Genomic DNA, 144,179 nt, shown 5'->3' on the forward strand with positions numbered 1-144,179 from the left:
TTCCAGCTGGCAAAATTCTTTTCCGTCAATCTTTCCATTGGCATGCCTCCCCCAGACAGGTTTACAGCCATGTTGCTCACCTCTGTCTGGTACAATCAATCAAGCTGCCCTCTGGAACTCCATCTGCCTTTCAGACCAGCAACTTACTCTTGTGTAACACGCTGTGGATCTGGGCCATAACCCCTGTTGACGTGTGTGCATTGTTGCGTGAAGCAGCATACGTTACATTGGAGTTAAGTTGCTCAAGAAACTTCTCAGATGCATTAGATCAGGTTAAGAGTCTTTTATTAAGACATTATGGCTTAAGGCTTTAAGATCCCCCCCTCTAGGAGAGAAGTTCTCAGTTCAAAGACATTACACAGAAGACTCAGCTCAACACAGATAGCTGCTAGAACTCTCCCAGTCTATCTTGATGCTGCCATGACAACGGCCTTGGCTATCCTTTCCCAGACTGGGCAAAGACATAACTTCTCTTAGCTACAGATTTCCACACTTTCAGACTTGATGGAAAAACACTCAGTGACAGTGTGGTTCAATGGTCAACACATGCCCCCCAAATGGAATAAATTACCATTACAATTGTTCTGAAAGGAATTGATTGCTTTACCATTGCTCAAAAGTAATCACTATAATTACAGTTAAATAATTTTTTTAAAAACTAGAGTGCCTACAAGGTGCTGGCCTTGGCTGCTGCGCACCTAAATAGCCTAAAACAACATTAAAATAAATATACACACACGGAGGTAGTAGAATAATTCTTCTCTATCCGTAAGATAACAGTGGTGGTCTCTCCACTGGTAAGGGAAGAGGGGAGGGAGGCAGAGACTACCGCTCAGATCTTTGCACATCAAACCAAGTGCAACCCACCCACTCACCCACCCACCCACTTTCAGCCAGCAAGTGTCATCTCTCTCACTAAACCACCTCCCGGACCATGCCCTGGCACCAACTAAGGCACACCCACCCATTTTCTCCTGGGGTGCATACAAGTGAAAACACTGCAAGCAAATGCAGTAAAGTAGTCAGGGGAGGCAGCAGAGGCTGCCTCACGTGCCAAGTGCAAACACAGTATTCACACACGCATACGTTGCCGTCTCTCACCTCCACAGTTCTTTATCTCCTTTCTCCTTCCACTCCATTCTTCATCACCATCCATATTTTAAACAATTGTTTTCTCCACTCCTGTCTCACTCTCCACCTTCTCCCTCATCGCCTCCTAAACACCCACAGCGCACGAGGGAAGAGCGACTCTGTGCAGAAGCCCAGTGTGAGAAACAAGATTTTCATCCATGAATCAGAGGAACAGAAGATTTCCCCTGCTCCCCCTCCCAGTAATGCCCCAAAGCAGGGCCGGTTCTAAAGGGCGGCCAGGTTGGGCACTGGCCCGACGGCCGCTGGAGCTACAGGGGGCCCCTCAGCTGCCCCTCCGCTCCCCTTCCATGATCCACGACCCCCCACATCTTCCCACTTACCTGTCTGCTGTCTTTTACAGTTGCCCTTAACAAAGATGGCAGCCGCAGTTTCCCTAAGGCACTGAAGCCCCTGCCGCCATCTTAGTTGATGGCAGAGATGCGCGCACGTAGCACGCATGCGTGCCATCAACAAAGATGGTGACGGAGGCTTCATCCCCTTAGGGAAACCATGGCCGCCATATTGGTTAATGGCAATAGTAAAAGACAGGAGACAGGTAGGTGGGGGTGGGGTGGGCTGCGCGCGAACTCAAATGTGAACGCGCATGCACACACACGCCAGGGCCCAGGGCAAGCTGATGCCCAAGGGCCCTGGCATTCCTGGAGCCGGCCCTGCCCAAAAGTAATGCTGGAAACATTACAATTGCTTCTCAAAAGAAATAAAATTACTCCTCATTCTATTCCCATCAAAATGTAAAGAAATTACGCACTCATCCCTCAAAAAAGTAATAAATTACAAGTAATTCTTTTTTTGTAACTAATTACTTCCAAGTTCTGTACCTAACAACTCTCAGCACCCTTCACAAACAACATGCCTCAGGATTCTTGGGGGGAAGCTATGACTGTTAAAGTGGTATAATAGTGTTTTCAATGTATGGTGTGTATGTGGCCCAGGTCTGGCTCTTGTCAGAGCCTAAATGAGATATCATTTGAAAACCACATTTATTTATTTATATACCACCTTTCATCAAGAGACTCCAGGGTGGTTTACAGCATAAAAAATAACAAACAATATATGCCAATACTAAACAGAATATCTATACCATATAAAGTTAAAGTAATTATAAAAACAATAAACACATAATAAAACACAAAATCTTAGCTACCACTGTAAAACATGGTGAATATAAAACAGCAACAACCTAAGAAATAAGGGAGGGAAAAATCAGGAGCAGGGTACATAAAATATATTTTTTAAAATGTACACGTACATAATCTATTCTCTACACAAAAGTAGTGCTTCATTCCACCTGCCCTCATAGAAAATGACAGATCCTCCCAGCTTTCCTCTCCCATTCTCTCACCCTGGGATATTTCCACTTCCCTGCCTCTCACACAGGGTCCTTCCTCCTTCTATCTGCCAGTTTCATGTGGGTGAAGTCCTTGCTCCCCCAATGGCATCCCAGAAGGGAAGACACCGTAGGGTGACCCCCACTTTTCTTGGCACATCACAATTAGTGTAAAAAATTAATTATGTATGCATCCTTTAGGTTCTTCCCATTTTGTTGTCCTCTTCTATTTCTATACAGTAACTATTGTAATAGTTCCCTTTGTCCCTACGTACTAGTTGCTGTATTGTTGCATTTAGGGTTCTGACTGCGTTTCTATCTCCTTTTGCTTTTGCTTTCCTTCTCTCTTTAACCATTTTAAGAGTTTCTTCAGTTATCCATTGAGCTCTTTCTCTCTTCTTAACTAGAGGTATTGTCTTTTTGCATTCTTCCCTGATAATGTCTCTGACTTCATTCCATATTTCTTCTGGTTCTCTGTCAACTAAGTTTAAAGCCTCAATCCTGTTCCTTATTTGATCTTTATATGCTTCCGGGATGTTGAATTGTATTTTGGCATTATGAGTGCTTTGTTGTTCTTCGTTACCTTTACTCTGATTTTCGATATGACCAGTTCATGATCAGTACCGTAGTCTGCTCCTGGTTTTGTTTTTGCAGAAAGTGTGGAAGTTCTCCATCTTCTGTTACCAATTATATAATCAATTTGATTCCTATATAGACCATTTGATGATGTCCATGTGTACAGTCGTCTTTTCGGTTGCTCAAAAAATGTGTTTGCAAGAAACAAATTATTGGCTTCACAAGAATTCAATAAGTCTTTCTCCTGCTTCATTTCTGTATCCTAGGCCCCATTTCCCCACAATTCCTAATTCTTCTCTGTTCCCTACTTTTGCATTCCAATCCCCCACGATTATTAGCACATCTTGTTTTGGTGCGTGATCAATTTCTTCCTGTACTTCTGTGTAAAATCTCTCCAAGTCCTCTTCTTCTGTGTTTGCCGTTGTAGCATAGACTTGGATGATGGTTATGTTGATAGATTTCCTATTTAATCTCATTGATAATCACTCACTCAGACCTTGCGTTGTAGCTCCTGATTGCTTTTGCTACATCCCTTCTCACTATTAAAGCAACCCCTTCTTAATTTCTCATTTCCTGCAGAAAATTTTTTGTAGTTGCTTGATTGAAAATGTCCCATTCCTGTCCATTTTAGTTCACTCACATCGAGTATTGTGATGCTGATGCATTCCATTTCTTGCTTGACAATTTCTAACTTTCCCTGGTTCATGCTTCTCACATTTCATGTTCCTATTGTGTGCGTTGTACAACTCCGGACACTTCTTTTGCATCTGTGTGCATCAGCCTCTGGGGTTCCTTTCGGCTTTGACCCAGCTGCGTCATTAGTCACAGCGCTACTTGTACTTGTCCTTTGTTCTTCCCCAGTAGCTCGGTGAGTGCCTTCTGACAGCACTATCTCGTGTTGCATTTTGGATACTCTGTTCATAGGGTTTTCGTGGTAAGAGGTATTCAGAGGTGGTTTACCATTGCCTTCCTCTGAGTTTGGATGCATCTCAGTCTGGTGTTCCAGCTTTGACCATTCCGCCATGGGTGCCTCTGCTAGGAGTCTAACCTCATGGTCTAGACTCCTGACAGCATTGCTCTTACTTTTTCAACACTCTCAAACCCCCTCACCTCGTTAAGGTGTGCATCCTAGAGGGGGATACTTGTCTTTAACTTCTTTTTGTCTATCTTGGTTTTCCATAGATGCCCTCCTCCGTGCCCTGAGCCCAGTAGAAGCTCTGGGCCAGGCGGGGTGCAGTGGCATCTTGTAGAGGACATCTTCCCCTTTCCTTGGCCGTATGATTTGTCCTGGCCCAGAGCAGATTTTGAGGTGGGCACCCCCAATTACTTGTTTTTCCTGTATGTTTTTCTCTGCTTCGGTTTTGCATAGATACACTCGTGCATGCGTGGTGCCTAGCAGAAGCTCTGGCCAAATGGGATGCACTGGCATCTCGTAGAGGATATCCTCCCCTTTCCTGGGGTATATGATTTGTTCTGGCCCAGAGCAGATTTTGGGGTGGGCAACCCCAGTTACTTATTTTTTTTCTGCGTGTTTTTGTCTATTTTGATGTTGCATAGATGCTCCCCTGGGTGCCCTGCACCCGGCAGAAGCTCTGGGCCAGGTGGGACACAGTTGCATCTCGTAGAGGATACCCTCCCCTTTTCCAGGTTATATGATTTGTTCTGGCCCAGAGCAGATTTTGGGGTGGGCACCCCCAGTTACTTATCTTTCCCTTCCTCCTTTTGTCTATCTTGGTTTTGTGTAGATGCCCTCCTGCAAGCCCTGAGCCCAGCAGAAGCTCTGGGCTAGGTGGGGCACAGTGGCATCTCGTAGAGGACATCCTCCCCTTTCCTTGGCTGTATGATTTGTCCTGCCCCAGAGCAGAGTTTTGGGTGGGCACCCCCAGTTACTTATTTTTTCCTGTATGTTTTTCTCTGCTTTGATTTTGCATAGGTGTCCTCCTCCGTGCTCTGCGCCCAGCAGAAGATCTGTGCCAGGCGTGACATACTGGCATCTCGTAGAGGACATCCTCCCCTTTCCTGTGGTATATGATTTGTCCTTGCCCAGGGCAGATTTTGGGGTGGGCACCCCCAGTTATTTTTTTTTCTGCGTATCTTTGTCCATTTTGATTTTGCATTGATGCACCCGTGTGTGCCCGGTGCCCAGGAGAAGCTCTGGGCCAGACAGGATGCACTGGCATCTCGTAGAGGATACCCTCCCCTTTTCCAGGTTATATGATTTGTTCTGGCCCAGAGCAGATTTTGGGGTGGGCACCCCCAGTTACTTATTTTTTCCTGTATGTTTTTCTCTGCTTTGATTTTGCATAGATGCTCTTCTCCGTGCCCTGCACCCAGCAGAAGCTCTGAGCCAGGCGGGACACAGTGGCATCTCGTAGAGGATACCCTCCCCTTTTCCGGGTTATATGATTTGTCGTGGCCCAAAGCAGATTTTGGGGTAGGTACTCCCAGTTACTTATCTTTTTCTGTGTGTTTTTGTCCATTTTGATTTTGCATTGATGCACCCGTGTGTGCCTGGTGCCCAGGAGAATCTCTGGGATGGATGGGATGCACTGGCATCTCGTAGAGGACACCTTCCCCTTTCCTGGGGTATATGATTTGTCCTGCCCCAGAGCAGATTTTGGGGTGGGCACCCCCAGTTACTTATTTTTTATGATTTTATGACATCATTATGTATTTATGATAATATCAGAAGCCTGATGATTTTGATTGCATAAATGTATTGTTATTCTTGACAGAGAGAGTCCCCCGATCACAGTGATATATCATAGAGGGTACCCCAACATATATTTTGGGGTTCAGAGACATGTTAAGTTTGGCTTGAACTTGGTGTAGCTGTCAACTTTTCTTCTTTTTTAATGTTTTGAACTTTCAAGCAAATAAGGAACTGGGAACTAGAAACCAACTTCAGCGTCCTGAAGAGGCGGCAGCGGGAGGGAAGATGTTGGGAAAGTGCTTAAAGAGAAGTTTCTGCTAAACAGCCCGCCCCCCCGGAAAGGAAGAGGCCAGGGTTCCTTGGGACGAAATTCCAAGGTAAGGGCACTTAAATGTGTGTCTCTTTCCTTCAGCGGTTGTTTTTGAAATGCCTATAGGAGGCCCGAGACTCCTAAGGGTTTCGCGGGCTCCTCCCCACTCGGCTCTCTTCTTTACGCAAAGGGTTTGGGTTAAAAATAATCAACAGTAACAGAAGGGTGTGTGCGTGTCACATTTTTGTAGAGAGGGAGGCGAAACCTACACCTGCCGTGGAGTTGCCAAGTTAGGGTTTCTCTTTTGTGGCGGCGCATCTACTGTCTCCGGTCCTTTGCCTGCAAGCAGGTCAGATTTGTGTGTGTGTGTGTGTGTGTGAAGGAGGGAGGGAGGGAGGGAGGGAGGGAGGGAGTGCGCGCATAAAACCCATTTGAAAGACTTACTCATTTGTTTGTTCCTTCAGGGTCGTGTGTTAAGTCTTGTCGAAAGGAAAGGGAGTGTAAGCTCTTTATTACTCTGAGGAGAGAACTGGCAGATGTCCCAAGCGAGAGAACCTCTTCCTTCAGGGCCTGAGGGGCCAGAGCGTGCAGCTCTGGCTGAAAACAGCTTTTTGATCTCGCTCCCTCGAGGTAAGTTGCCCAAAAGTTTCTTTGGAAGCGCAACGACGCTTAACAGCTGAAACGATACAGCTGAGATTAGATCGTGAGTGTTGGAGGGAGAATGGGGGGCGCTGGCTTTCCCAGGCTGTATTTAGCTTTTCTTGCCCCACATCCTGTTAGAGGCGGGGAGGATTATTCTGTAATATAGCCACAGAATGATGAGTTTGTGTCTATGTGTCATTTCCCCACTCGCCGTTTCCTTCTCCAGTTCAAAACTAGATGTGTTCAAAAAGAGATGGCTGGCTTGCTTTCCTGGCCTTTTGTTTGTTGTCACTTTTGTGACGCCTCCCAAATTCCTAGGCAGGCTGAGGAATGCGGGGTAGTGTGTTCAAAAGCTTGTTTTCACCTTGTAGATTAGCTGTAGTTCTTTTGAATCTCGAGGGATGGGGGGTAGTTGCTTTTAGGTCTCTCTACCCTGCTGCCACCCCCCCCCCTGCAAGTGTTCACATAAGCAGCTGCTCCAGATTAGATTAACACTTAACACTTTTAAAATTGTTATGTATGCAACACCATGTGTTTTAGGGCAAGGGCCCAGTGGTAGAATATCTGCTTTGCGTGTAGAAGGGCCCAGGGTCAGTCCCTGTCATCTCCTGGTTGGATAGGAAGAGGCTGTTGTCTGAAACCCAAGAGAGCAACAGCCAGTCAGTGTAGACAGCTTGATGGACCAGTATAAAGCAGCTTCTTTTGTGCAAGTGGCTGTTCATTTTTAGGGTTTTTTAAAACTTTGCCTAGGCAACCGTTGAAATAAACAGGGCAATGTTGGATGATGGTCATGTGACAGTGTTTTCATATACATGAAGGGTTCTGTGTTTTAGCAGCTGATTAAAATTAGAAACATTTAACTCCTTTTTAAGATAACATATTGTATTTTGGTCACTTCATGATTTTTATTCCTTTAGAACTGGCAGTTTGGATTTAATGAATATTGAATGATGCACAATACTCTGAAGATCACAATAAATATTTACACTGGTCCACAACTGTATAATGGCAATGTTGTTGCAGCAATAATTTTGAGATACTAGAAATACCTGTAAATAATAACGCTGCTTCCTGCTTGTGGAAGTGCTTGACTACCCTTGCTGTGTTGTTTTCTTCAGAATCAAACTTTTAAAGGAAGAAAACCAACAATAGCCAAATCCAGGAAAAGTTTACTTAGAAGGAAATTCCACTGTGCGGTGGGATTTTCACCCACATAATGTGCATTCTTTTGCAGCCTCTTGCTAAAGCTGCAGTATAATGCATGATGAGTTGGGTGTAATTCACATTAAACACAGTAAAACATGCATAGCATTGAACTATCTGGTACAGAGTTGCAGCAGAACTTGCTTCAGCTGACCTTTCCACTTACACAGTTATACTTCCTGGAAAAATTGAGCCTTGCTGTGGTCATTCATGCCCTAGTGACCTCGAGGTTGGACTTCTGTAACACATTCTACATATGATTGCCCAGAGCATTCAGAAATTTCGGCTAGGGGAAAATGTTGCTGCCAGTTTATTATCTGGAATTGGCTGGAGTTTGGAGTATATTTCTCTGGTTTTGATAAAACGGCACTAGCTGCTTATTTGCTTGCAAGCTCCACTTAAAGGGCTGTTTTTCACCAAAAAAAAGCCCTAAATGGATTAGGTGTCCTAAGGGCTCTTTCTTTTGCACATGCCTCCATATGTGTTTTGTTTAATATCTGATACATTGCTTCGGATACTGCAGTCAAGAGAAGCTTAGCATATGTCCACCAGGAGCAGGGCATTTTCAGTAATGGCATCAACTTTGTGGGATGCCCCCTGCAGTGAGGTGTGCCAGACCCTGACACTGTGTTCTTTTAGGTGTCGGGCCCAAACCCGGCTTTTTAAAGAAGCTATTGGTTAAGTTGATTTTGCTATATTATACAGCCATTTATTTTTTTATTTGATTTCTATCCCGCCCTTGCTCCCAGCAGGAGACCAGACCCATGAGAGTGGTTGCATAATATAGTCAGCATGGATTTTTCACATTCCACAATGTTAAATTGAAAATATCCCCCATGCCATTCTGATGATTCCCATAAGCTCATTTTAAAACAAAACCCTACAAAACTTATAGTGCTGAACTCAAACACTTGATTAACAACTCTCTAAATTTTCATGGTGACACACAAAACAGTCAGAGAGAATAGAGACTTCAAAGTATAAAAAAGAGAATAAAACCAGACCCCTTTTGGACTTTTTTTCTGTCAGAGTTCTCATAATTTGTTGAAATTAATTAAAAATCAGCCATGTTCACACCTGTAATCCTGTTACTGACCTTGCCCATACTCTGACCATCTTCTGCAGTTTAAAAGTTAAAAACATGCCTGTCTGATTTTTAATTAATTTAAGACATTTAGCATTGGAGTCTATGATAAGTGCAGGCATGCTCAGTAAGAACCAATTCAGTGTTCTAAAAGCCAGACTCACAGCTGCTGGGCTTGCCTAATTAGGGGGCCACACCCACGTCAGACCTTTATTTCACTTTAGACAGTCATGGCTTCCCCCAAAGAATCCTGGGAAGTGTAGTTTGTGAATGGTGGTGAGAGGAGACTCCTATTCTCCTGACAGAGCTCCAGTGGCCAGAGTGGTTTAACAGTCAGCCACTCTGCTTGGTCTGTGAGGGGAACAGGGTGTCTCCCAGCAACTCTCAGCACCCTTCACTAACTACACTTCCCAGGATTCTTTGGAGGAAGCCATGACTATCTAAAGTGGAATAAAGGTCTGGAGTGGATGTGGCCAGGGATAGCTTTGGTTTAATTTTAGGTGGGGGACTACATGTGCCTGTTATAGAATATAAAGATGAGGGAAATGCTGAAAAACGATACTGTTCACAATGTTTTCCTTTTGGAAAGAAAAGGAGCTTCCCCACTGCCCACTCACCCAATCTCCTCCCATCCCTGCCCCTCCCCCAGGTCAGCTTTACCTATCCTAAGCATGATTGCACAGGATTAAATCCCACTAAACTCAAAGAGCATGCAAATGATCAAACCAGTTCTCCCTTCCTCCCTCCCTCCCATCACCTTCCTTTTGCCCCTTCCCTTCACCTGGCCCCCATCCCCTTCCAATCCCCTCCTCCCCCTCCCTTCTCCCCCCTCCCCCATGGTCAGTTTTACCTATCTTAAGCATGATTGCACAGGAGTAAACCCCACTGAACTCAATAAGCATGCAAATGATCAGACCTTCCTTTCTCCTTCCCTTCTCCTCGCCCTTCCTCTTCCCTTTTTCCTTTCCTCCCCTCTTCCTTCTTCCTCCTCTCTTGCCCATTCCAGCCCCCCTTCCTCTTCTCCCCCCCCATGGCCAGTTTTACTTATCCTAACCACGATTGCACGGGAGTAAATCCCACTGAACTCAATAAGCATGCAAATGATCAATCCATTTTCAGCAAACTTGCACAGGATCCCATTTCTTACCTCCCGGATTAAAACACAGACAAATTCACTAATAGGCAAGAACCCTTACAGTTTAAGAATGTACCAATAGCCAACAGATATTTCTATCAAACTTTAAAAGGTAGGGAAGTTGGGCAGCTATAGTGAATGCACCAGGGCAGCAGGAGACCTGATCTCCTCTCTGAGATATTGTACTGTCCTACAAATTTGTCAAAATGAGCAAACAATTTGGATTGGTCTTTCACAGTCCAGTCCACTTCCTGTGTAGCTTGGAAGAAAATGGTAATGTGCCTCTGAGCCTATGGTGAGTGGTGGCAACACCTGCCATTTCCAAAGATGGAAAATTACATTTGATGTTCTTCTTACTTTGCTTCCTTCCTGTGTTACTACTGTTTATGCAGAGAATCTAACCTAGAAAATTATATTTGTCTCATTAATGATTTGTCCTAGAAATCTGTGTCAAATTTATTTCACTAAAGTTTTATATTTTATAGATTTTTATTAATTTCATTCACTATAGCTGCCCAATTTCCCTGCTTTTTGAAGTTTGATAGAAATATCTGTTGGCTTTAGGTACGTTCTTAAACCGCAAGGTTTTTTGCTGATTAGTGAATTTAGGTTTAAGTTGGTATTTGTTATTTTAACTGAGGTGTTGTTATACATTATTTATATGCTGGGAAGGGATTTTATTTATCCTGCTGTTTTCTATTTTTGTATTATTTTCATTGTGTGCATGTTTTTTGTTTTACCAGTTTGTAATCTGTTTCAGTTATCATTGATAGAAAAAAGTGGGATATAAATTATTAAAATAAGTAAATTGTTATGTCAGTGGTCTACTTGCATGAGCAACATATTGTGGGAGGATGGGACTTGCAGGAGAACATAACCCTCTTCTGTAGTTAGGCAACTGTGATTTAGGGTGCAGTCCTATGATTCTTTGGGGGGGGACTGCCCGAAGGGGTTTGCCCCAGAAGCTTTCTCCCAGGCACAGTGGAAAGTTGTCCTGCTAATGGTGCTCCAAAGCAGAAGGGGAAAGAAGGGGGTCTGAGGGGCAGAAAAGCTTCCTGTTCCCCTTTCATATCCCTGAAGTTGAGTGGGGGTAGAAGAGGTATGCTAGCCTTAAATATATTGTGAGACCATTATGTGAAGTTTTCCATTCATAGTTTGAGAGAAACAAATAGCAATCCCTGGGTGGATGTAAACCCGGGGTTGTCGTTTGTTGCTTGCACTAGGGGAATAGCAAAATGGGAGTGATTTCCACATTCATTAACTATGGCTTACTATGACATATTTATGGGGCCAATGTATTGTTTATATATTTTATTTTATGTGTAACTTCAGCACAGTTATAGATACTAGTATAAAGATAGACAATATAGTTATACTGTTCAGTGCTACTGTTTAGCGCTAAAGTCAAAAGTTCAGCCTCAAAACTTGACATGTTCTGAGGCCCAAACTATTCATCTTCTAAAAGCAGGTCTGCACCATTCACATATAAGGTGGAGGATGAGGGTGTTGTTTAAAGTGTCATAATGGGGTGTGTTTGTGGGGAGAGGGGTCTGAAGGTTTTGGTTCCTTGTGAAATCAGAAGTGTGGGGTCTGAAGCTATCTGGATTTATTTATTTATTTACTTACTTATTAAATTTCTTAGTCGCCCATCTGGCTGGTTCTCCAGCCACTCTGGGCGACGTACAAATTAGCATATCAATGCAATAAACATTAGAATCTGAGCCAATAATAATAATAAAATCTATCTACACATCTAATAACATAGCAAACAGTAAACATTAAAATCTACACCAATAATAATAATAAAATCTAATCCTCCCCAAAGGCCTGCCTGAAGAGCCAGGTCTTGACGGCCCAGTGGAAACTCATTATAGAGGGGGCAAGGCGGATATCATTAGGGAGGGAGTTCCACAGGGTGGGGGCAACAATTGAAAAAGCCCTCTCTCCAGTCCTCACCAATCTGGCTATTTTCACTGATGGGATAGAGAGAAGGCTATCTGAGGCTGATCTTGTTAGGTGGCATAACTGATTATGCTGGATGTTACATTGCCACCCTATTTTTTCTTCCTCCTCCTTCTGTAATTTCAGACATATGGAGGCTAGTTAGTGGTGAGAAGTATTCAGCACATGGTCAGAGGTTATTGTGTATCGTTTCTTGGCGGTGATGCCACTGTAGTGGAACATTCTTCCCAGAGAGGTTTGTCCACAGGTGCGTTGCTATCATTTGGGTGCCAGGCAAGGCCAGTTTTATGTTACCATGCTTTTTAGTTGCAGTTTTAATCTTGTGGATTGTTTTATGTTGCTTTTACAATTTTGTGGATTTTAGCTTACTATATTTTTTGTATATAAGTTTTCTTCTTTTTTTTTTGTAAACTGTCCCTGGAATATAATTGGAGGGTGGCATAAAAGGTGTTAGAACAAACAATAACAACTAAAGAAATTTACTGATAAACTATTCCACAAACAGATTCAGAAGAAAGCAAGGCAATACAAAGCAAACTGCGAAGTCCATGCCTTGCTTGCCATCCTTGATGAACTGCAACCAGACTTGTTGGCTACAATTAGGAATGGGGCATTGTGTCAATTTCAGCTCACACAGTTTCTCATTTTTCCCATCTTAAATTTAGTTCTCCACATTTCTTCAGCAATTTATGATTTTTTTGTAAACAAAATTTAAATTTTCCTGCATTTTACTGTGGATTTCTCCTAATAAACACATTTGCGAGTGAAGGGGCTAAATAAGACAAGGACACATCAGCTTGGGTTGAACAAGGGCCACTTTATTAAACTATGCAAAAACACCTTTTAAAGTGACCTGCAGAGGGAAACCTAGGTGCGGAACTATCTATAAGCAAGCATCTTGCCATACAGCTCACGGGCGACCAGCCCCTGCTTGGGACAAGGGCAAGCCCCATCTGCTTACCCCTTCCGCCAGCCACACCCAGTAGGTGAGTAGGGGGGCCTTCTCAGGTCACCACCCCCCGGGGCCGCACAACCCTCGGGTGGATGAGTTAAGTTGGCCCCAAAAGCAGCCCATATCCTGCCCTCAAGCCGCAAAGCTCTGACAGACAGGCCTCTGGAACCGCCAATCACCTCCAAAGGTGCCTAAGGGGGCCACCGAGCTGTCCTTACCTATTTCCCTTTCCGCACCTTCCCACACCAGTGCCCCAATTATAAACTGCCCTCCTAGGGCAATTAAACTTCAACCATAACAAAATAGCCAAATTAGCCAAATTCACCTATTAATCACAACGCCCCCTAACCCGATTCCATCCCACTCTCACAGTGTGGAGTAGGCAAAAAACCTGCTCGCCAAACAAGGGTGGGCAGGGTAAAAATTCCTACTCGGTCCCGAAGCGACCATTGAACACACTATAAGAGAGGGAGGGCGGGGTGGGCGTTGCTCACTGAAAGAGGAGGTAGGAGGGGCGGCCTGGCCTTAAATAGGCCCATGGCCCCGCTCCTCCCTGCTGCACGTCACACACGCATAACGCTGCGACGCGCGATACTGCCGTCAACGAAGATGGCCACGGCAGCATCGCTCCTCACAACTATGCCCCACTTATCCATGCTGCGCAGGTAAGCGGGGCTTCATTTTTGTAGGCAGTTTTGACTAATGTGCAAATTTTTGCAAGCATTTTTTTGTCATATAATGTATTTTGTATGTTACTTTTACTCATACATTTTTATGCACACCTTCCCCTAACATGCATTTTTGTAAACATTGCTTGGTTAGTGAACTGCATTGCAAAATTAGAATAAGTGTAAATTTTGAAGAATAGCGGTATTTCAGTTCTCATGTTGTTTTCGAAAATATGAATTTGACAGATTTTCTCAACCATCAAATCGATTTTTTCACCCATCCCTAGCTACAATGTGTTGGTGCATTCTCTTTTACTCCCTATCTTGCATTCATGTTATCTTTCTAAACGTTTAATAAATCTCGCATGATGAAGGTTTCTCCCATCTTCACTAAAAAATGAAATGATGCAAGCAGATATATCTTCCCATAGATACCTTTTTAAATAAGAAACTGATTAAGTGAAACACTGGTGCATTCATACTGGGCCAAGTTCAAGGTTCTAGTTTTGGTGTACAAAGCCCTATGCAGCTTGGGACCAGGATACCTGAAAGATCCTCTTATATGCTCAGATGATCACTGCACTCTGCAGGTGAGGGCCTCTTGCAGATACCATCTTATCAGGAGGTCTGTTCTGCATAACATAGGAAGCGGACCTTTAGTAGTGTGGCACCTACCCTTTGGGATTCCATCCCTTAAATATTAGACAGGTGCCATCTGTGTTATCTTTTTGGCACCTATTGAAGACCTTTCTCTTTCAACAAGCCTTTTAAGTAAAACCTTATCCTAGTCTGCGTCTGTGCTGGAATTGCTTTTTAAGATGCTTTTTAAACTTGTTTTTTAAAGATGTTTTGTTTTAATGTGTTTTAAAGTTTTTTAAAAGATGTTTTAAAGTGCTTTTAGTGTTTTTGTTTACCGCTCTGGGCTCCTTCTGGGAGGAAGAGTGGGATCTAATTCTTTTAATGACAGTTATAATAATTCACAATTAGGAACTTGATCTCATTATCTTTCTTCTGGGTGGCAGCTGAGCCCTGGCTGCTCAGATCTGCAACACAGGACAAGGGAGTAGGTAGGTCCAGCCTCTTCAGCCAGGTGGAACTAAGCCCTTCTATGGAAAAGTGGTGACAGATGACTCTGGTATTCTCATCTCCTGGGAGGAAGGGCAGGATATAAATCAAATAATAAATACATAAATCTCTCTTTGAAATTCAGCCAGTGGAATGCACCTCCACCACATAGCTGATTGACTTGGTTCTCCTAGCCAAAGTCAGTAGTTGTATTTGCCTTTGTAGGATGATGCTAACAGAAGCTGGTAATATCTGCAAAGCTTGAGAGACAGCAACTCATAATCTGCAAAGTTGTGGTAGGAGGTATCTGGCTCCATTCCAAAGAGAGACTAGCTTACTCTTCAGATTTTTGAGTGCTGATTTGAGTTTGAGCTGCATGTTAATTTGGAGGATTGCAATAAGTGATGCTGTTTTCTTGAACTTTTATTTCTGCTTCTTACCTCCCTCCCCCTTTGATCAGAAAGCCACCTTCAGCTCATGACATTCGTGTTGCAGTAGCCTGACAGTGCCATTCAGATTCATAGCTTAATATTTGTAACCTGGTAAGAACAAAAAGTATACGAGAAGATTAATTTATAGCACAATCATATGCATGTTTACTCAGAAGTAAGTCTTGTGTTCAGTGGGGCTTCTACTTAGTGTGTTTAGGATTGCATCCTTTAAGGTTTTTCCTGTTCTGTAATGCAGAGAATCATAGATAACTGAGCATAAGTTTTCTATAGAAGTTTTACTCCATAATAACTAGAGTAAATTAGGTTGTAACTTGAGGTTAGTAAGTGTGAAATTTAATGGAATGAGAGGAAATGTAAATATAACATCCTGCTTTAGATCAGCACACAACCTCTTCTATAATGTAGATGTGCTTTGGACAGACATACTTTTTCAGAGTTGAAGCCATGACATGTTTGTCTTTGTGCTGCAATAGAAATGGCAGTAAATTGGTAGTATTAAAATCTGGAGTTTCACAATTACTCTCATTTTCTCAGAACTTGTAACATAGTTTACTGGTAACTGGTTTTAATGTTATGAGTAACATTACTGTTACATCTTACTGTTGAACAAATTACTAAGGTTTTTCATATTTATTAAATGCTGCAGTTTGAATATATTAGTATCAACTAAGAAAATGCAAAATTTCTGGAAGAGCTTAAATGTAAATGTTGCAAGGACACACTTCTGCATTCAGTTTCTTGTGCATAATTTCAGTTAAGATGATTAATGCCCATGTGGCAGTGACACTTGTATATTCTTTCTGAAGTCTGTTGGGAGAGAGACAGGGGGAGTGTGACTCTGTTGATTCTCCTTGATCTCTCAGCGGCTTTCGATACCATCAACGATGGTATCCTTCTGGGATGACTGGCTGAGTTGGGAGTGGGAGGGACTGCATGGCGGTAGTTCCGCTCCTACTTGGTCGGTCGGCTCCAGAAGGTGGTGCTTGGGGAGCATTGTTCGGCACCCTGGACTCTCCAGTACGGGGTTCTGCAGGGGTTAGTTCTGTCTCCCATGCTGTTCAACATCTACATGAAACCATTGGGTGTGGTCATCTGGAGCTTTGGAGTGCGTTGCCATCAGTATGCTGATGACACGCAGCTCTATTTCTCCTTTTCATCTTCTTCAGGTGAAGCTGTCAATGTGCTGAACCGGTGCCTGGCTGCGACAATGGACTGGTTGAGGGCTAATAAACTGAGGCTCAATCCAGACAATACTGAGATGCTGCTAGTGGGTAGTTCTTCTGACCGGATGGTGGATGTCCAACCTGTCCTGGATGGGGTTGCACTCCCCCTGAAGGAGCAGATTCATAGCTTGGGGGTTCTCCTAGAACCATCTCTGTCACTTGAGGCTCAGGTAGCCTCGGTGGCATGGAGTGCCTTCTACCAACTTGTTAGTGGCCCAGCTATGCCCCTATCTGGACAGGGATAACCTGGCTTCAGTTGTCCATGCTCTGGTAACCTCCAAATTAGATTACTGCAATGCACTCTACGTGGGACTGCCTTTGAAGACAGTTCAGAAGCTGCAGCTTGTGCAAAATGCAGCTGCCAGATTGGTAACAGGGACCAGATGGTTCAAACATATAAAACTGATTCTGGCCCGCTTGCATTGGCTGCCTGTATGTTTCTGAGCTCGATTCAAGGTGCTGGTTTTAACCTATAAAGCCTTACACGGCTTAGGACCAAAATACCTGATGGAACGCCTCTCCCGATATGAACCCACCCGTACACTACGCTCAACATCCAAGGCCCTCCTCCAGGTGCCTCCTCTGAGGGAAGCTGGGAGTCTGGCAACAAGGGAGAGGGCCTTCTGAGTGGTGGCCCTCAAATTATGGAATGATCTTTGTAACGAGGTGCGCCTGGTGCCAACACTGTTGTCTTTTTGGCGCCAGGTCAAGACTTTACTTTTCTCCCAGGCATTATAGCATGTGTTTTTAAATTGTTTTTAAAAAATTTTAAATTGTGTTTTTAAATTGTATATATATAATCATAATAATTGTATATACATAATAGTGATGAAATATGAGTGGCAGAGTCAAAGGTTTTTTTGAAGTTTTGCCTGGTCATTGCAGTTCTGAAAAGGCAAGCAGCTTTTCAGTTTAAAATATGACTTACCTCTTTAGCAGTATGAACAGCTGCTGTGGAATTTAAAGAAACTCTGGCTCTGCTCAGAGCTCTTCTGTGCACACGTACATTAATTGAACTACAATCCAAGTGTTTAAAAGTTTGGCCACTAGAATATCTACAATGCATTTCCTGAATTCAGATTGTTTATGCAAATAGTGCTTTCCCTTTAATTAAGTTTGCCAGTTCTAAGATAGCTGAAGTTTGGGGTGTTTGTGTAATCATTAAAGTATGTGAGCTGGAAACTACTTTGAAAGTTGGCCACATAAAGATATCTGGAATTGCTTCAACAATTTTTTTGGTTATATGATAGTTGTTTTAGGGATGTAACATTTCTGTGTACTAGAAATCTTCAGTGTTTATAAATATATATTTTATGCACAGGTGTATCTAGCCAATTTGACTCTTGCCTTCTCTTATTCTGGCTGAAATATTTTGAGATTTCAGGTTTTCAAACGGATTGTGATGAACTTTGGAGGCCCAAAGGTTTTAATTATGCATAACTACAGCGCATTCCAGTCATAGGTCCAATTTTGTGTAACAGAGGTGACATGATTGTTGCTCTCCTGAGGTTCCACATCCCATGTGACCAGTAAAGTTAGAATAAGGGAGATCTCAGGAGAATCAGTGTGTTTGCTTGCCATACCAACATGCCTTGCCCTTGTGACCACCATCTTATTACCATATCTTTGAGATCAACAGGGGGCCCTTTTGTGATCCCCCAATTTAGGCTGTTAGTGGGGGTCACCAACTTGTGGCCTCTGGGCATCCTGGTGCCTGCAAAGGCCTTCAGTGGTTCCCCCAGCAGAAAGCCCAGAATCTGAGGTTTCATTTGGGGAAAAAAGTAAGTCTCTAGCCCTCCCAAAGTGTTATGGAGCAGAATGTGCAGGTACCCTTCTAAGCTATTTATGTGGAATGAACAACCTGGCTGCCCCATCTTTCAGTATTTTTAGCCATGAATGAAGTCACCGCTGTGATTGTTTAAGCGAGATATCTGAACACCATGCAGTTGGAATCCCTGAAGTCCTAAGGACCTGCTGCGTTGTCCTCTCTTAGTTAACTTCTCCTGCTTCTATCTTTTTTGTCTAGTCCTTTGAATAGTTTGCCCTTCCTCCTTCCCTACCAACTAGGATGCCTCTTTCCTGTTCTGTGTTCACTTGAGATCAGGTAGTGCCTAAACATTTATTTTCTGCTAATACTATTACACAGTAAGTGTAGCTGAAAGTTAGAGTCCCCCTTCCCCATTAGGAAATCAAGGTTTTTGTGCTTTTAACAGCTGTATGGCAGACAGAAATTCAACAGCTCAAGCCTTTTCTAGTAAGGAAATACAATTATGTGAAAAGCTTTACCATGACTACTCTCTAATTTTGTGTTATTCCATGCCGCAAATGTTTCCTTTCGTTGAAAAAGGTTGCTGAGTACCGATGTACAGAGTGAGGGGACTCGTAATAGGGTCTTCTCAGTGTCAGCTCCAAAACAGGGGAATGACCTTCTCATGGAGTTGTCTTGCTCCATCATTGCTTTCATTACGACACAGGTAAAGATGCATCTCTTCTGCCAGGCCTTTAGAGAGGAAATGTGATATGGAATATAGGTATTATGGAGTTATGCAATTGTTGGGAACTTCTGTCAGTCTGCAGAATATTGTTATTTTAGTTTGATATTTTGATGTTTTATAATACGTACTTACGAAGTTTGAAAATATGTAAACTATTCTGTTACCATTTTGTAAAGGCCAGTATAGAAATCCCTAAATAAATATATAAAATAATACTTGAGAATGACGTCCTTGTTATTCCCATGATCAAAATTAAAATGTAGTTTTGCATTTAGCTAACTTTGACTGCTTGCTTTGTGGGCTTATGTAGGGTAATTTGCATTACATCAAAGCCTTGGGTAAGCAGTTTCTTGGTAGTGAACAAGCTAACAGGATACAGTGGTGCAGTAGGCAGCCCCTTTCTCATTAGTGAGGATAGTCATAACAAGGAGTTTTTCTGATTGAGGCATTGAGGGTGGGGGGAATCCCTTTGTCTGAATGCCTTACAAGTGTTTGAAAGGATCAATACACCATCCATGAGAAATTTTGTTGCCTAATATGTACGAGTGGCTCTAAAGGAATCTTCGTCCTTTCATTAGAAGATCCAAAGAAATACCATAATATTACTGATCTCTGAAACGTTTGTATGAGAACCCTGCATTCCTTTTTTATGAGTTTAAATTGTATTTCTTTTAAAAAGCAAAAATATAACAAAAGAACACACTAATAAAATAACAAAGCTTTAAATTAACAAAAGGATAATGGCAATTTTTTCCATCACAGAATCCTAATTATGAAAAGTGCAAATGAAAAATTATAATTCTTTTTTATGTTCAGGTGTAACTTAAAAAAATGAGCATAAAGCTGTCCATCGTTTCTATACTTCAGACCAGATCATTGTTAATTGTTCCTTGGTATCTTACAGTGCAATCCTATGCACTCAGAAATATGCACCACTGAATTCAGTGGGACATACTCCCAGGTAAGTATGTATAGGATTGCAGCCTTAGTCCAAGGGCTGGTCTGCCCCATTGTGTTATCTTTGAGGCAAGCTGATTTCACGTGTGGACTCTCCTATGGGTTACAGCACCATCTAGCACTGCTTGGAACATCTTCCAATTTGTGTGTAGAGTTTTCACATAACAAAAGATGACACCAGGAATATGTAACAATAAGAAAAGCCTCCATATATTTGTAGCAGGCTGCATTACATTTTGGGGTAGGGAGTTGAGGAAAGTTGTTACATACAACTTTTTAAGATCAAGATGAAGTCCTCCTATCAGCTTCAATATTGTGCTTATAAGGAAGGAATCAGGCCTGTCCTCCTTAGAAAGAGTGAACATACAGCAAGTACATCATGATCTACTGGTAGACATTTGGGTCTACTGGCAGTTAATGGCAAGGGTTTCCTGCTGTTTAACAATAGCGACAACTAAAACTCTCTCTTAATTAGATTATCAAAACAGAAACCTTGGGGAAAACTTGGCGTTGATTTCTATGTGAAGAGACACAGCTGGCATTCAAAAGAAATAGCTGTATGTCTGAGCCTCTGTGCAAACACTTGCCTCCACTTGGTGGATCTCAGTAATCTAGTAAAAATAAGGTAGATCCTACAAGTCTAAAATCTGTACATATGTTTCAGTGTAGAAAAGGGAACAGGGAGAGAGAGAGAGAAAGTAGCTTTCTTGTTACCATTTAATGAAAAAAGGTGGTTATCCTTAATCTCTTGGCTACTACTTGACTTTTGCATCTGAGTCACACATGGAACTATAAACAATTAGTAAGATAAATTCCTGTTGATAAAATAGCTTGTAAAGGAAATGGTCGTCTTAAATTAGTGTCTTCCTTAATCTTTTGTTGTTGTTTAGAAAAATGTGATGGAGACAGAACAGCTGTCGGAGAGAGAGAGAGAACAGAACCTTCAAATAATGGAAATACACAAGCAGATACACAAGACCATCCTGTCTGGGGAAATTTCACTGGTGATGACCTCATCAGAAGTAAGTATTTCCAGAACTAATTGCTGCTGTTTAGACTTGCCATTTTAGTGTAATCTTGTACTGAATGTTTATGTAGCTAAATCTGTGTCAAATGCATTTGTGTAGAACTGGAATGTGTGTCAATGCAATTTCTTCCCAGAGATGATTTCTGTCAGTCTACATCATCAGAGAGTAGAAATCTAGATGTAAACAATCTGCTTTAGTGACTTGAGCAAACATGCATTATACCATGTCAGGGAGAGCTTCTGTGTAATTTATATTTTAAGATCCTGTAATGCTCTTTTCCATTAATTCCTGGCAAAGCAAATATCTTTTGAACAATCTTGGGAATTGTCAACTTTATTGTGTTAGGGAGAGAGTGCCTTAAAATACACTATGGAAAACAATGATTCAGGTTTTCAAGTAATAAATCCAAAAAATTCCCACCACCGCAACACTCTGGCAGTAGTAGAATTTATTTATTGTAAAATACAGCTTTGCATCCAAATTATAGGATTGGAGTCAAAGAACTGTGAGCTGAGAGAAAACAGCTGCTAGCACTTAAGAATCTACCTGTAGAATTTTGTGAACTCTTAATACTTATTCTACAAACAGCAACAGAAGGTTTGTACTATAGCCATTCTTACACACAAGTTATTGTCAGCTGAAAAACACCTTCTAGATTTAGTTTCACTTAAAGCAAAGTGTGAAACAGTCCTGCAAGTAGAAGGATACTTCTGGAGCTAACTTATGGTAAAGTCTGTTTTTATGATGTTTTGAAGTGTTTTTAATGTTTTTGTTTGCCGCCCTAGGCTCCTGCTGGGAGTAAAGGCGGGATATAAATCAAATAATAAATAAATAAATAAGTGATGAAGATCTAATTGCTTTACAGAACAAACTTATTTGTGTCTACCCAGAAGTAAGCCCCATTGAGTTCAGTAGTAATAACTACCAGCTAAGACTCTGTATGATTGTAGAATTGTAGAACTAAAAGGGTCCTTTGAGATCATCCAGTCCATTTCCCTGCTCAATGCACCAACAGAATTCCTGACAGATGGCTGTCTGGCCTCTGCTTAAATAACCTCCAGCAAAGGAGTGCTCACTATCTCCTGAGGCAGTCTGTTCCACATTGAACGACTCTTGCCATTATACTGTTTCTCCTAACATTAAGCTAAAACTGCTTCTTTGCCATTTCCATTCATTGGTGCTGATCTTACCCTCTGAAGCAACAAAACTGCTTTGTCTTCTGCATGGCAGCCCACCATAGGCTGCAATCCCACATTTGCATGAAAATAAACTCTGTTGGGGTTTACTAGTGAGTTAACTGTAAATATATAGGATTTTAATGTTAGACTGTAATCCTGCATCTGCAGTCCTATGCTATCTGGAAGTAAGTCCTATCAAATGCAGTTCCTAGACTTCTCCAGAAAGACCTAGACTATGCTTGAAAAGCATGCATGTACATTTCAAACCTAAATCTCTAAATTTTTGTGTGTGAAACTGATTCAGGATTAAGTGGATAGAGAAAAGTTCTTCTCCCTCTCTCATAATACTAGAACTCCTGGACATTCAAAGAAGCTGAATGTTGGAAGATTCAGGACAGACAAAAGGAAGTACTTATTTACTTAGCGCATGGTTAAACTATGGAATTTGCTCCCACAAGATGCAGTAATGGCCACCAGCTTGGATGGCTTTAAAAGATTAGACAAATTCATGGAGGACAGGGCTATCAATGGCTACTAGCCATGATGGCTGTGCTGTGCCACCCTAGTCAGAGGCAGCATGCTTCTGAAAACCAGTTGCCGGAAGCCTCAGGAGGGGAGAGTGTTCTTTCACTCGGGTCCTGCTTCCGGGCTTCCCACGGGCACCTGGTTGGCCACTGTGAGAACAGGATGCTGGACTAGATGGGCCACTGGCCTGATCCAGCAGGCTCTTCTTATGTTCTTATATATCTGCTAGAGCAGCGATTCCCAATGTGGGTGGTAGCGGCCCCCTGGGGGGCATTACAGCCTTTCAGGGGGGCGTTGGCATCACTACAAACTTTAGGGGGGCGTTTGGGTTCATTAGGGGGGCGTTGACATTTGGCGGTCTGAAGTTGAAGCATTTAAGTTTGCCGTCCACAGATAGAGTAGAAAGAAGGGCGGAAGCACAGCGTCATTCTTTGCCCCACACTAACCTACCACAGCTAAAGTACTGAAACATAAGGAGGATGTAGCCAATCCAATCCAGGCTTACTTAACTGCACCTGAAGTCACATGTATGCTACTTCAGAGTAAAGCGGGTTATTTTGCCAGTACCATTGATGGTGGCTATAGATATGTTTGGGGGAATGGAGGCAATGGTTGCCTGTGGGAGTTCTTGAGCTGTAGGGGAAAGGCCCCATGATCTGCTTATATCCCCAGAGACAAAAAAAGGGAGACTGTAGGCTTGGTCTGGTAAGTAACCTTCAGATTTCTTTGGGCAGGGTGGAAAAAATGAGGGGGTGTTGATTTTGCCCTGTTCTTTGAGGTAGGTTTCTCTCCTATGTTTTGATTCGCCCTAATTTAAATATCCTCATACCCTCACTCCTTCTGTGAGGATTTAATGAGAAGCCAGGGTAAGAAAGCATTTCAAAGCTGAGAAAGCTGTGTTCTTTTGGAGGGTCAGGGTGAGGAGGAGAAGTATGTTTATTTATCTGCTTTGCAGCTGTTTTCAAAATGTCTTGCCTTCTGGAGACATGTAAGCTGGAGGCTAGAACTACAGAGCTGTGAACTCATCAACGTATGAGGGGGTCTGAGTCAGATGACAAGACCCTGCAGGAGCGGCATGCACCTTTGCAGTAGGAAGTTTTTGAGGTACACAGTCTCTTGCCGCTGCAGACGCTTGCAAATCTTGCAACTCGCGCACCTCCCTCTGCCTTCTTCCCAGGCTTGGTAGCACTAAGTCTAAGAAGTCGTTACTGTGTCTGACTGACAAGGCGTTATTTGCCCAGGCTGTTGTAATTCTGTCTGTATCATTGTGCCCTGTTTGTGGCAGTGAAGAGACACGGCACTCACTTTGCTTGTGTTAGCAGGTCTTTCCTTGCCCCTGCGTGGATTTTTCTTCCCAGTAAAGGCCTTATATGTGTTCAGGTGTCTTTAGGTCAGCGATTCCCAAAGCTGAATAGCGGCCAGTGTCATAAGTGATAAAAACGATCAGTAATAATAATTGAAAATACCTTTTATGCATTACTCATATTTTAAGGGAAGAATAGGAAGCATTGGCATATACTTAATCTGAGGGGGGCGTTGGGCACAAAAAGATTTTGCAAAGGGGCGTTGGGTCGAAAAAGGTTGGGTAACGCTGTGTTAGAGCTATCTCAATGTTATGACATTGCACATAATGGTTTAAAACAACACATCTATGAGCTAGAGGTCCAAGTTCAAAACTCAGCCAGCATGATCTCAGTGTGTGGCTAGTCTTAAGGCCACAAATTCTCTGCTTCTGCCTCCCCTCCCCTCCCCATCTGTAAGATTGGGATAATACATAACATTAAGCAGCGTGAAGTGGCTGACTTATGGTGTCATGAAAGGGCTTAAACAACAACAACAAAAGACCTAGCCTGTTCTGTTAGTGCAAGGAATTCTGCTTGTGCAATGGGACTTCCCCTTGCATGCACCCCATGCCCTTTCCAAATCTGCTTCAGAGGATTGGGGTAACCCCTAGAACAGATTTAGGGGGTGCAAGGGGAGAAGTCCCATTGTACAAGTAGATATCATTGAGCTGGCAGGACCCATTACTTAATGCTAATCTGGATACAATCCCGAGGCATTAAGATCATTTGAGGAGACCCTTTTCTTATGTCTCTGCACCTGGTAAGGTCAGGTGGGGGTCATGACCAGAGAATGGGCTTTCTTGGTGGTGGCCTTGTCCTCTGCTTACTCTTTTGAGTTTTAGTTGCCAGGTAAAAGATGTTAAGTATCATAGTAGCTATTGTTGTTATAGGTGTTAGATCTTTACAGTGGTCTACTGTTTTTGTTAGTTTAATGCTCTGCTGGTATCTTACTCTCTTATTTCCTGGGTAGGCTTTTTAAAAAAGATGATTTGTAAACTAACTCAAAAACTCTCTAAGGAGTATAACAATATTAAATAAATAGTTAATTGCTAGATGCTGTCGTTACTGCTCTTCCCTGTTATGTGAATTAACGAAATGTCCTAATTTCTGCTGAAGAAAGAAACGCTATAATGACCTAGGAACCAAGGGGAATGGAAAGAATTTTGAAATGTTGAGCTTGGACACTTGGTATAAAAGGCAGTGATAAAAGGCAGATTAACTATTATTGTATGCCTTTATTGTTTTAACAGATTTCAGTGCAAGATCAATGCTTATTTCCTTCAAGAATTAGTCTTGCATGGTTATTTGCTGATATTTTTGTTGGATTAAGTAAGAAGAAATAAAACACTAATTTTCTAACAATTTCTCTCTGTGCTTAGAGTTTCACTGTTTGAAGGCTATGAGTAGAAGTGAGAAGAATAGTTCTAACAGAAGAGGATTTAAGTCGCTGCGGCTGCTTCATTCTGCTTAATATTTCTGTCCTGCAAATAAAGCTTGAATAGCTCAACAGGCTACAGAAATTCTTTGTCTTTCAGTTTAGAGCTCTGCATTCTAATGTTTATGTGAAACTGTTTGTTAACATGGTTTTCTGCCTTTGGCACTGCCATGAACAGGAATGTTCACAACCATGAATGGGAATATTCACAAAAGTGCAGTGTATGTAGGAAGTTGTCATATGTGTAAAATCTTCTTGTGTGCCTCAGCAGCTCTTGATTGGGACGATTGCTTGCATGTTTCATGCAATTCATGCTATTGATGGATCATTCTAATCACTAAAATTATATTGGGATTATCAAATAACTATGAACGGTATTGTGTAGAAAATGGAATCATTCAAAAGTAAACACACAAAGCAATTATATAAAAAGTGTTACGTAAGGGTGACTTGTCAAGGAACTTGCTTTTCTGTGTTAAATTGAACATAAGATTTATTATAATTTTGACAAGAGCCTTGTTTTCTCTTTACTGCTACTGACCCGATATTCTTTTTTCTCCCCCAAATGGATTGTTTATTCACTTACACAGTTTCAAATATTGCTCTGTTTACTGTAACTCTTTAAACTTTCCTGCTATAATTGTTTCCAGATGTTTTGTTTTTACTATTTTCAAACAATACAGCAAGATAATAACCCTTGGCCAGTTCTATTGGTGAGTGTCAGGAGTATACAAATACAGAACTTAATTCTGGCCATTAAAATTGGGGTGCAATTAGAAGAAACCACAGTATTCTGCTGTTTTTGTTGTTGTTAAACTCCTGACAGTTTTCCTGTTAGCAGCTAGTATGTTGCCTGGCCAGCCTCTGCTGTTGTGTCACAAATCCCCCCCCCGCAGTCTTCTGCAAGAGTGGGAGCTGGCAAAAGCATTTAAAAATATTTCTTGCTTTTCTTGGTATGCTTTAGAGTATCATATTTTGCTCACCTCTGCTTCTCCACCTCACAGTCTTCAATTTTCCCAGTTCGTTCCATTACTGCTGGTTCTCTTCTTCCTTTACTGGTGCACCCTTCTGCTCTCACTCTACTCATTCTCCCTCAAGCAGCTTCTACCGTTCTCCCACTAAGGGTAGTCCATGCATTTCCTTCCTACTTTGTGAGCTAGCATTTTGTCTTTCCATCTCACCTAATCCAGTCTTGCTCCTTGGAAAACCTTACTCTTTGCCCATTGCTATATTGTTTTACAATAGATTCTGGTGCCTCTTCCTTTTTCATAGTTCCCTTTGTTCTATTTTATAGGTGAGATAGTCAAAGTGAGACTTCTTCAAAAGAGTATGCACAATGTTTTCATTGCATGTTCGAAAGTGGATATGGCTGGCAGATAGTGTTTTCTGGGTTCCCCCCTCTCTCTTGAACATGGGAAAACAGTGCACATAGATGGGATGTTTGTCTGACTTAGTGAAATTGTTCATTTGGTTGGTAGCGTTCTGAATTTTATTCACATGACTAGCATTAAGATGCAAATTTTATCAATCTTCATCTGAGAAATATTTTGCTGTAGCCAGCAGTTATTACTCTTTTATTTTGACAATCTATATTTCAGATTACTCTTGGTTGTGTATCATAGAATCTCCCCTTTAGGAGGAACCTCAAACGCAGGGCTATTGAGTGCTGGCACTGGGCCTGGGGCAAAATGCATAATTGGGCCCTCTAAATCTTCCTACAAACCAAAGGCTACTCCTTTCTTTTTTTAAGTGACAGGTTTAATTTAGGATGAGAAATTGAAAATAAATAAAAATATTTATCAGAACAGGATAGCTAATATGTTTGGTAACTGTTAAAAATAACCCTTAAATGCATAATTTTTGCATTGCATTTTTTAAAAACATATTCAACATTATTTTGAGACATGTACTTTATATCAGTTCAGGCTAATTTTATGCTGTTTCCAATGGAGTGAATAGTTTTTGAATTTTTTACTTAATATAGTACCTATAAAGGAGATCTGGTAAATTCATGGTGGTCCTAAATTTCCTGCAAGTACTGAACACTAGTACTATACGCTAATATTCATGTTTGAAGAACAAGTGTTTCATATTTTGTTTTACATACAAAAATGAAAGAAAAGGTAAAATATGCAAATTTATTCTGGTGTGCTAAGTGTACAGACAAATTACTTCAGAATGAAGTATTCAAGAATTAGATTATTATTATTTATTACATATACCACCCTTCCTCAAGAGACCCCAGGTTGGTTTACTGCACAGAAAATAGCAAACAATATTTATCAGTACTTAATATAGTATGAGACTAAGCTATCCTTACCCTGAGCTGTGCTTAATGCATCTCTGTTCTTCAGCAGAATCCTCATTAGCTTTTTCTATTCTAATAATGCTTGAGCATCCGATGACTGGCTTTCGCTATCTCACACATCACCTCATAATGATTTTGAAATAAAGCTCTGGCTGAATAATCTTGCCTGACCTTTTTTTGCTTTTTCATATTTTTCTCACTTTTCTGTTCTGTGCTTTAGACATGTGTTCATACTCCATAATGTTAATTTCATCTTAAAACAATGCCAAAACACATGTAGACATGTTCCAGTGTGTTCTAGTCACAGACCGGATAATAAGAAGTGACACACACTCCCATGTATTAGCTTTCTCTTCATCTTCATCTGCCACTGTGGTGTACTATTCCTTTAAGGCAATTGTAGGAAATGCTTGTGGAGCAAATGTGAACTGAGGCCTTGTGTGAACAGGGCCTACTACTGGGGCTTAGTAGTTGTGTGAACTGGGACCAACTGCTGTAGCCTAGTAGCTCTGGAACCTGAACTGGGGCCTATTACTGGGGCTTAGTAGTTCAGGTCTCAGCTTGAGACTCTGTCAAGGTATATGTTGCGCTTTGTCATTGTGATGCACTACGGCCACCAAACTGGCCTCCTGTGCAGTCCCAGGACCCAATTCCCCACCCAGGGCAATTGATCCAGGCAAACTATCTCCCCCTGCTAAAACTGAGCAACCCAGCAACAGCCCTGCAAGGTAGGTAGACCACCCCTTAATCTGAGTAGCCACTCTGAGTCAGGGAAAACCCAGAGCCCGGAAACAACTCTGCCAGGGATTCCAAAAGACAAGAGCTAAACAGGCATTCCTCGTCCTGGAGCCCCGGGCAGTGGCCAAAGTACCAGATTCAGAGCCAAATTTGCCCTCCTACAAAGAACACACATGGATAAATAAGAAGTAGCTTTATTGAATAAAAATATAAGTACACAATTAATAACAGCAGAAAGTGGTTCCTTAAAACCCACACCCAAAAGGGGCCAGGTAAAATACAAAGAGACAAAGAGTTCTACCGCAAACGGAAAATAACAAAACAAACTAATCTATTCTACTTGCTGAAGAGGTGGTTGTTGCAAAGTCTCACCTCTCCCCGCAGAGAGGCATAGTACAGGCAGTCAAGGGCAGTGGAACCCATATGGACATCCACCTAGGCAAGATGGATTCCAGGGGAACAAAGGCTAAAGATTTCACCCCAATACTTATGGAAAAAACCCTTAGTATCAGACCATACTAATTAACTAATCAGGGAGCTTTCTTAGGAGGTAACTCTTCTTCATGCCTTCGTGCCTAGCAGGCACATACACCCCTCTATTTTCAGGTCAAGCTGCCCTCGGTACTAGTCTCCCAGAAGATAAGCAGGTGTCTTCAAAGATCTAATTAGCTGCAGCTGGAAAGGAATGACACAGCAAAGGCCTTATTTCTGAACAAGATCAAATCCCACAATTCATTGCCTGAGAGCCATGATACATTCAAGCTTTCTGACATGTTCTTGACAGTCATGTCTTAATCATATAACTAAATATTGTAGCTTATATAAGACTTTATGGAAAGATTTAGCAACAGACATCACAGCTACACTCTAGTCTGAGATACCAAAAATTATTTTCTAAAGAATTTTTTTCACAATCCAGGCCCCAGAGGACCCAGTCCTCCAGAAGTCTGGGCCCCAGGGCATTTGCTCCCTGCTCCCCCAAGCCTTGCTCAAAGGTACTCTAGTCCAAACCTTTGCTAATGCAGGAAATTCACTGCCACAGCATCCTTGATGGGTGGCTATTCAGGCTCTGCTTAAAAACCTTTAATGAACAAGAGGCCACCAGCTTTCAAGGCAGTCTTCCAAGGCAAAAGTGGATTATGTTTCACAGTAGGATGCATTCCAGTCACACAAAAGTAATCTTTCCATCCAGGCACTGTCAAGAAGAGGCACTGTTAAGGGCATGTTCAGAGGCATGTTCCAAAAAAAACATTACATTACATCATGCAAAAGCACTTGAGGAGGCTATGGGCCATGAGCAGAGAGGTGTGTGGTTTGAGGAGGAGGTATGGTCTAAGAAGGGGCCTGGAGGGCTGCATTTGGTCCCCTGACCCCAAGTTTCTCCACCCTTGCTCTGAAGCAACAGAAAACATGTGCCCCATCTATGTGACAGCCCTTTAAGTATTTGAAGATGGCTATTATATCTCCTCTTAATTGTCTCTTCTCTTCTCTCCTCACTTGTGGTTTCTCAAAAATCTTACTTCTTTCCTTAGAAAATTAAGGGAAATTTTAAAAATGGAAAGTAAAATTCTAGCTGTAGGCATGGTTCTGAAGAGTATTAATGCAGATGTACATACCATTGTCACATTATCCATCTGCTTTGATTTTTTTTTTTATCATCCAAAGTGGAATAAGTTGATGTGCACATGATCATTTCAGAATGCAATTTGGGCACCTGTAGGATCTTATATTAAAATGAGACATTTTTCTTGAAAAGAGAAGCTGTCTAATTGTCATTCATAGCTTTTTCTGCTAAATTTCAGTAATGTACTTGTTTTTCTATTACATCATTTCTCCCTTTGTTTTAATGACACATTACTATAAAATCATCGTAAGGAGTTAATTCAGTATAATATTCTATATTCTATAGCAATAAGCAATAAAGTTGAAGGAGCACTAAGCATGGGAAATTCTAGTGTCTCATAGACTTGTTCAGATTTAATCTTCCTGTTGCTCAAACAGGACTTCAGCTTTGTGATATTTAAGAAAACAAGAAGCATCTCCCATATATTCAAACAGTCATGAATAATTGATTAATAATAATCCAGTTCTCAAGATTAAATAGCCCATTATATGCTGAAGTTTTACAGATAGAAAGGTCACTGCCATCCATCATTTCAGCTTCAATTTGTCCTCTTCACTAAACATCCACCTTGTTCTTCCTGGAAAGGGGTCTTTTCATCCACAATGGAGGTGGAGATGATAAACTTCTTGGGTATGTTGTACTGTCTTGGAACTCTACCATTCAGTAAGAGGAAGAATTTAGCTAACTTCACCCAGAAGGGCTTAAAGCAAACACCTTTTAAGGCAATATGCAGTACATTATATATATATATATATATATATATAATCCTACCATAGTGCTGTCCCCATTTTCTAGTATTAGTGAATTGTTCTCTGAAGGCTAATATTTCAGAGCTGATTCACATGATCAGCTTTGTCATATGATAGCTTGCTTGTGTGAAATCTCTGTTGCATTCTCAGGTCTTACTGACACTGAGACCCTACAGAAAATACACTGAAAGCTAATTTGTTCCACTGTTATTCATCCAATCAGGTGAAGTGATAGTTATAGTGATTTTATGCACACTACTTTCACTCATTGCTTGATTATATGATGTTTCCAGGTAACTGTAATGTGGGAACCAGTACTTGAATGAGAGAGAGCTATCAAGAGTATTTCAGTGTATCAAGCTTTTTGTTTGAATAAAGAATTACCCATATATACTGAACTTAAATCTGAGAGGAGGACATGGGGCTGCTATCTTCTAACTAATTGTTCAAACGAATAAAGTACAGGAAGTAATACATTGCTTGAAGCAAATATTATCTAACTCGGTCTCTCCCCCCCCCCCAGCAATAATGAATCCTGACAGAAATAACACAGCATTCTATATTAAGATGTATGTTTCAGTATAGTTCCAGGGGTAATTCAACGAAGCTTACTTGTGCTGGGAGTTGTATGGTATATAAAAAATAAGAACCTGCCCACACTTTTCCTGAAATAATACTGTGGAGTGAGTTGGCGTTGTTGCAGTCTGCAATTTTCTAGAGCAATGATACATTCAATTAGACATATTTAGCATTTCAAACACAAAATTAGATACTTTGTCAAATTGTAAAGGTATAAGATGGGTAAAAATGTTAGCCATCTCCAAAATAATCAGTACTTCAATGCCCAAGATTCATGCTTAGTGTTTAGTACCGTCTGTATGATAACACACTTTCTAAGTATAGAATAAATAGAATACAAATTTATATCTGTGTAGTCTGCAGGTTGTTCTGGCACATAGCAGTCTACAAAAACACCACCCTGCTTACATTCGGCTGTGTGTCCAGGATCATCTAGAAAGGGCAGTCAAGGCAAACATCTTGCCTTAGGATAAGTGGCTGCATAGTTCATTTAAGTCAGTTTTCAGATATAAATCTGGACTTGATAGAGGTATATGGTTAGAGACATAGGCATTAGATTTGCATTTCACTTGCTTTGAAACCATGGTGAACCTGGCTGAAGATTCATCAGAATCTGACAGTTTTGCAGAGCTTGGAAAAGTTACTTTTTTGAACTACAACGCCCATCAGCCCAATCCAGTGGCCATGCTGGCTGGGGCTGATGGGAGTTGTAGTTCAAAAAAGTAACTTTTCCAAGCTCTGCAGTTTTGTTATGCATCTGAAGGTTTTGGGAACAATGTAGATCATACCAAATAGGTGTGGAGGCCTGTAGCATGATGTCACTGTGCCAAGTTGGTTCAGGAGGCCTCCGTGCATGTGTATGCGGCCTATTATGTATATAACTGCTAATGTTCAATGAGTGGAATTCAGCTCTGACACAAACTCCAGAGAAGCATCTGGTAGTTCATTGGAAATATCGACAATGATGTCAGTTCTTCAGTATTAATACAGGAGTGGAACCCAGCAATTTTGTCCACCTCTAATTCAGAAGATCTGATAAACTCTGGTGTTAGGCCATAAGGCCTTTTCTCTGGCAATTTCTGGGCGTTTCTTTCAGAGCTCGAATAAGGTTTTAAGGGCTTTTATAGTTAGTATCGCATGTTGTATTAGGAGCTGCCTTTTACAGATATAAGGAGGAAAAGATCTGGTTTCTTACTCTTTTGTCATTATCTGGGTAATTATATTTTGCTTAGGGCATGAGAGTTGAAACTGCTGTTATAATTTGTACTAGGAAATGCAAGCATATATTGCACTTTCTGTGTGACTTTAAGTCTCTTCCTGTTTGAGCTAGTATGTGTGAAGAGTATTTCACTTAGAAATATTCACAGGTAGACCTGAAGCTGTGTTCCTGTGCTATAAATATACTACAATTGAGTTATAAAGCCCTGAAAACAATGACACTAATGCTTCCCAGAACTGGTCCAGAACCATTTGTTATACACACGGAGTGGGGCAGTATCATGACATCAAGGTTGTTATGGGGAGTGGGAGCTTGTATAATTTGAGTGGAGAAGGGAGAGTTGGATGGGGATGTAGAAGATGTGTAATGGCTTGATAGGTGTCCAGTGCAACATCTGCTACAACTTCTTGGGAACAGTTTCAGTTGATGCGGCCTGATGACGTGGACAAGGTGCTTGTGACAATGCGGCCAGCAATGTGTCCTCTAAACCCTTGCCCTGCTTGGCTTATTAAAGCTTGCCGAGGGGGGTTGACCGAGTGGACCCAGGGTGTGGTCAATGCATCGTTGTGGAAGGGAGTGGTTCCAGCCACCCTGAAAGAAGTGATGATTCGACCACTCCTGAAAAAGCCCACCCTGGACCCATTGGTTTGCAGCAACTACCAACCGGTCACAAATACCCCCTTTTTAGGGAAGGTGATTGAGAGGGTTGTGGTGCAGCAATTGCAAGTACTCTTGGATGAAACAGATTATCTTGACCCATTCCAGTCTGGGTTCAGGCCTGGTTGTGGGACTGAATTGGCCTTGGTCGCCCTGATGGATGACCTTTATCGGGAGAAGGATGGGGAGTGTGACCCTGTTATTCTTACTTGATCTCTCAGCTGCTTTTGATACCATTGACCATGGTATCTTTCTGGGCTTGTTATAAACAAAACGCCCTAGCCCCCTTTTAGGGGTCCTAGTGGCAGGGGTCCGCTCCCAGATACTCACCCAATAGAGCTCAAGAACAACGAAACAAAGATGGAGAAGGAGTACCTTTATTGCTAGCACGTGCACATGGACAAGTAGCAAGCTAGTTCTGACTCAGCTAGGCACAGTCAAGTCTTTTATCAACTTTGTTTTACTAATTATTCATACATCATAATCATCATAACTACATCACCTTTGTTTTTCATACATCACTTTAATCCATGCCCACTTCCTTCTGGTAACCATATTTGGAACTTGTTTTTCACACTTGTTTGCTCATTTTGACCTTGTATCTGCAACAAAGTTTGATACTTTTCTATAGTTCTAAACAGGCCTAGCACCTTTTACTTTAAGCCACAAATAAGCAAAATACATTTTTAATTCAAACAAATAAAGTCTAGTGTCACAGGCTGACTTAGTGAGCTGGGTATTGGAGGAACTGTTTTACAGTGGTTCCGATCCTATCTCCAAGGTCACTCTCAGAGAAGAGCATTGGGTGACTGTCTTTCGGCCCGCTGGCCTGTGGGGTGCCGCAGGGTACCATCTTGTCCCCCATGCTGTTTAACATCTATATGTAGGGAGTGGCCATCAGGAGATTTGAGATGAGGTGTCAGTAGTACTCTGATGATACCCAGCACTATTTCTCTGTAACATCTGAATTGGGAGAGGCCTTGCAAGCCCTGGACCGGTGCCTGGACTTGGAGGTAGGCTGGATGAGGGCCAATAAACTGAGTCTGAATCCTAGTGAGATGTAGATGCGGTGGGTTGGTGGTTCCCAAATTCAGATAATTGGTCAATTGTCTGCTTTGGATGGGGTTGTACTGCCTTTGAAAAAGCAGGTCCTTAGTCTGGGGTTACTCCTGGATCCCTCTTTGTCACTAGAGGTCCAGGTGACCTCAGTGGCTAGGAGTGCCTTTTACCAGCTTCGGCTGGTAAGAAAGCTGTGGCTGTTTCTGGACCGGGATAGCCTGACCACTGTTGTCCACGCACTAGTAACGTCCAGGCTGGATTACTTTAATGTGCTCTGTGTGGCGCTACACTTGAGGTTGGTCCAGAAGCTGCCACTGCTGCAAAGTGCAGTGGTGAGACTGCTCACTGGGGCAGGGTATCAGCAGCATGTCACCCCACTGCTGAAAGAATTGCACTGCTTATTTATTAGCTACCGATCTAAGTTCAGCTTTCCAATTTTGGTGTACAAAGCCCTATACAGCTTGGAAGCAGGATACCTGAAACACTGTCTTATCTCTTGTATACCCAGTCGATCACTGCGTTCTACAGGTGAGGGCCTCTTGCAGATACCATCTTATCAGGAGGTCCATTCCACACAACATAGGAAACGGACCTTTAGTGTAGTGGCACCTATCCTATGGAATTCCCTCCTCTTAAATATTAGACAGGTGACATCTCTGTTATCTTTCCGGCACCTACTGAAGACTTTCCTCTTTCAACAAGCCTTTTAAGTTGAAACCTTATCCCAGTCTGCATCTATGTTGGAATTGCTTTTTAATGTTTTTGAAAATGGAAATGGACTGCCTTTAAGTTGATTCCGACTTATGGTGACCCTATGAATAGGGTTTTCATGCTAAGCAGTATTCAGAGGGGGTTTACCATTGCCTTCCTCTGAGGCTGAGAGGCAGTGACTAGCCCAAGGTCACCCAGTGAGCTTCATAGCTGTGTGGGGATTCGAACCCTGGTCTCCCAGATTGTAGTTCAACACTCTAACCACTATGCCACACTGGCTCAGTATGTTTTTAAACCTTTCTTAAATTGCTTTTAAAGATGTTTTGTTTTAATATATTTTAAAGTCTGTTTTTATGAGGTTTTAAAGTGTTTTAGTGCTTTTGTTTGCCGTGCTGGGCTCCTATTGGGAGGAAGGGCAGGAAATAAATAAATAAAAATATAGAACATGAGTGTGCACATAATGGGAATGGGGTAGGGCTCTGTTGTGCTCTGTGAAAACCCTCACAGGTCCATGCAGGTTAAGAACTGTCTAATTATTTGATATTTTTGATATAGAAATTCTGACCCTATTGATGGTTTCACCAGTGCATTCTTCTGCTTGAATTTGGAGGGGGACAGCAAATTAATTGAATAAAAATAGCAAGACATTCACACATTGTTATAGCAACTCTGTGTTAAAACATTTTTCCACGTACAAAGTATTTTTGAGAAATAACCTTATAATATCATAAAAAAGCATTGCCTATGTTGGAAATATGTAAATGCGGTGTATACTAAATGAGCTCTAACAGGACAAAGTTGATTAATTCTATACATTTCTGAAAAAGATATTCAACTTTTAATTGAAATAAACTTGTGTTTCTAAAAAATTGCATGTATATGTATTATGGCATTACAAGAATAATGCAATTCTTTAAAATGTTGAAAATAAAGCAAAATGTTCTGGTGATATTTGGTGCCCCTTCAGTTAATTCCACAAGACAAGGACTTCTGAGTACCTCTGGCCTCTGCTATATTGAAAGTGTTCAAGCATAATCATAAAGATTTATATCTTCCTCTGTGAACTGAGAGAAGGATCAGAATTTTAACTTGCTTGGGAAGAAATAGTATGGATAATTTCATCCCATTATGGTTATCTTTACCATCTCCTCAGTGAATGTTCTGTTGCAAATTTAGAAGAGCAAGATGACTGGGTTTTTTTCCTTTCTCAATGTTGAAACTTTGTGTTCACTGTCTTTTAGTGACATGGAACCCTATAGTCTAGTAGAAGAATGCTGTGTGGGTTTTTTTGAGGGGGTGTTGAAAGACAGTATTGTGTCTGAATTGGTTAGCACTGGAGTCATTCTACACTTGATTTCCCTTTAGGTAAGCAAGTGCATAACTTTTTTATAGGAAAGTTTATCTTTGCAATCCATGGACAATAACTCTTGTTTTACTGTAGCAAAATGCTTCTATGGCAAATTATTTTAGTAATGTAGTTAAAATATCAGAGCAATCTGAAGCTGCTGGAGCCGAGTTAGCCTTTTGGCGTTAAGTAATTTCTTCATTTGGAGAAACTCAACAATCCTTTTGTCTGGAGAGATATAACAAATATTCCAGGAAATGTCTTCTGCTCTTGACAATTATATCCAGGGCTTGTGAGTTATTAGAGGCATTTGTGGGATCAGTTAAGAAGTTGTTTTCATTGAAGTTTCTGAAACAGGAATATACTGGATACCTGTTGATAATGCATTCAATATAATACTTTGTACTTTACACAGTATAAATTTCTGTATTTAATACTGTACACTGTAATTGGTTGTATTCAGTACATTTCTGTGTATGCATTTTTATGATTGTTTCTGTAATTAACATATTGTTATTCAGGCAGCCATAACTGTGTATTTTTCTCTTATTTTGTGTTACATATACCGTTTGATATTTCAATTCAGTTGTGTGCTTGTTTATTGTTCAGGTTAAAATAACTTTCTCATGTTATGAATATTGTGTGCCAAATGTTTTCCTATTAAATAAGACAGTTCTCAGCTATCATGTTGCCAAAAATATAGGGCTGCATTTGGTGTTGCAGCTCCGTCAGTGCAACAGACTTCCATGTGTGCAATGGAACTTGCTCTCCTGTCTCCTCTAGCCCTCAAAAATCCCCTCCAGAGGGTTGAGGGATCCTCTGGAGCAGATTTGGGGGGCATATGGGAGAAAACAGAAGTCCCGTTGCACAAATCAAACTCTGTTCATGGAGCATTGGATACAAACCATAGTAAAATTTGAAATGTATAGTAAGTAAATCTAAAATTATTACTTTTTTGTCCTTCAGCCTGCTGGTCACAGAGCAAGCAGGTTTATTTCCTCTGTGGCCAGTATAGAAATCAGTTGGGCTGGTAGGGGAGTGATGAAGCCATCCATTTCTCCTGTCAGCCTGAACATTTATCTGTGTGGAATTCTGTGCACTTGCCTATACAGAATTCCTTATCTCCTATGGTTAGTTAACTTTTTTCAATACTTTTGCTTTTGTGGCCATTTGCCCACAACCATTAAATTAAATGCTGCCATTTGCCAACAACAATTAAAACCCAAATTTCGTAACTGTTGAAGACCAGGACTGTCACCTGATTTTTAAAAGGTCTTGGGCAGCAACCCAGTACATAGTTTGGGGGGGACTATGCTCCACATCAGTGAACATGCATAAGATTGGTTTGCCAGTTGTATCAGTTTTAGTTGGTTGGTTGATTTTATAAATTTACATGTGAGTAAAAATAATTCTGAAGCAGAATGCTACTTGGTTGATGCATAGATGAGTCATAGCAGGGGTAATCCTAGAGGCATTCCCTCTTTGTGTGTGCATGTGCCTCTTTTCAGTTGGTGCTTTGCAACTGCAGTTTTTATAAGTATATGTATTGAAAGTAACGTTTCTTAAAACGTCTACTGCTTGATTAATCAGGACATCTTATTAATTTATGAACAATATCTTCTGATTGATTTAACTGATTGATTTATTAAATGGAGTCTTATTAAATACAAAGAGAATTTTTGTATTGGTTCCAATCTGTTTCAGTTTGAACTTGAAGTGAAATTCCTTAATGTATATTCTTTATTTTCTGTGCTTTAACACAAAAGGCCAAGGTTACATTCAGTAATTTTAGCTAATTGTGTAGTTGCCTTGTCATATATTGTTATGATTTTAATAATGGCAGTGTTCAGTAATGACAGCAGATTTCAAGAACTTCACAATGATAGTCTGTAACTTTTCCCTGGGTTATACATGCTCTCCTCCCTCTACCGCTTAACTTTTCTGAAAATAGTGCTAAATCTCCCACCCCATGCCATTCAAATGGGCAGATTATCTTTCCAAGCTTACTTTAACACACTCACCCTGGTATTTAAAAAAGCCTCTCCTAATTTAGTGTCCTCATTTTGCCACATATTCTACCCCTGGCATTTCTACTTGAAATAGATATTACTTAGCAAATGCTAGAAAAGACCTGTTGTTGATAGACTACAGAGCTCCTGCTGGTCAGAGAAAGGCTACACTTTTGAACGCTAGATAGACCAGTGGTCTAACTCAGTATGAAGCAGCAACATTTCAATGTGTACAGTGCTGCTCCGTCTTGTCTGTTCTGCCTACTCGCTCCCCAGGCAAGTTGATGAAAGTGATTCCAACTGTGGCCAAGTAAGGGTGCCCTCACATCTGTAGGGATCCATTTGGACCATCAACATACTATTCTGCTTTTGTGTCTCACCCACTCAGGAGGTAGCAAAACAGACAGTATGTGATGTGGCCATGCATCATGTTCCCGGTAGCCTCACAGCAAAAATGAATGGTAAGCAGTAAATTATAATCCTTTCTGGACAAGCACCGAGCTCCTGGAATCTTTCATAGCATTTCTGGCATATCCAGTGCTTGCAATACTTATGTGTAATAGTCTAGTAGTTATAGTATTTTGGTATTATAAACCTAAAGCACTGTCATAAAACAAATTAACTGAGAAAACAAAAAATAAAGGAACATGTTCGGATATGTAAAGAGGAAACTAAATGGGCAAAACCCCTTGGAGGAATAACCACCTGCCTTGCCCTGAGACCTCATAAATTTTTATGTGACAGAAAACAAAACACCCTTGATAATGTGATTAATGAAGGTGTAAGATGCTGATCAAGAATACTAATGTGTAAAATGTTAGGGAGACTATAAATTAGTGTTACAAAATGTTGATCACTGTTGTAATTCGTTATAAAATTAGTGGTTCCAGTTAAATACAATGAACATGTACAAAATTGGAAGTACACATGCAGTGAATTCTTTATCATATATCCCTAACACATTTTTAGTATTCATTACTGGCTTTTCATAGGTTGCCATGAAGAGAATACTTGACTCCAACATGAGCTCCTTATGGCCACAGTAACTTGACATTAAATAACTACTGAGATGAAATTTCAGAGGTTATTTTTCCTATCAGTAATACAATTTCTGAATGCTAAACTTCTATTTGAGGCACAAAAACTTGATGCATCCCTGGCAAAATGTCTCTGTGTTAGTTGAGAATATCTATTACACTTGATTGAGATCAAACGGCATGTAGAGACCACCTGGGCCTTATATCTGTCAGAGCCATTTGCATCATTCTTGGAATTGGCCAGTAGGTGGAAACTAGATAAGTATATCACAGAGCTGGTGGAGCCTTAATATGCCATCCAGTCCACTCCCCTGCTTGATGCAGAAAATCCACAGCCAGCATACTGGTCATTCCTGTAACTGAAACAAAAAGAAAAGAAAAGAGGGAATGGAAAATGAGAATGAATAGAGGATGAGAAAGATGGGAAGGGAAGGGAAGGAGGGAAAATAACAGAAAGAAGGAAAGAAAAAGACAGGAAGGTTAGAAAAATGAGAGAGAAATGCAGAGGGAGCAAGAAAAAAAGAAGGTGCATTGAAAAGAACGGGAAGGTGAGGGAATGGTCTTCATCCCCTAAATTATTTGAGGATGATATTATGTACCTTCCCTAATATGTAACTGGGTACTTAAACTCCCTCCCCCCACAAAAAGCAGAGCTGAAAGTCTGAGCCCCTCCCTCATTATAGTTGTGACTAAAATTTGCCCTCTGTGATAAAAGCCATATCTGCACCTTACATTTAAAGCACTATTGGACCACTTTTACAGTCATGGCTTCCCCAAAAGAATCTTGGGAACCACATTCTTCCAAGTACAGAGGAAGTGGATTGGACAGTAAAAGACCAACCCAAATTGTGTTTGCATTTTGACAAATTTGTAGGGCAGTCCAATATCTCAGAGAGGAGGTCGGGTTTCCTGCTCCCCTGGTGCATTCACTATAGCTGCCCAATTTCCCTGCTTTTTAAAGTTTGATAGAAATATCTGTGGGCTATAGATACATTCTTAAATCGCAAGGGTTTTTTTGCCTATTAGTGAATTTCCCTGCTTTTACTCTGGGAGGTAAGAAATGGGATCCTGTGCAAGTTTGCTGAGAATAGATTGATCGCTGCATGCTTACTGAGTTCAGTGGGATTTACTCCCCTGCAATTACACTTAGGATAGGTGAAACTGACCACAGGGGATGAGGGGAGGGGAGTAGGGGGGGAGCAAGCAGGAGGGGGAGGACAGGTTTGGTCATTTGCACGTTTCTTGAGTTCAGTGGGATTTACTCCCGTGCAATAATGCTTAGGATATGTAAAACTGACCATGGGGAGGGAAGCCTGTAGTGGTCAGGGGAGGAGGAGGAAGGAGAGGAGAGGAATAAGGGAGGAGGAAGGGAGAGGAGAGGGGAAGGAGGGGAAAGGCAGGTCTGATCATTTGCATGCTTATTGAGGTCAATAGGATTTACTCCAGTGCAATCATGGCTAGGATAGGTAAAACTGACCATGGGGAAGGAGGAGGGGAGAGTAGAGGGAAGGAAGAAGGGAGAGAAAGAAGCAGTGGGAGAGGGAAGGAGTGGATTGGAAGGGGAGGGGGAGGGTAAAAGAAGGGGGAGGGAAGGAGCAAAAGGGAGGTGATGGGAGGGAAGAGGAGGGGAGAGCATTTGCATACTTATTGAGTTCAATGGGATTTACTCCCATTCAATCATGCTTGAAAATGTAAATGGGCTGCCTTCAAGTCGATCCCCATCTATGGCGGCCCTTTGAATAGGGTTTTCATGGTAAGCAGTATTCAGAAGTGGTTTACCATTGCCTTCCTCTGAGGTTGAAAGGCAGTGACTGGTCCAAGGTCACCCGGTGAGCTTCATGGCTGTGTGGGGATTTGAATTCTGGTCTCCCAGGTTGTAGTCCTAGGAAGGTAAAACTGACCATGGGAGAGGAGGGGGAAGGAGGGGATTGGAAGGGGATGGGGGAGGAGAAGGGATTGGTGAAGGAAGGGAGAGGGAAGGGGCAAAGGGGAGGTGATGGGAGGGAGGAGAGGGTAGGTTTGAACATTTGCATGCTTTTTTAGTTCAGTGGGATTTACTACTGTGCAGGCATGGTTAGGATAGGTGAAACTGACCTGGGGGAGGGGTGGGGGTAGGAGGAAGGTGGGGAGGGGAGGGCAGAAGATTGAGTAGGTGGTCAATGAACAGTGGGGAAATTCCTTTCCTTTACAAAAGGAAAACATTGTGTATCATTCTTTTTCAGCTTTCCCCCCACCTTTTTATTCTACAGCAGGCACATGTAGCCTCCCAGCCAAATTTAAACCAAAGCTGTCCCTGGTCACATTCACACCAGACCTTTATTTCACTTTAGGCGGTCATAGCTTCTCCCAAAGAATCCTGAGAAGTGTAGTTAGTGAAGGGTGCTGAGAGTTGCTGGGAGATGCCCTGTTCCCCTCACAGATCTTCAATCAGAGTGGCTGACTGTTAAACCAGTCTGGCCCCTGGAGCTATGTCAGTGGAATAGGAGTCTCCTCTCAGCACCCTTCACAAACTACACTTCCCAGGATTCTTTGGGGGAAGCCATGACTGTCTCACATGAAATCAAAGTCTGGTGTGGGTGTGGCTTCCTGATTAGGCAAGCCCAGCAACTGTGAGTCTGGCTTTTGGAACACTGACAGTTGGTTCTTACTGAGCATGCCCAACACTGAGTTCAAGCCAAAATTTCTTAATTAAAAATCAGCCAGGCATTTTTTTTTTAACTTTTAACTGCAGAGGATGAAGGTCAGAGTATGGGGCAAGGTCAGTAATAGGATTAGAGGTACTCTCTGAACATGGCTGATTTTTAATTAATTTCAGCAGATTATGAGAACTCTGACAGATGAAAGTCCAAAAGGGGTCTGTTTCCCCCCCCCTCTCTTTTTACATTTTGAACTCTCTGCTCTCTTTGACTGTTTTCTGTATCGCCATGAAAATTTAGAGGGTTGTTAAGCAAATGTTTCTGAGTTCAGGACTATATGTTTTGTAAGGTTTTGTTCTGAAATGAGCTTATTGGAAGAAGCAGAATGGCATGGGGGGATATTTTCAGTTTAACATTGCGGAATGCGAAAAATCCATGCTGACTATAGTATACATCCACTCTTGTGGCTGTATAATCTGCTTCTAACAATTTCTCTTTTAATTTGATTTTTTAAATTAGAAAACCACACACCAGAATATTCAAACTTTAACATGGCTACAGTATCTATAGTTCCACGAAGTTCTTCTTTTTCTGACAGATGCTTGGATTCTGATTCGTAGTATATGAAGCCATTAAATTTGTCAAATTTGTCTCATTGAATGTGTATTTGGAAGTACTCATAGCTTTTGAAGTAAAGGATTGAAATTCTTTTGGCTTAAGGATCACAGCAGAAATCTGTGTAGGGTGTGTTCTTGGGAAGCCTTGCAAAAATGCTTTAAATAGAGTGAGAAAGATGGCATAATATCAAATATCCCTTTGGTGTCCTATAAATGAGGTTCAGGCCCATCCAAACAAATAATTCTCAGTATGAACCTTCTGAAAAATATCTACTTGGCAATTTTGCTGAAGTAGCAATTTCTTCACAAAGGAAATCTTATTTCTTCATAATGTATTTGTTGTAAAACTTGAGGGGTTCCAAAGAAATAGTTGGTGGATAATAATTGGTACTTTATTTTCATTATAAAGTTAGCATAGTATAAAAAAATGCAGTATGAAAAATTGATTGTAAAAAGATGCATTGTACCTTAATCATTTCTTGTTGTTTAGGTAATGTATGCTTTCTGTGATGCAGAAGGTGCAGTATATGCTAGTTATTTCGTAGAAAATATTCAAAAATAGTTGCTGAGAAAAGCCACTTTACAGGTTGACTCATAGGTATATCTTGCAACCTGAATGTTAATATTCTAGATGGCTGTGCATAGCTTTCCATTGAAGTAGTTTGAAGATTTGAAAGAGGCTAGATTTGAAAGTTTTACATTGTTATTGACATTGTTATCTTTACAATTTAATTTCCTCTTCTCCCAGGTATTTAGCACGCATTTTAAATTATTTTAAATTGTTTTTAAAAGATGTGTTTTTAAATTTGTATATTTGTTTTAAATGTTTTTAGTTATTGTAAACCGCCCAGATAGCTTTGGCTATGGGGCGGTATGTAAATACAATAAATAAATAAATAAATAAATACAGATATGCTGGAAAACAAAAATGGAGGACACTATTTCAGGATTAATATATATAACATAATTTTAGGTTAATTTACAGAACATTGGCAACAATTGTAGGAAATGTATATACACTCACTCATTCAGCTCTCATTCTCTCTCCCCAAGCTAGTGATTGGATAATGTGGGTTTGACTGGCAATTCTTATTCACTGAATAAATTTCATACAATATAGTCCTTATTTTCCAAGGGACTGGGGAAATTTACAGTATTGCACAGGAAAGAAAGAGATGACTTCTACCCTCTGTAGAAGAGATCTGAAAAGTCCAGTTTGACAAAATTTATTTATTTATTTATTTTATTTATATACCGCCCCATAGCCGAAGTTCTCTGGGCGGTTTACAGTAACTAAATATTTCACAGTTCTAAGTATTGAATACACTTAAACATTTTAAAGGATAAATAAAAGGGTGACATAAACAAAAAATCCAGATTTTCTAATAGTCTCCTCATAATACAATTCCCTCATATTAACCTAACAGGCAGCCCCCACAAATTTCCTTTGCAAGTTCATCTAAGGGAGCTCCTGTGTTCTGCTATGAAAAAATAATATATTCAGCACCCCGGTGTTTGCATAAAATAAAATTGTGTGCAACTGTTAAAATGTATTTTTGAAAAGGGTACATGATAATTTGTATTTCATTCTTAACATTGCTTATGGGATATCCTATGGACAAAGTTGTATAGAGCAAATTTCAATATAGTCTTTTCATAGCAGGTTCCTGTGATATATTCTATACCAGTATATACCATCTTTGTTTTAGAACAGTTCTTCCCAACCTTTATAAGTATGGATTCCCCACTGTAAGCTCAAAAAAATTCATGACCTCCCCATGGTAATTGTAATTTAGACTCTGTTAATTGAAAAAAATGGTGCGTGGCAAAATCACATCTCACATTGAAAGCTCCCTGCAGACATGAAGGTGTTGCTTTCTTTTATTTATTTATTATGCAATTTGTTAGTCGCCCATCTGGCTGGTAGACCAGCCACTCTGGGCGACGTACATGTTAAAACAGTATATAAAACAGTTAAAAATTTAAACAACAGTAAAACTAGCCCGTTCCAAAAGCCTGCCTAAAAAACCAGGTCTTCAGGGTCCGGCAGAAGCTCATTATAGACAGGGCATGGCGTAGATCAGTTGGGAGAGAATTCCACAGGGTGGGGGCCACAATTGAGAAGGCCCTCTCTCGAGTCCTCACCAATCTAGCTGTTTTGACCGGTGGGATCCAGAGAAGGTCTTCTGAGGCTGATCTTGTTGAGCGGCATCCCTGTCGATGCTGGAGGCGCTCCTTCAGATAAGCTGGACCACAACTGTATAGGGTTTTAAAGGTTAAAACCAACACCTTGAATTGGGCTCGGTACACAACCGGTAACCAATGCAACTCCTTCAACACAGGAGTGATGTGATCTCTACGGCGGCCGCCTGTAATCAGACGTGTATCAGATGGAGTTGATACAGAGCTGCCCGGCTCACAGCCGAAACTTGAGCCTCCATGGACAGCTGGGAGTCAAGAACGGCCCCCAGGCTACGAACCTGGTCTTTCAGGGGCAGTCGTACCCCGTTGAGCACCAGGTCTATATCTCCCAGCCTTCCCTTGTCTCCCACAAACAGCACCTCGGTTTTGTCAGGATTCAGCTTCAGCTTATTCCTTCCCATCCAGCCACTCACCGACTCCAGACATCTGGACAGGGTTTCCACAGCCAACCTTGGTGAAGATTTAAATGAGAGATAGAGCTGCGTGTCATCCGCATACTGATGACACTGCAGCCCAAATCTCCTGATGATTGCTCCCAGCGGCTTTATATAGATGTTAAAAAGCACTGGAGAAAGGATAGATCCCTGTGGTACCCCACAAATGAGGGGCCAGGGATCTGAAACCTCCTCCTCCAGTGCTACTCTTTGGTACCTCCCAGAGAGGAAGGAACGGAACCACTGCAATACAGTGCCCCCAATGCCTAACCTCTGCAGGCGGTCCAAGAGGATACCGTGGTCAACGGTATCAAAAACTGCTGAGAGATCGAGAAGGACAAGGAAGGTGCATTCGCCTCTATCCCACGCCCTTCTCATATCATCTACCAAGGCAACCAAGGCTGTTTCTGTCCCATGTCCCATTTTCTTAATGCAAAGATCCAATCACATTGGTATCCCCCTTCCTCCCATTCTGAAGGTGTACAGTGCTGTCTCCCAACACCAGTGGGTGACAGTGTTGGACTAAGATCCAGGTTCAAATGCCCACCCAGCCATAAAGCCACTGAGTGACCTTGGGCCAGACACAAGGCTCACCTACACATGGTTTTACTGTGTGTCTGGTGCTACTTGCATTCCCTTTTAATTTGCATGGTTCACATGACGTTACTGGAAAATAGAAGTTATCATACAGTTTCCCCCCGTAAATCCATACAGTAGGGACTCACTCATATGGCAGGTTAGGATCCAGACCCCCGCTGGAAAGTGAAAAGTGCCAAAAAGCAGATCAGCTGTAGCGCGGGGGTCTGGAACCTAACCCACTAATCGCACCAGAGGAGGAGAAGATCAGGTCTTCCCCTCCTCCGGCGCAATCAGCTGGAGTGCGGGAGTCTGACCGGCCCCGAGGAGGAGAAGATCAGCTGTAGCATGCTACAGATGATCTTCCCCTCCTCTGGCACGATCACCTCGAGTGGGGGAGTCTGATCATGCCAGAAGAGGAGAAGATCAGATGTAGCATGCTACAGCTGATCTTCCCCTCCTCTGGTGTGATCAGCTGGAGTGCGGGGAGCTCCAGCCTCCCTCCAGCTGATCATCCCGCTGGCGCCATATTAGCGGAACGCCGAGAAGTGGGGCACCAAGAAGCAGTGCCCTACTGTACTGTACAAACCCTGTCCATGTGACTACTAGTCTGGCGTGTTTGCACCTTATGTTGGGTCAGCGGGACAGACTGGGGATTCTGTTGGTGTACCGCCCACCCCGCTGCCCAACAGAGTCCCTAGCTGAGCTGACGGAGGTGGTCTCGGGTGTATTGTTGAGATCCCCCAGACTGTTGGTTCTGGGGGATGTCAACATCCATGCCGAAGCCACCTTATCTGGGCCGGTTCAGGATTTCATGGTCTCCATGACAACCATGGAACTGTCCCAATATGCCATTGGCCCAACACATGTAGCAGGGCATACTCTAGATTTGGTTTTTGCATCTGGACATAGAGTTGGTGATCTGAATGTGGGGGGGCCTTACATCAGTCCCTCTGTCATGGACAGATCACTGCTTGCTGAAGTTTAGACTTATAGTGGCTTTTCCCCTCTGCAAGGGTGGGGGACCTATTAAGTTGGTCTAATGGACTAATGGATCCGGATGGTTTCCAAAGGGCTCTGGGGAGTTTTCCGGCTGATAGGGCTGGCGCTCCTGTCAAAACCCTGGTTGAACTGTGGAATACAGAAATGACCCGAGTGGTTGACATGATTGCTCCTGAGCACCCTCTCCTGTGTAGAGCTCATACGGCTCCATGGTATACCCCAAAGCTGAGAGCGATGAAACAATATAGGAGATGGCTTGAGTGCAGATGGAGGTGAACTCCTGGTGGATGCAATTATACACTGGTAAGTGTCTATGGTAAGCAGTATTTAGGGGCAGTGAGGGCAGCAAAAAAACAATATTTTGCTGCCACTATCCAATCATCACTGTGCCGCCCAGCGGAGCTCTTCAGAATTGTCTGGGGGCTATTACACTCTGGCCTCAGGGACATGGTAGAACCATCTGAGGCCCGCTGTAATGAATTTGCTAGGCACTTCCAGGATAAAATCTTTAGCATCCACCAGGACTTAGACTCTGGTGTTATAGCAGGTGAATCAAGTGAGGTATCCAGAGCACAGCCTTGTCCCGACTTCTTGGATGAGTTTCAGTTGTTGCAGCTTGAGGATGTTGACAATGTGCTTGGACAGGTTTGTGCAACCACTTCTGTACTGGATCCTTGCCCTTCTTGGCTAATAAAAGCTAGCAGGGATGGAACAGCCAGCTGGGTCAGGGAGGTGATTAATGCCTCTCTGCGAGAGGGGGTGGTCCCTGGCTGCCTGAAAGAGGCAGTAGTGAGACCACTCCTGAAGAGGCCCCCCCTGGACCCAGAAAATCTTAGTAACTATAGGCTGGTAGCAAATGTTCCATTCCTGGGCAAGGTCCTGGAATGAGTGGTTGCGGGCCAGCTCCAGACACTCTTGAATGAGACCGATTATCTGGATCCATTTCAGTCAGGTTTCAGGCCTGGTTTTGGCACGGAAACAGCCTTGGTCGACCTGTATGATGACCTCTGTCAGGAGAGAGACAGGGGGAGTGTGACTCTGTTGATTCTCCTTGATCTCTCAGCGGCTTTCGATACCATCGACCATGTTATCCTTCTGGGGAGACTAGCTGAGTTGGGAGTGGGAGGTACGGCATTGCGGTGGTTCCACTCCTACTTGACAGGTCGCCTCCAGAAGGTGGTGCTTGGGGAACATTACTCAGCACCCTGGACTCTCCAGTATGGGGTTCCACAGGGGTCAGTTCTGTCCCCCATGCTGATCAACATCTACATGAAACCGTTGAGTGCGGTCATCCAGAGCTTTGGAGTGCGTTGCCATCAGTATGCTGATGACACGCAGCTCTATTTCGCCTTTTCATCTTCTTCAGGGGAGGCTGTCAATGTGCTGAACCGGTGCCTGGCTGCAACAATGGACTGGATGAGGGCTAATAAACTGAGTCTCAATCCAGAGAAGACTGAGATGCTGTTAGTGGGTGGTTCTTCTGACCAGATGGTGGATGTCCAACCTGTCCTGGATGGGGTTGCACTCCCCCTGAAGGAGCAGGTTCATAGCTTGGAGGTTCTCCTAGAACCATCTGTCACTTGACGCTCAGGTAGCCTCGGTGGCACGGAGTGCCTTCTACCAACTTCGGTTGGTGGTCCAACTACATCCCTATCTGGACAGGGATAGCCTGGCTTCAGTTGTCCATGCTCTGGTAACCTCCAGATTAGATTACTGCAATGCACTCTACGTGGGACTGCCTTTGAAAATGGTTCGGAAACAGCAGCTTGTGCAAAATGCAGCGGCCAGATTGGTAACAGGGACCAGACGGTCCGAACATATAAAACCGATTCTGGCCCACTTGCATTGGCTGCCTGTATGTTTCTGAGCTCGATTCAAGGTGCTGGTTTTGACCTATAAAGCCTTACACAGCTTGGGACCACAATACTTGATGGAACGCCTCTCCCGATACGAACCCACCCGTACACTATGGTCAAGATCAAAGGCCCTCCTCCGGGTGCCTACTCCGAGGGAAGCTTGGAGGGTGGCAACAAGGGAGAGGGCCTTCTGAGTGGTGGCCCCCAAATTATGGAATGATCATTGTAATGAGGTGCGCCTGGTGCCAACACTGTTATCTTTTTGGCGCCAGGTCAAGACTTTCCTCTTCTCCCAGGCATTTTAGCATGTGTTTTTAAATTGTTTTTATATTGTTTTGAATTTTAAAATTGTGTTTTAAATTGTTTTTAAAATATGTTTTTAAATTGTGTATTTGTTTTAATGTTTTTGATTGCTGTAAACTGCCCAGAGAGCTTCGGCTATGGGGCGGTATACAAGTTCAATAAATGAATGAATGAATGAATGAATGAATCCTCTGATAATCCGAAAAGGGAAGGAAAAAATGTCTTCGCTCCATATCTCTAGGGCTTGCAGACCCTTTGCTCCAATGCTTTTAGGTGGGTGTGTCAATTGTTCTCTTTACACCCACTCCCTCCTCCTCCCTTCTTTCATTTCATTTCCTGTGGGCTGAAGAGAAGCTTTTGCTTCTCCCATTCTGCAAGCTTCTTTTATGTTGCTGCAAATGGTGCTTTTATTTTCTCCCCCCCCCCCAACTTGTGCACAGAAGCATAACACTGCTCAAACAAAGATTTTTATTTCATCTGTTTTGTACCAGTGAAAATACAAATAATCACACTTCCGGATTTTTTTTTTTTAATGAAACTTACTGGTAGAACAAACTGAGCATGCTCGGTTGCCAGGTAAAAAGAGGGAGTGGAAATGTTAAATTAGAGGGCGTGGTCTTTAGGAAACTGCGTGATTGATGCTTCCCCTCTCGTGTGACTAAAAAACACCATGTTTACAGCTGGCATTGATCCCTTACTGTAGACAGTGCAAACAGAAGACAGAGGTAAGAACAGAGTCTTTAGCATGAAGTTATGCTCACATGTGGTAAACCCACAGTCTCTCAGCCTGACCTATCTCACAGAGGTGATGTAAGGATAAAATAAAAAAAGAGGGGGAGAACAATATGCACCATTTTGAGCAACTTGAAATGTGGGATATAAATGCAATAATAAACAAATAAATACATACATTTCAGCTGCTGTGTGTGGACCCCAGCCTCAGCAAACCTGCTGAGCTTTAAATAATAATAATAATAATAATAAGAAGAAGAAGAACCACCACCAGCAGCAGCAGTGTGATAGTGGTGGGGATGCTATATTTTGAAGACAAAAGGGTGCATAGATTGAGGAGGGGGGTTAGCGCTTTTAGACCTTAGGATGATCATCAGAACTGATGTCTTGGTTAGCGTGCACTTGGGGAACAAGAGTGGATCAGAAGACAGATCAGCACACCCACACACCTGTCCTTCCTGCAAGCATCTGCATGTATGCATGCATTCGGGCACATGGGAGGGGGGAAGCTCTCAACTGTCGCAGCGTCTTGCAGAGAGAGATGGAGGGTGGAGGATAGGTGGAAAAAGGGGATGCTGACACACACATTTAGCCTCAGTGATGGGGGGCAAGCAAGTCCTGAGCTTCCTCACTCCACCTTGGCTCTGTCTGGGCCAAAGGAGAGATCTGGATGGCTTCGTAAATAAGAATAATTTTTAAAAGGAGGCAGCAGAACAGGAGTCAAGAAACGCAGGCAGTCTGGCTGCCAAGATGGAAAGGGGAAAGCAGCCTTTCCCTGCAGCCTTGCTTCTTTTGCTTCATGAAAAGTCCTCTCTTCTTGTTCTGAGCAAGAGCAGCAGTAGCAGCGAGGAGACGGGAGTGCGAGGAGTAAGAAGTCAGCTATAGTAATCCCCTCTTCTTCCTGGTAGCTCTGCCCTCAGCCTCCTTCAGTGTCTGTCACGTGTTTTATAGGCAGATGCCTGCCCTCGGCACCCTGAAAGATGCTCTGGCTCTTCAGTCTCCCCTTTGTTTGCAGCAAGAGGGAGGTGTCATCTGCAGCGGCAGTGGGAAGCAGACAGCATCCAGGGAGTGAAGACTTTTTAAAAAAAAGTAATTCATTTCTTTACTGTTTGCGGCCCCCCTGGATTACTTCACGTCTCCCTTGGGGGTCCTGTCCCCCAGGTTGGGAATCACTGTTTTAAAACAAAATACACAATATTGTAAAATGCACTCTGATAATGAGCTCATTTTTAATGTTTAAAATGTACCAAAAAGTACATTGCACCTCAAAGTTCTGTACAAAAATATAAAATAAAAGCTGGACCTACTGTGGTTTTTACAGTCTGCTGGTATACGAGGTACTATTTCCTTATTGTGTACTAAACAGGTAATCAAAGCACAGAATGTTGTAGAATGCTGACAGCTGCTATACTGTAATATGCTTAAAGTGGGAAGTCTGCAGTTGAAATTATCCCTTAGGTTAGCCACTATGTCTCCTTCAGCCCCCAATCTCCAATATGAGGATAATAATCCAGGCCTACTATACAGGGCTGTTGTAAGGATTGTTAAGATAATAAATGTGAAGTACTTGGCACACTCAAAAAGAATTATAAAACATTATTATTATTAGGTTAATATTCTGATGCGTTGAAGTGCTTGGTAAATTTGTTTTTGTATTATAACTAGCTATCTCAGATTCTTAATAGAATATTTTAATTTTACACAGTATAAGAAAAAACTAATTTGTACATTCATATTTTGATTGGTTGAAATAAAATTATTACATACATATTTCAACTTCTTAAATTTCACAGATGTAAAATATTTAAACCAAACCCAAAATAACCCATCCAAATTAAGAACATAATTGACATACTGTTGAATGATTTTTGCATTGACGAAAAATCTCCATGCAAAATTGTGTTAGTTTTGTGCACAGTTGCAAATATCTTTATGTGCCATTAATTCTGGCCAGTATTCATTTCACAGTCCTTATTGTTGTTTATTCATGTTATTTTAACACATTTTAAATTATTCAATATATATATGGACACAATGAAAATAAGAAATGTGTACTAACAGAGTCCACAAAATGTATTAAAGCAAGTTTTTTTTGTCAGCTGAAAATTGAATAGGGATGTGTGTAATCACTTTGTTCCCAGTCTCCAAAATCTTAGTAATAAATATATGTTAAAATACTGGAACTATTTTATGCTATCTGCTAACCTCACAATTAAATTACTGTGTGAAGTTGGTTAAGTAACACAAAAGTTAGGTTATTAAGGTGTGCTTTATGAAGGGCCAATGACAATACTGCAGTGAAACATGCTAATAGATTATATGCTGTAGCAATATATTGCCTTTTTATTGCTTTTCCACAGGCAGCAGATTCATGTATAGTTATTACTTGCTACGTTATCTGCTAGTTTTCTATCAAAAGTGATTCATTCTATTGAATCATTAATCCAATACTTATCATTCTTGGTGAACATTCTCTAGTATTAACGCTATATAAAAGATTGACCTAAATCCACTGGTTTTGCTTCACTCTAAGAACATTTTAACCATGGAAGAACGTATTTCTTAAGATACTTTAAAACTATTCATTGTGGATATTTAACAAGATAGCATTCTATGTTGTGGTATATACATATTTTAAAATATGGCTGGTGACCAATGCCATCCTGGATTTAAGATGCTGAATGTTCATAAATCTAGTTTTGGAAATATTGATGTGTATTGAATTAGTTAGTGAATAACAAGAATAAAATTTTGCTCATTCATAGTGTAAAATGGGGTCTTTTGTAGCAGCACATGGTCTGTTTAGAATGATATAACAGACACTGAATGTTCACATATCAAACAAAATGCCATCTTTCTGTAGAAAAGAGGTGTCAAAAAGTTTCTTTGTACCTTTAACGCATGTGATTATGTAGTACAAAATGCAGAGTTTGTAAAATTTCTTGAATATACAGGCAAAAAATGAATAATTCAAAACAACTCATAAGTTCTACATTCTATTGTATCTTTTATAATGCAGGCAGAAGATAGCATTGTGCTCCCAGTAGAGCTGAATTTGCACAAGTTACACCTCTGAAAATGCCAGATGGTCTATGGTCTACTTTTGAGAGCTGTCACATATGTAAAGATTTGAAAAAAAGAAAGACAGCTGAATGAGAGCAGCGGATCATTAAAGGGAGAGTGAGAGTCCCTGGGTATCACTGTGTTTTAAGAAAGCATTGTGTTGTTTCCCATATTATGTTTTTCTTTTCTTTAAGATATACACAACCTTTAAAAATAAGGTAAAAACATTGTTGGTTTAAAGTGATTGTGGCTTAATCCTAAAACTGTTGAATGCTTTTTATTCTTTATACTGTAATGCTGGTTCCTAATTGGTTTCAACTGTATTTTAACCATAAGATTCAAGTCTCCCTAGTGAAAAATTATAAATAAAGTTAAAATAAATGTAAATTGGAATAACTAATACATTTGGGGGTTTTATTCACTTTTTATTTGACCTACATATCGTGTGTGAATATTCTAAAGCCAGTCAGCTAAAAAGTTGTATGTTAATGTTAGACTGAAGTGAGAGTGCTTTGGGAGCACAATCTATCTCTTGATCCTAGTAAAAATAATAAAATGAAACTAAAACAAATAACTTCGCATGGCTAGCCTTCACCAAGACTTCCAATTGCCCATTAATTGATAAAATAGGCCTGATATTTTAAGACAGAGAATATGATCATGTGTCATGTATTGTAATATGGCACTAAAATGTAAACAATTGCAAAAAGCATTTCAAATTTTGCTAGTTTCTAAAGGTCACGACTGTCAATTCTAATAATTTTATCATTTAGATTTACAGAATTCTTCCCTGTTCTCTCCACTTGCTTATTGATAAAGGATAACATCTCTTCCAACAACAGAACTATTGATGAAGCATATCATTTTATATCCAAGAATTCAAAGTAAAATATATCTACTTGCCAGACTGTTAAGTGGCAAGATGCTTCTACAGCCCTGAGATGGTCACCTCTTTATCAGTACCTACATAGGATGAAAATGGATCAAATTAGTATTGCATAGGAATGGGAAATGTTAAGATCTATGCCATTGGTTTGAGTAAGTTGTCTGTAAAAGGAGTATTCTGTTTAAAGCTACTGTATTTTAAGTTTCTACTACAACCTTTGGAGATTTCCTTTTGTCAGTGAATTGCAAGCATACTTGTGATCACTGGAGGTACTTGAGATCACTGGAGGTACTTGAAATCAGTGGGGCTTGGTGTTGTGTCTTCAGTTCTAAAAGGCTGGGTTGACCAAAAGGTTTGAATTAAATAATATGCTATCAGCATATGACCTTTTTATATAACTAATCTGCCTGCCTGACCACACATACCTAGGGCGTATCCAAACGGAGCGGGATAATCCACGGTTTCCATATTTGGTTTGTCATCTGATAGTCCTCACTTTGCCTTTTAGTTCACTCTTTCCCAATTTAAAAAAAATGCTTTTTTGCACACGCAGCGGTAAAACTCCTACATTCTTTTCGCTTTTTCCAAGCTCCACCTCTAAAACCTCCCCCTATCAACCAATTGGTCAGCAAAAAAATTATGTATGCTCCTCTCCCCCTTTGTAACGAAGCACAATATGGCTGTAAAGGAGTTCTTACCTGGGAAGGAAAGGCTGCTGGTCGGTTTCACGCCTGCCTTGTTTGTATTTGCGATATTATGCTTAAACGAATGTATGCTTTTCTGCCTTTATTGATATTTAAGGAGATACACATACTGGCAATTGCACTTATTTCTCCAAAAAAGCAAGAAACGTGTCACACACACCCTTCTCCCTTTCCTTCCCAGGAGAATGAAATTGACAAAGCTTTCCAGAGCAGGCTTGAAACCGACCAGAAGCCCTTTTCTTGAGTGTATTTGCGATATTACACTTAAATGAATGTATGCTTTTCTGATTTGAAGCAAGAACCCCAGCAAGTAGAATGAAACTGACAAAGCTTTCGGAGGCAGGCTGAAACCAACCATCCCCCCTTTCTCGCTTGCTGTGCATTGCAGATTTCATCCAGAGCGGCTGCCCAGTTTGCAGGCTGGCAAAAAATAAAATGCATCTGCGCAGTAGTTGCAGACCCCCCCAACACCCCCCCATTGTGATGATTGGTTCAATTTTCCCAGGCTTATTCTCGCACATGCGCAAAAGTGCAGATACGTGATTGGCTGGAATGAGGAGAAGGGGCAAGGGGAAATGCCCAAGAACCGCCCATCAGCTGTAAAGTCCACGGTATTGCATCCTAACTCCTGAAGGCACAGCGGATGATTTCCGATTTTAAACAGCAAATCACGTTTTTGCCGGTATTGCAAGGAGCGGATTTAACCCGCGAAAATGTGTAACACCGCGAGACATCCTTTGGACAACCGAAAAATAATGAACACACATAGCGGGTGTGTCACACATTTTGCAGTCATCTGGATGAGCCCCTAGGTAGTCATGAGCTCTAAAAGAAAGAAAGGAACCAGCCTTTTTAGAGCTTCACTCATCAGCTTACAGGCATGTCATGTTTTCCATGAGCAGCCAGGCAAGTGTCTATTTATTTTGACAAATATTATTTTTTTAATGTTTTAACTATGGTGCTTCTGATAGGTATTGTTACAAATGAGGATTTTATGTTTTCAGTAGAAGAAAAAATATTGTTTGTTTGTGAATGTGCACTAGAAGTAAAGGGCGTGGGGATCAGTTGTGTTTTGTCCTTTTGGTAGTCCTCCTTCCTTGGGCACTTAAAGAGCTGCTATAACTGGGAGGTTGTTAGGTAGCATAAAGTCCCCCTAGTCCCCCTGTTTCTTTTCAGAAGTATCATTAATTTTTAATTGATCTTTTTATCTGTGAAGTCCCAGTGTGGTGGAATTGTGCTGCGTGCCTGACCTTCCTCTGGCTGAGTTGGTGCTGCATACCAAGATGATTAGGAGCAAGGCTGATGCAGGGCAAATGGGCTGGCGGGAGCGCTGGATTGGCTCCACTGGTACATTTGCACCTCTTTGCCCCTGCCCCTCCCCTTCTTTGTGCCAATATGCAGCAGTGACTCATGTGGAGGGAGGTCAAGTGAGCAGTGAAACCTTACTACTCAGTCCACTTCTGGGTAGGGGTGGACCTTGAGTCTCTTCCAACTCTGTGCTCTCATCAGTATTTGAAGGCAGTGACCATGCTGTAATTCATTACATATTAGGTGTTGACTTTGGCTAGCTACCGTGGAGGATTTTTTAAATGTCTCTGGTGCTTGCTTCCGGGCACCTAGAACTGTCTGTCCTAAAATGGCCCTTGATATAGTGCATCTTGCTGTTTCCTCTTAGTAGTGTTATCACCAGGTCTCTTCTCTAGTAAGTATCTTTTATTGAGTGTATGTGTACCTGATGGTGGGTAATGGGGACAAACTAGGGTTCTAATGGATTGGCCAACCTACCGGCTAACAGATGTCTTGAGTAAATTCATGGATGTGGACAAGTTTGTGTCGGAGACCCCAGGCTGTTGGTCTTGGAAGACTTCTATGCCAAGTTTGCACCCCCCATCTGTTGAGTGCAGTTCAGGAATTTATTGTTTGTTGTTATGTGCCTCCAAGTCGACGCGACTTATGGCGACCCTATGAATCAGCGACCTCCAAGAGCATCTGTCACGAACCACCCTATTCAGATCTTGTACATTCAGGTCTGTGGCTTCCTTTATGGAATCAATCGATCTCTTGTTTGGCCTTCCTCTTTTTCTACTCCCTTCTGTTTTTCCCAGCATTATTGTCTTTTCTAATGAATCATATCTTCTCATGATGTGTCCAAAGTAGGATAACCTCAGTTTCATCATTTTAGCTTCTAGTGATAGTTCTGGTTTAATATGTTCTAACACCCAATCATTGGTCTTTTTTGCAGTCCATGGTATCCGCAAAGCTCTCCTCCAACACCACATTTCAAATGAGTGGATTTTTCTGTTGTCCGCTTTTTTCACTGTCCAACTTTCACATCCATGCATAGAGATCAGAAATACCATGGTCTGAATTATCCTGACTTTAGTGTTCAGTGATACGTCTTTGCATTTGAGGACCTTTTCTAGTTCTCTCACAGCTGGTCTCCCTAGTCCTAGCCTTCTTCTGATTTCTTGACTATTGTCTCCATTTTGGTTAATGACTGTGCCAAGGTATTGATAATCTTTCACAAGTTCAATGTCCTCATTGTCAGTGTTAAAGTTACATAAATCTTCTGTTGTCATTACTTTAGTCTTTTTGACGTTCAGCTGTAGTCCTGCTTTTGTGCTTTCCTCTTTAACTTTCATCAGCATTTGTTTCAAATCATTACTGGTTTCTGCTAGTAGTATGGTATCGTCTGCATAACTTAAATTATTGATATTTCTCCCTCCAATTTTCACACCTCCTTCATCTTGGTCCAATCCTGCTTTCCGTATGATATGTTCTGCGTACAGATTAAATAAATAGGGTGATAAAATACACCCCTAACTCACACCCTTTCCGATGGGGAACCAGTCAGTTTCTCCATATTCCGTACTTACAGTAGTCTCTTGTGCAGAGTATAGGTTGCGTATCAGGACAATCAGATGCTATGGCACCCCCATTTCTTTTAAAGCATTCCATAGTTTTTCATGTTCTACACAGTCAAAGGCTTTGCTGTAATCTATAAAGCACAGGGTGATTTTCTTCTGAAATTCCTTGGTCCATTCCATTATCCAACGTATGTTTGTGATGTGATCTCTGGTGCCTCTTCCCTTTCTAAATCCAGCTTGGACGTCTGGCATTTCTTGCTCCATATATGGTAAGAGTCTTTGTTGTAGAATCTTTAGCACTACTGAATGGGATATTAAGGCAATAGTTGGATAATTACTGCATTCTCTGGGATCCCCTTTCTTTGGAATTGGGATGTATATGGAACGCTTCCAGTCTGTGGGCCATTGTTTCGTTTTCCATATTTCTTGACAGATTTTTGTCAGAATTTGGACTGATTCAATCTCAGTAGCTTGTAGCAGCTCTTTTGGTATGCCATCTATTCCTGGTGATTTGTTTCTTCCACGTATTTTTAGAGCAGCTTTCATGTCACACGCTGAAATTTCTGGTTCTTCATCATATGGTTCCTCCATGAATGAATCTGTCGTCCGGGCATCTCTTTTATAGAGTTCTTCAGTGTATTGCTTCCATCTTCCTTTTATTTCATCTCAGTCAGTCAGTGTGTTCCCTTGTTGATTATTCAATATCCCTACTGTTGGTTTAAATTTTCCTTTCATTTCTCTAATCTTCTGGAACAGGGCTCTTGTTCTACCCTTTTTGTTGTCCTCTTCTATTTCTATTTCTATTTCTATTTCTATACAGTAACTATTGTAATAGTTCTCTTTGTGCCTACATACTAGTCGCTGTATTGTTTAGGGTTCTGACAGTGTTTCTATCTCCTTTTGCTTTTGCTTTCCTTCTCTCTTTAACCATTTTAAGAGTTTCTTCAGTCATCCATTGAGGTCTTTCTCTCTTTTTAACTAGAGGTATTGTCTTTTTGCATTCTTCCCTGATAACGTCTTTGGCTTCATTCCATAGTACTTCTGGTTCTCTGTCAACCAAGTTTAAAGCCTCAAACCTGTTCCGTATTTCATCTTTATATGCTTCTGGGATGTTATTTAAATTGTATTTTGGCATTATGACTGCTTTGGTGGTCTTCTTTAGCTTTACTCTGATTTTCGATACAACCAGTTCATGATCTGTACCACAGTCTGCTCCTGGTCTTGTTTTCGCAGAAAGTATGGGACTTCTCCATCTTGTGCTACCAATTATATAATCAATTTGATTCCTATATTGACCATTTGGTGATGTCCATGTGTACAGTTGTCTTTTCGGTTGCTCAAAAAATGTGTTTGCAAGAAACAAATTATTGGCTTCATAGAATTCAATAAGTCTTTCTCCTGCTTCATTTCTGTCTCCTAGGCCCCATTTCCCCACAATTCCTAGTTCTTCTCTGTTCCCTACTTTTGCATTCCAATCCCTCATGATTATCAGCATATCTTGTTTTGGTGTGTAAAATCTCTCCAATTCCTCTTCTTCTGCGGACTCCGGACTCTCCTTTTGCATCTGTGCACATCAGCCTCTGGGCTTCCTTTCGGCTTTGACCCAGCTGCGTCATTAGTCACAGCGCTACTCGTACTTGTCCTTTGTTCTTCCCCAGTAGCTCGGTGAGTCCCTTCTGACCTGGGGGTCTCATCTTCCAGCACTATCTCGTGTTACATTTTGGATACTCTGTTCATAGGGTTTTCATGGTAAGAGATATTCAGAGGTGGTTTACCATTGCCTTCCTCTGAGTTTGGATGCATCTTAGTCTGGTGTTTCAGCTTTGACCATTCTGCCTTGGGTGCCCCTGCTAGGAGTCTAGCCTCTTGGTCTAGACTCCTGACGGCATTGCTCTTAGCTTCTTCAACACTCAAACCCCCTCACCACGTTAAGGTGTGCATCCTAGAGGGGGCAGGAATTTATAGTCACTGTGATAACCATGAGGCTGTCTCAATGTATATCAAGTCCAAGACATTCTGTAGGTTATAAGTATTCCTAAAATTAGTTAGTGGCCCCAATTTCAACAATGAAGTTTCTGGGGAACAGTAAATTCCTTCTGAGGATGTTCTGCTGGTTAAGTTACTCAGGATGATTCACATCAGATAATATGTTGTTTGGAAGAGACACACAAGAAGCCAGAGGGTTATTTTCAACTGCCAACTATGAGAAATTCCTCATTTCTTAGTTGGTTTTGATGATGCTGTGAAATGAGATACAGGTTGGAGATCTCATCAGCAACTCTCCAATATGTTCTTAGCTTCAGCTTCACAAGGAAATTTATATTTGTGGTCTTTTTGGTGGTTTTTGGCCGCTGTGTAAGTCTGTTTCATATACATTGTTATATACTATTTCTGTAATATATTTTTTGTTATATCTATCAGTTATGTTGATTATCTTTGTCTGTGGTTTTTGGACCTTTTAAGTGTGTTTTAAATCTGGGTTGTAATTGTTTCATGTTATCTCTGTTGTAAGGACTTTGCAATCTCTCTTTTTAAATAGTTATATATTATATATTTAATATTGTTTTGTTGTAAACCTGCCCAGGGAATTCTGGACCACTTTACATGGTCCAGAAACTTCACCTGACCAAAATGTAACTGCCAATTTTTTAATTTATATAACTATCAACTCATTTAATATTGCTGTGTATAATATAATAATTAAAACATTATAAAAGTATAAAATCTTAAAATACACAACAGATGTCCAACACTGAAAAATTAATTCTCCAGAAACACTTGGCGAAACAGAAATATTTTAAGCAGGCAATAAAATATCAGAATTGTGGGTGCCTGTCTGATTTCAGTAGGTACAGTGTTCCACAGTACTAGTGCCACTCCGCTAAAAGCTATCTCATGTATTGATGAGTATATTTATATATAAAACATATTTTTAAGCATCTTCATGAGGTACCAGTTTGTTTGGGTTTTTTTTTCTTTTGCCAAATTAAACCTCAAAAGGATCTGGGGCCTGAATATCTTGAGGAGTATCTCATACCCTGTGAGCACCACACATATTAAAATCCACTGATAATGCCCTGCTCTAAAAAGGTGTATTTTGCAATAAAAAGCAGGCTTTTAACATGGTAGCTCCAGAGTTGTGAAATTCCCTTCCACTTGAACTTCAGAGACACTGCTCTTTTACTTTGTTTTACAAGGAAGTTCGGCACATATGTTTAAGGTGTGTTGTTTGAGACTAGGTGAGGGTTTGATTTTTCTGGAAGTACTAGGGGCTCCATCCCTGCTCGCTTCACTTGCCAACCCTGCCTGTTATTGCTAGTGCAACCCCTCACGAGTCACCAGCACTTCCACTCCCTCCCCCGACAGGTCGCCAGTGCTCCCTCTTCCTCCTCTGCACATGAGTCACCAGTGCTCCTCCGCATGGGTTGCCAGCAATCCCACCTCTCTCCCTTCCTGCAGATGGGTTGCCAGCACTCCCACCTCCCTCCCTCCCTGCACTCAGGTCACCAGCGCTTCCCCTGACCGACCAACCCACCAAGGGCCAGGCCCAGCTGCCACTGGGCACTTCACACAACTCGCATGCCACTGCTGCCAGACGCCTCAAGCAAGCAACAGTGCCATCACCTCTCACCACCACACTACACGCTTCTGCGCAGGTGTGACGCTTACAAAAATATCATATAGGATACAAATGTTGGTGACTTTTTGCTGTGTTCTTTTGTTTTTTGCCGCCACCTTTGTCAGTCAGCTGATTTTATTTCAATCATTGTGGGTTTTAGCATCATTGTTTTAATGTTCTTTAACTGTTCCAATTCTGAACAGCCTTGGGAACTTGATGGCTAAAATGCAACCTACAGATCTAATAAATAATGTAGGTTAATTTTTAATCCATGTTTAGAGAATCTTGCCTTGGCTCTGGATATTTGACGCTCTCTTTCACTTTATACTTCTGTGATTTATATTGTTTAAGACTGGAATCCTCAATTTTTTTTCAGGTAAACATCGCATATCCTGAATTTTATTATGATAAATAGTGTTTAACAAATACTTAACATTTTATAATGGGACAGCCCAGATAATGGCTTGAAATATGCATAAAATGTGCTGAAATTATTTACATTTGCTTATAATGGCTTAGCTTATAGCTTAGTACCGGATAAGTAGCCTAGAGGAAAAATGTTCTCTTTTGAAAATAGGCTTCCCCTCTCTTCTGAACAAAGTAGAGTTTTACATGAGAATGTTGACGTACAGTATAAGAGAAGATGTTTAGGCAGTCAGCCAATACTTCGTCTGTTTAAGAGCAAGCTCCTTATATGGTGTGGCTGAAACTGTAGACCGGGCAAGTAGATTTTCCAGGGAGTCTGCAGACAGTTAGGTAAACTAGTTGTTGACACTAGTCATACTTGCCAAGAAGGCATGAAGAGAAGACAAGGAGAAAGTAGCAAGATAAAGCCAAGGGAACACTCATTCCCTTTGATAAGGAAGTGTATAAAAAGCCAGATTTTATAGCACTCGTTACTCCTCAGCTCCTGCTGAAAATGGGGGTTGGGGAAGAAAGCAGGAGGACCATCCATCTATTCCATCCATGATATCTGATGGGTGATGTATTATGACATGTATTTCCATATACTTTGTCATTTTGGCTCTATAATATTAGAATTCTTCAACTATTATAACCTAATTTAACTAAGATGTGCCCTCAAAGTCTTATACTTTGATGTTAAATGGATATCCAGCAACTTGTTTCATGTTGATATGTATTCCTATTTTGCTGTTTCTGCAGTGATGGCAACGGCTACCTAGAATGCATTTTATTGGTTGTAGTGTGCAAGATATGAATAAATTGCATATATTATAAAGACTGTTCTGCTGTCTGAAGTCTGACTTCCTGGACAACTGCTGTTGATAACCTGTGAGCTTAGGTGAACTAATGTTCACCATATTCTGTATAGATACGGAGGAAGGGAGAAAGAAGGACCCTCAACCCTGTGCATTCACTGGCAAGGGGGCCAGTCTTGCCAGTATCAATTTGTATAGTACTTTCAAGTGTTCAAATTGCTTCACAGGCATTATAACCCATTGTAATCCATACAACAGCCCAGTGAAGCAAGACAGTACTATCATCTCCCATATTGCAGATGAGGGGACTGAGGCTGGGAGAGAGTGATTTGCCTAAGACCACCTAGTGAGTTCAGGGCAAAGTGAGATTTGAATTGGGAACTTATAGATTTGTAGTTCAATCCCTTAAACTCTGTGCTACCCCCCCCCGACAAAAACCAAGCAAAAACCTTTTGTTTTAAGAGAATAGTTAAGGTTCTTACAGATCCACTTAATATTCCCCAAAGCATGGAAACAGAGGGTTAAGATTCCTTCATTAACTTGCTTGCAGTGTAAGCTTGCAGTAAAGACATTGCATAGTCTCGCATACTGTGCCCACTTATAACCAAACGAGATGAGATGTGGAGATCTCTGGCTGAATATCCCAAAAAGGGGGAGGGGTTCAGCTGCTGGGAGTGGTGGTGAAGGAACTAAATTGTCCTAGGGCTGTGGCACTGGAGGGCTTGGGGTTTCAACCTTTTCTACCCCATGCAATTTTCCTGATCTAAATTGTTCCTGCCTCCAGTGGTATTTACCTCAGAAAACAGATATTTGTATATTTTTCATAGTGTGGCAAATAGCAGCTTTGGGAAAACAGTGGTATAAATTGGGGAGATGATGTGGAGAAAAGAGTTAACCCAGCCCCTTGCTGGCTGCCTTTGTTGTTGTTGTTATAGAAACTAGAAACTCTAGTTTGCCCCTTGACACTGTGCATCCTCATTTTGCCTTTGGCTTTCAACCCCAGTCCTTTTCCTCTTCAATTTGGAAATCACACTGACGCTGAATCATGAAGCCAGAAGGGGTTAAGGAGGATTCCCAGGACTTAAAGGTTTTTTTGTGTGTTTATCAAGTTATTCTCCATTATAAGCAAGATTTTATTTTTGTTTAACTTCTACACAGATACTAGTTAAACTGCTGTTACTTTTTTTCTTTGCAAAGCACAACCTCAGCGTTTGCCACAACCAAATGCTTCACCACCTGAAAAGTACAAGGAAGAAACTGGCAAAATACAAAATGGCCATACAAAGCTGAATAATGGAGGTGGGATGCACAATGGAATCAAAGGTGGTGCACCAGTCATCAGAAAATTCTCAGCGCCTGTTTCCCAAAAAATGCACAGAAAAATTCAGTCCAGCTTGTCTGTCAACAGTGAAAGAAGTAAGAAGAGCTCTGCATATTCTCACAAGCCAGGCTCTTCACCTGAAGGTAAGCTGAAACTTTATAAACAAACTGAACACAGAATAACCAAAAGCCATTCCCACTAATAATTACACAATCAATAATTGAAGAGCATGAGTCGTGCTCCAGAAGCAAATAGAAATCATAGAAATAGAAGAAATAGAAATTATTACAATAAAACACAAGTTACTTCCTCAAAGGAAAATATTAAGTATTTAAAGGAAATTGAAATGAGAGATTTCTTGCTTTCAAACATTTGTTGCACCTCACTATTGATGGTATTTGTAGACGGAGTAATTCTGAATTGCTGACTGTTTAGTAGTATCATCACAGATGCAACAGGGAATATAAATGCTTTGACTTAGGACAGGGATAGGGAACCTGTTGCCCTCCGGGTATTTTAAACTCCAATCATCCTTGACCATTGATTGTGCTGGCTGGGGCTGATGGAAGCTGGAGTCCAACAATATATGGAGGATCATAGGTTCACCACCACCCCTGACTTAGGAGAGTTGCAAATGCCTTAGTGTATGGAGTGAACCCTTTGTCAATGAAATTTTGTCACTAAAAATGGTACAATACTTATCCGAGAGGCCCATATATTCTGACCAAAGGCATTATAAACCTAGGACAGTGCTTTAATTACCACCATACTTCTGTAAAGGCAGTACATAATTTACCTATATGAATACTTCTGTTTCCTTTCTCTTCACTGCACAGTATGTCAGCTAAGTAAATACATTTCCTTCCTGTGTGTTTGTTGCTGATCACACTTAACTTTAATGGCCCCATGGTTTCTGAGTCTATTTAAAATCTGATGCCCTCCCATTAATGCCACTATGCTCAGTAGATTTTCCTTTATCTTTTAAAACAGATGATAAATTGTCTTATTTTTGTTGATATTCACACACCAATCTTGTTGCACTTTGGGGAGTCAGTTAAGAGAGGTTTAAAGGCCCAAACATGCATGCTTAGAGACAGAATGTGAAATGTTTGCATTGCATTGGGAAGTAGGATAAGAGGCTAAAATAGAAGAAGGGATATAGTAAAGCAAGAAATACAGCGTTTTGGCCCAATCAGCAACTACCCTGTGTTTAGCAAGGGTAATTTAGCAAGCTTAATGCCTGTCTTCAGCTCTTGACATCTATCCTCTGCTTGTACTTCCTGTACCTGTCACCTCTTTGATCTCCTTAACTTCCTGCACCATGTCAGTCTCTAACCTTCTTGGATCTTTGCTGATCTCAGCCTGTACCAATTTGTATCTCCCTCATCCTTTTGCCCTCTAACAGAGTTTACTGTTTCCCCATCACTCACTTGAATAATTTAAGTATCTCTTTCCTGCTTTTCTGGCCTTGTTTCCACAGTGTCATCTAGCATTGTCATTGGAGCATTGTGTTCCTGGATGCCAGAGCACCCCAACCACTTCTGTGATTTTGTTTAGAAAGTGTTGTTTTAGATTATACAGTGCAATTTTTTAAAATACAGACTGCTGAGTTCTTCTGCCTGTGTTTAGTGTCACCTGGAGGTGGTTGTCTGTAGGACATATTTTTATATCTTAGTTTTTGGCTGAGGTGCAATTTTAAATTTAGGACTTCCTGGTTTGAACTTTGTTCTCTTAACTACAGCTAGTGCAGTACTGGTTATATCAGCCAAAGTGTTTAGAATTAGCTTAATTTTTCTGGCCAAGTTGTATCTTAAGGATAGACAGATAATGCTCTGATTGATTTAGCAGATTAAAACTGATGACTATAATTTTTCTTGTTAAATTGCAACTGTTTCAGCTGCTTACAGATTTGAGGTACAAATTATCCTGGTTGATCCATGTGTTTAAACCAGGGGTCACCAACATTTTTGGACCAGAGGGCATATTTTGAATTTTGATAGAAGGCTGTGGGTGCCAGTCACAAAATGGCTGCCATGGAGTTGTGACATAACACAATATAGGGACATGGTATAACACAACATGGCTGCTGTGTAGAGCATGGCATAACCAGAGCTTGGAAAAGTTACTTTTTTTAACTACAACTCCCATCAGCCCAATCCAGTGGCCATGCTGGCTGGGTCTGATGGGAGTTGTAGTTCAAAAAAACTAACTTTTCCAAGCTCTGGGTATAACACAAAATTAGTACAGTCACGGTAACATTTCCCCATAACTGTATTTCCATTCTAGAAAAGACTTAACCTGTTGAACTTCTGCTTGCCATGCAGCTCTTACAGACACAAGAATCCTGTTTATCCCCAATGCCAACCCTAAACCAAACCCTAGGCTGCCAGATTAAACACAAATAGACTTTCTTCTGAGTAGACATGTATACCAGTGAATTCCTAATGAGCACCTGGTCTTTAGCTCCTGCACATCAGGAGACAGGCATTAGCCTTTTTGCAAAGTTTTTACATTTGCCTATTGGGGAAGGGGGAAATTCTTTAGCATCCACCTACACTAATTGTGTAGGGAGTACCTGATCTCAGAAGAACCCACCACAGGAAAGATGGGTCATGATTACTAGGGAAAAAGGAAGGGTAAAATATGGAAATTCTAAGGGCTAAAAAATAGGACAGAAGCAGGAAAAGTGCATTAAAAGGAAGGGGGAAACACCAGGTCTTTAGGACCCTAGGGATTCCTATTGCCTGGTTTCCAAACAACTCAGTTAGCAATCACAGCTCTGACTTCATTCCTTGCCCCAAAACATTGACAGCTGATAGTAGTCAGGCTGGCTTATTTCATAGAAGTTGCTTAGGAGGGTATGTGCACATTTTGCTTAATAACTTACTTTTTAGGAAAGCTATAGACTTATTTTTCTTTTTGTAAATGAAAGCTCAGAGTCTGGGAGCACCAGTAAAGGCCTTGGTGATGCCTTGTTTGAACCCAGTTCTATCCCAATCACATATAAAGCAAGAGATACAATTTAAAGGGAAAAAAATGGGTTGCAGAGATTGAGAATGTGATCCTGCGTGCTTGCAAGCTGTCCCTTGTGACGCCCTTCCCTGGCTCTCCCTGTCAGGTTCCTACCTGCTCATGGCTACTGCCTGTCACTATGCACCACCAGGGACTCCACCAGTCCGGACTGTCCTTTTTTATGGTTTCTCTCTCCGCTCTAGCATAGACCTCACCAGATCCCCCTGCTAGGCAGCACCACCAGTCACGTCCTATAACCAGTATTCCAAGAGACTCTGCCTGAGTCTCCCTCAATCAGGTTACCTCTGTGACTGCGTGCTTAAGCTGTCCCCAACCCCCTTGTATCACTGCAGATAACTCATAACTCAGGGTTGCTCTAGATATTGTAATCTCCTCTTCACTGCTGCCACCATTTGTTACTGTTTCCCTTCAGCCTTGGTCATTACCTTACCCTCCCTTCTGGTCTGTGAAACCCCAGCCAAGGATCAGGCTTTTGGTAAACCAAATATAGTTTTTATTAAATAACAGAGATAACAAGATTACTTTTCTAATGGTACTTAAGCATATGGTTTCATCTATTTCTGTGATACTTGACTTATCATGAACTAGAACTCCCACTCTCTCTTTCTCCACACGCTCCTGACATCCACCTCCAAACACCACCAAACACTTCTCAAACAACCCAGCAACGTCCACCCAGATTCACCACAGATTCTCCACCCATATTCAACTGTCATTCTTCCATTTATACTCCCAGCCATTCAAACACTCAGCCAATCATCCAGCATTCTACTGCTCATTTACTCCCCCTCCTCTTTCATTCCACTTACCATGTATCTTCTATACAAACAGCACTTACCATATATACATTAATACAGGAACATCACATTTCCCCCCCCCCTTAAAAATAACGGCAGAGTATTATTCCTGCTCTAGGATTCATACGCCGCATTAACAATAAAACCAAGTCTTTATGGGGAAAATGTCTTTTTTGTTCCTACGTCTGTGTCATGTCACTGCAGTCCCAGCCACCTGCCTTGACAGTCCATCGGCCAATACATTGTCCTTGCCTTTTATGAACTGGAAGTCCACTTGATAGTCTTGTAGGGCCCAGGACCACCTCTGCAGCATAGTGTTATGTTTTTTCATAGTCTGTAACTATAACAAGGCCCGATGGTCAGTCGTCACCGTAAATCTTCATCCGCACACGTATGGGCGCAACTTGTTCAGTCCCCACACGACCGCTAGGCACTCCTTTTGGACCGACGAATAGTTTCTCTCCCTCGATGTTAGCTTGCGACTAAGATACGCCACTGGATGTCTGGTGCCTTCTCTCTCCTGCAGCAAGACGACTCCCAGCGCGAGGTCCGACGCATCTGTAGCCACGATGAATGGTTGCTCATAGTCTGGTGCTATTAATATAGGTCCTTGGCACAAGGCTTGCTTCAGCAGATCAAAAGCCTTCTGGCATTCATCTGTCCATACCACACGCTCAGAACACTTTTTCTTTGTCAACTCATGCAAGGGGGTTGCTATTTCCCCAAAATCTTTCACAAACTTTCTATAAAAACCAGCCACACCTAGAAATGCCCTAACTTGTTTTTTAGTTAAGGGGATAGGCCACGATTGTATTGCCTCCACCTTGCTCCATAAGGGGGTGATTTTCCCACTCCCCACCTTATGTCCTAAATAGATTACTTCCTTTAACCCAAACTGGCATTTCTTAGCTTTTATTGTGAGGCCTGCTTTTCTTAATGCCTCTAATACTGTTGTTAGGTGTTGGACATGCTCAGGCACCGACTTGCTAAAAATGGCCACGTGATCTATATAGGCCACTGCAAAATCTGACATGCCTCGCAACACAGTATTGATTAGCCTCTGAAACGAACTTGGTGAGTTCCTTAGTCCCATGGGTAAGGTCACAAACCCATATAACCCATCTGGTGTACTGAAGGTAGTTTTGGCTCTGGATTGCTCGTCTAGTTCCATTTGCCAAAATCCCTTACAGAGATCTATTGTAGAGATAATGGTTGCTGCCCCCAATAACTCTAACATTGCGTCTACCCTAGGCATAGGATACGCATCTGGGACAGTAATTTTATTGATTAGCCGATAATCAATGCAAAATCTTGTCGTTCCATCTTTTTTCGGAACCAGGACAATACTTGAGGTCCAGGGACTGATGGATTCCCTGATCACTCCCAGTTCCAGCATATCTTCGACCTCCTTTTTGATTTCACTCAAAACTTTCCCATTCACACGGCACAGAACGGATCTGATTGGGGCATGATCTCCAGTATCAATGGAATGTATAACTATACTGGTTTGGCCAGGTTTATTGCTAAAGAGATTCCCATAGTTTTTCAAAACTCTGAGTCTCTTCTTTTACTTCCTCCTTCACCTCCTCTGACCATTCCAATTGATCTACCCCTCCCTTGTCTTTGCTTTCCTGTTCCAAATCCGGAAGTTCAGGCCCACTTCCCTCAGGTAATAAGGTAACTTGTAACACCTTTGCATCCCTGGTATGGTAAGGTTTCAACATATTTACATGAACCACTTTGTTTTTGTTTAATTGGTCTGTGGTAATTACATATGTCACTGTGTCAAGCTTTTCTCTTATGGTATATGGTCCCTCCCAGTTAGCCTGTAATTTATCATGTTTCCTGGGTATGAATGCCATAACCGTATCTCCCACATCATACACACGTTCCCTGGCTGTTCTGTCATACCAGTAACTTTGCTTCTCCTGAGCTTGACTCAAATTCTTTTGTACAGCTTCCATCATCGATGTTAATTTGCTACGGAAGTCTAATACAAAATCAACTACCGATGTTTTGTACTCTCCCAGGGTTCCTTCCCATGAATTTTTTAACAGTTCCAAAGGTCCCCTCACTTTTCTAGTGAACATCAGTTCAAAGGGTGAGAAGCCTGTTGACTCCTGAGGGACTTCTCTGTACGCGAATAAGAAGCACCCCAAACGTTCATCCCAGTCTTGTGGGTGATCTTGAACATAACTTCTTATCATGCCCTTCAGAACCCCATTGAATCTGGTTCTGTATTTGCTAGGAACTATCATTTGCTTCACTGGTTCGCATTCATTCTCTCTCTCAGCAGGCATCCACAGTCTATATAAAATCCCATTCTCACACACAATTTGATTCCTTAGCCTGTCAGTAAAGGGAATCTTTTGTGTCAGGGCTTGGTCCTTTATTTGTTTCAAACTTGTATCCCTATTCAGTTCTTTCCTGAACTGCTCTGCCTCTTCCCCAGAGACCAGTTGATACAGTTTGTCTCCTTCAGCAGGCCTTCCAGGGGTTGCTATGGTGACCGTAGGCTCGAAAACAGGTTGCACCCTGTTTTCTTCAGCCTCTGTTAACATGGCTTCTGTCTCTCTGCCAAGTTGTTGTCTGGTTACCACATATATTTTTCCTTGTGCCCCCATTACATCTCTTCCCAGTATCACTGGTTCTTGTTGTTGGGCATTAATACCTACTTTATATTTTCCCTCTCGGCCTCTCCACTGCATTTTCACTAGGGCCATTGGTAAGCTTTCTGGTTGACCCCTCACTCCTTGGATAGTCACCGTTTCCTGAGGTAATATTTCCTCAGATTTTATTAAATCTGGCCTCAGTAACGTCTGAGCGGCACCAGTATCAAGCAATGCCCAATAATTTGCCCCTTGAACACACACTTCTTCTCTTAGACTCGAATCCAAGTCTTTTACTTCTGTCCAGTTTATCTGGCAGAACTGAACCTTTTTTGTTGTTAGATCTTTTGTTTCTGTTTTTACTGCCCTTGCCTGAGCAGGATTACTAATGGGGTTGGCAACCTCACATTGAAAACGTAGGTGCCCCGGTTTACCACATTTATAGCATAATTTCTCCTCCATTTTAGGGTACACAGATCCACTCTGGGGTGTTCTGTGCCCTTCAGATTTTACTGGAGGACTCACTCGCTGTGGTACCACATCCTTTTTGCCGCCATTATATGGTCTGGGTTTAAACTCTCTTGATGTTTTCCCCACCCAGCCAGTTCTGTTGGAGGCAAAGTGATCCGCCATCTCTGCGGCCTCCTGCACCGATGTAGGGGAACAGTCTTTGACTAGGAGCCTTATTTCTGGTGGTAACTGATGGTATAATTGATCCAGTATCATGAGGCTTTTCACCTCTTCCACTGACTGAGCTTTGGCACTACTCATCCACTTTCCAAATATATCCATCAACTTTGCTCCCAGTTCAACAAAAGACCTCCCTGCTTGGATCTGACAGTTTCGGAATAGCTTTCTAAAATAGTCAGGTCCCAGTCTGAATCTTTTGTATACTGCCTCTTTAAACTCGGCATATGTGACGGGCTTGTCTGAGGGGAAATATTGGTATACCTCAGCCAATTCCCCTTTGATCAGGTTTGATAAATATTGCATATATTTATCCTCTGGTAGCTCCCACAATTGAGCTGCCTTTTCAAAAGTGCTGAGGTAAATCTGTGGATCTTGTCCAGGCTCAAACACTGCAAAGTCTTTTGGTGTAACCTTTATCTTTGTTTCATTTCTGTCTTTTCTTGTTTCATCAGAATGAAACTTCTCTCTTTCAAATTTTAACTTTTCCACCTGTAATTCAGCATCCACTCTCATTCTCTCAAATTCCAACTCCCTCTGCTTGTCTTTTTCCTCAGCCTCCATCCTCAACTTCTCAGTTTCCAACTCCTGCTGTTTTTCCTTCTCTGCACCTTCCATCCTCACTCTCTCAATTTCCAACTCCCGCTGTTTTTCCTTCTCTGCATCTTCCATCCTCACTCTCTCAGTTTCCAACTTTAACTTCTGTCTCAAATACTCTATATAAGCGGGATTGCTTGAGTATCCTTCTGGGGTCTCTTCCCTGACAGGTTGTTTTTGCTGGACTGTTGTAAAAGCTATTAGTGCTACCCTCAATTCATCTACCCCTTTACCCTCGTGAGGTAAATTGAATGTTATGCACTTCTCCACCAGCTCCTCTCTTTTCATCTTTATGTATTCAGCCATGCTGTTGGAGTTCACTCACTCTTTGCCACACACTCTTTGCCAGTCACTCTCACAAGTAATCTTTATTTGTTATTTCTGTTTGCCACACCACTGTTAGGGATTCTCTTTAGTTCGTATCTGGACTCTCTTTTGTTCGTATCCCACCGCTACAGCCAACACCTGTGACGCCCTTCCCTGGCTCTCCCTGTCAGGTTCCTACCTGCTCATGGCTACTGCCTGTCACTATGCACCACCAGGGACTCCACCAGTCCGGACTGTCCTTTTTTATGGTTTCTCTCTCCGCTCTAGCATAGACCTCACCAGATCCCCCTGCTAGGCAGCACCACCAGTCACGTCCTATAACCAGTATCCCCAGAGACTCTGCCTGAGTCTCTCTCAATCAGGTTACCTCTGTGACTGCGTGCTTAAGCTGTCCCCAACCCCCTTGTATCACTGCAGATAACTCATAACTCAGGGTTGCTCTAGATACTTATGAATGTTATAATCTCCTCTTCACCGCTGCCACCATTTGTTACTGTTTCCCTTCAGCCTTGGTCATTACCTTACCCTCCCTTCTGGTCTGTGAAACCCCAGCCAAGGATCAGGCTTTTGGTAAACCAAATATAGTTTTTATTAAATAACAGAGATAACAAGATTACTTTTCTAATGGTACTTAAGCATATGGTTTCATCTATTTCTGTGATACTTGACTTATCATGAACTAGAACTCCCACTCTCTCTTTCTCCACACGCTCCTGACATCCACCACCAAACACTTCTCAAACAACCCAGCAACGTCCACCCAGATTCACCACAGATTCTCCACCCAGATTCAACTGTCATTCTTCCATTTATACTCCCAGCCATTCAGACACTCAGCCAATCATCCAGCATTCTACTGCTCATTTACTCCCCCCTCCTCTTTCATTCCACTTACCATGTATCTTCTATACAAACAGCACTTACCATATATACATTAATACAGGAACATCTCATCCCTATCCACCCACCTTTCTCCCAGCTGGGCTCATATTTGGTATGGTAGCTTGACTGAGAAAATATAGGGTCCGTGGGAAAGGTAACCCATGGATAGGATAGGTTTTAGCAACTCTTAACTCCCACTTTCTGTATGCTGTGCACAGATCTGGATTTAAATGCTTTGATTTGCCTATTTTGTATTACTTGAGCTTCGGTTTTTATGGGTAATGTAATAGTTGCATTCCGTTTCTCAAAAATGTAATTTCAGTTAAAAGTTTATCTCTTTAAGAGTGCTAAATCTTGTAACTTACCTGCTCTTGGTCATTTTCTGAGCTTTTGGTGGGTTTTTTTTATGATGCCAGCAGTATAGACTAAGACACTGTTACTTGAACATGTATTTAATATTTTTTAATCAGGGTTAAGTATGAATAACAGAATGCTTGTATTCTTAAATGTGTTTGTAAAGGTAACTAACAAAACAAATATTTCAATCAGGTTTTTTAATTATTTTAGTTAATCAGCTTATACCACATCCTAAGAGGTTCTTGTGCTATATGAACCATTGGACTGTTTGGGCTGTGGCTTGACATTTTAAATTGGCATTCATAGTTTGCCCTTGGCCTTCACTATGTCTCTGTCTAGTGTCTGTATAAGTCTTGTATTGCCTGCTGGGACGTCTTTTCCACTCTCTGCATGGGCCTTGAGTAAAGCCTTGTTGAGGACCTCAGCTGCCACTTTGATAGTGGTTTTGCCTGTTTGATTCTTGCTGTTAGAGAACAGAGTGGTTACAGGCTTCCTTTGAATTTCCTGATCTGTCGATGACTATAGCTAGCAAAATCTGACCCAGCTCAGCATTTTGTAATTCAACAGATTTGCCATAAAAGCATTTCATAAAAGCTGAGAAATTGGTCTATCAGCCCCAAACTTGAAATTATTGACCATTTAACAAAATTATGAAGTTTGTCATTAAGTCCTCTTTGCAAAAAAGTAGGACACTTGCCTTCCTTGGCATATTAAAGTTTGTTGAGGATGTATGTTCGAGTGGATCCAGGATGTGGTCAACGCGACTTTGCGAGAGGGAGTGCTCTCAGCTGCCCTAAAAGAGGCAGTGATCCAACCACTGCAGAAAAGGCCTACCCTAGACTCATTGGTTTGTGACAACTACCTCCCGGTCATAAATATTCCCTTTTCAGAGAAGGTGATTAAGAGAATTGTGGCACAGCAATTGCAAGTATTCTTGGATGAAACAGATTATCTTGACCCATTCCAATCTGGGTTCAGGTCTGGTTATGAGACTGAATTGCAGTTAAGGGACGAAATAAAACACAGATACATCAGCTTGGGTTGAACAAGGACCACTTTATTAAATTACAGCAAGAAAAAACCCAATTTAAAGTGACCTGCAGAGGGAAGCCTAGGTGCAGGAACTGTCTATGAGCAAGTAGCTTGCCAAACAGCTCTCGGGCGACTAGCCCCTGTTGGGGTAAGGGCAAGCCCATCTGCTTACCCCTTACCTTGACCACACCTTGTAGGTGAGTAGGGGGGCCTTCCCACGTCATCCCCACCCGGGGCCGAATAACCCCTGGGTAGATGAGATGAGCTGGCCCCAAAGGCAGCCCATATCCTGTCCTCGAGCCGCATAGCCATGACAGACAGGCCTCCAGAACCGTCAATCACCTCCAAAGGTGCCTAAGGGGGCCACCTAGCTGTCCTTAACTATTCCCTTCCCGCACCTTTCTGCTACCAGTGCTATAACGAACTGCCGTCAGAGGGCATTAACCTTTCTTAATGTCAAGTAGCCAATTAGCCAAAACCACCTATTAATAACAACGCCCCATAACCTGATTCCCTCCTCCCATAGTGTGGAGCAGGCAAAAAACCTGCCCGCCAACAAGGGTGGGCAGGATAAAAATTCCTATTCGGCCCTGAAGCGACCCCTAGGCACACCATAAAAGAGGGAGGGCAGGGTGGGCGTCGCAGCTGCAAGAGGAAGGTAGGAGGGGCGGCTGGGCTTAAATAAGCACAGCAGCTCCGCCCCTAAGGTCTGCTGCATCGTGCTCACATCAGACGCGATGTGCGACTTTGCCTTCATTCAAGATGGAGGCAGCAGCTTCGCCCCAACCTGCAATTGTGCCCAGCCTGCCAGCTACGCGGCAAGCAGGGTGTTATTTGCAGTTAAGGGATGAAATAAAACACAGAGACATCAGCTTGGGTTGAACAAGGGCCACTTTATTAAATTACAGCAAGAAAAAACCCAATTTAAAGTGACCTGCAGAGGGAAGCCTAGGTTCAGGAACTGTCTATGAGCAAGTAGCTTGCCAAACAGCTCTCGGGCGACCAGCCCCTGTTGGGGTAAGGGCAAGCCCATCTGCTTATCCCTTACCCTGACCACACCTTGTAGGTGAGTAGGGGGGCCTTCCCACATCATCCCCACCTGGGGCCGAATAACCCCTGGGTAGATGAGATGAGTTGGCCCCAAAGGCAGCCCATATCCTGTCCTCGAGCCGCATAGCCGTGACAGACAGGCCTCCGGAACCGCCAATCACCTCCAAAGGTGCCTAAGGGGGCCACCTAGCTATCCTTAACTATTCCCTTCCCGCACCTTTCCGCCACAAAAGGGGAACAAATCTCTATTTAGTCCCCCTTTGCCCCACTGCTGAGAAGCACCTCTCGCAGACACCTCTGCAGGTCCCCAAGAAATAAGTTGTTACCTGTGTCAGACAGGTGAACGCCGTTGGCCCTGTAAAGCTCACCCTTGCCAGTGCTGAATGTGGGGATGTGGAATGGTTAAATCTCCGTGCCCAAGAAAAGCCAACCGAATCCTTCGGTTGACCTTCTTCCATGCCCTATCTATAGCCCATGAGTCCCATACCCCATGCCACTCCCTACGTGGAAGCATGTCTGAACATATCAGACGTACAGAAGGCCAAAGCTGCCTTATCCGCTGCATGTCTATACATGCTTGAACGATGAGGGCCTTGCTCTGCATCAAGCCCAGGTCATTACCACCGAAGTGAATGACCACCATGTGCGGAGTTGTCCACACAGCACCTTGAACCACTTGCGGAGTTGTCCGCACAGCACCTTGCTGGAATCAGATGTGGAAGCGTATCTGATCACATCAGACGTGGAAGCATGTCTGGTCACATCAGACGTATTGAAGGCCACTGTTGCCTTACCAGCTGCATGTCCATACATGCCTGAATGATGAGGGCCTTGCCCTGCATCACACCAAGGTCATTACCACCGAGGTGAATGACCACCACGTGCGGAGTTGTCCGCACAGCACCTAGCTGGAACAAAAGTGGGTAGGAGCCCATCTCAACGCATTCCTCTCCGGCCAAGCTACTGTACTGCAGCCCATCTACTGAGGCCATGTTCGATTTCGTGGCCCTCCGGGCTGCCCCAAAAGCTATGCTGTGGCCACATATTAGGATGCACGTCTGCTCCGTCCCCGTCCAGCAACCTGTCGAAATAATTATAACAGGTTAGGCTGCAGAATTCCCAGGCCCTCCAAAAAAAGGGGGAAATATAGCCCTTATAAGCCAGAGGACCAGCATCCAACTGCCTGTACCTTCGCTTGGGAAAAACCCGAAGACCTGCTGCTGTAGAAGCAGCTCCAATGTCAAAAGAGCGGATTCCAAACTCTGAGGGGTCATGCCCCAGCCCCCTGTAAGGCCCACTTTGCGAGAGCTCAAACTGGTATTTTATGAGGGGATCCTCACTTGCAAGGGCCAATAAATGCATATAATCCTTATAAGCACCCGAGGACCAGAGTCCAACAGCCTGCGTCTTTGCCTGGGAAAACCCAAGCCCTGCTGCTGTAAAAGCAGCTCCAGTTCCAAGGAGTGGGTTCCCAACTCTGAGGGGTCATGCCCCAGCCCCTGTAAGGCCCGTTTTGTGAGAGCCCAAACTGGTATTTTGTGAGGGGATCCTCGCTTGCATGGGTGAATAGATAAATATAACCCTTATAAGCACCAGAGGACCAGCGTCCCACAGCCTGCACTTAGGCCTGGGAAAAACCCGAAGACCTGCTGCCATAGAAGCAGCTCCAATGTCAAAAGAGTAGATTTCAAACTCTGAGGGGTCATACCCCAGCCCCTGTAAGGCCCACTGTGCGAGAGCTCAAACTGGTATTTTGTGAGGGGATCCTCACTTGCAAGGGTCAATAAATGCATATAATCCTTATAAGCGCCCGAGGACCAGAGTCCAACAGCCTGCGCCTTTGCCTGGGAAAATCCAAGCCCTGCTGCTGTAAAAGCAGCTCCAATTCCAAGGAGTGGATTCCAAACTCTGAGGGGTCATGCCCCAGCCCCTGTAAGGCCCACTTTGTGAGAGCTCAAACTAGTATTTCGTGAGGGAATCCTCATTTGCATGGGAGAATAAATATCCTTCTCCAGATCCCATGGTCAAATGTACGGTCCGCCCCAAACATCTCTAGTCCGTCTTACATAGGGAAAAACCACCAGCCTAGCTAGGAAGGAAAGTCCTGCTAGCTTACCTTTAAGTGCTCAGACTGACAGGACCCTTCTGCCATCCATTAAGAATTTCAGCAGGTGACTCCCTACCCGCTCTCTGGTAGCTGGCGAGTGTGCCAGAGGCTGTGGAATCCACAGCCCTAATCCTAGTGTTCTTAAATATAAGGGGGTTATGAAATCTGGCCCATGGCCAATGAACCCTTCTGCCCATGTTGAAATCAAACACACCGGGAAAGAATTAATGAAAGGTGACATCCATAGTTAACCCTTCCCTAATCCAGGCCTGCAGCTGCAGGAAAGAGGGCCACACAGCCAGGTTGGTGCATGAGGCAGCCCTGACCCTGAACCTGTAGTAAGGCTGTGCAAGCCCTGCCAGGGCATCATGACTCCCGTAAAAGACCCCTAACACCTGGAGGGCCGAAAGGAAACCTTGCATGGCCTCTGAAAACACTAGGATCCTAGTCTGCAACAGTGAAAACATGTCTATGTGCAGCTTGTAGCCCTGGGCCCCAGGGTCAGTCTTGATACCCAGAAGGGTGAACCCCACTGTCAAGGGAATCACCAATTACGTAGCCATACTATAAACTGTGACCTCAGGTGCTAACATGCACCCCAAATCTGCCATACCCATGAACAGCCAATCATATAGATAGTGCTTTACTGCTTCTAAGCCCACTTGTCTCCTAATTGCCCCCTGCCAGGAGGATCTGAAGCACTCCATGTAAGAAATATAGCAGTCCATAGGCAATGCTCTACTGCATAAATGCATAAGGCACCTCTGCCACATACGTGCACCATGTTAAATGAAGTGTAGCGCATGGTACCTAAACTATCAGGTATGAACCCCCTACAGCCGAAACCATTCAATAAGACTGGTGGTGAATCAGGTGTAATTTGCATCTTTACACTCTGCCCTGGCAAATTACTGCCATAACAAAAACAGATTGAAGATTGTAGGCCATGAAGGCCAGCCTGGAGTTGGAGGCCAGCTGGGAGTTGGAGTATGGGATTGGGAAACCAAAAGGAAAACACCATAACACAGACAAACCTTCCTTTAAACCGGGTAGCCTGCAAACAAAGTTTGTAGTACCTTGAGTCTAACCGGGGAGGAACACATGTCCCTGAGCAGCTTATACTAGGGGCTTCTTCTTACCCCTGTGAAGGGCTCTTGCCTCCTATCTCACTGTTGCATATATCCTTCTGCAAAAGGGAAGGAAATCATTTATGAGTAAGTACACTTTACCAACTACTAGTTCATTGCAGCAAACCCAGTTCCCCTAAAGCGCAGAGATTCCAGATAATTGTTATCAGAAATCCCAACAAAGAAAGGTTTTGTTATTGATATAAAATCGTCAGGAAAGGGTGAAGAGTCTGCCTAGATCTTAAAATGCAGCCTCTGTGTCAAAAACAGAGTCTAAGCTTCCGTCAAGGCAGCTCCTATTTCAGCGAAGTCCAAGATCCTGGCAATGAGGATAAGGTCCTGATAAGTGATCCGTCTTTCCTCTTCATTGCCATCCACCCATCCAGCCGCACTATCATCTGCTAGACCTTCAATTCCTTGCAGAAGTTTGCATGCCTTTCTTTAGTTATAACAAATGCCATATGCTTTGTGTTTGATATGAGACTGAATTCAAATAAATGCAACTCCTGTCTCAGAGTTACCCAGGAATGTGTAACTGACATTTGGAAAAGGATCACTGTCATCTAGGTTATGGTGATGTAGACTTTTTCTATCAAACCCTATCAACTCTGCACACCATTAGTATCCAAATAGGAAGGCCGAAAGTCCCAAAAGGCTCACTCGGCCCTACAAAGGCCCCATGTGATATAATAATGATAGAATTAACTACCTCAACCAAATATTCCTGGGCTTAGCAGGAAGTCAAAAGCCTAACCAAAGGGCTCTGCACCCCCCCAAAGCAGCCACCAAGTAATAAAGGTAAGAGAATAAAGTACCTTGAACCTAATAAAGGCCCGAGTCAAGCAAAGGCCACAAGCCGAACCAAAGAACCCTGCTCAATGGCCAAGAGAGACTGCCAAGGCCTCACCCACATCCTTCATTGTCTTGCGCCCCCTACCTAGGCTGAGCTCACACCCAGCCTTGGCAACCAAAGGGGTGTAATTAGGGCCTGGTGAGACTCGAAAGGCTTGTACAGCCTCCTCTCCCGTAATTAGTTCTGAGCCTGCAGCCACGGCTGGTGGGGAGATCCGAACCCCAGTCTCCCAGGTCACATTCCAAACACCTCAACCACTACCAATACCTATCCCATGTGTATGGGGTGGTGGTGGTTAAAATTGCCCAAAGGCCTGCATTTTATGAGGGGACCTTTCACACACCCCTTTTTCTGTCTTGGGTGGCATTTAGTATTATTATTATATCTACCAAGGCAAATAATACCATTACAATATGAATGTAATAAACCCTTATATACTCCCTTATAGCTGTACCGCCTCCCCCAGCCTGAGGATTGTATATGTGTGTCTTGTATTAAACAAGCTGCTCAAGCAGCTATGAGGCCGTGCAGCCGGAGAACCACGCGCCTCCTGCCTCATTTAAATTAGCTGCCTAAGCAGCATTTAAATTAGCTGCCTAAGCAGCCGTGGGGCAGCGCAGCCTAAAAGCCACGCGCCTTCTGGAGCAGGCCAATTCAGGCCTTGCTCGGCCCACAATCACTGCCAAAATGGCTGGAAAAGCAAGCGCCAAAATGGCGCCGACCACACAGCCGCGTTAAAAGGGCCGCCGCTGATGTCCTCTCCTCACTGCTCCGTTGCTCCGTCTGTCCCTCGCCGACGTCGCAGCTGCAAGAGGAATGTAGGAAGGGTGGCTGGGCTTAAATAAGCACAGCAACTCCGCCCCTAAGGTCTGCTGCGTCGTGCTCGCATCATAGACGCGACGTGCGACTTTGCCTTCATTCAAGATGGAGGCAGCAGCTTCGTCCCAACCTGCAATTGTGCCCAGCCTGCCAGCTACGCAGCAAACAGGGCGTTATTCACCCTGGTCACTTGATGGATGACCTTTATTGGGAGAAGGACAGGGGGAACGCGACCCTGTTATTCTTACTTGATCTCTCGATGGCTCTTGATACCATTGACCATGGTATCTTTCTGGGCCGACTTGGTGAGATGGGTATTGAAGACACTGTTTTACAGTGGTTCTGATCCTATCTCCAGGGTCATTTTCAGATAATAGCATTGGGTGATTGTCTTACGGCCCTTGTCAGTTGTGCTGTGGGGTGCCGTAGAATACCATCTTGTCCCCAGTGTTGTTAAAGGAATCTACAGGAAGCAGTCATCAGGATATTGGAGGTGAGGTGTCAGCAGTACGTTGACGATACCCAGCTCTATTTCTTTGTAACATCTGAATTGTGAAAGGCCGTGCAAGCCCTGTAACAGTGCCTGGACTCAGTGGTGGGCTGGATGAGGGCCAATAAACTGAGTCTGAATCCTAGCAAGATGGAGGCACTGTGGGTTGGTGGTTCCCTACTTTGGATAATTGGTCAATTGCCTGCTTTGGATGGAGTTGTACTCACTCTGGAAGAGAAGGTTCGTAGTCTGGGGTTGCTTCTGGATCCATCTTTGTTGCTGCAGCCCTTGACCATTGTTTTCCATGCACTGGTAATCTCCAGGCTGGATTACTGTAATGCATTCCATGTGGGGCTGCACTTGAGGTTGGTCTGGAAGCTGCAGCTGATGCAGAATGCGGTGGTGAGACTGCTCACTGTGGCAGGGTATTGCCAACATATTACCCTGCTGCTGAAAGAATTGCACTGGCTGACCATTAGCTACTGGGCCAAGTTCAAGGTGGTGGTTTTCGTGTACAAAGCCCTATGTAGCTTGGGATCAAGATACCGGAAACATCATCTTAACACTTATATACCCAGTCAATCACTGAGCTCTGTAGGGGCCTCCTGCAGATAGCATCTTCTCAGGAGATCCATTCCACACAACATAGGAAGCAGACCTTTAGTGTTGTGGCGCTGGCACTTTGGAGTTCTCTCCCCTTAAATATTAGACAGGTGCCATCTCTGTTATCTTTTTGGTGCCTGTTGAAGACCTCCTTGTTTCAACAAGCCTTTTAAGTAGAGACCTTATACCAGTCTGTGTCTGTGCTGGAATTGCTTTTTAATGTATTTTAAAAGTCATTTTTGAGATACTTTGTTTTAATATGTTTTAAAGTCTTTTGTCTTTACTATGTTTTAAGGTGCTTGTAGTGTTTTTGTTTGCTCCTCTCTCTCTCTCTCTCTCTCTCTCTCTCTCTCTCTCTCTGTGTGTGTGTGTGTGTTTGTGTGTGTGTGTGTGTGTGTGTGTGTGTGTGATGTCACACCAGTTTTTAAAATTTGATCTAGCAGGGAGTAAAACAACAACACAGACCCATGATTTAAGGGGAGGGAATTCTAAAGGGTAGGTGCCACAACACTAAAGGTCTACTTGCTATGTTGTACAGAAAGGACCTCCTGATAAGATGGTATCTCCAGGAGGCTCTCACCTGCAGAGCACATATAGGGGGTAAGATGATCTTTCAGGGAAGTCTGATCTAAACTGTGTAGAAAAAAAAATTGGGCAAAGAAGGTTGTTTTGGTTATGTAAGCTTGAAATAGAATAGCATGGCTGCCTAACCCAAGTTAATAGAATGTGCGTAAAAGGATAAAAAACAATTCATGTAAGTACTCAGTCATTATAGTTCCCAATTTTTCTGTGAAATTGACCATGCATAGACCACTTTAGCTATTGCTAATTAGCCAAGAGTATAGGGTATTTATTTAGACCAATGTATTCTGTCTGTTTGCATAAATAGGATGCAATGGCTCCTTTCAGAGATGAAATACAGCCTTCTGAAATCAACCAGATTTTAAATAAAAAAGAAGTTATTCTAGATGGCAACAGAATGCTGTTCTTTGGAAGGGGGTGGTGGTCCTCTCTGCCTTTTTTTACAATTAGATTTCATTTTGGAAAGTTGAAACTGGAGCCAATAATCTTATATTGGCTACTGCCTTTGCAGCATAGTAGCAATATGTCTGCATTCTTCTTAGAATCATTGACATTTTCCTGTTTTCTTATATACCACTTAATACTATAAGGAAATCCCCAAACAAGTTACAGACTAAAATTATAATATGCTGTAAAACCTTAAAGCAGTACATTATTTCATAAGAATAAAGCACATCCATGGCTAAAGTCTTCCTGAAGGGAAGGCTTGCATGAACAGAAAGGGGTTAACGATACAACAAACTTTCTTAAATGCATACATATTTTTAAAATGTTTTTGTCTTAATTCATTTTGTTGTAATTTTAACTTTTTCTAAGCCAAGCTGGGAACCTATCGAATGATATATATGGAATAAATACATACTCCCCTTTTTGCTTTGTATCAAACTGCCTGGATAGGGAGAAAAATTAAGCTAATTCTTTGAGAGTTGAAGCCAATGCAACTATTTGTTCGGCTCTGTTCCTTCTTTACATTAAAGAGAGAGAGAGAGAGAGAGAGAGAGAGAGAGAGAGAGGAAATTGTGTTAGATTTATTCAAGTACAATCTCCATGACAACAAGCTAATTAATCCCCATCAATCTGGCTTTGGTCCTCTTCACTGAACTTGTACTCCCCAGCTTCACTTCACATGTCATATCTGCTGAGCTTTGGATGAAGGTCATTTATAGGTACATTTATTCTTCATATAAAGAATTCTTCTTATTTTACCATCTAGCTTATTTAGAATTTCCCCCCCTCTTTTTTGTTTCTCACAATCTCTTTTCATGCTATGTTCAATCTACATTGAGAGTATTTAGCTTGCGTACTTCTGTACATCATGTGTAAGAATGAGATAACAAATGCGAGTAACACTACCAATGTCAAGATGAGCATGTATGTAGATTGTAAGCATTTCAGTGGTTGTCTGTTCTTCCCAGTAACCCTTTTGCTGCAAAGCGTACATCAGTTTTCTTCAGTGAAAAAACACTTATTTCAAATTTTTAAGAAAACTTTATACTTCCCCACCCAAATCATTAATCAGATCTCTATCCCAACTCCTCAAAAACAGCAATGGTGACTTAAATTAATATGAACTACTAAAACAAAATGCAATGTAAACCTTAAAATACTAATAAACAAAATCCAAAAGAAAGGTGCCACAGTTAAAAGGCAAACAAAACATTGTAGCATGGGTGGGGAGCTTGTGGCCCTCCAGATATTGTTAGCCTCCAACTCCCTTCATCCCTGCCCACTGGAGGCAGACAACATCTGGAAGGCTGTAAGTTCTCCATCCCTGTATTATAGCAGGCCTTTAAAGTCTGTTTTCTATAACAAAAAGGCTATGCAGAGTTTTCTTTAAAAAGAAGAAAGAAAATGAGAAATCCTGCACTCCATTAAACTGTACCATATTTGAGGTAAGGGACAGTTCTCAAAGGTAGAGGCCAAAATAGACCCCCCCATAGTGTTTCCTTACAGTTGAATATAGGGGGAAGTAAGGATTTCATATAGAGAGGTGTTCCCTGAAGGCCATCTTCAGATGATCTAAAGAAGATGCAACATGAAGTTTCTGATGTATTTCTCTTTTGTCATGTAATTTTGTTTCCATTCTTTTTTAATACATGTTTTTCTTGTTTTTTTTAAGTGGCAATAGAGGAAGTATGAGCTTCCTCTACTGGTTTATGTGAGGAAGGCGGAAAGAAACTAGAATACATATGCATAATTTCTTTCTCCTTCATACTTGAAAGTGGTGGGAGAGGAAGTCTAAAATTATAATTCTTCTGTTTCTGTTTCCTAGAACATCTATAGGGGACCAACAATGACCTGGTTCACACATAATGCTGTGTTATGGATATTAAACTATGATTTATTAAGCCATGGCTTAGTGTTATGTGTGAACTCTGCACAAAGACTTAACTAAGGTATGTTTACTGGCAACAAACCTTTATCCAAAGCCATGGTTTGTGGTTGGCTTATAAACTTTGGTTTGTTTTAACTATGACTTGGTGTTTTGTGAAAACCCAGTGCCCTTCTTTAAGAATAGTTTGTTTGCCACCCCAGACCCCACCAAGCTACATATACACAAGATAAGCATACCTGAAAAACAAACCACACTTTGAAAAACAAACCATGGTTTGTTTGTCTGTGGGACAATTTGTGGCTAACATGCAGTTTGTTAAACAAACCATGGTTTAGAGCAGCCTTTCCCAACCAGTGTGCCTCCAGCTGTTGTTGGACCACAACTCCCATCAGCCAGCATAGCCAATGGTCAGGAAAGATGGGAGTTGTGGTCCAACAACATCTGGAGGCACACTGGTTGGGAAAGACTGGTTTAGAGTTATGCATGAACCAGGACAGTATAGTAGGCCTGAGATGCAATGGTCAGACACTGACCATTTAATCCAAAATTCTATTACAGTTTAAACTTCATATGTGAAAACTTCAGGTAAATATCCAGTTGTGTTTACTCGACTTCAAGTTGCTATAGGATCTGCTTTCTGGGATGTTTGATCAGACAACTACTTGGATATAGCTCACTTTGTGAATTCTTTAGATGAATGGTAGAAATAGGGCTGCAATCCTATATACACTTACCTAGAAGTAAGTCCCATTGAACTCAGTGGAGATTACTTTTGAGTAGACAACTACAGGATCACAGTTTTAATGAATTATAATGTAAAACTTTCTTTCTTTTTTTCTTTCTTTCTTTCTTTCATTCTGGCTTGACTCAGCTATCTTTCCTGTGTCAAATTTTATTTTTCAAGTACAAAAATGCCTGTATTGCTGGTCCCTCCCTATTATTATTATTATTATTATTATTATTATTATTAATTATTATTATTTATTACATTTGTATACCGCCCCATAGCCGAAGCTCTCTGGGCAGTTTACAACAATTAAAAACATCCAAAACCAATATACAAATTGGAACAGGAACAGAACTGCATTCAAGTCGATTCCGACTTACAGCAACCCTATGAATAGGGTTTTCATGGTAAATGGTATTCAGAGGAAGTTTACCATTGCTTTCCTCTGAGGCTGAGAGGCAGTGACTGGCCCAAGGTCACCCAGTGAGCTTCATGGCTATGTGGGGACTCGAACCCTGGCCTCCCAGGTCGTAGTCCAACACCTTAAAAAAGTTTTTAAAAAACCAATTTAAAAACACATGCTAAAATGCCTGGGAGAAGAGACATGCACATACATTTCAAAGAACGGTGAAACTGATTCCATGAGCCCAAGAGGCTTTAGATTTGTTTTTCTCAAATATCAGCACCCACCCACCCACTACTTCATGAAAAACACTTTTTGAACAGTGGGTAGTTTCAAAAATCGTTTGTGATATGGCAGAGGGGCCAACTATTCTAAGGAAAAAAGACAAATTTTTCACTGGCCTAGCATTAAGACACATTATTTATTTATTTATTTATCTATTCCTCCCTCCCGCCTCCCTCCCAGAAGGAGCCTAGGGTGGCAAACAAACATGCTAAAAAACACTCTAAAACATTTTGAAAACAGACATAACATCTTTGATTTTATTTTTCCCCTTTTTAGTTTTTTATCTCTTTAGTCCCTTTTAATGTTTTTGTGGTTTTATTGTATATGATTTTATTATGAGGTGCCCTGAGTGCTCTGTTGTAGGGTAGAAGGGCGGGATAGAAATATTTTAAATAAATAAATAAATGTAAAAACATATTAAAACAAAACATCATTTTAAAAAAGCTTTAAAAAGACATTAAAAAGCAATTCCAACACAGAAGCAGACTGGGATAAGGTCTCTACTTAAAAGGCTTGTTGAAAGAGGAAGATCTTCAGTAGGTGTTGAAAAGATAACAGAGATGGTGTCTGTCTAATATTTAAGGGGAGGGAGTTCCAAAGGGTAGGTGCCACTAGGTCTGCTTCTTACATTGTATGGAACAGACCTGATAAAGTGGTATCTGCAGGAGGCCCTCATCTGCAGAGCGCAGTGATCGACTGAATATATAAGTGGTAAGATGACCTTTTACAAGCCCAAGCAACTTTTGGGAGAGTCTCACATTCCTTAACTTAAAATGTTTTGACGTTTGTGAAATATATTAGATAACTAACTCCTGAAATTCTGAATTTTCTAAATAGTGTGATTTTGAGAATGTAGAAAATTTCTATTGCCTCCTTCCCTGCCCCGTGCACTAGCTTCCTATCCTCTCCACAGGAAATGTGTGGCTGAAAGGCATGGACTTTCGAGCAGAAATAGAAACTTAGAAGCTGCATTATTTTCCCCCAGTGTTGATCTTAAAATGAAATGATACTTCTGCATTCTCTGTCATGTAGTTGTCAGCTTGGAGTGACAGGTGACAGATTTATTGAGCTAAACTAATTCTGAGGCAGATGGTAGCGCTGGGTCCAGGGACAGGAACCCCTAATGGCACTAGAGAAATTATTAGCTGAATTTGTAAACTGCCTTTCAGTAAAAGGCTCCTAGGGCAGTGTACGGTTTAAATGATCACAGAAATACAACACTCAGTAAAATATGCAGTCATACAGCAGCACCCCCAAGTTCACTAAGGTTGGTAAAAGCCAGCAGACACCTTACAAGCAACACTAGTATCAACTATAAAACATACTGGAAAGTTGGTGCAGCTGGTGATCAACTGTGCTGGGGTGGTGCCATGACCAAGAAAACTTTCTCCCAGGTCGCTACCCACTTAAATTCAGAATGAAGGGTTTGGGCAGCCTCTTGTGGTAGAAAGGCAGTTTTAAAATCCAGGATGGTCTTTGGATGTTGAGTAATTACTGAATTGGGGCTCAAACCCAACATGAACCTCCCAGTGTTTGGGACTGTAAAATCAGAGCTTAGAAAAGTTACTTTTTTGAACTACAACTCCCATCAGCCCAATCCAGTGGCCATGCTGGGTGGGGCTTATGGGAGTTGTAGTTAGAAAAAGTAACTTTTCCAACCTCTGTGCAAAATGTATGTAGGTCAGTCTTGAAGAATTGTATTGGAACACAGTCAAAAACTCTTTAGAAAAACTTTAGAGAGCTCTGTTGGGAAAGTTAACTAGAAAGATAGTGATAAAAGATTCACCAATGGAATGTGAGCAGTGTCTCTTCTACAATAATAAAAGAAATGGATTGTTTGCCAAGTGTGTAAGTGCATACTAGTTCTAGAGGAAGAACCTTAACTCCCACTCCTTCCCATCTGTTAGAATGGATTTACTTGGAAGTTGCATCTTATAGTTTACTGTCTGACGAAGTCTCACCTAATGGAAGAATAATGTCAGCACCTTGTTGCAATGTTGGTATATGGTAAAATTAGTTGTAGTCTGTGAATACATTGTGCCTTTTCAGTGCAGAGCCTCTGAACATTTGCGCTGAAGACATAAGCTATGTATTGTGGGAGGAAAGAAGTAGTTTTTGTTTATATTGCTCTTAAAAGTTTTTTCTTTAAGTGGGAATTTAGAATTCAGTGTTAACTTTTTGTTTGTTTTTTTCTCTCTTCTTTCCTCTGTCACTCAACATGCTATAATACATTTTCCAAGATTGCTGTGTGCATTGTATCTTGGCCTGCTTGTTCTGTGAATTCGTCACCCTCTGTAGCCTTGTCCTGGGACAAGCATCATGTGGTGTCTGCCCAGTGGAAGCCTGCTGTTGCTGCTGCGGAGAGGAAATGGGAGATGACTACAACTGCCCATGTGATATGGACTGTGGCATAATGGATGCCTGTTGTGAATCATCAGACTGTTTGGAAATTTGCATGGAATGCTGTGGAATTTGTTTCCCGTCATGATAAGTTTTTATTTATCACTTGTATTTTTTCTTTAAAAAAAAAATCTGGAGAGGGTTCTTGTTTTTGTTTCTTTTTTTAAAAAAAAACCTTTTGAAGGACACTGTTAGATGCTCTTAGAGCAACTTAGTTATGTACACTGTTAACTTCATTTTGTAGTGAATTGTTGAAGAAAAGCAACCATAAGACCAAAAGCTTGATAATCTAGTTTTCTGTAGTCAGTGATTGCTTTTGTAAAGATTCTGCTCACGCAGGTGAAACAACTGTTTATGGTTGTTGTTGTTTTTTTTTTACAATAATTTTTATTCAAATTTTCATAAAACATACAAAACAAAATCATAAAACATTCAAAGACAAAAAACAAAACAAAACAAAAATGATTAAACAAAAAAATAAAATGTTGACTTCCCATTTGTCGCAGATCAAATCAGTTGTAGGTCTACAATATATAACAATCCTGTCTCTTAAATTATATTATAAAATCACTTTCCTCCAGTAGTTATCTTAATTAATCATCAAATCTCATAAACATTACTTTATTCTTTCCACAAAAAGTCAAAGAGAGGTTTCAATTCTTTAAGAAATATATCTATCAATTTTTCTCCAAATAAACATGTCGATTAATCCATCTCGTTAATAATAATAATAATATTATTGTCATAACCATAGTCCAAATAAACATATCGATTAATCCATCTCATCAAAATCTGTTAGGTCCAATAATTTCAATAGCCATTATTCCATTATCCATATTAATTCCATCTTCCATCTTCAATAGTCCTGTTAAGTCCAGTAATTTCAGTGTCCAATGTTCCATTATCAGTATTCCATAATAATCTTGCTGTCATAGCCATAGTCATATAATAAGAGTCTGATGGGAATTTCCTCTATCCCAAATATTTTCTTGCCATCAATTCTGAATAAGTTGCTGAAATATTGTTGTAAAGTCGTATCTGTGTTCTTCTTTTTTACAAAATGCACTGGCTCATCTCTTGAGAGTTTTTCCATTGTCACATGGCTGCAGTTAATTCCATAGATTTTCTCTATATCAAGCTCCATCACGTCATTCCAGTCCAGAAGATTATCCAAGCCATTGATAACTTTATCTCTAATATCTTCATTAATTTCTTCAGAGATAACATTAAATTCCAAACAGTAGATTTTATTTCTAATATCCATAAACTCCAGATCTTTTTCCAATTCCACATTTGTTCCAATCTCCAGGGCTTGTATCTTCCCTTTATTTTTTCTTTTCTCATCTCTGATCTCATTCTCCTCTCTCACAGGATCCCCTATTTCTTTAAGCTCCTGCGTCATTTTGCTCAGTTCAATTTTCAGCTCCTTACTGCCCTGTCGCAGGGTTTGTTTCGTTATCTCAATCTCATCCATTATTTTCTGAAACATAATTACTTCCAGATTCTCAGCCACTTTCTTGATTGCCATTTTTAAAACCATGAAAACAAAACAAAACAAAAATAAAGAACCACTTCTTATTTCAGCAACAATTGGGTTAATATTCCAGGCTTGATGACATCACAGTATAAACAGAGCAGCCTGCCTTATCTCTCTATGTTCAAGAACACAAAACAAATTTAGTTCCCAGCATCAAAACAGTTAGTGGCGTCGTGAAGAAGCAGATTCGTCAAAATAAAATAGACCAAAAAGAGAATAGTCCCAGACAATATAATGTTCCTTGGAATAGAAATCCCTCTTCTGTTTATATCTTTAGAATGTACTTCCAGGACAGCTTTTTGCAATAGAAACAGAGATAAGCTGTTAATTTCGTGAATAACAGAGAAGAGTTATAGCTCACCCAGAAGTTCTTTAAAGCTGATTCATTTGACAAATCTCTTTTTGCTGCAACAATTTAAACCAAGTAAAAAAAATAATAGAAAGAAGGGTGCTTGCCTGTTAGTCCGTTTTCTCTTTGAAGAAAAGATAAACGTATCGCATTAATCAGATAGAGCTTGTTCGGAAGTCCGTCCGGCATTGCTGGCTGGACCTTTTCTCATAAATTAATGAAATCCAGTCCTCCCAACAAAAACAGGCTTTTGAGGTTGATCTCTACGTTTCTCCCTGCCCGGGAGAAATTTCATCAGTCAAAAAAAAAATGTTCTGACTGATTTATATCTGAATAAGCTTCTTCTGAGGCGGGAGCCCGTCTCAAAAGCAGGCACAAGCGAAGTCACCCTTCCCGGAAGTCCCAACTGTTTATGGTTGTTAAAAGGACTTTAGCCCTTTGAAATTTCCTTGTGTCTGTAAGTTTTTAAAAAATCACCCCTTCACTAATGAACAAGTTCCTAGAAGAGATTGAAACAAGCGGAGTTGGAATAATGAATTCAACAAAGTATCAACAATTTGATGATGGATTTACACAAGTGAATCTCTAAGTGGCAAATATTGGTAACAGCTTCTTTTTTTAAAAATAACAACACTTTTTTGGAACTGCAATGTCTCCTTTGTTTTAACAGCAATGTGAAGAAATATTTCCCCCCCCCTCATCTGTAGATTTTCATAATTTATCTAAAGTGCATCACTAGCAAACTGATTCATGTTTTACAGTACAATCTAGCATGTGCCTATTCAAAAATAACACCAGTTGAGGTCAATGGAACTTACTTCCAGGTAAGTGGAATTGCAACCTAAAAGTGCTGTTTACCCTATCAAATTGTGTTTACACTATATTTAAGAAAAACTAATTGGGAGTGTGAAGATAGCTTTGAAAAGCACCACATGTTTCCCCCATCCCCATCCCCCCAAGTCTTGTTCAGAAACAACTTCTAGTGTTCTTATTTAAGCCATGAAATGCAAAATTCTTGGTTTTTCATGCATCAGTCATAGAGAATAGAGAAGAATTGGATAACACTTGGCTATACAAGAAGTGCTTTCCCATGCAATGAATGAATGAAGCTGATTTTGAAAGGTTTTGAAATATATTGTGTGAAGGTTTGATACAGTATTTGAAGTTCTTTAAGACACAAGAGTATGATACTCCTTCAAAGTAATGGCTTTGTATGATGATGATGATTTCTATTTGTTGGTCACATTTGTCATCAAGGTGACCCAAAGTGACTTACATTAATAAGTTAAAAACAACACAGTCAGTAAAACCTAAAACACTTCTGACATTTAAAAACCAGTTAAAACAAGCACAATCAGTACAAATAAAGAGCAGGTATACATGTCCTGCCCCACTAGAAGAGATCACCAATAACCAAGACCCCACACATCAAGGGTGAAAGGCCTGGGAAAAGAGAGAGGTCTTTGCCTGGCAGATAAAGATGGTGCCAGGTGTGCCTCCCTGGGGAGAGCATTCCATAGCCAAGGGGCCACCACTGAAAAGGCTCTTTCTCATTTTGCTACCCCTTGAACTTCCCATAGAAGGGCCTCCAATGATGATTGCCAGGTCTGGGTTGGTTCATATGGGGAGAGGTGTTCCTTGAGGTAGTAGCGTCCTGGGCCTCATGTAGTGAATGTGTAGAAGAGAATAGCACATTTAAAAAAAATAATTGTCCTAAATAGTTCTCATGGCATAATTGAAATCTATCCCAGTGTAACAACTGACATATACTGGTGCTAATTTACCTCAACATCCAAGAGTTTTTAGTGTGACTCAGTAAACTACCTGGTTACCCATATTTTTCTTGTACGTCCATATTTCCTGAAGACCTGCTGGCTTTGCTCATTTTTGGCCTTTGTCTGTAGATTGTTTTCTTGATCCAAGTAGAGTCAGTCATTCCTTTTCATTTTAATGAATGATCCATGTGTGTGGCAAATAAAAATTCCATAAAAATGGAAAGTTAAGCCTAAGCCTACAAACACTGATTTACCAATGATTTCTACTGAGTTGTTACTGAAAAAGAAAATATTAAGAAAATACTTGTGCATTCTATGGAGCTACTTGCTTGCTGCTCAGTAAATTTAACATGTTAATGCTTCTCTGTTCTGGTAGCTGGTCCCCTTCTCATTTGTCACTGCTACAATTGTAGGATTGGATTCTGAACTTTTCTCCATTGGCCTTCAGAGAAAAAAAATCTGCAGTAAAAATGTCATTTTACACTGGCATGATTTCATGGATATTTTAGCAATGGAAAGTTTTATAAGAAAAGTTAAATTTGAGTAACCCAGTAAACTCAGATTCAGGCTAGTGGGCACTCAGTTCTGTCTTGAAACATACCTAAAAATAGATGAAGCATGAAGATTGAGTGGCAGTGCCTGGGAGCATCTGGGAAAGCAAGGATACCATGGCAAGCAAGATGGACGTAGCACATTGGCAAGCCTTTCATATTGCAGAATTGGCAAATAGGCATTATGTTTGGAGAAAGGGGGTGATATATGCCCTGATCAACCATGTTTTTTAATTATTTATATGACACCAGGTTGCCCCATTCTTTGGCATAGATTTTCAGAATTGCCAGACAAAACAGCCACCAAAAAACACATCGAGTGCATTTAATGAAATGAACATATATCTATTTGGAACTTTTGTTTTTAGCTTAACTATGCTACAACCATCATTATATGGCTTTGACTTTTCCAGAAAAGTATTATGTATCAAGCTTTAATTAATCCAGGAATATTTAAGGATACTTCAGTATCACTCTCAATAAATGAATTACTGTACATACCTGTTCATTTTGTGTGTTCTTCACCTTTGACAGTCTATTTGTAATTTTATTTGCTTATAGAACACTTCATGAACAGAATTAGTGTTACACTGTTAGTTTAAATATGAACATTCTAGAAACTGTAGTTTATTCCTCCTCCTAAAAGGTGATATCAATATTAGATGTACTCCTTGTATTTCTTTTATCTTTTGTTGTTCATTCCTAACGACTCCACTATAGCACTTCCTTATGCAGTCTTCAAGTGCAAAATACACAAAGTGGAAAGTGTCTAGCTTGAGACATATAAAACCTTCAAATGATTTGGAGTTATCATCAGATTATTAACAGTTTTTATTCCAAAAATAAAATTTTGTGTGAATTGTTTGACATGCTAAATATATCCTGCTACTATGTGTCACAGAAATATTAACAGGTTGTAATATTTATCTCCATAGGAGAGCATATTAGTGAACAGTTCTAAGAAACTTTTTATCTATGTTTGGTTTCTTAAAAATCTCCCATCACTTAGTCTTTCTGGAGCCAACCTTATGGGAACCATATATGATTAAAAGTTAAGCAGTGCAAAAGTAACAATTTTCTTGTCTTCTATTCTGTCTGTTTAATGAAGACAGAGGTCTTCTGTTATACAGAATTGTGAACTCTTCCCTGTTTTTTTAAAAAAAGGCTTGTTACTTGTTCTGTGACCTTTCTATTAACTGGATGATTTGATATGAAACACTATTTTGAAATAAAGAAATTTATTTTGAATCATTGCCTAGCACTTTTTATTACAATTTGTGTTTTAATACCATAAGTATGCTGATGGTTGTAGAAAGAAATGGACAGTGCTTTCAGTTTGGCTTTCTGGTTACACCCATTACTGGCTATCCTGTTTGTTCGCTTTGGAAGTCTTGGATATTATGAGTGGAATAATTTACCTCTCCATAACATACTGAACTTTGAGTTCCTGAAGAAATGATTTTGGTCACAGTAATTTCATTCTAATTATCTGTAATATGAGTATTAAATGACCAATTTAAATCCTTTTGTAACTTGTTTTAGGTAGAATAGTACCTGTGATTGCATTTGAGACACTGACTGAAGTGCTTCTTTTCAGGTTACTAAAACTTTGTATGTCAGCTTGAATCCTGTGTATCTTTGAGAGAATCCCATGTATCTTTATTCTGTTCTACCCTGTAAGAAGATAGATGACTGACCCTGAAGTTCACTGGAATATATGTTTATTCTGCTTGCCATCCTAGCTAGAATAAGGAAGGTCCTATCTTCCTTCCTCTGTGGGCTATCCATACCCTGGCTGTCATCTAGGAACAGGATTAGTTTGCTTTCTTTTCTCATGGATACATTATTCCAGCTCAGTGCGATCACAGTCTGAGGTGTAGCTGCACCTGATGTTTTTGAGTCCTGGAGACAATACTTTGGCAATATCCCATAATACACAAGCACTTTAATTTTTGTACTGGCATGATTCTGTAGTTACAAAATTATTGCCTTCCCCAAGCCTGGTGCCCTCCATATGTTTTGAACTACAATACCCATCAGCCCTAGCCAGCACGGCTATGAGGACACCAGGCTCTAGTGCTTTCGTCTTTGGTTTTACAAAGTTGTAGCACTATATGTAGACTTCCAGAGGAAAAACAGAGGCAGATAATTACCAAAGTGTTTTTATTCCTTTCATTCTACTAGAACCCAGGGTCACCCAATGAAGGTAAAGTCTGGAAGATTCAAGATAGAGAAAAGGAAGTACTTCTTCACACATCACATTGTTAAAACTGAAATTCAGCCCTACAGTGTGTAGTGATGACAACCAACTTAGATGGCTTGAAAAGGGGTTAGACAAATGGCTACAAGCCATGATGGCTGTGTATAGTATCCAGTGTTGGAAGCGGTACTGCTTGTGGGCTTCCCATGGACATCTGGTTGGCCACTATGAGAACAGGATACTGGACTAGATGGGCCTTTGGCTTGATCCAGCAGGGTTCTTTTATGTTTTATGGGATTTTGATATTGAAGTTACCCAGAATCCACATCTTCAGCAATGAAAATGCAGCCTGTACCATCTTTAACCAAGATAGATTCCTTAGTCTCTTATGTCAACCAACAAACCCTAATGTTGTGCTTAAACACTTATTTTCTTCTCTCAACACCTGTCAAGCTGCTCAGCAGCCAAGCAAGACTGCGGTAGGCAATGTGCTTGAGCTCCTTACTTGTATTGCTCATTTTCATGCCTAAACCAACACCTACAATCTGCCTCTCCCAGGGATGCTGCGGTAGCCCACTAGCGTAGGCCCATCCCAATCCTATCTCTCTTCTCCAATGACAGGAAGGAATAAATGGTCTCTCTTCCTTTGCTCCCAGCAATATGAAATACTGAAAGAAAGGTGAACAACCACTTATTCAAACAAACAAGGATCCAACATTCTGTATGTTATAGATAACACCATTGTCACCTCAGGTGCTATTGTCCTCTATCTTTTATTTACACTTGAGAACACAAAGCAATTGAGTTCTACTTTGCTATGGATGAATTTAATTAGAGAGCATACATTATATAGAAATTCTTGTCTCACTCTTTTAGTGCCTATGGGTGACTTAAACATTAAAGCATAACCATTCTCTTCTTAGTTATAAATGTTATAAAAGAAAGACTAGTCTAGGAATATTGTGCAAGACTGGCCAGTGTTTCACACCAGGACGGGCTATTCATTCAAGGTATTTCAAGTGACTCTCTTTAAGAAGGAAGTCCTTTTCTGTTATGAATTCATAAACTTTGTATGTTCTGGAATGTGTGCACTGGGAATACAGAAGTGCTTGCTTAACTGTAGCTTGAACCTATTTATTTCTTATCTTGAAGAGGTGAAGGAGCATATCTCTGGATTGGTTGATCCTTTCCCAAATATTCTTGATGGAAAATGCTAATAATCCCAGTGAAATGGTTGCATCTAGATTCTGATAGCTTATATAGCCAACCTTTGATGTCTATGCCATAATTTTAGAAGACTGTGGACAACTCTCATGTAGTTTCTCCTGCTTCTGCATGGTAATAGTGAAGTCTATGTAATGGGCCAGGATCCAAATGGTGAGTCTGGGTGTGCCCAAGAGCTTGTCTTGCCTTGCTTTACTGTTTGCCTTTGAATGTTAGACTCCCATCTCCACACTCAACAATGCCCTGTTACAAACTTTTTAAAACAGCCATCGGTTTCACAAAATTGTTTGCTATGAGGAAAAAGAGACTGCCCAAAGCCTCTTTATGCAATTGGCCTCACAAGCCTGGTTTTTTAGATCGAGGCCACTCTTTCTAAGCCAAGATAATGGTTATGTCACAATCCTGATAATTTCAATTTCCATATTGTCATCCTCATTTTCCCAGTTGGGAAAAAACCCTAAGATTTTATATACATACAGTACAATCCTATGCATATTTACTTGGAATTAAGTTTCATTGTATCCCTAGTAAGGGTGTTTAGGATTACAACCTAGAAGACTGTCTTAAATATTATGTGTGATATAAATATATGAAATACAAAATAAATACAAAGCTTCAGTATCTCCATAGTGACCATCAGGGAAAAGGCCTTTTCAGAAGTGGCACCCTGGTTATCTAATAGACTTTCTTAGAGGGGGAGGGGGCTCACAAGGCGCCATGACAACTTCACACCCTTTTTTATAATTTTAATTGTTTTATGTTTTCTTTTGTATTTCAATAATTTTTCACTTCTTATAAGCTTCCCAGAGAGCTTTATGATATGGGGTGGCATGCACTGTTAAATAAGTTAAAGGGTGTAGCAGTTTTCAGTTCCCTCTCTTAACACTGAGTAAATTTGTCATTATTGTTTGAATAAAGCGAAGGTATCTATACTTTGAAATTGCATAAATGTACCAAATAGTGGGTTGTAGCCAATTAAGTTGTACTCAGTGTAGATCCACTGAAGTTAATAGACCCAACTTAATTATGTCCAGTGATTTCAGGTCTACACAGAGTATGACTAACGTTGGATACAACTGATACAATATCTGATAATTTATTCATCATGCATTTTGTGTAGTTAGAGTTGTGTCCATTTAGTCTTACCTATTTATAAGAATATTATAAACTGCATGTTTTTATAGATTATTTTATATACTTACAAATAGACACAAATTTGACATCAGAAATGGCAGTATTGAAAAACTAGTCGGGGAACCTTTCAGGAGAATCTATAACTGACCTCAAGATGGCCATCCTGAAACAGAGGTATTTCACAGGGAAGCTGCAACTTGAAACCACTGAAACAATACAGCAATAGGTTCAACGCTAACACTTGGGAACTGAATCGACACCATGGATTTTTATCACACTACATGTATTAATTGGTTTACCATGCCAGGATGTCTGTGTTACTAGGACAACTGTTCATTGTGAATGACAATTATGCAGTTGTTGCATCTATACTTATGTGCATCTCATTTCCCTTCAGCCTCACAATTCCCCACCCCAATCAGTGTGTGTGTGTTAAATCCAATGAAGTGGACTGTAGTCCACAAAAGCTTATGCCATAATGTATTTGTCAGACTGTTAAGGTACCACAAGACTTTTTGTTGTTTTTGCTGCAAAAGTCTAATACACCTGTCTGGATTTTGCGTAGTTACATTAGAAAAAATATATATTTTAATCTCCCCATGTTTATTTCTCTCCCTAAAGAAAGGGTGAAATCCAGTTGTTCACTGTTTTGCTATTTATTTTTAAAATACCCAGCTCCTTCATAAAGGTAGGTTTTTATTTACATAGAAATATAGCAGTCACCATTTGCACAGCATCTAACATGTATTCAAAGCCCTCAAAGTGTAATGCAAATTCAGTTTAAAACAATGGTTCATGGGGTCACACACTGCTTTGTACCTTGTGCTGTTGGCTTTCAAATCTGTCTGCCAACCTTATCATGGTTGCTCTGCTCAGAACAAAGTCCTTGATTTAGTGTTTGAAAGTGCACAACATAGGCTTCATGCTATATTTACTAGAAAATCATTCATTAGTTATTTAAAACTATATTTAAAAATAATTCTGAGGTCAATCATGTACATTCCATTTGCTGTCCAAAGCTGCATACATTTACATTATAAGCACCCCCACCCCCATTGCTTGCTTTTGCTTGGGTGTTTCTTAACTGTTGTATGTGTTATTTACTAGCTCATCTTTCACAGCTGAATATGACTTGTACAGGATTGTCGTAGTGGCTTTGCAAGCCTAGCAGCAGCCAGTAAAGTATCCACAAACCTTTTATCTTTTCCTTACATAGTGGGACATACCCTCTCCCCAAATGGTCCTAAGAAATCAGTAAATGATATTCCCACTTTTATTAGATAACCACTGTGGCTTTTTCAATATGCATTTATAATGCAGTATTTTAAACCGGCTATATGTTTTAATATTAAAAATGTTGCATGTAAACAGAAAGAACTGTCATGTGTTAGAAGTAGTGAAGAAGAATTCAGGGAATCTGTTAATATAGCATTAGCTTGCCATAAGAAAAGGATTGTTTGTCAGTCATTGGTACCATACTGTGAGCCTTTAGTTAGAACTTATAATGTATCTAGCACTCTCAGTACACTTCAGAAAAGATACACATTTTCGTATTTGTTCAAGGATTATGTTAGTAGACATCTCCCCCCCTCCCAAAAGAAGCACCAGTGTGGACGTGGAAAATGGTACCAATATGGTAAGAGTAGGGAGATGTCTGGGATGGTCAAACTCAACTGTCATGGGGGAAAGCAGGGAACTCAAAGCTGGGACAGATCTTGGAGTGGGACTTCTGGTTAGGGCTGTCCATCAGAGCTTTGGGTGGCTAATATGGGTGACCACTTCACAAGTTACTTCAATCATAAGGTATATCTGACGCTTGACCTTAGAAGTGCCAGGGAGACATTGTGGCTGACTATCCATTTAGGTCTTCCAGAGCATTTCAGAGGGAGGAGTTACAATTATCCCCTCCACATAGCTCTTAGCTGGAGCATGCATATCATTTTTCTTAAATAAAATTTCTAGCCTATTTAATCTCATGCATCGATGTCTGGAGCCCCATATGCACTATACATTTAAAGCTGTATCATACAACTTTAAACAGGCATGACTTCCCTCAAAGAATTCTGGAGACTAGTTTGTTAAGGGTGCTTAGAGTTGTTAGGAAATCCCTACTACCCTGCAGAGCTACAATTCCCAGCGTTCCCTAGGAAAAGGGATTGGTTGTTAAACCACTCTGGGAATTGTAGCTCTGTGCACCCTTGACAAACTACATTTCTCAAGAATTTTTGGAGGGGGGGAGTGGTTTGATACTGCTTTAAACATATAGTGCAGATCAGGCCTGGCTCTTTTCTGGGCTCTAGTGTGTGTGTTTTATAATTGTTACTGTATTTATATTGTTTACTGTTTTATTATGTTTCATTGTAATATATAACAGCTGGAGGAGTGGGGAGTGGGGAGGAGAACCTGGCTGGGTGTCCAGACTCTGTGAGTTCAAATCCCCGCTCGTGTCTCCTGGGAGTAAAGGGCCAGCTAAAGATCACCCCCACAGGGACTGGCTCAGGGGTTACGTGCCCTGCCACCTGTGCAGCTGTGGGCAAGCTGCATAGTCCCAAGGAGCCCAGTTGCCCCCCAGCTGGCAGTTGCGGACGAGGAGAGGGCTGGCTTGTGCAGGTGTGGCAAGCTGAGCTGGTCCTAGCCAGCTGGGGAGGACTAGCCTCAGAGGGAGGCAATGGTAAACCCCCTCTGAATACTGCTAACCATGAAATCCCTATTCATAGGGTAGCCATAAGTCAGGATCAACTTGAAGGCAGTCCATTTCCATTTCATTGTAATATATATGTATATTACTTTGCGACTTCTTAGCATAAAGTGATATACAACTCCAATAAATCTTCCTCCAAACCTGAGCTCATAGTTAAACTCTGTTCTTGGTTAGCTTAACCATAAGCCCAGGTTCGGATGATATGGATTCAGATGACACACAACCATCATCAGTCAAGAGCACAAATGAAAAGGGGTGAATGTGGTACCTTCCAAATGGACAAAGTGTCCCAGATGCAACATTTAAGAACATTACAGTGCAGCCTTACACACAGCTGCTCAGAGTACATCCCATTCCTTATTTTCCAGTTAGTGTATATATAGACTGGCAGCCTATACCATATAATTATATTCTAAGTACATCGCTTAACTTTTGCATGAATTACTGAGATATGAACATACAATTTTTGTGTCACTTCCAGACATAAACTTTTACTAATCGCTAATTGATGGGAGCTAGAAAAATTTGGGTTTGAGGCAAGGTGTATACAAACTCATAAGTGGAATAACTTGTTCCTAGAGGAAGATCAGTACATTTTTCTTAATTCTGGGAAATCATGTAGTCTGTTACATCCATGGAAATGTATTAGGAAGAAACTGGGGAAATGATGCTCCAATCCTGCTCTGCTGGCACACAGCCCATTAATTTTCTTCAGGATTATACTGGCACTGCATTTTGAGGATTGCTGTTTTTAATGTAAAGTGAGCTATGATTAAACAATATGGTTTTGCCAGTGTACCTATAAAATATAACCCTCAATATGTCTGTTCTGTGATGTGAAGGCAAGATTATTTGATTACATAATAGGTTTCAAGTGATGGCTCATAATCTACAATAACCTTCAAGGTCATGAGCGCTGTCTGTAGCAGAAGATATCAAATTGTTGGTGACTGAGTTCTCTGGCTTGGTTGAGGGTGACTAGCTTCACTGTGCATGAGTATAAGTGAAAGAAGGCACACCTATGCTTGGATATTTATATTCAGTTTTGTTACACAAGAAAGATTAATTAACTGTATTTACACAATTACATTTTGGTAAACTATTATGCCAGTTTAACCGTAAGGCACATTCTTGCTAAAAATATATTAAGGAGCAATCCAAAAGCAATTTAGCTGCTGAAAGGCATTATTTTGTGTGTAATTATTCACAAATTAATGAAGAAAATTAAATTCCAATCACTAGCAAAAGAATGAAGCAGTGGTTGAGAATCAGAAATACCGATTACTTAAAGCAAAGCTGTGAAATGCATAATAGAATTAAAACATTCTTTTATTCAAATTCAATGCTTAAAAAAGAACAAGTCCATCATCTTGAAATTTGACTTGTAGCTTGACATTAAAAATAATATGAGTAGAATTTTCATTGGGGTAAGCACAAAACTAGTTCAAGTAGTGTCACTCTCAATTAATGTACTCAGGTGGTGTGCCCATTAAAATTCCCACTTGTGGGTTCTGTTCTCTATGCAAATGGGGTCATTACCCGGAGAATTTAATTGGGTGTGACACTGGGAGTAGGATTTTTCCTTTTAAAATAAACCTACTTCCACACATTTTCACTAGGAATTTGATTGTTACACATTCTTCTGTTGTTTGGCTCTATAAATATTTACCAAAACCCAGATTTGTCTTCTCTTATTTATTTATTTATTTTAACAGATAATTCATAATGCATCTGACTATATATTACTCTGTGTCTTGTATATGCAAGACTTGGCGGAGGTCTTTGATTTTGTGTGGGTGTGTGCTTTGTTTAACATAGTATTGTTATTTCTTTAGTCTCTTTTCAGGCCATCCCATCGTGTTTGACTATGAAACATGCCATAACAGCAGTGTTTTGAAAGCTGTGAAACTGAAGGCAAACACAAATGACTGTTTAATTTATGAGAAGCTTATGACATCCCCTGACAATTGAGGATTACTGATTTTGTAAGAACAGGACCTACTAAGTACAAAGTCCTAATTCTCCAAAGTCAGCAAGTCTGCACAGACACGCCTTACATATTATCAAGGAAATGGTAGCTCAGTTCATGAAAGAATCTGGTTATTTAGATATTTTGGGTGAGAGACACATCCCTTTGGCCATCCACATAAGGAAGAATGCTTTATATGAGATTTGAAAAAGTGCTTCTCAAAAAATCAGCTTCACAAAGCACTCTGGATGCCCAGAATAAATATACAGAAAATTAGACATATACAGAAGAGCTAGATTGATTTGTTCCTTAATGCCCCTTCCAGTGGCATTCCTTAAAGCATATGGTGATGTCTCTTCTTCTGCAGGTTATCTTCCTGTTGTTGAATGAAATCAACTTTTCTTAGTGGCTCAAGCAGTAAAATTGTTAAGGAATATTATTCTGGAGACAGTCTAAAATTTATTTATTTATTTTATTTATTTTATTTAATTTTTATACTGCCCATAGCGAGGCTCTCTGGGCAGTGTACATCAAATATAAATATATAAACAGTCAATTTTAAAACCACCTAATCATCAAGACAACAGTTTATACATACAACAAAGACAAAACCCATATTAAATACAAATAAAAGTAAAAAAATTCAGAAAAGATAAAACATATAACTATCTTTACAACATTAATACAAATACTAAAATACTAAAAGATAGAAATATTAAAATATTAAAATGCCTGGGCAAAGAGGAAGGTTTTCACCTGGCGCCGAAAAGATAATAAAGTAGGCGCCAGGCGTACCTAGTCAGGGTGTTCCATAGTTCAGGGGCCACTATCGAGAAGGCCCTCTTTCTTGTAGTCGCCTTCCAGGCGTGTTTCTGAGTAGGCACCCGGAGGAGGGCCTTCGATGTTGAGCATAGTGTACGGGTAGGTTCATATCGGGAGAGACGCTCCACCAGGTATTGTGGGCCCGTGCCATGTAAGGCTTTATAGGTTAAAACCAGCACCTTGAATCGGGCCCGGAAACATATAGGCAGCCAGTGCAAGCGGGCCAGAATAGGTGTCACATGTTCCGACCATTTGGTCCCAGTTATTAATCTGGCCGCCGCATTCTGCACAAGCTGCAGTTTCCGAATCGTCTTCAAGGGCAGCCCCACGTAAAGTGCATTGCAGTAGTCCAATCTTGAGGTTACCAGAGCGTGAACAACTGAAGCAAGATGTTCCCTGTCCAGATACGGGCGTAGCTGGGCTACCAGCCTAAGTTGGTAAAAAGCACTCCGTGCCACCGAGGCCACCTGTGCCTCAAGTGACAAGGACGGGTCCAGAAGGACTCCCAAGCTGCGCACCTGCTCCTTCAGGGGGAGTGTAACCTCATCCAGAACAGGTGGAACATCCAACTGGTCAAGGGATCCATTTACTAACAGCATCTCAGTCTTGTCTGGATTGAGCTTCAATTTGTTCGCTCTCATCCAGTCCATTATCGCGGCCAAGCATCGGTTTAGGACCTGGACAGCCTCACCTGAAGAAGATGAAAAGAAGTAGAGTTGTGTATCATCAGCATACTGATAACACACTCCAAAACTCCTGATGACAGCACCCAGCGGCTTCATATAGATGTTAAAGAGCATGGGGGACAGAACTGATCCCTGCGGAACTCCATATTGGAGCGCCCAGAGTATCGAGTAGTGCTCCCCAAGCACTACTTTCTGGAGACGACCTGCCAAATAGGAGCAGAACCACTGCCAAGCAGTACCTCCAACTCCCAAATCCGCAAGCCTCCCCAGAAGGATACCATGGTCGATGGTATCAAAAGCCGCTGAGAGATCAAGGAGAATCAACAGAGTTACACTCCCTCTGTCTTTCTCCCGACAGAGGTCATCATACAGGGCGACCAAGGCTGTCTCCGTACCAAAACCGGGCCTGAAACCCAATTGAAATGGATCCAGATAATCGGTTTCATCCAAGAGTGCCTGGAGCTGGGATGCAACCACCCTTTCCAGAACCTTGCCCTTGTTTTGATGAGTGGTTTCCCATGTAGCAGAATGAGGAGAGGGAGAGGTGGTAGAGTTCTGAGGGAGCTGAATGGGATTTTTCCATTCCACTCTGGTTGTAGGTGTGCGTGCATGCATTTCTCACTTTTGTTTGCATGCTCCCCTGAGTAAAAATCTCCATGGAGGTAGAAAACTGGCAAGACATAGGCTGAGATAGAACCTTTGTTCCTGATGATGTTCTCATTTTTTTGTCTTACCCCTTGTACACCCAGTCAATCACTGTGCCGTGCAGGTGAGGTGATGCAAATAACATCTTATCAGGAGGACCGTTCTACACAACATAGAAAGTGGACCTTTAGTGTAGTGGCCCGTACCCCTTGGAATTCCCTCCCCTTAAATATTAGTCAGGTGCATCTCTGTTATATTTTCGGTGCCTACTCCAGACTTTCCTCTTTCAACAAACCTTTTAAGTAGACACCTTATCCCAGTCTGCATCTGTGTTGGAATTGCTTTTAAACATGTTTTTAAATATTTTTTTAAATGTCTTTTTAGAGATGTTTTGTTTTAAGACATTTTTAAAAACATTTTGCTTTAATATGGTTCAAAGTCTCTTGTTTTTAAGATGTTTTTAGAGTGTGTTTGTTTCCTTTGGGAAGGAAGGGCAGGAAAAAAATTTAATAAATAGACACTTGCAGGGATTTTCTTTTATGGAGGGGAGCACTGAAAAACTGGGGTGGAGCGGGGAGGAATACTTACCATCTAAGGATTCTGGCCCCTCATTCTGCTGCATTTGTAGGCCATGTCCTATATCACAAAGTAGCTCCTCAAGAAAGTTTTAAATCCTCCTTGACACAACCAAACACATTTTTGTGTGTCTCTTCACTCTGCAATGTTTCAATGCCCCTCCCCCATTCCTAATTAGCCAAACAACACCTTTTTCTTTATGCAGGTACCTCCTCATTTCTAAGGTTCTTGGGGGCTGTTTAACTCACAATCAACCACTAATGTACCTCCAAGCAGCCTTGCTTCAATAAATGGGACTATTCTAGAGTCCTTTAAAATGCTGCTGCTACACATAGGGTTACCAGGTCTCTGGTTTTTGGGGGTCCCCTCTGGTTCTCTGGCTAGCACCCCTTAATCTCCAGACTCTCAGCTTCAATTTAAAAACAAATTAAGTTTCTAGGTGGTCTGGTTCCCGAGACATAAACCAAAACATCACCTGCCCCCCGCGCGACTGTTAAATCTGTTTTACAGATCTTTATAACAGCTCCTAGCTCTAACTACAACTTCCATCAGCCTAATCCAGTGGCCATGCTGGCTGGGGCTGATGGGAGTTGTAGTTTTAAAAAGTAACTTTTCCAAGCTCTGGCTCTAACCCCGCCATTTCAGGATTGTAGCCAATAAATGGAGCCAGGGTTGTGATTTGTTGATCCAGGCGTGCCTAGGCTTAATTTCAATGTCAGAAAATGGTGGCTTTGAAATTTTGCAGTTTGCGTAAGTAATATGGCTTAACGTTTTTTTTCTCTTGTGTGCAAGAGTCAGACTATGAAATATGAAAGTATTTAATCCAATATTTGCTTTTCTGGGAATAAAGCAATGCTAATCCCATGTACCTGGAGTAAACTCCATTAGGACTTACTTTTGAGTAGACATGGTTAGGATTGTGCTGTAAATTAATGGGACATTTTGAGTAAACATAGCACAGACTTGTGTTTGTGCTGTAAATCCTTCGGCATATCCCCTCCCTGATAGGTTTCCGCCAAGCCTTAAAGACCTGGCTATTCAGGCAGGCCTATGGGATTGGGGTGGACTAGTTTTTATGATGTTAAATTGGTTGGTTTTAGTCTGTTTTTGATTGCTGTTTTGATATGTATATTATGTTTTTATATTGTTGTACGTCGCCTAGAGTGTCCGTTAATTCGGACAGATAGGCGACACAGAAATAAAATTTATTATTATTATTATTCTCTCCCCCTCCAATCCTATTTTTAAAGCAATTAGGCAGGGTTTACCTAGGTATCACAGTTTTTTTTATGTAGGAAACTAATACTGATTTTTTTAAAAAATGTTCCTCAATGACCAACTGGTTTGACAACAAACTATTATATGGGGTGTATTTTTACACCTGCAAGAGTTTGTGTGTGTGTGTGTGTGTGTGTGTGTTTGTGTGTGTGTGTGTGTGTGTTTGTGTGTGGAGCCTTTCCAACAACCCTGTGAGGTAGGGTTGGTGATTGGATCAAGGCAGTTCACAATAAGAAATAAATCCCTTTAAAAACCAATAACCATAAAGCAAGTATAAACAATTGCAAAACAGCTTAAAGTGGCATGATTCCAAATTTTGGGTTGGGTGAATGAAGTTTATTTATTTATTTTTATTTATTTATTATTTTATTTATATCCCGCCCTTCCTCCCAGTAGGAGCCCAGGGAGGCAAACAAAAGCACTAAAAACACTTTAAAAATCATAAAAAAAAGACTTTAAAATATATTAAAACAAAACATCTTTAAAAACATTTTTAAAGCTTTAAAAACATTTTTTTAAAAAAGAAAAGATTTAGAAACATATAAAAAAGCAATTCCAACACAGACACAGACTGGGATAAGGTCTCAACTTAAAAGGCTTGTTAAAAGAACAAGTTCCTTATCATTTGAGGGTACAGTTTTCCCTGGTTGAGTAAGCCCCATTGAATACATTGGGACTTGCTTCTGAGTAAACAAACATAGGATTGCACTATAAATATCTTTACAGGTTGTGTAAATAATAAACATATTTGATAGTCATGCTTATATAAATATTTTGTCTTACTGTGTCCCAATAAGTATCCGATTTCACACTGTGGTTGTACAATACTTCCTCTACATTTTAAGTATGCCTTGGTGTAGTCATGGTTCTCCATTGTTTTCATCCTGAGGAGCCGATAGGCTAAGAGATGGTGAGTAGCCCATGGTCACCCACTACAGTTTATAACTCATTTCCATTTTGAAAAATTAATTAAAACAATTTACATGCAGGCAAAACTTATTAAGTGGATTCACACAATAAGTTTAAAGCACATCCAACTTGCATTTAAAGCGCACGACTTCCCCTAAAGAATCCTGGGAAGTGTCGTTTCTCCCTCACAGTTATAGTTCTCACCACTCTTAACAAACTGCAGTTCCCATGATTCTGTGGTGGGATTCATGTTCTTCAAATGGGTGTTGAATGTGCTTTAAATGAATGGTGTGGATCTGCCCTAGGTATGATGTGTACTCAAGAGTGAATTGAAAAGAACAATTTTAAAATATACTTCTTACTCTTACTCATTTCTCAGACCTCTTTCTGAAGTGAAGTGTCAAATCTGTAAAGATGTTTGGAGCAGCCACGTTAAATAAAATATAAGGGCAGGGCATTCCAGGCAGGGGGTTGCCAATCCTGCTTGGAGATGGATGTCTTTGCAGAGGATCCCTAGTCAAGGTTTACCAACAGCACAATCCAAACTATTATCTACTCAGAAGTCAGTCCTGTTAAATTCTATGGGGCTTAATCCCTTAGTAAGTGTGTTTAGAATTGTAGCCTTCAGGAGCATCCATCTTTACTCCCCAGTGCTCCCATCTAACATCTGCACAACACTAGGCTCCTTTGTCCCTACAGTGGCCTTCTGGTGACTGGCCTGGCCTGAAGGCACTTAAACCCTTCTTGCTGAAAGCAAGTAGGCTAGATTAAATGTTCCCTACCCAGGCTCCATCTTTTAGCTAAGATTTCTATTTTAATTTCCAATCAGATTTTTTTTAATTGTATGCTCCAAGCAACTGTGATTGATGCTTAATGTATCGTGCTTAATGTAATATTTGCAAGAGTTGAAATGAATCACAAATACTTGTTAGAAGGAACAAACTTTACTTAACAGTCTGTTGCAGCATAACCAAGAGCTCTGCTTTCGTTTTCCTACTGGTCCCTCTCCCAACTGATTCCCCCATTCAGCTATATCTAATTCACTTGAGTTCCTACTCACATTACATCTCCCTTTTTTTAAAAAAAAGAAAAAGATAGAAACGACTGTCTATATCGAATTAGTTTTCTGATCACTCTGCCTCTTGATGTAGTAACAGGTAACTCAGAGTCCAAAATCTTTTCTGGTATATCACTGGCACTTTGTGCTACAGCTGTTCCACTTTTGTTGCCTTGAGACTCTGATAGGTCTACCTCTGATGGAAGTGCAGTTGCAGTCTCAGTAGTCTCATCCATTTTTGGTTCACAACTTGGAGTGCTTTGAAGATCTCTTCTGTTCCGTCTGTAGACAGCTAAATCATCAGTCTGAACCAAATATGATCTTGGAGTCATGTTTTGTCCAGTCACTCTTGCTGGTTTCCACACTCCATCTTGCCGAACATTAACAGAATCACCAACCTGCAAAGGTGGTAAAGGCTTTGAACCTTTGTCAAAGTAAAGCTTCTGTTTTTCTTGTCTTCTCTTCAGGTGTGTCTGTATGTCACTTTTTACCTGCTGAGGTAGTAACAACGGTGCTGAGGTAGGCAACCTGGTTCTTAAATGTCTCCCCATTAAAAGGTGTGCAGGTGAGGCTGTATCTACTGTAGGCATATTTCTGTAATCCAATAAACTAAGATAAGGATCTGTGTTATTCAGACTAGATTTCTTAAGAATCCTCTTTACTGTTTGGATCGCTCTTTCTGCTATTCCATTTGATTGAGGAAATAGTGGACTGGATGTTGTGTGAACAAAGTCCCAATCTTTGGCAAACATTTTAAAGTCTCTAGAGCAAAACTGAGGGCCATTATTACTGACAACCTCTTCAGGTATACCATGTCTTGCAAATATAGATTTGCAGTGTAAAATTACTGATCTACTTGTAGTGTCTTCAAGCAAACATATTTCTACATATTTTGCATAATAATCAACCAAAAGTAGATAGTCCTTTCTTTCAAATTCAAGCAAGTCCATTCCTAGCTTCTGCCAAGGTCTTCTTGGAACTTCATGAGGTAACATTGGTTCTTTTTGGTTTTTATTTCTGAAGGTGTGACATGTGGTACATGACAGTACCAATTCTTCAATTTGGGCACACATACCTGCCCAATATACAGCTTCTCGTGCCCGCTTTTTACATAATTCAACACCCAGATGACTCTCATGTATAATATTCAGTATATCTTTCCTCAAATCTTGTGGTACTACGATTCTGTCACTTTTAAGATGAGTCCATCATGAACACTTAATTCCTCTCTGTAATTCCAATAAACACGTATACACTCTGGAACTTCTACTCTTCTATCTGGCCACCCCTGCAAAATGGCATTTTTCAGGATTTGCAAAATGCTATCATTTTCAGTAGCCACCTGAAATTCAGTTTTGATTTGGAGATTGGTAAATAAAATAACATGGGGTTAACAGCAACCTCAGCTTCTTCAGAACTTATTCCTTTACCCTGTTCAAGATATGCCCTGGACAGGGTATCAGCAATTATTAATTCTTTGTCTGGTCTATAGTGCACTTGTAATTGATATTTCTGCAGTGTTAACTGCCATCTTTGGATTCTTGGAGGTGCATTATGCAAAGGTTTTCTGAAAATTGCCTCCAATAGTTTGTGGTCTGTTTCCACAGTCACTTTTTTGCCATAGAGAAATTGATGGAATCTTGGGCATCCAAACACTATTGCCAACGTTTCCTTTTCTATTTGAGCATAGTTCTGTTGGGCTGCAGTCATTGCTTTAAAAGCATATGCAACAGGTGTACCTCTTTGCAACAGTACAGCACGTAAGCCTGTAGAACTAGCATCCACTGACAGAGTTACAGGTTTTTTCACATTATAATATTTCAAAACAGGATTTTTTGTTAATAGTTCTTTCAACTGTGTGAATGCTGTTTCATGAACTGACATCCCGCAAAATTCAACATCTTGGGCCAACAGCTGTCTTAAAGGGGTTGTTACTGTTGACAAATTTGGGATAAACTTTGCTGGGTAAGTCACCATTCCTAGAAATCTTTGAAGATCAGCTTTGTTACTTGGACTGGGCATATCAGTGATGGCCTCTATTTTGGATGAATCAGGTTTTAGTCCTTCTTTGGTTAAGGTGTGTCCTAGATATTTTATTTCAGTCATGGCAAATTTGCATTTCACTTTGTTCAGTTTCAGATTCCTCGCTCGACAGCTGTCCAGAACTCTCTTCAGTCTCTCATCATGTTCCTGTTTGGTCTTCCCCCACACCAGGATATCATCTATGTAGCATGTGACCCCATCAATACCCTCAAATGTCTGTTGGATCATCCTCTGATAGACCTCAGGAGCTGAAGATATACCAAATGGCATTCTTGTAAATCAGTACCTGCCAAAAGGTGTATTAAATGTGCATAGCCTGGAACTGTTGTCATCTAGCTGAATTTGCCAGAATCCACTACTGGCATCAAGAACTGTAAACAATTCTGCTTCTGCTAGCTTACTGGTAATTTCTTCTACAGTAGGCAATTGAAAATGTTCTCTTAAAATTGCTCTGTTCATATCTCTTGGATCTAAACATATTCTTATCTGGTCCCAGCCAGGCTTGTCTACAACCACAATTGTAATACCTGATGGAACGCCTGTCCCACTATGAACCTACCCGTTCGCTGCGCTCGACGTCGAAGGCCCTTCTCCGGGTTCCAACTCACAAGGAGGCCCGGAGAGCAATAACGAGATCTAGGGCCTTCTCGGTGGTGGCCCCCGAATTATGGAATGCCCTCCCTGACAAGATATGCCTGGCGCCTTCTTTGATATGTTTTCAGCGCCAGGTAAAGACCTACCTCTTTGCTCAGGCATTTTAGTCTTGTTTTAATTTTAATGTCATAGTTAATTAATTGTAATTTTTATTAATTTTCTTGTATTTGTTTTTAATGTGTTTTATATTTATATGTTGTATACACATTCACTGATTTTAAATGTGTTTTTATCTTGTTGTACACCGCCCTGAGAGCCTGTTGCTATAGGGCGGTCTAAAAGTGCAATAAATAATAATAATAATAATAATTGAATTCACCCACTCTGTAGGTTCTTCTACCTTAACTATGACTTTTAATTGCTCCATACGAGTCAGTTCCGTTTGGACTTTATACCTTAGTGCCACTGGAACCTTCCAAGGTGCATGAATTGCAGGTGGAACCTGTGGGTTGATTTTGATGGCGTATTTCTCTGGTAAGCAACCTAAGCCTTCAAATTCATCTTTGTATTCAACTGCAACATCCCATTGATCTACTGGAGCTCTTTTCATTAAATTAACTCTTTGCACCAAATTTAAATTAGTCACAGCCCGGAGACCAAGTACAGCTTGTGCATCAAAGTCTGCTATGTGAAATTCCAACTCAGCTCTTTGATCTTTATATTTGCAATCCAGGTTACATTTACCAGACACAAGTAGTCTTTCTCCAGAGTACGTTATTAATCTGGCATTTGAATGTTGAAGAGGTTCAGCTTGCAAGGCTTTGTATGTTTTTAAAGACATTGCATTAGTCTGTGCTCCTGTGTCAGTCTTAAAGGTCACATACTTGTGATCATTTATGAGAAGATCCACACACCATTCATCTTCCAGAGCTGTAGAATTCAATGTGCCAATGAAGAAATCATGAGCATTTTTAGCTGTATCTGCTACTGAGAACATTTGTCTGCGTTGAAGTTTTCTAGCTCTAGTTTTACACATTTTAGCAAAATGATTAAGTTTGCCACATCTTCTGCATTCCTTCCCATTTGCAGGACAAGCATTTATGTCATTATGACTGATACCACACTTGTAGCAGGCCTTTGCTGCTTCTACAGGCCTCTGTGGCACTTCCTTTTCTTGGGGGCTGGTAGTAGTGCCAGAGCTCCATTTGCATTGAGGCTGGCTTCCTTTTGGCTTTTCAAGGTACTTTTGCCCTGTAAGGCATCCATTTGTTTTTCTGTTGCCCCAAAATCTTTCATCTGTTTTTCAGCCACTTCTGCCCTGCATATATTCACTGCACACTCAAGAATTAAATCACTCTCTCTCAGTAACTTGGCTCTCAATCTGTCTTTCTGAATGCCACACACTATGCGATCCTTAATGAGAGAATCACACAGCTCCCCAAATTCACAGGTCTGAGCCAAAAGCTTCAACTCAGTCACATATTGGTCTATCCTTTCTCCTTCACTCTGTATTCTAGTGAAGAACCTGTGCCTTTCAAAAGTAACATTTCTTCTGGGCACACAATAAGCTTCAAATTTATTCATCAAAACTTGAATTTTATATTTATCTGCATCATCATCAAACTGGAAAGTATTAAATATCTGTCTTGCTTCTTCACCTGCCACATGCAGAAATAATGCTGACTGGAGTCTCTCATCTTTCTTATCTGCTCCACTTGCAATGCAGCACAATTCAAACCCTTGCTTCCATCTTCTCCAGTTCTCTACTGCATTTCCTTCAAACACCAACTTTCCTGGAGGCTTCAACTGGTCCATTTTTCACTGCCTTATGTTTTTAGGTAGTCTTCTGACACCATGTAATATTTGCAAGAGTTTAAATGAATCACAAATACTCGTTAGAAGGAACAAACTTTACTTAACAGTCTGTTGCAGCATAACCAAGAGCTCTGCTTTCGTTTTCCTACTGGTCCCTCTCCCAACTGATTCCCCCATTCAACTATATCTAATTCACTTGAGTTCCTACTCACATTACACTTAATGTATCGTGCTTAATGACATCACTCGGGCCCACCCCATGACATCATTCGGGCCCACCCCATCACATCACACAGGCCCACCTCCATGACATCACTAGGGCCCACACCTCAAATCTCAAGTTTTGGGATGCTTCTGACCTGGCAACCCTAGCTACACAGTTACTTATAGAATAGCGTAGGCACAGAAGTGCTGAAAATATTATGTAAAGTAGTGGTCTAGGATAACAGGTAAAAAGGGAATGCCTTCAAAGAGGTGGGATGAAGAATCTGCCCAGGCCTAATTTTGGAGATAATAATTAATTTCTACTGCAAAAGGTAAAAGACTTTCAATGGTAATTTGAAAAGCAAAACTAAATTGAACTCCCTGAGAAAATACTTTTAAATAAATGAACTTCCTAGAAAAATAAACATCACAGATAAAAAGTGAATTTGCTTAATGTGAGAAGTTATTAAAAAGTGGGGTGTTAAACAGCAATGTACTGCTTTTAAAGGTAAATAGTCCACTCATATAGTAATAAAACATTAAAGTTCACATATCCCACAGGGGCTTATTGAAAATTTACAAGATAAGCTGCAGCTTGACATAATAAAGGAACATTAGGATTGCAGTTTTGGGGACTATTGTGGCTTTGTTCACCAACTTGGAAAGAAATTAGCATCTAGATAGCTCTCAGCACAACATTTAACTTTCCTTTCTCCTCATTTCACATTTTGGCTTCATCTATGCAGGCAATAGTTTGAGATGGATCAAGGTGACAAGGTCCTGAGGTAGGACAATACCATTTCAGACTGAAAGTAAGGAGGTTACATTTTGTAATGCTCCTTTGTTTGTTTGTTTTAGACCTTTTCCCCTTCAGAATCGACTACCTGGGGCAACCACCACACTCTGCCTAACGGTAGGGCCAGCCCTGAATCTGGCACATGTTTGCCAAAGGGACTGTGCTCACAATTCATAACCTTAAACGGACACACCTGGCTATTTGCATCGATCAAGACGCAAAACATAAGCTGTAAATGTGCCTGTACCTGGAGAGGACACTGAGCACTATTCTGGTCAAGGATACACAGTTTTAAATCACATTGATTTCAGGAGAGTTGAGCATGTGCTGAATAGTGTAGACATGCTGATAAGCTGAAAGAACAAGTAACTAGCAGCAGACATTCTCATATCAGTGAAAACGTATGGCAACCAAAGATTCATTTCTATGACTGTGTTGTTCATATAGAGCAGTAAAAAATGTAAATGTACTGCCTTCAAGTCGATTCCAACTTATGGCGACCCTATGAATAAGGTTTTCATGAGGCTGAGAGGCAGTGACTGGCCCAAGGTCACCCAGTGAGCTTCATGGCTATGTGGGGATTTGAACCCTGGTCTCCCAGGTCGCAGTCCAACTCTTTGTGATTGCCCTTTAATTAAGGAAGGATGCTATGTATGGTTGTGCCCACATGCTGTTGTCTCTTTTATTTTGATTTAATTTGTCCTTTGTGGTGAATCTTTCTGCCTTTCCTGTATGTTTGTTTTTGCCCATTTACAGTACATTCACATAAATGCCTATACAGGAATGTTTGTTCGTTTGCTTGCTTGCTTATCTTTGGGATTTGTACTATTCCCTTCAGCACATTTCCAGTGCAGTTTTACAAACAAAATTACAGTAAAAACAAAAGTGTTGAATCAATATAATTTAAAAGAACAGCCTAAAAGCAGGTAGCAGAAATAAACAACTGCATAGTAGCATGAAAGTGATAGAAGAGTTCAAACAAGGTGGATCAAAACACCAGGGGACATTTAAACATGGTCTTCACCACGTGCCAAAACATAGGAGTAGATGCCAGGTGAGCTTCCTTGGGGAGAGCATTCCACAACTGGGTTGCCCCTATTGAGAATACTTTCCCCCTCTCCCACTGCATCTCATGTGGAGCGGGGGTACCTAGGAAAGGGCTGTTGAAGATCTTATTGTAGGCACATGTGGAGCCTGGCTGCATGTTGTGAAGATCTTTATGAGTCAAAGCTAGCATTTTGAACTGAACCCAGAAATTGACTGGAAGCCAGTGCAGTGGGCAAAGCACAGGCATAATGCATACTGCAACACCCAGACTCAATTAATAGCCTCAGACCTTTATTTTTAACTACTTGCAGTTTCTGGCCCAAATATAGAGAATAAAGAGACCTATTGAGGGAGGCTCAGAGGGTCATGACAAGGGAGAGGACCTTTTCAGTTTTGGCTCCCCATCTGTGGACCACACTAGGGTTGCCAGGTGTCTGGTTTTTGGGGGTCGTCTCTGGGTCTCCGGGTGACTCACCTTAATGTCCAGACTCCTAGCTTTCATTTTTTTAAAAATTAAGTTTTCTAGGTGGTCTGGTTCAAAAGATATAAACCAAAATGTCAGCCACCGCCACCCCGCAACTTCTGTTACTACCGGCTACTCTGATCCCTGCTCTTTCAGGTTTTTAGCCAATAAGTAAAGTCAGGTTTGTGATTGACAAGATTTGTTGGGCCCAGGCAATAGCTAAACTAACAGTTTCCTTTTCCTGCTTGTCTCACATCAGGAATTCAATAAATATATAGCTTTAAGCAGCATAAAGAGTACTTTCTCTGTACAGGATTGAGACTTGCTTCTGAGTAAACACACATAGGATTGCACTACAACAGAAGATCACAGCAGGATCTTGGATCTTGGTAGGCATAAAAGTATACACGCAAAGGTTTTTTTTACTTGTAACAATGTCATATTATACATTTTATCTTTCAGATAATTTTTGAAGAGAAGTTTTAAAAAGTGTGCATGCTGCAGTGTTATACTTTTCTAATTAAGGAGTCAAACAAGTTTAAATTTTACTGGTAGAGGGCAGTTTATTTGCCTCATTCATAACCTGTTTTGAAAACCTTCCCAATGTGGAAAATGATTTTAATTTTGTTATAAGTTGTTTGTTAGGATGTTAAAAGAAATAGAAGCCCACATCACCCTGAGAGAAATTCCTCGAAGTAGTTCTTGTAGGGAATCCTGTAGCATTAGGGAGGATGTGTGGCAAGGTCATGTAGTAAAGATCAGTGTTTAACTTCCTTAGACATTGCATTCCTATGTTAGAGTAATGGCGCCTACACCCCCACCAACGCCCTAACCTGAAGAAGAAAAACAACACCATATAAGGAAAATGGAAACCAGACAGGGGTCTTCCATGAGGGGAGAACGAAACCACACGAATGGGATTTCTTGTAAATGGGCTGATTTGGGGGAAATGGGCATGTGCTTATGTTATACTTTCTATACGTAATCTTACTGGTAGTAAAAAGGCTGGCTGCGCCCAGCTAAGGTAGAATCAGTCTGGCTGCTTCTCCTCTTGCAAGTGTACTAATAAACCTGGCATATTTTACCACTTGTTTCGTCGTCTCCAGGTTTATTGGAACCTTGTGATCTGGGAGCGAGCCTTAGCCTATCAATATTCAAATATTGAGGCGTTGTTGTTGTTAACACCAATATGACATTTTTCTGGGAGTAAAGCTACAATGCTAATTCCACATACCTGGGAGCTAACCCCAATGAATTCAGTAGGACTTGCTTTTGAGTAAATGTGGCTAAGATTGTGCTGAAAATCAGTGGGACTTTTGAGTGAACATAGAAAAGGATTGTGTTGTAAATCTTTCTCTCCCTCTCTGATCCTTTTTTTTTTAAAAGCAGTTAGGCAGGACTTACTTAGGTGTCACTGCTTTTATATGGCAGGAAACTAATACTTTTTGTTAAAAAAAAGTTCTTCACTTGCCAACTGGTTTGGACAATAAACTATTATATGGGATGCGTGTATTTCTACATCTCCAGGGTGTGTATATGGAATATTTCTAACGACCCTGTGAGGTAAGGTTGGAAACCAAGGCAGCTCACAACAAGAAATAAAGCCATTTAAAATCCAATAACCATAAAACAAGTATAAAACAGTTGCAAAACAGCTTAAAGTGGCATGATTCTGAATGTTGGATAGGGTGAGTGAGCTTCCTTATCATTGAATTACAGTCCTGTGCATGCTTCCCAGTCTGAATAAGCCCCATTGAATACATTGGGATTTGCTTCTGAGTAAACATGCATAGAATAGCACTATAAATATCTTTACAGGTTGTGCAAATAATAAACATATTTGACTACATAAATATTTCTTCATACTATGTCAGGTTGTGCTGCATGGGGATTTCTGTGACCTTGGCTGACTGGATGCCAGGATTTTTTGTTTTGTTTTGTTAGGAAACCTGACTGGTTGTGAGATGCTGAGTGTTCTGTCTTACCCATAGGAATCTTGTTGTAGTTAGTATAGTATTGTGTTTAGGAAATCATCACAGTCTTTTGTTTTTGTTTTTCTATTTGCATTTCATTTACCTCTGACCGTACTCCCTTGCATCCATAGAAGCAACAACAATGGTTCCATGTGGTCATCTCAACCTCCTTAAACCCACTGATGATGTACCTTGTTATTTACATGATGGTTTATTTCTTGCCCAGTTAGTGGTGAAAGAGAATTCACATATAATTATCAGGTCTGTGACTGTACAATAATTTGAATTGAATTGAATTTACATATTGGGAAGTGTGGCTTCAATTGCTGTTGTTCCCAATCTACAGTCTGTGAAGGTAGACCAAACCATGTATGTTTTCTCTCTGTCAATTATTAGTCACTGGAATTGGGTTGGCTGTCAAAATGAGTTTATAGCAGCCTACAGAGTAGGCAGGAAAGAGTAGAGAATCTTCATAACCATTACTCATTTCTCAAACCTCTCTCTGCAGTGAAGGGTCATGTTTGCAAAGTCTATAAAGTAGTTTGGAGCAGCCATGTTAAAAGGCAGGCAGGGCATTCCAAGCAGGGGGTTGCCAACCCTGTTTTGATATGGATATCCTTGCAGAGGATTCTTAGTCAAGCCTTACTAACAGTACAATCCTAACAATATTTACCAAGAAGTAAGGACTGTTGAGTTCTATGTGGTTTAATCCCTTAGTAAGTGTGCTTAGAATTGCAGCCTTCAGGGGCATCCATCTTTACTCCTGAGTGCTTCCATCTAACATCTCCAGAACACCCGGCCTTGTTAAAGCATACAGTGGCCTTTTGGTGACTGCCCTGGCCTGATGGCACTTAAACCCTTCTTGCCAGAAGCAAGTATGCTATGTTCCTTACCCAGGATCTTTAAGCAGGTAAGAAGGAATGATCCTGTCACTTCAGCTGTACCTGGAAACACTCTCATTTAGCTATGTCTAAATTTCCAATCAGAGTTGTTGTTTTTTGTTTGAGTGGTATGCTCCAAGCAAGTGAGGTTGATGCTTAATGTATCATGCTTACTGACATCACTAGGGCCCACCCCTACAACATCACTAGGGCACACCCCTATGACATCACCAAGGCACGCTCCCTATGATATCACTAGGATCTGCCCCTGAAATCACATGGTTTGGGATGCTTCTGACCTGGTAACCCTAGAATACACTCCTCATTGAGGTCCACCTGACGCCTTCACTGACATCTTCTTGGTGCTGGGTAAAGACTTACCTTTTCTCTCAGGTATTTGATAGACTGAGATATTGTTTGTTATTAGCATGCTTCTAAAGTTTCCTGTGGCTGTATGGACGTGTTGTTTTATTGTTCTGTTTTTATAGTATGACATATTTGTTTTTTTATTGTTAACAGTGTTGTAAGATACTTGGAAACCTTTGGGTATCAAACGACTACTAAAGCTAATAAATAATAACGATGATGATGATAATGAGCTTCCTTATGAGCTTATGAGGGTCATAAATAAAATAAATTATGGTTAAAATAAAAAGAATGATAGCATGTTTAGACCAGCTGCTTTTCCTAAGAACATATCCCAGGAAGAACTATACTATAATTCTTTTTACTCTGTTTAAATGGAATTTAAATTGTATGTCTGTATTTTTTAATTCCCACCAGAAGTGTATTATGACCTTCTGAGCTAGCACTAATAGCATTGTAAATTCTATAACTTGGCATTACAATATTATGGGCACAATGTGATTGTTCCAGTGGAGACATTTGCCACAAACATTTTACTTTAGCATGATGAATTTGCTTGTCAAATATGGCATTATAATACTAAAATATTTCTTTAAATATAGTTTGGAGGGGTGTGTGAAACATTAACCAGAAATAAATTTGTTGAGGTGAGATTTCAAATTGCCTCCGAATCATCATTACTGGTATAGCGGATTGGCGCATGCTAGCTCAGCCTGTTCCAGGGGGATTCTCTCATAGTGAATCTCACTAATTTAAGCTGTATGGTTAAAGGGAAGATTCTGAGGCTGAGAGTAATGCATGCATATCAACAACACAGGGAAATTTCTCCTTCACTTATGCTACAAGTGAGAGGACTTTCTGCAGCTTGTCACTGAGGGTTTTTTTTAAAAGTCAACTATATTACTCAGTGAGCTTTCATGACAATTATAATAGGCTCTTCATTTAATTATAATTGTATATGGCGTTGCCAGTTTGATCGCAGTTAGAGTTAGGCATTAGCAAACCTATTACTTTTGGTGAGTTTAGGGGTATAATAATAATAATTTTCTGTCCTGCCATTGCTTCCAGAAGGAGTCCAGGACAGCAAATGAGACAAACCACTATCTCAAAAACAAAACATCTTAAAAACTTTTTTTTAAAAAAATCTGCACAGAATCAGGCTGAATGGTTTCAAATTATTGCTCCCAGTTTTAAAGACCTCCACTTTCTGCACATACCTGCCAACTTTTCTCTCAGGTGGTTTTCAGAAATTCCATAAGAGCTTTGCCTATTTTACCTATTTTGGCGAGAAAGGAGTTATGTGAAACATCAGCAGTTAAGACCGTGTTAATTAGGGAGAGGGATGTTGGGTGGGAATTTCATAGCACCTTGTTGTGTAAGTGTTTCAACTAAATTATTTTGCAAGTATCTTTATGTTACTTATGTAAAGGTACCATTGCCATTATTCTTACTGTGTTTTGTCTCTTTCTGCTGTTTCCTTCATCCTTCTATTATAAATTGCAAAATATAAGGAAAATAAGTAGCTTAACAGAAGTTGCCCAGGATCTTTTTCAAGAGCTTTCCTAGTGCTCTTGGCTCCAGAACTCATTTCCAAGGGAGGCTCATACACCTGCCTCTTTGATGAGTTTCTGTCAACAGGTAAAGGCCTTTTTACTTAAGCTAGGGATGAACAAATCTGTCAATTTTGGTGTTGTCAAGAATGCCTGGTTTGAAAGAGTGTCAGCTAAAATGGTTCTGTGGCAAGGAATTGTGGGGAAAACATCTTGCCTGAATTATGATCTCTGGGAGGCCATGACATTGTTAGTTCTCACAGCTGAACTCAGTTAATTAAGCAGTAAGGAAGAACACCTGCTTATCAGCTGAGACTGGTACCTCAAGGCCACAGGCCTGGGAAGGTTGGAGAAACGTGTGACCGTTAGGCGTGAAAGCTCCGGAAGATTTCATCATCAGAAAGCCCCTTGATTGGCTAATTAATTCCTGGGTGTTGCTGGCCTTTTCCCGCTAAAAATATAACTGTAATTTTGAGTCTTTGTTCCCCAATGTTCCTTAGTGCTATCTGTTGTTGGGGTTCCATCTTCCATCTGCTATCCAGGCTATACATCTCTGGGGAGGTGTGGCACCATGAAGTTACTCTGCTGGTTTACCTATATTGTGTAAGTATAGATTAGGCTAGACAGCTTTGTTATTTTTTACCTGTGACTTGAACTCTTTGCCTTTTGTATTTTACCTAACCTTTGGGGGTGTTTGGTTTAAGGAATTATTTTGCTGCTGTATTTTTGCACTTTTATTTTAATAAAGCTATCTCTTATTTATCGGTATGTTCATTTCAGGGGGAAATTGGCTCTGAATCCAGCACCTTGGCCAATTAGCCACAGACTACCATATAGTTGGGTATTTTGCCATAAGGCTCCAAGACAAGGAGTGCATTCCTGGGTCTTGTCTTTTGGAATTCTTGGCAGGTCTATTTCTGTCTCTTTGGGTTTCCCCTTGGCCCGGAGTGGGTGACCAGGTTTAAGGGGTGGTGGCAGTCTACCTATCTTGCAGGGTTGGTGTTGGTTTAACTCAGCCCTGGCAAAGGAGGCAGGGGTTGTGCCTGGCTGGGATCAATTGCCCTGGACCTGGGAGTTGACCCTGGTGGGAACTTGCGAGTTCTTGACAGGTTTCAGCTTCTCATTCTTCTATTCATCATTTCCCTACAATTCTGCTTTTTATAAAAAAAAGTCTTCACAAAAATTAATCAGCATTTTAGAGCACATTTCTCCTAATACACACATTTCTATACGTGATTTTTGCCTCATAGATACCTTTTTGCAAGCAATTTCCCATAATATATTTTTATCTTGTTTTCACTAATACATGCATTTTTATGCACACTTTATCCTAATGTACACTTTTTTTGTTGGAGAACTGCATTGCAAAATTCAGAGAAGTCTTAATTTCAAAGGTTAGGTGCAAATCTAATTCTTTCAAGAAGTGTGAATTATGTAAGTTTCCATTAAAATGTGAACCAAGTTGAATTTCTCCCCTATCCCTAATTCAGACAGCTGTTTCACCTGTCTGATCTATATCATTTGTTATTATATTAGTCACCTCATAACACTGATATTCTAGGCAACATAAAATAAGTATGATATTGCATGCAATGTCTTCCTTTGTGTTAGTTTTAATTAGCTACTGTTTTATTGATTTATTTTTATCAGCATTGTTTTTACATTGAAATATACCCTTGTATTTATTTTATTATGGCTATTGCCATGAAAGGCAAGGTATAAATTTAATAAATAAATGTGTGAACTATGTATGCGCTGTATATATGACATACATATGAAGCACCATGAAGATGTCAAGTATCCATTCATCGGTAGGATGCAGGAAACCTTTATAGACAGATGTGCTTCACTGTGTTTCTGGGAATAGTTGTGTGTTTTTTAATGTTGTTGATTGCAAAGCCTCTTACTGGTACAAGCATCAAAAACTCAGAAACACTTAAAATAAATACATTGGTTGTGCAGGGTACTGTAAGTTCACATTCATGTCTCATTCAGCAATGCTCAGTTGAATAGCCTTATAGACAAAGTCACAATAAGTCACTCTACTCTGCAACAACTGAATTAGAACTGATACACATGTTACATAGCATTCAATCTGACAAGTTAAATCAGCTATTCCAAATGCAGTCTAACCTGTTCAAGAGCATTGCAAAACTAGGGCATCAAGTTAAATTAACACATAAATAACAGAGTTAGCCTTGTAGGTTTTCAACACATTCCCATTCCACATTAAGAAGTTGGTGTAGGAAGAGCTGATGCATCTAGAGGAGCTCAGTGTGAGCATGTCTTAACACTTGCATTATCTCATCCATGAGAAATCTTTGAAAATGCTGGATTGGGACCAGCAGGCAAATTGCAAAGGAAACAATACAGTGGGCACCATATGACTTCTCAGCCAAAAGTAACTCATATGGGCTATTGTCTATACATATGAATGATTGTAATCTCCTCTAGATGTTTATGCATATATTGTGATTCTCAAGGAGCAATCTATGTATTGTTTTTAAATTTTAGTGTGTTGATATTGTTTTTTATGTATTTGTGGCAAATTGTATATTTCTTCGAGACTTTCCTTTGTAGGACGCAATGAACTAATTTAATTTGGCATGCTCAAGCCTGGAGAATATAACATGAAGACAATTTGTCACTGCTACATCTGTGAACTGGCTCTAAAGGAACCTGAGTCTTAAGGTCCATTCTGATCATCTCCTTCTCATTATGTACAGCAAATGCATGAAGGAGAATGGGACTGCACCTGCTCCCCATTGTGCCCTCTGGCAGCCATGCACTTGACATAAGTGTTAAGGGAGCCTCAGTACCCAGGGCACTTCCTTGTGAGCAGGAATTCTGCTACTCAGGCTTCCTACATGTGGAAAGTTGACCTTTAGTGGTTTTTAGATTTTACCAATTTTCAGTTTTATTCTACTAGGTTCATTTTGTTATTGACATACGTGTGTGTGTTTGTGATGGAGTTGCTGATACAGAGTACCATCACCTCATTTTTTGCAGACCATGGCAGTCATTTTGTGCTGGCACTAATGGAATTTTTATTAAGATATGAGTACCGGTACCTCGTATATTTTTTTACAAAAAAAAGCACTCTGTGTGTGTGCGCACACGGAAACACAAACACCTACCTGTTTTTAGCATCTTTATGTTGTATGTCACTATCTTAGAGAAATGGATCTGGCCTTCAAGTGGTATTTCTTATTTTCACTTTGAAACACATTAAATTAACAATACATGTGCATGCACACAGACACGCACATACACTTACTCAGTCTCCATTTGCATTTTGCATCTATGCAGTTTTTTTCTTGTAATGTATGGGAGGACCTCGTTTCATGTTTATTTTAGGGACTATTGAATGACATACATTTTGAGTACCTGGAATAAATCTCTTTTTATTTAAATCAAAAGCTTTCTTATAATCAATGGCCTCCTTATACAGTGGCAGATTGCTTCTGCATATTTAGCAGCTTTGTTCATCATATATGGAGATGGTGTATTACACAAAATCATGATTCAAGGACAGAATTATTCCCTTGATTGGGCTTGAAATCTATTATTTTTTATTGTCTGATGTCAAAATGTCATCTTAAATATTTCTACAATTTTATACCAGTGGTTCACAGGCCCACATGTTATTGGGTCCATTTTGTCACTGTTTTTAGGCTTCCTGTTTTGAAAGCTTCAGTAGGGATTGCTGTTTTAAGTTTTCAGGGAATTTCTGGCACAGTAGTTCATGTTATGAACAGGTTTTTCTAGTTCTGCTGCTGGGCCTGCCTCTGATCTTTCTAATGTTCAGAGCGATGCAGTCTTCCCTAGGCTCTCATATTTTCTTACCCCTGCTCTAAAAATAGAAGAAAAACTTATCTTGCCTAGCTGTGCACCAGCAGCAGCAAAATGGGCAAAACCTACCACTTGTAATGAATATATACTTCTTTGATCCCCTCACACCCTTTTCCAAATCAAAACACTCCAAAACAAAATAAGGTCTATACCTCTAATTCAAAGAGAGAACACTTTCTGATGAGAGTGGCTATTTTTAAACCTGAAAATGCATGAGTTACAGTAATTGATGGCATGGGAGAGTTTCACCCTTCCATGTAAGAAGCAGAAACCTACTGTTGTGGCCAAGGGTTGAAATAATACATGGGCACAGCAAGCTGGGTTGAACAAAGGGCCACTTTATTAAAAACTTCAAACAACCCGTTTAAACTAAACCTGCAGTGAAGCATAGGTGCGGGAGCTGGCTATAAGCAAGCAGACGAAATACAGTTATAGGGTGTCCAGCCCCTGCCAGGGCAAGGGGAAGCCATTTTTCTTTCCCCTTACCCCCACCATACCCTGAAGGTCAGCAGAAGTGGCCTTCTCATGTCACCACCACCCCAGGCTCTACAACTCCGGGTGGATGAGATAAGTTGGTCCCAAAGGCAGCCCATATCCTGCTCCTAGGCCCTACAGCCCTGACTTGCTGGCCTCCGGAGCCACCAATCACCTCCAAAATTGCCTAAGGGGGCCACCTAGCTGTCCTTACCTACTTCCCTTCCCGCACCTTCCAGCCACAAAATGGGGGCAAATCATTATTTAGTCTCCACACTGCTGAGAACTATGTTCCCTCATGCACTTCTGCAGGTCAGCCAGAAAAATGTCATTCCCTGCATCAGTCAGATGAATGCCATCAGGCCTGTAAAGTTCAACCCTGGAGTGCTGTATATCAGGGTGATGTAAAATTAACCCCCCATCAGCTAGAAGAGCCAACTGAAGATGCTGGTTGACCTTCTTGCAGGCCCTATCTATACCCATCGGGTCACAACGGCAAACCCTGTGAGGGAGTACGTCTGACCATATTAAACAAACACGAGGCCAATGCTGCCTAATAACCTGCAGGTCCTGGCATGCCTGCAAAGTGAGGGCCTTGTCCTTAAGTAAACCAAGGCCATTCCCTCCCAGGTGAATCACCACAACATGCTGAACTTCCCACACCAAACTTTGCTGGAATAACGAGTAGGAACTCATCCCGCAGCATCCCCCAGCAGCCCAGCCACTGAACTGTGGTCCACTGAGTGAAGTTCAGCTGCAAACCAAAACATGACTTTTGCAGTCCTAAGGCCAGCCCAGAAGATCATGCTATGGCCACAGAGTAGGATGCACACCCACTCCAATCCCATCCAGCAGCCTGCCAAAAGACAAAAGAGTTACAACAATTTAGGCCACAGGACTTCCAGGTGCACTGATGGGCTGGATGTTACGTTTGTATGCCCCAGATTTCCAGTGGCCTGTAACTGCGCCTGCAAATAACCAAGATGGGCTGCAGTGAAGGTGGCTCTGATCCTGAAAGAGTGGGTCCTAAAGCCCCTGGGGTCCACCCCTAGGCCTTGAAGGGCCGATTTAGTGAGGGCCCAAAATTGAAACTTTGTGAGGGGGGATCCCCCCCTCATAAACAAGCAAGTAACCAGACCTGGAATCCCAGGCATCCAAAAAATGCTTCAATGCCCTCACCAGGCAAATGTCAATGTGCAGGGAAGGAGATAAAACTATTGTGCGGCCCTTACACTGCTGGTCAGCATTTGACTAGTGTAACTTAATGTTGGCGCAACCTCCTTCAAAACTAAGATCAGATCTCAGGAGGGCACGAAGGGATGTATCAGACTTGGACCCGGCCACCACCTCCCCAATTCAGAAAGCTCCAAAACATAATGTGAGGGCAGCTGAGTGAAACAGATGTACCTTGAAGGGTGATGAGCATAGGGCTCCCCACTGACCCCACAAGCCAAGGAGAAGATCAGGTGAAAAGGGGTGACAGGGATCAGGTGTTCCCCAGTCCAGCCAGCCAGCACACAATGGACCCTAAAGTCCTCTGAATGGTCTTGAAAACCCCTTGCCTTGGCCATAAAGAAAAGCCCAGCCAGCATACCTTTGTTAGGAAATATTTTATTGCTAGACCCCAAAAGTTGTTCAGAGATGCTAAGTTGTAGTCAGAGCCAGTTTCGTTTCTTCCCATGAGAAATAACACCCATAGGCGCCTCTCTGGCTGGAATAATAATATTTTGGAAAGAAGATAAAGTGTACCCCCTCTGGAATGTTATTATTTTCTCTTGCCTTGTTTTACTTTATACACCCTGTACACTGTAACTTTATGTCATACCCAGCACAAAGAACGAAGTCTTCCCAAATACCTTCCTTATTCATAAGTTTTACGTCACACAGCTGAGTAAATAACTTTTACTAGCCCCATGTTTATCTTTCACCAAGTGTCAAAGTAACTCTAATACTCGCTTTTCCTCAGTTCTTATCTCAACATTAAGTTTCTTAGATTGACAAGTGTATGAATTCCTTATCATCTCCTCGCCTTTTAGAATTATGAGTAATGTAACGAAGAGATGAAGATGCGCTTGCTTTATCTATGTAACACTGTATTCCCTTCTTTTTATGATTTTGCAACAATACCTTGTTTTGCTTATGAACCCTATTTAATGAACCTGCAATCAATAAACGTTGCTCTTTGCCCTGACAGACCCCTGTCTGTGCAGAGCAGAGACCCCTCTTGATCAAGCAGCTGTGTGTGTGTCTATTTTATGCTTATTTTATGTTTATTGGTATCTGGCTGAACCACTGAAACGGGCAAATTAAATTGCTAAAACTTGCACTCCTATTTTAAGGCTGAGGGGTGCGCTAACTCTCCCTTCTTGGGGAGGGGGCTTAAATTTGAACCTTACACCTTGAAGCATCTTGGCTGATAAGCCCCTCCTCCTGCCTTTCAAGAGGAATTCCGACAGGTGATTCACCAGAATAGGCCCTACCTTGCATAGCTTTGCTGGCCCTGAACTCCTGGAGCTCCCTACCAGCTCTCTGATAGCTGGTGAGCATGCCGGGGGCAATGGATAGGCTTATGCCCCTCTCTGACTCAGGTCTCCAATCTCCCAAAGTGTAGACAGCACAGCATCCAGCTGAGCCCTGGCCAACGGAGCCAGCTGTTGAGGTTGTTCCTTACTCCAGCTCCTGCTGGGGGTTGTTTCTTACACCCCTGGGGGTTCCTGGCTCCACCCTTAAAGGGCTTGCCCTGAGGGCAATTGGTGCAGGAATGAGAGCCACCGCATATTGAACACTTGTGCCTGAAATGGCAGGGATTGTGAGCACAGAAGCCCTGGGAGCTAAATTCCCAGCAGAGCAGATGGTGTTGAACCCCTTTCCCCATGTTAAAGCAAGGAAGGGTAGCTGTCGACTGCCTGCTCAACTGCCACACTATGAACTGTAGCTCTAACTCAGGTTTCTTTTTATCCCACGGCAAGGCTTTGTCAAATGCCACCCTCATATGGAAGGCCTCATCATATGATAGCCATGCAGGGCCAGCAAACTCTGTGTAACCGATATCCAAGTATTTTAGGAATAGTGGACCCCTCCTTGGTTGCTGTTCCAGTATGACCCCTGCATAAATCAAGTAGGCCAGAAGCCAGTTGGGCCATGTCTAGTCCACTTTCCTGCGCCTGGGCCTGTCCTGCTCCTTATCCTCATCCTTCTCCTTATCCTTTTTAGGGAGCTCCCGGTAAAGAAGGGAGAAAAAAATCCATGTACTCCCCATGCAATTTTTTTCTTTTGTTGCAAGGAGCAGATGGACGCCAAGTGGGGCTGAAGTTTCCCCAAAGGAGATGGCATCCTCAGCAACTGAATCCAGCAAGTCCTCAACTGCAGCTGAGACAGCTGCTGTAGCGGCTGCCCGGATATTCTGGTAGGAGCCACTGCCACAGGGAGCTGGCCCGCAGATGTGGCAGAGGCTGCCTCTGTGGTAGCCTGACCTGGAGTAGAGGGCTACCATACCTGGTCACATGCTGCCATAAGTGGAGGCTGCTGGTTGCGAAGGAAACCTTCCATCCCCTGTCCAGCCCCGGCATGGGAATTGCCTCAGCACCAGAAGGCGGGTGAAAAAGCAACCCTTGGCCAGGAGCCCAGAAACTGCAAGGGGACATTCCCCAACTTGGCCAACCACTCCACTGAGTAGATAACAGCAACTCACCTGCCGTACCCATTGGCAAGGAAACTGTGGATGGCTGGCATTCAGGAGCTAGCGTCGCCATCACCTCATCCACAGGTGCAGCCAGAGAGGCCGTATTAGGCCCAGACTCAAGAGCATCCAGACGAGCTAGGATTAAATCGGCAGCACTGTGGTTAGAACTCTTTCCGATGCCCAGCTCTAGCCTGTTTCCCAGCTTTAGCCTGTTTGGGTCTAGCCAATGGCCCTGCTGAGGGATTAGGATGCAACTGATCTTGTATGCCACAGTGCTCCAGTGCACCTAAACCGGCTAAGATTGCAGCCCACAAAGGTGCCTCCTCGTCATCAGATGACACAGCCACCGCAGGAAGATGCTTGGGAGGGGGCTTGGGGGCCTTACCCTTTGCCCCCCTCTGCCCTTCTTAGGTGAGACGTCATTGAAATGTGGGAAGGAGAGGAAAACCAAAAGGAAGGTGACCAATGAAGCTCACTGTCTGACCCCAAACCAATCCGAATTACACTATCAGCAAGGAGGCCTGGGCTTAAGTGCTTGCTGGAGCGATCCCGATGGCTTTCAAGATGGCCAAATATGAAAGGCCTGAAGGCCAAAAGGCTAGGGTTGCCAATTTCCAGTTCCAGAAATTCAGGAAGGCTGCTGATTATGCAAATAAAGCATGTTAATGGTTGCATTATCCAGGTTTGTTTTTGTACCTAGTAATAGTAACAGTAATAGTAATAGTATCAATAAAAACTGAAGGAAAATGTGAAGAATCTCCTCTTTTAAAAAAAAAACATACATTTTCATCCTTAAATGCCTAGATTCCAGTTTCCAACACTTGTTATGTGCCTCCATGTCGACTACGACTTATGGCGACCCTATGAATCAGCGACCTCCAACAGCATCTGTCGTGAAACACCCTGTTCAGATCTTGTAAGTTCAGGTCTGTGGCTTCCTTTATGGAATCAATCCATCTCTTGTTTGGCCTTCCTCTTTTTCTACTCCCCTCTATTTTTCCCAGCATTATTATCTTTTCTAATGAATCATGTGTCCAAAGTAGGATAACCTCAGTTTCATCATTTTAGCTTCTAGTGACACTTCTGGTTTAATTTCTTCTAACACCCAATTATTGGTCTTTTTCGCAGTCCACGGTATGTGCAAAGCTCTCTTCCAACACCACATTTCAAAGGACTTGATTTTTCTCTTATCCGCTTTTTTCACTGTCCAACTTTCACATCCATACATAGAGATCAGAAATACCATGGTCTGAAAGATCCTGACTTTAGTGTTCAGTGATACATCTTTGCATTTGAGGACCTTTTCTAGTTCTCTCACAGCTGCCCTCCCCAGTCCTAGCTTTCTTCTGATTTCTTGACTATTGTCTCCATTTTGGTTAATGACTGTGCCGAGGTATTGATAATCCTTGACAAGTTCAATGTCCTCGTTGCCAACTTTAAACTTACATAAATCTTCTGTTGTCATTACTTTAGTCTTTTTGATGTTCAGCTGTAGTCCTGCTTTTGTGCTTTCCTCTTGAACTTTCATCAGCATTTGTTTCAAATCATTACTGGTTTCTGCATACCTTAAATTATTGATATTTCTCCCTCCAGTTGTCACACCTCCTTCATCTTGGTCTAATCCTGCTTTCTGTATGATATGTTCTGTGTATAGATTAAATAAATAGGGTGATAAAATACACCCCTGACTCACACTCTTTCTGACTGGGAACCAATTGGTTTCTCCATATTCTTTCCTTACAGTAGCCTCTTGTGCAGAGTATAGGTTGCGCATCAGGACAATCAGGTGTGTGGCACCCCATTTCTTTTAAAGCATTCCATAGTTTTCATGATCTACACAGTCAAAGGCTTTGCTGTAATCTATAAAGCACAGGGTGATTTTCTTCTGAAATTCCTTGCTCCGTTCCATTATCCAATGTATGTTTGCGATATGCTCTCTGGTGCCTCTTCCCTTTCTAAATCCAGCTTGGACGTCTGGCATTTCTCGCTGCACATATGGTAAGAGTTTTTGTTGTAGAATCTTGAGTATTACTTTACTTGCATGGGATTTTAAGGCAATAGTTCGATAATTACTGCATTCCGTGGGATCCCCTTTCTTTGGAATTGGGATGTATATGGAACGCTTCCAGTCTATGGGCCATTGTTTAGTTTTCCATATTTCTTGACAGATTTTTGTCAGAATTTGGACAGATTCAGTCTCAGTAGCTTGTAGCAACTCTATTGGTATGCCATCTATTCCTGGTGATCTGTTTCTTCCAAGTATTTTAAGAGCAGCTTTCACCTCGCATTCCAAACTTTCTGGTTCTTCATCATATGGTTCCTCCATGAATAAATCTGTCATCCTGGCATCTCTTTTATAGAGTTCTTCAGTGTATTGCTTCCATCTTCCTTTTATTTCATCTCGGTCAGTCAGTGTGTTCCCCTGTTGATTATTCAACACCCCTACTCTTGGTTTAAATTTCCCTTTCATTTCTCTAATCTTTTGGAATTTCTACCCTTTTTGTCGTCCTTTTCTATTTCTATACAGTAACTATTGTAATAGTTCTCTTTGTTGCTACATACTAGTCTCTGTATTCTTGCATTTAGGGTTCTGACTGTGTTTCTATCTCCTTTTGCTTTTGCTTTCCCTCTCTCTTTAACTATTTTAAGAGTTTCTTCAGTCATCCATTGAGGTCTTTCTCTCTTTTTATTGTCTTATTGCATTCTTCCCTGATAACCTCTCTGACTTCATTCCATATTTCTTCTGGTTCTCTGTCAACTAAGTTTAAAGCCTCAAACCTGTTCCTTCTTTGATCTTTATATACTTCTGGGATATTATTTACATTGTATTTTGCCATTATGATTGCTTTGTTGGTCTTCTTTAGCTTTACTCTGATTTTCGATACGACCAGTTCATGATCTGTACCACAGTCTGCTCCTGGTCTTGTTTTCGCAGAAAATATGGAACTCCTCCATCTTCTGCTACCAATTATAGAACCAATTTAATTCCTATACTGACCATTTGGTGATGTCCATGTGTACAGTCATCTTTTCGGTTGCTCCAAAAATGTGTTCGCAAGAAACAAATTATTGGCTTGACTGAATTCAATAAGTCTTTCTCCTGCTTCATTTCTGTCTCCTAGGCCCTATTTCCCCACAATTCCTAATTCTTCTCTGTTCCCTACTTTTGCATTCCAATCCCCCATGATTATCAGCATATCTTGTTTTGGTGTGTGATCAATTTCTTCCTGTACTTCTGCATAAAATCTCTCCAATTCCTCTTCTTCTGTGTTTGCCGTTGGAGCATAGACTTGGATTATGGTTATGTTGATAGGTTTCCCATTTAATCTCATTGATATCACTCACTCAGACCTTGCGTTGTAGCTCCTAATTGCTCTTGCTACATCCCTTCTCACTATTAAAGCAACCCCTTTTCTTCTTAATTTCTCATTTCCTGCAGAAAATATTTTGTAGCCTGATTGAAAATGTCCCATTCCCATCCATTTTAGTTCGCTCACACCAAGTATTGTAATGTTGACGCTTTCCATTTCTTGCTTGACAATTTCTAACTTTCCCTGGTTCATGCTTCTCACATTCCATGTTCCTATTGTGTGCAGCGTACAACTCCGGACTCTCCTTTTGCATCTGTGCACATCAACCTCTGGGCTTCCTTTCGGCTTTGACCCAGCTGCGTCATTGGTCACAGCGCTACTCGTACTTGTCCTTTGTTCTTCCCCAGTAGCTTGGTGAGTGCCTTCTGACCTGGGGGTCTCATCTTCCAGCACTATCTCATGTTGCATTTGGGATTCTCTGTTCATAGGGTTTTCGTAGTAAGAGGTATTCAGAGGTGGTTTACCATTGCCTTCCTCTGAGTTTGGATGCATCTTAGTCTGGTGTTTCAGCTTTGACCATTCCGCCTTGGGTGCCCCTGCTAGGAGTCTAGCCTCTTGGTCTAGACTCCTGACGGCATTGCTCTCAGCTTCTTCAACACTCTCAAACCCCCTCACCATGTTAAGGTGTGCATCCTAAAGGGGGTTATTTTCACTAAAATACCTATTTTTATATGCATTCTTTGGTTGGACAACTACATTGCAAAATTCAGAGGTGGGCATCCTAGAGGGGGGTTTCCAACACTATGGAATGTTTATTTATTTATTAAGAAGATTTTTATCCTGCCCTTCCACTGTTAAAAACAGAGGTCAGGGCAGCTTACAAATATAATAGGAACAATAAAAGTGTAACTTTTCAAGAAAAGTTTGGAACCAATGGTTTGGAACAGCATGTTCCTATGCTGTTCTCACCCCTCTCAGTGACATTTCCAAATATGTACTTTCACAAAGACTTTGGTTTTCCATAATACAGTGTTTGTCCCCAGAGACCAACGGCCGAATAAGGCCTGCCTGGGCCTTGCCCTCAGCTAAAGCTGCGGAGCTAGTAAGGAGGCCAGAAAAGTGTTCCACCTCCTACTTAAATGTATTTAAGAGGGGGTGCAAACCAAAAGGCTGGAAAGGCCTAACTTCTCCAGTCCACATGGGCCACTATTGCACCAGCCCTCTCCTGGGTGCAAAAGTGTGACTCTACAACCACATGAGACAGGAGGAGTGCTAAACAAAATGGCACCAAAAATGCAGTGAAAAATCAAGGCCAACCACCCCACAAAATGGTGGCGGGTGGCCTGCAACTGCTCCTCGGTCACTCCTTCCTTGATGTGTGAGTTCTTATTCCATAGCCCATCAACCAGCCATTCACTATTTCCTGCTCTTTTCATTGACCTTTCTTTCACCTCAAAATATTTTTGTGTCAGAATATTAAAATGCAGGAATTTCTGGATTGTTGAGGAATTTTGTTCCTCAAAATTGTTGAGTAAGACAATAGTGAAAGTATTTGTGTGGTGTTGGTGAACTCATGGATGACTGTAAGGAAACAAGAAAAAGACTGAATATCATAAGACATATTTGTGTTCTTTTGATTATATTTGATATTATTTGGAAGCTGCTTTATAAGGCCATAACTCCATCTAGCTCAGCATTGTCTACACTGACAGGCAGCAGCTCTCCAGGGTTTCAGACACGGTTTGCTCTCCTATAGAGAGATGCCAGAGTTTGGGCCGCCTGCATGCAAAACAGATGCTCTACCACCAAACTTCTGGCAGACTTCCATTTATTTATTTATTTGGCTGCCTTTTAGTAAAACTCTCAGAGTGACATCACAAGAGTGGTGAGATTCACAAAAAGTGAATAAAATCATTGTCAGCTCAGATGACGTGCCTGGACAAATAAAAACAGGTATTTGCCTGTGTCAGGGCTTGATCTATGGACAGTGCTCTGGAGATAGTCAGGACCCAAATCTGAATCAGGGGACAAAGTAGAAGGCAGGACTGGAGAATATGCCAGGAATCCAAATCCAAACCTTTATTGCTTCACCAAAAGCCATCACTGTAGCCAGGAGTCCCGACTGTTGAGCAAATAGGATCAAAGAGCAGGTCCAGAAAACAAGCCAGGAGTCAGCTGCAAAAGGAAATCCTTTATTATTCTTCCTGCCCAGGAGGAGCCAATAGCCAGCGTGGAAGGTTCTTCTTTGAGAGACTGTAGTTATGTGGCTTACCACATGGGGCAGTGATCAGCAGTTACTAACAGCCTTGCAACAGAAAGACATCTCAGTTGGCACCAGGGGAATTTCTTGGGGAAGGCACTCCATAAGCTGGGTGTCATAAATGAAAAGACTCTTGTAACCACTGTCAAGGTTCATATGGTGGAGTACCCAGAGGACGACTCAGATGATGGCCATGATGTTGAGGGTTGGAGGTGGTCCTTTAGCCATTTGGTACCAGCATGTTGAATTGTGTCTGGAAATGGACTGGTAGGCACTGTAACTATTTATGAGCTGGCAAGATACATATTTGGTATAGCTGGCCCCAATTAATAACCTAATCACTATGTTTTATACTAACTAGGTATGTGCAATGTAAAAAAAATGTTTATAGTCATTCAAGTGGCTATGAAGTTTTATAGACGTTTTTCACAAGTGAAAATAAAAATAAATATGTAACCCAGTCAGGTGAACATCCTTGGGCCATAAACTGTGTGCAACTGAATAGCCATGACATCGGCAAGCGACCTTTAAAAAAATGGCAGTGATGCTTTATTTCTGAAGCACAATCAAAAGCATCATGCTTACTCAGAAAAAAGATTCACCAAGTTCAATGGGATTTACTTCCTGGTAAATATAGGCAGGATTTCAGCCTTCATTACATTTAGGTACTCACGTAAAATAATTTTCTTCCTAACAGCATAATTTATTTTGGGGAAGGGCTGTAGCTCAGTGACAGAACATCCGCTTTGCATGCAGAAGGTCCCAGGTTCAATCCATGGCATCTTCAGGTAGGTCTGGGAGAAAACCTTGCCTGAAACTTTGGAGAGTCATTGTCAGTCAGTGTTGACCAGTGTTCTTCAACCTTCCCCAGATGTTGTCAAACTGCAACTCCCATCAAACCCAGCCAGCTTAGCTAATAGCCAAGGATGATGGGAGTTGTAGTCCAACAACATCTGGGGACCCAAGGTGGAAGAACAGTGGTGTAGAGAACAGTGGTGTAGACCAGCCTTTCCCAACCAGTGTGCCTTCAGATGTTGTTGGACCACGACTCCCATCAGCCTCAGCCAGCATTGCCAATGGTCAGGAAAGATGGGAATTGTGGTCCAACAACATCTGGAGGCACACTGTTTGGGAAAGGCTGGTGTAGACAATACTGAGCTAGATAGACCAATGATCTGACTCAGTATGAGGCAGCTCCCTATGTGGTTGCAAATTTAAAAGAAGAACCCTCCCTAAATTGCTTATACCAGCCTTCACCAACCTGGTTCCCTCCAGATGTTTTGAACTACAAGTCCCATCAGTCCTAGGCAGCATGGTCTATTCAGGGACATTGAGAATTGTAGTCTAAAACATCTGAAGAGCCCCAAAGTGAGGAAGTCATGTCACCATGTTCCCAATAGTTACATTAAGGAAGAAGAGCCTATGGTTCTCCAGATGCTGTACTACAACTCCTATCAGCTCCAAACAAACATGACCATTGGCTAGGAATGATGGGGGTTATAGTCCTGCAATATCTGGAGGGCCACAGATTCTCCACCCCTGTTTTATATTTTGCATTCTTCCATAGAATGGTAATGCCTTTCTGTTCAAGTCACAACATTAGCCACAGCTGGAATCAGTGTTGCATTGTCTAAATCTGTTTTACCCCAGTTCCTGTAACAGTCTCACTTCCTCTTGTGTTCCTTTTAATGTTAATGTGTCTCTGTTATGTTATATCTTTCTTTACGGAACAGTCTGGGTTCTCCATAAAGTCTTATAGTAGCATGGTTTCTGAAAAGGATGCAAGCTCTGTTTTTAAAAGCCTCACAATTTCATGTTTGCTTTCTAAGTTGCTCTTGTGAAAAAAGCACTATTATTTCAAGTCCTTATTTGAAATTTCTATGAGCCTGTCATTTCCCCCCTTCCCTGACTTGCATTTCAAAGCCATCTGTTTCTTTTTATCATCTTGTCTACTTCCCCATTATAGTTATACATTATGATATTGAAGCAGCCTTTGATCGTTTTGTAGTTTGCTTAGGTCCTTGTGTAATATGCTCACTTGCTTGTCTAGGAGCATGTTCACTTGCTTTTCTAGAAGACTGTGTGTCAGTGAAAATGACTGTGCTAGCCTAATCTCATCTGTCTATTTTTTTTTAATCATTTGACATGTTTTGCCTGCTGTTACCCTATCAGCTTTGTCTCTTGCATTTTAGCTGAGTCTTTCTTGATAATTAATATATCTACTCAGGGGACAATAATTAATGCACTTCCTCCACTCTTTTATATCTTCTTTTCTTTGATACTGCAAAATAAAACCCATTATTATTTTTGAAGTTCTTTTATCTCATTTTCTTCCCCGTCTGTTCCTGAAGTGACCCTAAAACATCAGCAATTCATTTTGCTCTGATAAAGCTGTGGCAAAGCCCAGGTATCAGGAAAAACCTCCTTTATGCTCATTGCTGTTTATCTTGAATTTCAGTGGTAAAGCACAGAATATTTTTATGCCACTTTCTGAAAACCATAATCCAATACATATCCACACAGAAGCAAGTCCTGCCGAGTCCAATGGGGCTGCCCCCAAGGTAAGTTTTAGATAGGATTGCAGGCGTACTCTCCTACTTTTTTAATGGTTGCAAATGTAATACCAACAATTTCAGTAAAACTAGTCTATTCAAGGTCAGGACTTCTTCAATCACCCTTACACACTGGACATAGGAGAATGAGCTGCATTGAGCCTTGAGTTTGCACACTCGCCTCTCTCCAGTCTTCTCCAGCACAGCTGTGCCTGTTTTCATTTTAGATTAACCAGTCTACTGCTTAATAATAATAATAATAATAATAATAATATATGGCTCCACTATGTTCCAATGCTGTGAAATTTATGCAGGCTATTGTGGCTATAATTTTCTTCTGCTCTTTGAAGGCCTAGAAACCTTGTGGTATAATTGTTAACAGAAGGATTAAATGGATATAGTAACCTATTGTTGCTGTGTTGCTGATAATAATTTAAGAAGATGTTTCTGTGATTACTTACAAAACTCCTGCTGGGAGTTCTTTATGAGCTGCTGTTATCTGTTGCGTTATTTACAACAACAGACATAGCAGGACTCGTTCTGTTTAGTTTATAAAAAAATTGTGTAAAAAATTATGACTCACATCATGCTGTTGCATCTCTTAAATTATCTTAACCAGATGGGTCTCTCTTAAAATTAAGCAATTTATTATTTCCTAGAGAGTGGCTTTAGGACCCATTTAATGCATGTAAGTGATATAATTACAAACATAGTGGAGGAATAATATTATGTAATTGTACTTTATAAATTAGAACTAGAATATCTCCTTCTATCTTGATAAATGATTAATCATGGTTTAAGTTTGCCTGTGCTGCTTTCTTATGCTAACATTGATAATTTTAAGTGTGAGTAAGCTGATGAATAGGCTAGGAGTTCTTTTGTGTCATGTTCTGGACATTACAGCTTTATTTATCCACTTTGTTGTCATGTTGAAGGAATTTTTTTAGGTCTAATTTCTCTGAAGGTGTGATCTCAATTTAACTATAACATCTGACCACAGATAGTCCTTCAGCTATCACAGTCTAGGTTTGTGAAGGTGGGCTAGTCATTTGAACAGAACTGCTGGATACCAGAAATAGAATAAAGAATTATTATAAAAATAATTGTTCCTAATACAGAAATAATAGGCTTAAAGGTCACCAGCATTAGATCAATATACATACTCACACAATCCAGAGTGTCTTAGAATGACAGGACCCCATGTGAAGACATTTTACACCCCTGGAGGTGGGACATCTTAGATTCTGAAGAGAAGGCCCCCATTATTTCTCCTGCCCTTCATTAAATATCCTTCCCAATTGCCTTCTCCAAACCCTTGGCATCACCAATGAGGTGAACTTCTAGCTATCTGATTGGTTGCTTGGACCCAGGGCCGGTTCTAAAGGTCGGCCAGGTTGGGCACTGGCCTGAGGGCCCTGGAGCAACAGGAGCCCCTGAGGGGCCCTCCGCTCCCCTTCCACAATCCACACCCCCCACTTACCTGTCAGCTGGCTTTTTAGCATTGCCCTTAATGAAGATGGCGGCCGCAGCTTCACTAAGGTACTGAAGCTGCTGCCGCCATCTTAGTTGATGGCAGAGATGTGCACGCGTAGCATGCACGTGTGCCATCAACAAAGATGGCGGTGGATGCTTCATTCCCCTTAGGAAAACCGCGGCTGCCATCTTCATTAAGGGCAATGGTAAAGACTAGACAGGTGGGGGGGCCATGGGGGGGGCACGCACACACGCGTATGTGCACATGCACACACACACACACTGGGGGGCCAGGGCAAGCTGATGCCCAAGGGCCCCCGCATGCCTGGAGCCGGCCCTGCTTGGACCTCCCCCGAGATCATGCCTCTGTGTGTGCACTTTCCCTGTTCTGGTGGTGAGTAATGAGACATTACTTCTCTCTCCTTTTGGTTAGTATGTTCCCTGCTGCTAGCCAGTACCAACCGTCTACTCACCATACCAGCCGTCTAATTTATTTTGGGTACTAGGTTTTCTCTCACTTCTTTTAAGCCTAGAAGCAGCACTTCAGCAAAATTCAGCTTTTTCTTTTGTAAGCAAACACTTGGCCACTTGTTCACCCAGAATCTCTTGATCAAATGTTATCACCCATTAGCCTTATATGAATAATGGGGTTGAATTCTCCTACAATATGTACATGGGAAGGGTAACATTTTTAGTTGCTTGTCGTATGGACTCCCACTACTTTATGAATTCATGTTGGGAACAGCTGCAGCACTAGGGGACTGAAGAAGACCTGCCCTGGGAGCAAGTATCTGAGTATCTGGGTGCTTGCCACTCGCTCCTTTGGGTTGCTATCCCTTGAGACAGCTGAAGTCCCTAGTAAGTGCTGCAAGGACTGGGACCCCTGCCTGACCCTGGCTCCAGAAAGAGCTGCAGTTAATCTTGCAGCCTCTTGCATCAGCTGCTGGCTGGGGCAGGAGGCATAAAAGCCCAGTTGCCCTTGGGGAGCCCCTTAGGCAGTCCCGAGGGTGAGGGCGCTACACCCCTTCTATTACCTTTTCTTTTTTCTTTCTTTTTAATTTGTTTTCTTTTAAACCAATCTAGAGGAGATTGGCGGTGGGGAGGGTGTGTGGTGCATGTGTAGTTTCTGCACAGGGTGGGAGCCTGTGCAGTGAACTAAATGATTGGAGAAAGTCACCAGAAGCCTTCAGAGTGAGAGTCTGTAACTGGCAGAAGGCTGGCCCTCCCTGGGCGTGAAACAGGAGGGGGAGTAGATGGGTTCTGTGTGAAAAAGTTTGAATGGGTATGACTGTTCCCAATTCTCGTAGAGGCCTACTGGGATAATTGGCTCCGGCAGACTTTGTTGGTGGGCTTGTGTTGGGTTCATATTAGGTGTTTAGGAGGAGACTTAGTACAGAGGAACAAGGGTGATGCCACCCCAATTTCAGTGATTACAGGCAGAGGGAAATATAGCCATGGGGAGGTGGTGAATTACCAAAGAAGACGAGGGCAAGGCTATCTGCACCTTGTTCCTTGCTGTCACTCCTCTCATGGATGGGTTCATCATTGCTCATCTGCTGTGCCCACTGGCCTGTATGTGTTGTTGTTTAACACCAGATCGGTACACAATAAGACCACACTCATCCATGATTTGATTGCGGATGAAGGTGCTGATTTAGTGTGCATTACTGAGACCTGAGTGGGTGAGCTTGGAGGAGTTGATCTGATGTGGCTTTGCCCACCTAGATACTCGGTACAACACCAGCACAGGCTGCAGGGACGGGGGGGGGAAGAGTTGCTGTGGTCTACAGAACTTCCATCTCTGTCACCAGGAAACCACTCTATCTTGGAGCTGGCTGTGAGGGCCTGCACCTGGTGTCGGGCCAAGGAGACAGTAAACTACGGTTGCTGCTGGTGTATTGTCCACCCTGCTGCCCAGTAGCTTCTCTAACCAAGCTGGTGGAGGCCATCTCAGCTGTGGCATTCGAGGAGCCCAGAACGATAGTGCTGGGTGATTTCAATGTCCATGCTCAGGCTGCCTCTAGTGTTCCGGCTCGGGACTTCATGGCCTCCATGATGACCATGGGGCTGTCTCAACTTGTTACTGGCCCAACACATAAGGCTGGGCACACCCTCGACTTGGTTTTTGCTCCAGATGGAGGAAGGGGTGGTCTGGAGATAGGGGGATGGATGTCACCCCATTTTCCTGGTCAGATCACTTCCTGGTGAAGTTTAGACTTATGGCACTGATCTTTCCCTGCAGGTTTGGTGGACAGTTTAAGATGGTCTGCCCCCGGAGCCTAATGGAATCCATGAGATTCCTGAATGCCCTGGTGGAGTTCCCAGTAGATAGAGCAGGTGAGCCTGTTGAAGCCCTTGTCACTCTGTGGAACAGCGAGGTGCGTTGGGCTCTTGACACGGTTGCCCCTGAGCACCCTCTCTGGCATTGTGGAGCCCAGCTTGCACCTTGGTAGACCAGTGAGCTAAGGGCAATGAAACAGGCTGGACGACGGCTAGAGCGCAAGTGGTGAAAGACGTGCTGTGAGGCTGATCGAGCATGAGTAAAACATCATAACCGTGCCTACTGTGTGGCGGTGAGGGCGGCGAAGAAGGCCCACTTCTCTGCCTCCATCGCATCCTCAAGTAGCCATCTGGTGAAGCTTTTCCGTATTGTCAGGGGTCTGTTGACATCAGCTCCAGGAAATGGAGTTTTAGACCCTTCGGATGCCCATTGTGAATTGTTTGCAAGGCACTTTCAGGGTAAAGTTGCTCACCTCCATAGAAGTCTTGATGCCCCCACCACATCTACTGTAGTCTCAATGAGTTGTCCAGTGCAACATCTGCTGCAACTTCTTGGGAACGGTTTCAGTTGATGCGGCCTGATGATGTAGACAAGGTACTTGTGATGATGTGGCCAGCAACGTGTCCTCTCGACCCTTGCCCTTCTTGGCTTATTAAAGCTTGCCGAGGGGGTCTGACTGAGTGGATCCAGGGTGTGGTCAATGCGTCATTGTGGGAGGGAGTGGTTCCAGCCACCTTGAAAGAGACGGTGATCCAACCACTCCTGAAAAAGCCCATCCTGCACAAATTGATTTGTGACAACTACCAACCGGTTGCAAATACCCCCCCTTTTAGGGAAGGTGATTGAGAGGGTTGTGGCACGGCAATTGCAAGTACTCTTGGATGAAACAGATTATCTTGACCCATCCCAGTCTGGGTTCAGGCCTGGTTATGGGACTGAATCGGTTGCCCAGATGGATGGCCTTTATCAGGGGAAGGACAGGGGGAGTGTGACCCTGTTATTCTTACTTGATCTCTCAGCGGCTTTTGATACCATTGACCATGGTATCCTTCTGGGCCGACTTGGTGAGATGGGTATTGGAGGCACTGTTTTACAGTGGTTCCAATCCTATCTCCAAGATCGCTCTCAGAGAATAGCAGTGGGTGACTGTCTTTTCGGCCCCTGGCAGTTGTGCTGTGGGGTGCCGCAGGGTACCATCTTCTCCCCCATGCTGTTTAACGTCTATATGAAGCCCTTGGCAGCAGTCATGAGGAGATCTGGGGCAAGGTGTCAGCAGTATGCTGATGATACCCAGCCCTGGACCGCTCCCTGGACTCAGTGGTGGACTGGATGAGGGCCAATAAAGTGAGTCTGAATCCTAGCAAGATGGAGGCACTGTGGGTTGGTGGTTCCTGAGTTTGGATAATTGGTCAGTTGTCCGCTTTGGATGGGGTCATAGTCCCTTTGAAAGAGCAGTCTGGGGGTGCTCCTGGATCCATCTTTGCTGCTAGAGGCCCAGGTGACCTCCGTGGCTAGGAGTGCCTTTTACCAGCTTTGGCTAGTAAGACAGCTAGGGCCATTTCTGGACTGGGATAGCCTGACCACTGTTGTCCATGCACTGGTAATCTCCAGGCTAGATTACTGTAATGCGTTCTATATGGGGCTGCCCTTGAGGTTGGTCCAGAGCGTTCTAGTTTTGGTGTACAAAGCCCTATACAGCTTGGGGCCAGGATACCTGAAAGACCGTTTTATCCATTATACACCCAGTCGATCACTGAGCTCTGCAAGTGAGGGCCTCCTGCAGATACCATCTTATCAGGAGGTCCATTCTGCACAACATAGGAAACAGACCTTTAGTGTGGTGGCACCTACCCTGTGGAATTCCCTCCCCTTAAATATTAGACAGGTGCCATCTCTGTTATCTTTTCCATGCCTACTGAACACCTTCCTCTTTCAACAAGCCTTTTAACTTGAGACCTATCCCAGTCTCTGTCTGTGTTGGAAGTGCTTTTTAATATGTTCTTAAACCTTCTTTTTAAAAATGTTTTTAATCTTAGAAGATGTTTTGAAAGCTTTTTTAAGAAACGTTTTTAAAGATGTTTTTGTTTTAATGTGTTTTAAAGTTGGTTTTTATGATATTTAAAGTTTTTAGTGCTTTTGTTTGCTGCCCTGGGCTCCTGCCAGGAGGAAAGGCGGGATATAAATCAAATAAATAAATAAATAATATGCATTTTTATGCATACCTTACCCTTGTACACAGTAGTGTAGTGGCAAATTCAGAAGTATAGGGTCCTTTCATGATAATCACAGCCACACCCTCTTCCATCTTTTTTTCCTGCTTTCTTGAGAATGAGATCCTTGTTATATGCCTTCTCCCACAACAGACATCCCTAGGAGCCAATAAGCATGAAAGGGTTAGAGTGTTAGCTGAGCAGAGTCTTCTCAGTGGCTGACTCACCTCTTTTTACTTTGATTGGCTCCAATCAGCAGGAAAGAACAAGGAAGCATGTTGGAAGACCATTCTCAGCAGCTAACACACTCCCCTTTCATGTTGATTGGTTCATAGGATGTTGGAGACACTGGGACTCTGCTGGGACTCTGTTTCCAAAAACGTGAGGGGTCTAAGATCCCCCAAGACCCTGGATGATGACACCCCTGATAGTATACATTACTTGACTAGAGACCTACATTGCAAAATTTGGGAAAGTGCAAATTTTCAATGTGTTTCTGTTTACATATTGGTTTGGGAAGTGTGAATTAGGTAAATAAATTGAATTTCTTACCCATCCTTAACTAGAGCTAACATGTTTATTGTGGCTTACACCACAATAAATCTGATAGTCTTTAGAGAACCATTAGACTCTCTTTGATTTGTGATTCAACTCAAAGGCAGTTGTGCTATTGACAGTGGTCTGTTGTCATTGTCAAGATTCTGCCAATCCAGAAAACCTGCCCAAATTGCTGTGAAACAGAAAATCTCTTTGGTGCTCATTGGCCATGAGCCAAATAACAGCTTGGGGAGGGGAGACTTTAATCAGGATTATGGTGTGGGAAGAATGGGTTAACCTCCTGATCCTGATTGCCCCTCCTCATAGTGCCTATGTAGAAGTTGTTTTTGTTTTAATGGGAACATGATCTCCAGTGACACATTTAGCATTTCACATTATTTAGCCCTAGCATTCTATTTAGCATTCTGAAGGCAAAGTAATCTAGTGTGTGAAAACAATTGGGGATGACAGGAATAGCTTAACTGAGGGCCCAAATCTCTTGTCCTTTCTCATCCCAAAGCCTTGAAACACTGTTCTTTGAGTGATAAATACTCTGTGATGTCAAGGCTGTGCATTGCCTGTTGATACTAGATGCATCCACATAGCATGGAGCATTTCAAAGGTTTGAAGTATGGCACCTTTTGACACAGCTGACCACCTTTCTTGAACTGAGGTTGCAGCTTTCCAGTTCCAGTGCAAGAGCATTTTCTAGGCAAAGATAATCCTGTGCCAGCCTCATAAATGTTGATCTTTTTGCATCCATTATTCAGGATAACTCAGAATAGGGTGCTTTGAACCATTACTCTTCCCCCCTCCTTGATGATAATAAAAATACTGAATTTCCATTTTCCTAATTTTTGAATGCCTTACATTTCTCCACTGCTTCCTTATTATTGCCTTTGTTTTAAAAATGGGGCACGGAGACTCATGATCTCAGCAAATATCTTAGCGAGTATACTTTTGCTTTGGGGCAAGCACAACTTAATATTCATAGATCTTGGAACGCGGCAGCAGAACGTGGAGAGAATCAGTGTAGATTTTCAAGCATTAGGTACTGGGGCTAAATATCAGATGTGAACAACTTATCAGAGGATTGGCAACATTATTAAAGTATCATGTCAGAGCCAAGTTAGCTCTTAAGTTTAAAAAATCCATGGAAAGGAGGATACCGGTGCTAGCTGACATTTCAATAAAATATGGCTAAGAAGAAAATATCATGTATAAAGAGTTCTCAACAACCACAGATTGAAACAATAAAATGGAAGGCAAAGCAATGTAAAAATAATTCCCATAGTTGATGTTTTAAATTTGGGAATCAGTTAACTCCAACTAAAATGCAAATGTTATTAGTTGGCTTAATTGTATTTGTTTTTGTTTGTATGCACAAGATAATTAGATTTAAAAAAAAATATTGGAAAACAAAATTTGGATAGGTGAGCCAGCATAGCAGTCTGCTTGTTCCACTTGAAAATAATTAATGCTTTATTTTTGAGCCTGAGTTTACCTGTCTTAGAATAAGTTTTCAGTTCCAAAGCCAAGACCTGAAAGTAACAAGTTCCTACCTATCATCAGACATTAAGTAGCCCACATACACCCAGGATAGAAGGTGTGATCTCAGGGCTGTGTTGAACCCAGTGCCTCCCATTTCTAAGAATTAAGCACCGAAAAGAACTGTTTAATATTAGAATTGCCACTGCAATCCACTCAAAGTATGCTCCAAGTTTGTGGTTGAGTGAAAACAGCAGTGTTCTAGCACTACAGGTAGACATGCCAAAGCTCACATTTCTTAATTTGACTTTGCTGAATCCAGGAAATGTTCTATTGTTTTCTCAGTGCCATCACTATAAACAGTCTGTTAACAGTATTTCCACATCTTCTGTAACTATACCAAAGGCTATAGTATGAAGTACAACACTGGTTAAATATACATTTCAAACAAAGTGACTACAAAGGCCATGATTCAGGCAGTGTGATGTAGAGAGAAATATGCATATGTAAGATTATATTAGTAATATAGGAAAGAAGCAAAGTAAGAACACCAACAAACATACAAAAATATAATTCTCCATCTTTGGAGATGGCAGGTGTTGCCACCACTCACCATATACTCAGAAGCATATGTTACTACACAGGAAGTGGATTGGACTGTGAAAGACCAACCCAAATTGTGTTTGCATTCTGACAAATTTATAGGGCAGTACAATATCTCAGAGAGGAGGTCAGGTCTCCTGCTCCCCTGGTGCATTCACTGTAGCTGCCCAATTTCCCTGCTTTTCAAAGTTTGATAGAAATATCTGTGGGCTATAGGTACATTCTTAAACCGCAAGGGTTTTTTTGCCTATTAGTGAATTTCCCTGCTTTTTAATCCGGGAGGTAAGAAATGGGATCCTGTGCAAGCTTGCTGAGAATGGATCCATCATTTGCATGCTTATTGAGTTCAGTGGGATTTACTCCCCTGCAATCATGCTTAGGATAGGTGAAACTGACCACAGGGGATGGGGAGGGGAGGAGGAGGAGGGAGGAGAGGAAGGGCAGAGGGGAGGACTGGGATGGGAGCAGGCAGGAGGGGGCAGAGCTTGGAAGATTACTTTTAAAAAGTAATAAATTACAGTTACAGTTACGTGGCCCCCAAAAGTAGTAATTACCGTTACAATTACAATTGCTCTGAAAGCAACTGATTATTTTACTTTTACTCAAAAGTAATTGCTACAATTACATTTTAGTTACTTTTTAAAAAAAATGCCTACAAGGTGCTGGCCTTGGCTGCTGCACATCTAAGTAGCCTAAAATAACATTAAAAATAAGCACACACACACAGAGGGTAGTAGAATAATTTTTTTTATCCATAAGATTAACAGAATG

At 41.5% G+C, this 144,179-nt stretch overlaps 1 protein-coding gene across 5 annotated transcripts; it reads left to right on the forward strand.

The window, feature by feature from the left end:
* The first annotated feature begins 5,972 nt into the window (after nt 1–5,972).
* Nucleotides 5,973–87,889, forward strand: MDFIC (MyoD family inhibitor domain containing). Of its 5 annotated transcripts, XM_061640042.1 has the most exons (6): nt 5,973–6,085; nt 6,269–6,367; nt 6,483–6,648; nt 20,747–20,878; nt 63,315–63,581; nt 87,381–87,889. In XM_061640042.1, exons 3-6 carry the CDS (start codon nt 6,555–6,557, stop codon nt 87,626–87,628), a joined length of 741 nt encoding a protein of 246 aa, XP_061496026.1. In that variant the 5' UTR covers nt 5,973–6,085; nt 6,269–6,367; nt 6,483–6,554; the 3' UTR covers nt 87,629–87,889. The 5 variants fall into 5 exon arrangements, with proteins under 5 accessions (XP_061496026.1, XP_061496027.1, XP_061496025.1 ...); XM_061640043.1 differs by lacking the exon at nt 6,269–6,367; XM_061640041.1 differs by lacking the exon at nt 5,973–6,085 and having other exon boundaries at nt 6,095–6,367.
* The last annotated feature ends 56,290 nt before the right edge of the window (nt 87,890–144,179 follow it).

The sequence above is a fragment of the Rhineura floridana genome, chromosome 8 (genome assembly GCF_030035675.1).
Source record: "Rhineura floridana isolate rRhiFlo1 chromosome 8, rRhiFlo1.hap2, whole genome shotgun sequence".
Classification (NCBI taxonomy): domain Eukaryota; kingdom Metazoa; phylum Chordata; class Lepidosauria; order Squamata; family Rhineuridae; genus Rhineura; species Rhineura floridana.

What these genes read in the sequence shown, in the direction of transcription:
- MDFIC (XM_061640042.1), top strand. Translation starts at nt 6,555, where the DNA reads ATGTCCCAAGCGAGAGAACCTCTTCCTTCAGGGCCTGAGGGGCCAGAG. An exon ending in TTTGATCTCGCTCCCTCGAG is followed by an intron (nt 6,649 to 20,746) that starts GTAAGTTGCCCA and finishes GTTGTTGTTTAG; the next exon opens with AAAAATGTGATGGAGACAGA. An exon ending in GCCAGGCTCTTCACCTGAAG is followed by an intron (nt 63,582 to 87,380) that starts GTAAGCTGAAAC and finishes ACATTTTCCAAG; the next exon opens with ATTGCTGTGTGCATTGTATC.